This window comes from Sphaerodactylus townsendi, linkage group LG08 (assembly GCF_021028975.2).
Source record: "Sphaerodactylus townsendi isolate TG3544 linkage group LG08, MPM_Stown_v2.3, whole genome shotgun sequence".
Lineage (NCBI taxonomy): Eukaryota > Metazoa > Chordata > Lepidosauria > Squamata > Sphaerodactylidae > Sphaerodactylus > Sphaerodactylus townsendi.
In genome coordinates this window covers 32,784,821-32,928,999 of record NC_059432.1, presented here as the reverse complement: position 1 = coordinate 32,928,999, position 144,179 = coordinate 32,784,821, and the positions used below count along the sequence as shown (strand labels likewise).

Below are 144,179 nucleotides of genomic sequence, written 5' to 3'. Positions count from 1 at the left end.
ATACTACCTTTGTGTACTCTGCAAAAGCTGATGCTTCAGCAAAGCTAAGCTGACAGCTCTGGCATAAAGTTATGATCATCTGATTTGAGTTCATGTGGCTATGAGTCACGTTCCTTTCCCGTTCAGTCTGTGGCAGCAGTGATCTTTGTATTGATAAAATAATGAATAGATCTGAATATGAAAGGGAAGCATGGATTTGAGCACACATAGGGTTGAAACCATGTGAACTTCACTAGACCACAACTCCTAGGAGTCATTCAAGGTTATTTAGATTGGCAAGTTAAATTATTACATTTACAGTTATCATTATTGTTAAGAATATGTCAATGTTAAAAGAGTGTGCCAAAAGCAACAATCAAATATGCTACAAACGAGCAATGATTTATTCATGTTGCTACAACTACACCATCCAAAAGTGCGTTTGGTGAAACTGGATAGACCCAAACAGACTAATTGCTGGGCAGCCCCATCGAAGAGCCAGGTGCCAGGCCATGGTGCTGTGGTGGTGCCGGGCTGCTGCCCCCCAAAAGTCAAAAAGCCTCCCAGTCCCTGAGAAGCCTCTATGGGTCTCAATGGACTTCTGCTGTCCAAAAAGATGGCTTAAATCCAAAGAACAGGTCACCGGCATAATGCTGGCAAAGACTGGGAGGCAGCTGACTAATGTCCTGGCCATGAGCTCCTCCCCTCCAAAGAGCAGACCCCCCCCCCTTGGTTGGAGCTCTTTGGCAGCATACAAGGTTGCACACATTAGAGCCTTCAGCATGAAGAAACTTGGCTTAATCAATATTTTGCATCGTCACTACTAACAGAAATTATATTTATGTAATTGTTATCCTAATTATTCCATCCTCTAGAACTGCTGAGAGAAAAGTTAGGTTGGGAGGCAGTGATTGGCCTGTGATTATCCAAGTCTGCAACACTACCTGCTACAACACAGTGGCTCCCTTTAGATTACTGTTCTAAACTGGATGTTATCCGTTGTTGGCCCATGTCTGAACATAGTGAGATGGGGGTGTTTCATACAGTTCATTTCAATCTTTGAGCCATTTCTAAAGCACTTTGAAGTGTTCTGACCATTTCCAACAGGGCTGCTTTTCCCCCTGGGCTTTTCCCCACAATACATTATTTTTTAGCTTTTTTATTTTTGAACATTATGAGATTTGCACTATAGAACCATAGCAATCCAGTGCATCCCAATGTTGGTGATACAGCAGCTCCTTGAGAAAAAGTGTGGATAAAAATGCACTGAGCAAATACTGATGGCTAATGTTATTTTTATTATTGTTTATTTTTATGTAATCTGATTTTGGAGACTGCACTATGTTTTTATTATCCTTACCTAAGTGTTGGAATATTGTGACAATGAACCCCCAACAAATCGCTACACAGGACTCATTTGGATCCAAGCTCTCTGAATTCTGCGCAGTGATTGGCCAATTCTCCTGACCATTTTTCTCCTTTGCTGCCTTTTCCCCTTGCACCCCAATGCCACAACTTACCCATGCCACTGAACAACACCTTCCAACACCCCTGTGGCTCTCAGACCCCTTCCAATGGTCCACGTGCCTATCAAACACTTACCAATGATTTCCAACTCCTCCACAACCTACCCATCATCGCTGGATGCCTCCAAATGCTTCCTGTGGCCACCAGACACTTCCAGACACCTTCCAATTGCTGTCCAATTGCTGTTCTGTGGCCGCTGGACACTTCCAACACCTACCTGTCACCACCAGTTGCCTCCCAACACAATCTGCCTGTGTTCTTGGCCAAATTGTTAGACATGAGCTTTGGTTATTCTGATCCAGATTTTTAGACAAACTTGATGGCTGCTTTGAAGGGTGGACTGCATGACATTCTACCCTCTTTAGAAGTTTGAGAAAATGGCTGCTTAAACCCTGCTGTGTCCAAAGGCATGTTAGTCATGTGGTTTGGTTATTCTGGAGCAAATTGTTAGGCAAACCTGGAGTTGTTTCTTCATTTAGGAAAAAAAACCCTTACAGCAACAGCTTGCCAACCTCCAGGTGGGATCTGGAAATCTGATCTTACTACATATCTCTAAAACACAGTAGCCAGGTCCCCTGCAGAAAATGGCTACTTAAACTCTGCTATTACTTGGATTGTTTCATCATATACAAACACAAAAACCTTACATCACCAGCTTGCCAATCTCTTGGTGGGACTTGGAGATCTGATCTTATCACATATCTCCAGACCACACAAAACAGGGTACACCGTATGGCATTATATCCTCCTAAGAACTTTCCCATCCACAAACTTTATTGTGCCTTAGTTGTTCCTTGGCAAATTGTTGGGCAAATATTGTATTGTTTTTTCTTATATGAAAAACTCCCCAATACATCTCTCATAAAACAGCTTGCCTACCTCCAGGTTGGTACAAGGTCCCCTGAACACCCCCACCACGCAATGCCTCACAAACTGCAAACTCTTAGAGGCTAGCACATGACATGAATAAGTGCATGGGTGCACTGAAATTGACATGAAAATCAAGATACTTTGTTCCAGTTCTCAAATTTTACTGGAGGTCCCTGTTCTGAGCGCAATCTGATTGTTCCCAATCAGTTCCAGGATGTTGGCCCCTGTCTGGCGGAATTTATTCTGAAGAGACCAGGGCCCTGCAGGATCTGGCCCAGTTCTGCAGGACCTGTTTCACCAGACACATGGGGCCCCTTCGCATAGCAGAGGCAACTAGGGTTCGACTCGTGTCTTCAGAAATCGTTACCTGAGCTCGACTCCTCCACACAGCAGCTGGCTCATGTCTCCGGAGCCGAATTCAGAGGGCGGGATTACCTCCTCGCGTCTTCCGCTCCTCATTCCCGATTGGCTGCCGTTCTATGGCGGGAAAGTGTGCATCCCTTTTTTTTCGTTTACTAACGTAGGAGCTACGTAGGAGGATTTTTTTAAAGGCGCGCTTCTCGCTGCTGCCACAAGTCTCCCGTTCTGTGCATAGGCAAAATACTGCACTGTGATTGGCTGGCTGGCAGAGTCGAGGCGAGGGAGATTCCGCACTCCACCGGCTTCGGCTTGAGTGCAACCCGAGTTCACCAGGAAGTTGTACCTCCCAATTAAGCTCGAAAATTTGACAGTGAGAGGGGGTGGGGGGAGCAGAGACAGACACAAGTCAAACGCTACAGCTGTGCGGAGTACCTGGGTCGGACCTACATTGAACTAAGGTCAAATCCTACAGTGCGGAGGGGCCCATGGTTGTGGCCTTTTAGCTGTTTTGTTACATCCACCAGACACCAGGCAGGGTCCCACTCTTTGAAAAGCCCTCCCCTTGGTCCCCTCCCCCCTTGCTTTGCAGATAGTCTGTTAGTTTCAAGAGTCAATTTTTCTGGGAGCTTATGATGCCTTTGTTATTATTATTTACTAGCTGGGCCCGGCCATGTGTTGCTGTGGCAATTGTTCTTCTCATCATAGTCTGCAACCCACACAGATGTCCATGCAGGTCCAGTGATCCGCAGCATAGCCTTTTGGGGTGGTCAAATGGAACCCCTCTTTCCCTTTTCAATTCACATTGTTATATGGTGGTGTCTTGTTTTTTTAGTATAATGTAACCTTTTCCATTCCACAGCGGAACTGTCCGGAGTGTGAATCCTGCTGTCCGTGAGGCTGGTTGACACACACAGTCCTGGCTTGGGTAAGGCAGAACTGGGGTAAGGAGGCTATCCCAGTCAGGCAGCAGAGGCAGGGTGGTGAGGCGCTCAGATCGAGGCCAGCTCCCTGGGTTCTTAAAGGGCCATGTGCAAAAGCCGGAGCCAGTGGTGTTGGTTAAGCCCCCACCCCGCGGATTTTCTTAGCCCAGAGAAAGAGGCAGAACTCCAGTTAGAAACTTTTAGTAAAAGAGAGCTGTGGCCGAGATATGGGTGAGGAAGCCGGGTGGTTGGATGTGAAGGAGGGCAGAGTGAGGTGTGTGAAGTTGAGCTGGATGTGGATGAGAGTATGTGTGTTGTGTGGTAGTAGTGGGTGAGGCACAGAGAGTGAAAGTTACCTGCTTGTGTGTGTGTGTGTGGGGGGGGAACCTCACCTGAAGTCTCACACGGCAAAGTGTGTATGTGTTTCACTTCCACTCGTATTACCTACCAGTATTACCTATTTACTGTTTTCACTGCTCATCTCTGCCCATCTGCGCAAACATTCTAAGCCCTCATCCCAAGCCCTCAGGCCACAGACAGACAGGCTGCACGAATATTCTAAGGGTGACAGTTAAACACAGCCAGCTTTGTGGCCTGGTGTGCCAGAAAAAAGACGTTTTACCTGGCTCAGGTATGGACTTTTGGCGATTTGAAGGTCCGATTACCTGTCCGCAACAGGGAGGGACATCATGTGAAAATTTGGGGGTGATCCGTCCAGCCGTTTTGGCTTTAGGGAGTGACTAACAAAGTCACTGTTAGCTTTTTATATATATAGATTATTTTATGGAGTTCAATCTGTTTTCACTATTCTTGATTTTAAATGTATATTTGACTTGTTATCTGCCTCAAGCCTTCCTGTAGTGGACGGAACATAAATTTTAATAAAATGACACTAATAGGAATAAAAATATTTAACTTTGTATTTCTGTTTTTGTTTTGAAAGGCCAGAACTGAGTGATTCACCCACATTAGAAACACATAGATAAAATGTCAAATTAGAATGCTCCTTATTCAGAGACTAAAATACAATGTTTTGTGTTGGCAAGACGTAAGTATACAGTGAGGAACAGGATATGTGAGGAGGACTGACAACTGACTGGGGGAAAGGACAATCCGGCTGGGGCAGTTGGCATAGTTTTAAAAAATCCCAAAATGTATCCTGGTTGCCATAACTTTTGGGATGAGCAGCTCAATCCAGAGGGAGGGTGGATCCCCCTCTGGAGTTGGGGTAAGGGATGTGACTTACTTCACCTTAGAGGGGTGACTTACTCCAATCGGTGGGCGCCGCTCGGTTCCATGGTGCCTAACTCAGAAGCCACCCCTTGTTTCCAGGCCCACCAGTACAAAAAGCTGAGCTAGTGGGGGTGGGGGTGGGTCAAGTGGTTGAGCTGACCTTAGTTGACTTCCACTGTGTGTCTAGCTCCCAGGCACCAGTGGTGTTGGTCTCAGAGATACAGCATGTTTTTCATGGCACATCTCCACTTTCCCCTACTGGGAATTCTCGAAGGATTCATTCATTCATTCATTCATTCATTCATTCATTCATTCATTCATTCATTCATTCATTCATTCATTCAATCAATCAATCAATCAATCAATCAATCAATCAATCTTTGGGCTTCCTGTGCCATGGGAAAGCTATTTAGAGGGAGCAAGGCGGCATCAGAGAGACATTGTCTCTGCCCCCCAGCCCGCTGGTGTTGTAAGCTTTGCAGCCACATTTTTTTGAATGAAAAAAATTACTTTTAAATTGGATCTGCTAATTTTTCTTTCTTTCAACATTTTTTCTTTCCCAGAGTATGTGGGAGGTTCAGAGACTAAATAGTTACATCGGTTAAGATTAGCTGGTTTTACTTCTCTGGTAAAAAATAAATAAATCATGCTTTCCCTCACAGAGAACTGTTGAATCTTAGGTTTACTTACTTTTTTACATTACAAACAACACAAAGTAACTCTTTGGTACATATTTACAGGCTACAGGTTTCAAGTTCCATAGTTTCAAGGTTCAAGCAGAACAATAAACGTCTCTGAAATCACAGAAATATATGCACACACAGAGAACTTTTAGTCAACACGCACAGTGAGAGACAGTTAAAATGTTCATTCTTTGAACATTCTCCCAGCATGCAGTGCAGTGCTTGTATGCTAGAATGAAAACCACAGCAATTTCACTTTGTCTATGCACTGAGTAGCAAGCGTATCAAGCTACCAACTCACCCAGCCGTGCTAGCACACTGTTTCATGTGATGCTCCCACACAGCAGTATGTGTAGGTATATTCTCAGTTACTCCATATGGACTCAGGCCAGAAGCAAAAGGAGGAGGTGGTAGACGGGTAGCTGTAGAGATTGTTTTCACAACCATATTTCAACATTCATACCATATTAAAACCCAGTCCCAGGGATGGAATGCTTTTCCTGCTAGCACCTGCCACAGAGCAAGATTGTGTTGTTACCAGATAATGCTTTTTTGCTTATCTCCTCTATTAATTTATTTAGTTCATTTTAGGCTTCCTTTCTCATGGAGACTCAATTAAGAATAATGCAAACAAGGGCAATGTAAAACAACAAATAATATTATGCTATGAAAGTAGTACAGAATATAAAGTAAATAATGCCATTAACTGCTTAAAATTTCACAGTCGTAATATTTACATTTTTTCTGTATACCTGGACATATGTACTGGTATACACACAAACTTCATGAAGAAGACTCTAGTCCATGAAAGCCTATGCCATAATAAATCTCCTTTCAGGGCCCACACAAGTTATTCTTGCTTTAGGTGCAAGTAGTAAAAACATTGGGCTATTTTGCTGTTATTTCCACTCTGCTCCACCAGAGCACAAGCTCTGTTCCCATTCATTCAAGGCCTATTAGTTTTTGGAAACAAAAATAGGCAAGGGTGATTATGCCTTGCCAAGGGCCATCATAATAAGGCAATAGGGAATAGTCAAGGTACAAGGAAATCATATATTTTAATTTACGTTATTTCATCTATTAATGAATGTTAGGAATAGAACTTTAAATGTGCTTAACATTTAAAAAATAAGTTCCAAATATTCACTAAACTATTCTTAATCCAGCAAAAATAAATGCTATTTGGTTCACCGTGGCCCAATTTAAGTGTGATGGTGGGCAGGTGAGAAAATGTTACTGAGTAGGATTTCATGCAAGCTGGTTTTACTTTTAAGCAGAACCATCAGCTGCTACAAGCCAGCCAGGCAGTGTGAGAGCCACAAGGTTGCAGAGTAATTTGTGTCAAACTAAGACCAGAGAGGCCCTGGTTCAAATTCCTGTTCTGCACATCAAGTAACCTTAGACCAATCACACATGCTGGGATAGGCATGTGCTCAGGACATAAATAGGACAGGTATGTTTCTTTTGCCTGTATAGGTGATGGAATACCTCAAGTGCAGAACTACCAGTTTCACAGGCAGAACTGGCTCAACCAGTAGGTGTGTTGAGTAACCTCTTGAAACACTGATATGGGGAAGAGGATGATGTCAAAATAATCTCTTCCAAGTCTGCACAATTTCTTCCCAATCTCCAGCTTGGTCCCATTCTCTTTCATGTTGTGCACAGTGGCTTATAGAGCTTATGAGGTATAACAATTAGAGTGTCAGGCTAGGATTCAAGAGACCTGGATTCAAAATCTTTGTTCTATCGCAAAACTTTCTGGGTGACTTTGGGCCCTTCTCAGCCTAACCTACCTCTTGGGCTTGTCATGGAGAAGAAAAACCATGTGAATTGCTTGAGCTCTCTAGAAAAACAGCGGGATAAGCATGTACCTGGTAGAAAAATGCACTAGATTTATGAGTCCCACTCTGCGTAGAATGCTTTTAGATCATAAAAAGTAGTAAAAATTCCATCAGTCCAACTAAAGTATTGTTCTTCTGAAACAGGTAGGCAATATTTCAGTCTGCTTACTTTTGCTAGGGTGGGGTGCTCTTGTTTACAAGATCTCAGGAGTCAGGAATTCTGCTGTGACATTGTCATGATCTGTTGTAATAGTTTCAACACATCCTGCTGGAGGGATTCCACCATTTCTATAACTGATTCTGCAAATATATCTCCTTGCATGCATCATGTAAGTATAAATATATATCTGGCTGTTACTGGAAATCCTGCTTTGTCAGTCTGGGAAGGCAGATCCATATTTAGATTTTTACCCTAGCTGCCTCATCAGTTCCTACCTAGGCTGATTCTGATTTCAGTGGAAGTGTAGGTGCTATAGGCAGTAGAGAGAAGAAGCTGTTAACCCAGAGACTTATATTATAGTGGCATCTGGAGTAATGGTATGAGATCAATGATTGGTCAACATTAAGATCATCATAGTGCTATAATACTAGCATTTGATTATCTATCTATCTATCTATCTATCTATCTATCTATCTATCTATCTATCTATCTATCTATCTATCTATCTATCTATCTATCTATCTATCTATCTATCTATCTATCTATCTATCTATCTATCTATCTATCTATCTATCTATCTATCTATCTATCTATCTATCTATCTATCTATCTATCTATCTGAATTCTAGAATGTTGACTTTCATGAATCCCCTGGGATTGGATCCAGACTATATTTTTCAACCATGAAACAGAACTTTCCTCCCACTTATCCCCACAAAATGCTATTCCTGGCAGATAGGGGACCCTGAGGAATAATGTGGGTGGGGATATCCTGCAGCTGGAAAGAAAAATGAGCCGAAATTGTCTTTTGGGACAGACTGCAATGGAGTGTAAAGTGTAGGTCAGTCAGTGGAACAAGGTGCTATCACAAGAGAGTGGGGAAAAATCTTTCTAGGAATGGGGAAGTGCCCTGACTGGGTAAGCTGACCTGCACTTTGGTTGGTAGAACAACCAGCTGGGAGATGTCTCTCTGATAGGAAAACTTTTGTGAGCTTTTGGATATGGATTCCTGCAAGTTAACATCAGGTCCCTTAACTGCATGTGTTAAATAACTACTTTGAGAAAATTTCGATCAGGGAGTGGATCTGACTTGAAAAATACTGAGGTCAGTGTATGCTGACAGCAAACAATAAACAGACAGGAGAAAACTGGGAGTTTTATTTAGTGATCAAAGCTGAAGGTGGAATAGTAGTGAGATTTTGTACAGATGACCATAGATAAAAAGGTTAGTTTGGATGGATTCCGCTAAAGTTACCTTAGGAGGGAGATCTATGTGAACTGGGTGGTCAACAGCATCAAGGCTGTATGTGTACTGTATGAAAGGGTACCAGCCTGTTAGGACCCAAAGTCATCATGAATCCATTATTTTATTATTTATTTGATTTGATTTGATTTTTATACCGCCCCATTCCTGAAGGGCTCTGGGCGGTGTACAACAATTAAGACACAATATAAATAAATAAACATTTAAAAGCAGCGATAAAATTCCCAATGCATTTACCGAGTATAAAACTCAGGTTTAAATTTAGAGTTAAGATCAAGATATAGGTGGTGTCCAGCGTTCCAATAATATAAAATCCCTCCCTCCCCATGGTAGAGGGAGGCGTGGTGAGTCTCAGTAGATGTTTGGTGGCCCAGGTGTTAGGGCCAGGGGAGGGGCACTATTGGCGGCTGGTTCCTCCAAAGGCCCGGCGGAACAGCTCCGTCTTACAGGCCCTGCGGAACTCCCCAAGGTCCCGCAGGGCCCGGACAGCTGGAGGAAGAGCGTTCCACCAGGCCGGGGCCAAGGCCGTGAAGGTCCTGGCCTGTGTGGAGGCCAGCCGCATCGCCGAGGGGCCAGGAGACCACCAGTAAATTAGCCTCTGCCGATCCCGAGGAGGCGGCGTAGGGACGTGTCAGGGGTGATGCGGTCGAAGAAGATGCGATGGCCCCAGGCATGAGAATGGCCTTAAGGAGTCAACACCAGCACCTTGAAGATGATCAGAGGAACTCTACACTGGAAGCAAGTGCAGCTGCACTTGGCACAGGCTGGATGTGTTCCCGAAAGGCGCTGCCTGTAAAGCAGGCGATGCTGCTGCATGGTGGACCAGTTTTAATCGCCCGGATCAAACGCTGAAGGCCGGCGTAGAAGAGTTACAATAGTCTAGTCTGGAGATTGACCGTTGCATGGATCACAGAGGCTAGATCTGTTCTGGAGAGGAAGGGGGCCAGTCGCCGGGCCTGACGAAGGTTGAGAAAGACAGCCCGGGTTGTATGGGCCACCTGGGTCTCTATTGAAAGAGACAAATCCAGAGTGGACCCCCAGGCTGCAAGCGGAGGAGGTCGGTAATGTGACCCCCCCCTCCCACCGGCCCGGCTGGAAAGCCCCTCCCCCCCTCACGGCCAAGCCAGAGGATCTCTGTCTTCCATGGATTCAGTTTTAACCTGCTCTGCTTCGCCAACCAACCGGCCACCGCCTCCAAGCAGTGCTTTCAGCCGAGCCACAGAGTGGCTGCTCCTATCCATCAACAGAATGAGCTGTGTGTCATCAGCGTACTGATGGCAAATCAGCCCAAAACTCCATACCAGCTGAGCAAGGGGTCGCATGTAGATGTTAAATAACAGTGGGGACAATAATGCCCCCTGGGGTACACCGCATTGAAGCGGGCACTTCCGGGAGGCCTGGTCCCCGCACCTCACTTGCTGATTCCGGCCCCGGAGAAACGAGGTTATCCACTGAAGGACAGTACCCAGTACTCCGGAGGCGGCCAGGCGGTGGGCCAAAAGGTCGTGGTCGACCACATCAAATGCTGAGGTGAGATCTAACAACACCAGCAGTGTCGATCCGCCTTGGTCAAGCTGAATACGGAGTGTGTCTGTGACGGCGACAAGAACAGTCTCCGTCCCATGCCCAGCACGGAAACCGGACTGGAAGGGGTCAAAAGCCGATGCGTCATCCAGAAAGCCTTGAAGCTGCTCCAGCACCACTCTCTCAATTACCTTCCCCAGAAACGAAAGATTCGAAATGGGGCAGTAATTGGCCAGATCTCCTGGATCTAAAGATGGTCTTTTTAAGAGTGGGTGGACCACTGCCTCCTTCAACCCATCCGGGAAGGTTCCTTGCTCAAGGGAACCATTGATGATACTCAACAGATGGGCTCGTAGCTCCGCCCGGCAGGTTTTTACAAGCCAGGACGGGCACGGATCCAGAGGACAGGTAGTAGGTCTAACAGCAGCTAAGGCTCTGTCGACAGCGGCTTCAGAGAGCAGGGAAAACTGGGTCAAACAAGGACCCGAAGACGGCAAGGGAGTCTCCAGTTCGCTAATTGTAGCTAACGTGGATGGAAGGTCGTGGCGGAGCGACGCGATCTTATCCGTGAAAAAGCTCATAAATGCCTCACAGCTAATATCCAATTGAGGGTTTGAAGATCTCTCCGATAAGGAGGTCAATGACCGAATTATGCGAAATAATTGTGCTGGGCGAGAGCTAGCGGACGCGAGGGAGGAGGAGAAGAAAGTCCTCTTCGCCTCCTTCGTCGCCATCTCGTAGGCTTTCATAAGCGTCCTATAAGATGTTCGCGCAGCTTCGTCACGAGATTTCCTCCACACTCGCTCTAGGCGTCTAAGCCCCCGCTTCATACGGCGCAGCTCCTCTGTATACCATGGAGCGCGCCAAGAGCGGGGACGTAGAGGACGCCGGGGAGCAACAACATCGATGGCATCGGAGAGTCGGGAATTCCAATCCTCCACTTGCTCATCGAATGTGCCGGCGGGTTCAGGGTCCCGCAGAGCATTCAGGAAACCAAGTGGATCCATGAGTCTCCGCGGGCGGGCATAAATCAGCCCGTCGCCTAGACGGGGTTGGTGCGACAAGTCCACCCGGACCTTCAGGGCAAAATGGTTGGACCATGGCACTCTGTCAATAGAGGATACGACCAAACTTATCCCCGACCCGAAGACCAAATCCAGCGTGTGCCCAGCCTCATGGGTGGGGCCAGAATTTATCAAGGAGAGGCCTAGCGTCGCCATGGATGACACTAGGTCCGCGGCTGCCGTACATGAGGCAGCGTCGGCATGGACGTTGAAGTCCCCCAAGACAATAAGTCTGGGGAATCGCAACGCCCAGTCCGCCACCACCTCCAGCAGCCACGGCAGGCTGTCTCCCGGTGCGCTAGGCGACCGGTACACTAGGAGAACAGCCAACCTCTCCGAGGCTAACCACTCCAGGCCGACACACTCTATGCCGGTGACCTCCAGGACGGGGGCTGCCCTGAAGGGAATAGATTCGCGGGAGGGCGGTATAAAAATGAAATAATAAATAAATAAATAAATAAATGAACAATGCTACACCGCCCCCCCGGCCCTGGGTTCATGATCGGTGAAGGCACGTGAAACCCGGGGGCGCGACTTCGCCTAAGGCGACGGTCTCACCTTCGCGCACTCAGGTTTCGGTGATACATGCCAGGTCCACCTGCTGGGCTCCGAGAAAATCCCGGAGTACCGTGGTCTTATTATTAATGGACCTGGCATTAATTAACACCAAAGACGAAGCAGAGTGTCCCTGAACCCAACCACCATCGTTTCTCGGGATAGGTCGGAGGTCAGAAGGCAGACGAGCATAATTGCTTCTCGTGTGTCTTCTATCATATGGCCACCGCCTACCGCAGTATTAGCCAGTAACATCTAACTGAATTATCTTAAAGTACAGAATCTCTCATAACATGTAAGCAACTGTGAAACTTATAAAGCTTAAAGATCCTCTCATAATATCTAAGCAACCAAAAAAAGTATAAAGCCTGATTAAGAACTGTGCCTATGCCAAAAAATGATATTTGTGTATACTGTAGTTATATCTTGCCTGTTTTCTATTCTTTTGAAATATCTACTGATCTAGGGCGGTATATAAGTGGAACAAATAAATAAATAAATAAATAAATAAATAAAATTTTACTTTTTGTTTGGGGAATTTGCCTCAGTTCTCTGGTTCCTTGAAAAGGGAGGGGGGTTGTTGTAAGGGAAAAATATGTTCCCCTTCACCGTTCTGGAGTTCCTAAGGGTGAGCAGATAAGCTTTAAATACCTCCTAAGCTACCATCAAAACAGCTCAGTCATAGAAATGGTAAAAAAACCTGTCCAGCTTAGTTAGGAGGCTGCCTGAGCCTGCCATAAATAATTAGGAGGGTGAAGAGATATGCCGCACCCCTCCCCTTCTGGTAATGGAAAATTTAGTTGGGATCTATTCCTTCTTATCATTCAAGTAAGAGAGTGAAAAATCTACTGTACATATTTTAAAGAGGGGCTGCATTTAGTCATCAAGTGCTTTGATTCTATATTTAACATTCGTTATTTACATGAACTATAGAAAATAAGTGCTGTGGAAGAAAATATCCATCTGCTTGAATACTGTATTAAGTTGCTGTGTTTGAGTTTTCCACTTGGGGGCAACATATTTCTATGCTACTGAAAGTGTCAGAGAGTTACCAGTATTTATCAGAGTTCATCTTGTTCATATTTGTTCTACTGTCTTGCCTTGCAAAAAGGGGAAATTGCTGGTAGATGTTTCCAACTCGATAACTTGTCAGAAGGTATATGCATATAATTCCTTCATTTTATAATTTAGTGTTGACCCTCAACTACAAGACTCTGCACAGGTCTATAGATCTGAAAGTATACTTAAAATGCCACAGTATTTTTTTTAACCTGCATTAAATAAAAATGGTCTCTAGCCCACAAAAGCTTACACCTCAATAAATCTGCTTATCTTTAAATTGCTCTAAAATTCATGTCTGTGTCGGGTGTAAGAGTTTTAATTGGCTTTAATTGGCTTTTAATTGAAATCAGTTTTAATTTGCTTTTCAATAATTCTGGAAGATCATTGTTGTTGTTAAAATATTCCTCACCTTTCCTTGTGGTTCAATGTGGCTTACTATAATAGTTTAGAATTTTTGTATTAAAACCAGAGTAAAATAGCAAATCTCATAGGTGGAAGAGACTAAAGATTCGCCTCATCCAATCCCCTAGTGTAAATCAAGAGCATCTTTTCTCACAACTGGTATTAATCCACAGAAGTTAAATAACACATTTGTGATCAACTAGCAGTAAAGCCCATTGCGGGGGAGATGCAATGGGCCCTAGCCAAGGGTGGGGGAGGAGCAGTGGTGGGATCCAAGAATTTTAATAACAGGTTCCGATGGTGGTGGGATTCAAACATTGGTGCCGTCGCACACATGCACCTCCAGTCCCTATTGGGCAGGGAGGTTGCTTTAGTAACCCCTTCTCGGCACTCAGAAAAAATTAGTAACCACTTCTAGAGAAGTGGTGAGAACTGGTTGGATCCCACCTCTGGAGAGGAGGCATTCCAGGGTCTGTGGCTGGGAGAGATTGGAAAGGTCTGGCTTGGGGTAGGTGGGAAGGTGAGGATTGGTGAAGTGTGGAAAGGAGTGTGGTGGTGAGGTGTGTGTCATGGTGTGGGGGAGGGTGGGAAGGTGAGAATTGGGGTTGTGGAGGGTTGGAAAGTGTGACTTGGGGAGGGTGAGGGTGGAAAGGCGAAACATGGGTGATGGGAAGGTGCAAAGGTAAGCTTAGCATGGGGGGCAGGATGAAATGGGAGGGGGTAGGAGAGGGTGGGAAGGTGTAACATTGTCTGTCTCTAGTTTTGGTTTGTCAATGGGTGACATGTCAGAATTAATAATGGATTAATTGTAATGGACTTCCTGACCAAGTATAAGCAATAAAGCCCAAGGCCCCTTTCTGTCTCCTTAATAATCTCCATTTCCCAGTGTTAATAGTTCCATTAACCTTTATCTTTGTTCTGTCAACACTTCAGTAATTTATAATGTCTCTCCATTCTGCTACCATAACTCTTTAGATCTTCAAGCATGGTAGAAATGTCAGCCAGCTAACTCCTTCCTTTCCAAATACCTGGGTAATTTAGGAGTGATATGGAAAGAATGACCATAGAAGAAATATTTAACCTCTGCTATTATAATAATAAAAAGCCTCACAGACATCCACTGGACTCAGGTTACAGTACTGAAAGAAAGTTAAAACAATGCTACTTTCCCCAATGGATAAGCAACTCATGGAATTCACTGCTTATAGATGCTGAAAATCCTTCTAGTATATTTAGACTGGAATATACTCTGGGGTTCCTCCAGAGGAACCCCAGAGTGATAGGTAGGTAGAAAAGTTTTGCTAGTGCTTATTGTTGTGACTTTTTGGTGCATCCTTTTAAATTCCCATGAGCTGGACAGCAGGCTACCTGATCTAGTCAGATCTCAGAAGCTAAGCAGGGTTGATCCTGGCAAGTATTGGAATGGGAGACATCCAACGAACACAAGGGTCACCTGTGCAAGTCTGGCATATCCTTGCCACCAGGGAGCAGTGCATAGCCATAGGTCTCAAACTGACAGGATATTTCATTCACCCTTGTTTTAGAACTCTGTCTCCAGATACTTCTCCCTTGAACCTTAGGAGTAAGAGTCTTTGACTGATTTCCCATTGCTCTAGGGAAGGGCGGACCTCCCTAAGGCCATCCCTTTTGATGGCTTGGCTCCTCTTGAACTACCTTGAGACCTCAGCAGTTCCAGCAGAAAGCTTCCTTAATTCATTTGATTTACTAGAGAGGAGAAACAGATAAAAAGATGGAGTTAATAGATAAATAGACAAACGTGTTTGTTTTAAACTTGCATGTTTAAAATAATCAAATCCCTGCAGAAGTTTAGGAATAGGAAAAGGATAGAAGGGGATTTTCACCACATGCATATTAGTTGCTCTGCAAAGTAGGCTGCCAGCAAGTTCTTTTCCCACAAATTCTGCTCCTCCAGATTTACCTTCAGAATCACAACCCAAAGGGCCTGGTTTGAGGTCAGGTTACTTGAAGGACCACATCCTCCCATATTGCCAGCCTATCTGGTAAAATCTGTCTCACAAGTTGTCATGACCCCCTGCTGGGTGGTCCATGGACTCAGGATCTGTAGAAAAAGAGCCTGAGAAATTAGGAATGCCACCTGAGGAAGTGAAGGGTAGTCACAATAGCAGCCTCCTCAGGTCCTGACTGATCCCCTCCTGGGACTGATCTCAAGGAGCCTGCTGTTGAGGCTCCACCACCAGAACCTTCAGCTGCTCCCTCAGGTTCTGGGACAGCTACACTCCAGTCATAACGGGTCAGGGCCTGGACCATTAGCCCTCCAGGATTCTCCCCCATCCAGCAGAAGCAATGGAGCACAGATACAGCTGAGAGAAGAGGCTAAGCAGCCAGTTCTCCAGACCATTGCATTAGCTGACTTTTGGGAGCATTAGGACCATGTCAGGCCAGGCAAATTACAGAGGCTGCCTTCAGAACAGTTGGAACTGCTTTCCCTTCAGCCTATTTAAGCTGTGGTTCAGGAAGGGAGTTTTGCTTTATCAACTGTAAGGACACTAAACCTTGTGCTCCAGAAGAAGAAACCAGACGACTCAGAAGCTTGAGGTCAGTACATAAGTCCTGCTCTAACTGCCCCTCCCCCTGGTCTTCAGAGGTGTGAAGCAGGTGGCAATTGGAGATGGGGCTTTTTCGGTTGTGGCACCCTGCTTACAAAAGGCCCTTCCCCTTGAGGCTTTCCTGGTGCTTATGTTACCAATATATTTTTATTCACCCAGGTGTTTAATTTTACTCTCTACACAATCTTTTAAAGGTCTTTCTTTAAAAACTATTATCAAAAGTTATTGTTCTGTTCTTATGTTCTGCCTAATTTTAAAAAATAGCTTTTAATGCTTTGTGTTTTTATTACGGTCCCTGGAGAGGTAGAATAACATTTTTCTAAATAAGCAAAACTGGGGGTCATTTGTACATTCAATACATGCAGAATAATGCACTTTCAATCCATTTTCAACCTACTTTGCAGTTGGATTTTACCATGCGGAATAGCAAAATCCACTTTCAAACCATTGTGAAAGTGGATTGAAAGTGCATTATTCTGCATGTGCGGAATGGGCCTGAGTGTCCTTCAGGGGAGTCAATCAGTATTAGGGTCTCCAACGGTTGATCTCTAGCCAGTTACTTTAGCTGGCCTTGTGATAACAACCACAATACCAGCTCTTCCTTTCTGTTTCATTCGACAGCAGCTAGAACAATGGTGGTTTGTCCTGGAACCTTTCTATGAAAGCTCCAAGAAGAGCTGTCAGTGGAGATTTGAGCTGTCCCTTCTCTTTCTGATTTTAGGAGGTGGCACTAGATTGTCCTGTTTACGTTTTAATTAACAGGTGGACTTGTGTTGCTCATTTTTGGATATTGTCTTGCAATATGAAGTTGGTTGATTGAAGATAATTGTAAATAGTGAATTGCATTGTGTGTTTGGATTTAATGATTATATAAATCATTTATGCAGACTTTTTTTGAGTTAGCTGTGGGTAAAGAAAAGTGGATTTAAAGCAGCCTTAAAGAAAGAAAGAATTTCTCCAGACCCCTGCCCCTTTTCACTACTCAGCTTCAGCTCTCATGCAAGCCATTCATTTGCAGGCTGGGTGCTGCTCTCAAGTACAATGGAAAGCATGCCCATCACCAGAAGTCTCCATCTATTCCCATCACCCAAGGTGCTTGCATTTCAAAACTGCAAACATGATAAGGTGAAGTGAAGAGGCAGAAAGAGGTACGAATCAATTTCCCGTGCATTGATCTTAGTGTCATAACACCAATGTGGAAGATAAAGACAAGAGCCTTTGATCTCCTGCTTGTTACTCCAAACACATCAGAGAAAAGCTTTTTGAGAAAAGAGGAAAAAAATCTGTCCATGAAACTTGAACCATTATGAGCAATTTTAGGTGCCTCGTAACTCGTTATGACTCAAAGAAACATATTTCTATGAGAGGATCTTATGGATTTAATTTAAAAAATAATGTTGGGGAAATTGTTTAGACAGCTGAGAAAATGCTAAGAAAAATAAAATGTTTGAGATTTGGAATGCAGCTGCACATCCTAGATAATCTTTGACTCAAGTAAACAGTATAATGATTCTTTTTTGGTGAAGGTTTTACAGTATGGGAGGGAATAAAAGGAACAGTATGAGACTAATTCCAGTGCAGTAGCTCTTTAATGTTAAAACATTAGACAGCCACGGATTGCCAGACCATGAAATAGAGACCTCAGGAGCAATTTCCCCTGTTCTGTGCTTGAGTTAATGATAACAAAATAGCACGAAGGCTACAACAGTGACAAATGATCCATCTATATCTAAAATGATAGTAATTATTGTTATGAAATGTTCTTGGAAGACCCACAAAGAAATACATACCCTGACAAAGTGTAGGATGGGTCAGACTCTAATAACACATTTGTATTAATTATGAAAAATTATTAAGGCAAATACTGAAGTACCTCATAAAACCAAAGGCCAAAATGACTGAAAAAAAGATTACACCTTCTGTGAATAATTAAAATACTCTGCAGGTTGCTACAAAAGTTGTGTAACTGCCTTTGAGAAATCAGATAGAGCTATCTGTAAAACTAGGAGTGTCATGGAAGTTTAGTGCCAATTAATAACGTACTGGAAGTTTTAAAAAAATACATTGGGCATCTTTTCCCAAGAAAATATCTAAAGGATATTTAGCTAAGTGAGAGATAGCAAGAGCTGAACCTGCCACAGGAGCTCTGTGACTTCAGCCTTGCTCTGTTCCCTCAGCTACAACAGATGAAATGGCAAGACGCCCAGAAAATGATGAACCTCTACAACAGATGCTGCAGAAACTGTTCCCTGGAATGACTGCCCTGGCTTGCATAGATTTACTGTGCAGGAACTCAATAACAATTAGATCCTAAGCCAACCAGTTTGGAAAAGATCCAAAGAGACCAGGCTGCTGTAGTTATTACTTACTTAATGTCCATCTGCAGTGGACTGCCCATAGTTTCCGTATACAATATGGAGATCTGTCTGGGGCAGGCGGGAGAGAAGCAAATAAGAAATGCAAATGTTTCAACACATACATATTGAAACAATCAAGCATGTTACCAGTGGCTGGACTGTGTAATGGCCACTGATTAATACAATGAGCAATTGAAATCTAGAAAGACAGCCTGATTGTTTGAACAAACTCTCTGCGCGGCTGCAGTCCCAAAAACATCTTAGGAAAGATGCACATCAGTGGCATGGTTCTTTCTGTTCCCAACGTTTACCTTCTCCAAGTTGAAACACTTCTGTCCTATTGCCTGCAGCACCTACTATTCTCAATCTGGGATATTAACTAACCCCAAAATTAACTAATGCAAGAAACCCATTTGAAAACAATGTTTCAAGCCAAAGTGAAGACACTCACTTTTAATAAAATTGTACCTCTCTGTGGGAATCTTCCAAATGAGGGGTGGCATGAGTAAAATAGCCAAGTAAAATAGTAAAATAGCCAAGTAAAATAGTAAAATAGTAAAATGAGTAAAATAGCTCAGAGAAGCAGGAAGAAGTTTAGAACTGAACATCATGCAATGGTCAAACAGGAATTCAGACATGTGGCAGACATGAAAGGGAGAAATGAAGACTTTCTAATCAGTTCTTTACCCTCACACACAACAGGGGGAAGCTGTATGCTGCCACCACAGGAATTCTGTATGGATGTGAAATACATATATTTGAAACCACAGGGATGCTAGTTCAAGACCTGCCACAGCTCTGTTCCTGCTGCTCTGGAAGAAGCTAGGAAAACATTTTCATTGTTTATAGCTCATCCAGAATAATGTATTTATGGGTTCCTTTCAGGTTCACAAAGGGAAAGAGGAAATAAACCAGATGCACCCTTCTAGGAGAAATAAAGAACCTTATTGCAATGAACATTTGGCAGCAGCTTGAGCTTAAAAGCAGGCATGTGCCTGTCACAGCTCTCTGCTTCTCAAGCACAATAGTCTTTGAAACTGTCTTTGCAAACTTGACAAACTCCCAGATTAGGGGTGTGCGGACTGTGGCTCTAGACCAAATATGCCTCACTTACAAAAGAAAACCAGTCCTTTGAGGTATATTGGAGGCATAGGTGGGATGCTAGAATAACCAATATGTGATGCAATTGGCAGCCAAAGATTTTTATAGGATTAAAGGGTTTCTTAGAGCTGATTTCTAGAAAGACAAATGATAGAGTAAGCCAAATGCAAATCATTCATGAATTTATGCCAGGTGTTACAACAATTGTGCCAGATACTCCTGTGTCTGTTTAGTACTTATTAAAGATGTTGTGTTCTACTTCCTAATCAAGCAATAACTAGCATTTGGACTCTCAAAACTTTAAATCAACATGTCATTTTATCAATAAAAACCAGGAGACCCACAAGGACTTGTGGAGGGACCGTGTGGTATAGTGGTTAGGAGCAGGTGGATTCTAATCTGGAGAACCGGGTTTGATTCCCCACTCCTCCACCTGAGTGGCAGAGGCTTATCTGGTGAACCAGATGTGTTTCCGCACTCCTACATTCCTGCTGAGTGACCTTGGGCTAGTCACAATTCTTCGGAACTCTTTCAGCACTGCTTACCTCACAAAGTGTTTGTTGTGGGGAGAGGAAGGGAAAGGAATTTGAAAGCCACCTTGAGTCTCCTTACAGGAGAGAAAGGTGGGGTATAAATCCAAACTCCTCCTCCTCCTCCTCCTCCTCTTCCCCTCCCCCACTATTTCCTCTTCTCTTTTTCTCTTCTTATCCCTTTTTTCTTATCTCCCTATTAATTTACCTCTATCTGCCTATCTTCAGTTTTCTCTCCTTTCCTCCCTCAGCAGTGTCTTCGTGGAAGAACTCTGTGTGGTTTCAGCTGCAGGGTCAGGCTGGGCCCAGTTAAATGATAGGGAGTATGTGGTATGTGTGATAGGGTAGTCTTACTACCACTTAAATGTGAGTGTATTTTCTCCTTGCCCTTCTGTCTAGCAGTCCAGTCAGAAAGGGGGCATCATCAAAGGAGGTTCAGTCATCATACTGTTTTAGGAATTATTAGGAAAAGGACTGAAAATAGAAGGCTGATATTGTAACACCCCATATAGATGTACAGTTCTGGTCACTTTATCTCAAAAAGTATGTCACAGAATTGGAAAAAATACAGAAGAGGGCAGCCAAGGGGTTGGAACACCTTTCCTGTGAGGAAAGGCTGAAGAGTTTGAGGAGGAGGAATTTGGATTTGTACCCCTCTTTTCTCAATCATAAGGAGACTCAAAGTGGCTTGCAAACTCCTTCTCTTCCTATCCCCACAACAGATACCTTATGAGGTAGGTGGGGCTGAGAGTTCTCAGAGAACTGTGACTAGCTGTCTTTCTTGAGACTCTAGATCCACTGCCATTTAGAGTAGTGCATACGAAGGTAGGGGGATCAATGGTGGGGACTGTTTCACAGTTATATTTTCACTGTGTGATGGCAGTTAGCCCCCATGCTCAGCACCTTTCCAGCTTCAGTGTGAAGAAGAAGAGTTTGGATTTATATCCCCCCTTTCTCTCCTGCAGGAGACTCAAAGGGGCTTACAATCTCCTTGCCCTTCCCCCCTCACAACAAACACCCTGTGGTGTAGTGGTTAGTGTGGTGTAGTGGTTAAGAATGGTGGACTCTAATCTAGAGAACTGGGTTTGATTCCCTACTCCACGTGAGCGGCAGCCTCTTATCTGGTGAGCTGGATTTGTTTCCCTGCAACTACACATGAAGCCTTCTGGCTGACCTTGGGCTAGTCCTAGTTCATTCAGAACTCTCCCAGCTCCACCTACCTCACAAGGTGTCTGTCCTGGGGAGAAGAAGAAAAAGGAGTTTTAAGCTGCCTTAAGCGTCCTTGCAGGAGAAAAAGACAGAGTACAAATCCAAACTCTTCTTCTTCATCCCAGGATTGGTCTGGCTGCTCTTCAGATGTTCCTCAGGTTTCCCCATAGTGCTTATATGGCCATCTTAAAGCATTAGTGGATCAATTTGACTCTCCCTGCACAATTCTTTCCCCACATTTCTTCTCTCTGAAAACCTATGCCCCTTGTTATGCACCTTGAGAATCCATGCCCCTTACCATCGATCCTGTTCCTTCCTCCCCCGCATGTAAAGTGCTATCAAGTCACAGCCAAATTATGGTGACCCCAGCAAGGGGCTTTCAAGGCATTTGATTAAGAAAAGGTGGCTTGCCATGGCCTTCCTCTGCAGAGGCTTTTTTAGAGGCCTCCCTTCCAATTATTGACGCTGCTTAACTTCTGAGATCTCATGAGATTGGATTATGCCATGATGCCTTCCCTTCTCCTCCCTCTCCTTACCCCTATGTTTTCCCCTGATGTTTTGGAGGGGTGTGTGTGTGCTACACAAAGCACTATTGATACTTTGCAAAGGGTTTTTTTGGCACTGTTTTGAACCTGGTAGCCTCAGTCTTCTTTGTTCTCCACTCCTCTCCCCTCTGCTGGTTCTCCAGTCTCTTCTAGCCATATTACTATGTGGCTGCCAATAGACTTCCCTCTGGATAGGTTGATGGAGCATGCACTAAGTGTGGGAATTTATTATTATATAAGAATGTATTTTAATGATTTTGATGAAATCTATGGTTTTACAACTAATAGTATTTATATATTATGTATTATTGTACTATCTTGATGGAAACTGCCCTGAGCCCAGTTCCATGGTGGAAGGGCAGGGTGAAAATAAAATTTTCATTCATTTCATTAATTCATTCAGTTGGCAGGCTATGAAGCATTAATGATCAGACATTAATTTAAGCTCAAGGGTTTCTTTCCAAACGAAGCAACATTGCTAGCAGGCATTTCCCACCCCACAATAAATCATTAGTGTCTTGCCATTCCCTTTTTTATTTTCAAGGAAATAAACATACACTTTAATGCATCTACAGAAAAGCCACACACAAAATGCCAAATGCAGCATTTAAATTCCTCTTGCTAACATTGCTCTTAATTTAATGTTCGGGAGTAGTTTTGCTAGTGCACCTGCCCAAACTAAAAAGGGGATCGATTTTTTGATGCTATCATCAGTGATGTCTTCAGTGACATATGTGACAAATGAAAATCTTTGTCAGGGTTCATGCACATGTGCAGAACAGAAAAAACCTGTGTGTGATGTAGGGCAAATACAGAGAAACAGAAGGGGTGCATAGAGTTCACTACAGAACTGATCTTTAAGCTTGCTGATCAATTGCAGCATGTAAAACAGGCCTTAGGTTCAGTACAAATCAGCTTCCTGTGGGTTGTTATGCATTAACATTTCTTCAGCTAAAGAACTTTGTTAGAAGGTGTGCCAGATTTGGCTCAGGAAATTCAGGAAGTTCTGTTCTCAGTCCTGCTAAAGAGGGGAGTGCTAGCAGCGGCTATACTGAATACTTCTATGGTAGCAAGGTGGTGGTCTGCTCTTTCACTTAGGCATTGTGGGGGGCTCAATCCCCAGGTGCAACTTGAGAAGATCATGTGGGAGGCGCAGATTTGGCGGCCCCCTCCCCCCAGGAGCGAGTTAGGAGCTGGAGCTGGGGCCTCTGCCTCCCACCGCAGAGGTCCAGGAAAGCACGGCTGGCCAGACTGAGACTCCCCTGCTTCAGGGTGCCAGACCATGCACCACCTGTACCCGTGCCTTTCACGCTTTGGTCCTGAATGGAGTATAAAAATTGAACAAGCATACACAAGGCAAACAAATTTATAAAACCAAGAGCAAAGAGCAGAAACTTGAAACCACTGGTGTATATTAATTTTAGAAGGGCTGTGGATGCCGCGCTGGGGTAGTGGAGTCCAGGCAAGGAGGGTGGGTGCCATGATTCTCAAGCAATTGTAGTTGTTAACTGAAAGGAGTGACTCCAGTTGGCTGTGGAGACCAGGTGAGGCGGGTGAGTGCCATGGCTCACAGGGAACCCTAGTTGTTAACTAAAGGGAGTGACTCTAGTCGGCTTAGCTTCTGAGGAAGGGCTGTGAAGGCCTCTCAGGGGCAGCAAAGTCTGGGGAGGCGGGTGCAATTTCAGTGCTTGCCCTGGGACCAATTTTTGTAACTATGTTCCTGGTCTTTTAACAGTGTTATCTAGCCTACTGGTAAAAATACACCCAGTTTTGTGGTGTATTAAGGTAAATCGAAGCATCTCATCCACTATCACCTCAAGCCCATTACCAAACTGTATTTGAGAGACTGCATAACAGTTTGGTAACGTACCCATTAAAATTATCACATAGGAAACAATCCTTGCTCCATGATCTACGCGTCCTTGATTAGCAAGCACACCGTTCCCCATCTGTTGTGTCATCATGGAAGAACCCCTCAAGGAGGAGTAGGGAAACCTGGCAGTGAGGCTCTATCAAAGTAGCTGCAGGGGCGATTCCTTTTAAACTTCAGCCTTCTTAATAAGGGAGGGTTAGGTGCAAGCAATAGAATCCGACTCTGCATGATTGCCTGGTGATATTCATACTGGAAGGCTGCATCAAAGCAAGCTGTACATTATAAAATAGGCAGAGGAAACAGTAACAAGGAGGCAGTTGGAAACTGGAACTGCTAGGAACCCATGTTGCCATAAGAGACCTAAAGAGATGTGAGAAACCATCCTTATATAGATTATGGTTTGTTTTCTTTTCTGCAATTACCGGCAATGTATATTTGTGTTACCATAGTACTTTGCCTCTCTGAACTTCCTTTGTTCTCCCAAATCCATCAACAGAACCCTTGCCTTTGGTAAAAACAGCCTGTGGCAAAACACCATGCTATAATGTTTCCTAGGCTAAGATATCAAGATGTTGGTCCTCCCAGTCAGTGTCTTTCTCCTTCTTTACAGGAGTTTCCAGTTCACCAGACACTTTGCTCATGGTGTGGAAAGCATTTTCTTGACCAGGCACAATCCTTCCTCTATATATATCATGTGATCCTACACCCTGCTGACTTATTTGGACAACACTAAACACAGTCGCTTGTGAATAGACACTTTAGTATAATATAGTAAATTCTGTGTTCTGTCTCTGTTCCTTAAACATAATTATATGAGAGAGGGAGGAAAACCTAAGGGGATAAAAGTATCTCTGTAGGAAAGATGAAAAAACTAATGAGATAATGTGGAAGAAAACCTGGAAGATGTTGCAGACATATCCTAGGACAGGTAGAGCTGAGACACTCTGAGGCCAAGCTTCCCGCGACGGACGCAAATCATCATGGTTGCCTGGGAGACAGTAAAAACACCGCCTTCTTGTCGCCATTCGCATCGGGGGGCGAAGCTGCAACGCGAGTCACGCCGCCCTCGCTCCGCCCGGCCGGCCTGAAGCCGGCGTTTCCCCAGAGCGCTTCCCAGTGCTCTTTTTGGGGAAACGCCGGCATGAAGCAGCTGCCGAGCGAACGGCAGCGGCTTCATGCCACCTCCCCCACTGCACTTCAGCTGGCGCCGGACACGCCTCTGCCCTGCGCCGGAGGCCACAGGTTTCCGCAGGTTAGCGTGGTCCAGGCCTTTGGCGACGCCGAGGCCAGGACAAGCCAGGTCAGTGAAAGCACGCCGCTCGCCGCTGCCTCGACCACATCCGCGGCGATCGTCCTCAGCGCTGGTCGGGCGCGAAGTGCCTGTAATCTTCGTTATCGGGCCGTGGAAACGCTCTGCTACTTTCTTAAGGAAGCATAAGACATTACATGAACAGAAATGAACTCTTATCTGTTTCTGCTGAGGTATTTGGTTGCTCAAACATCAAAGAATGAGGGTTGTGGCTCAGTGGTAGATCTGAATGACATGCAGAAAGACCAGGTTCAATCCCCCACATCCCCAGTTAAAATGCAGGGAGCATAAGATATGAAAGATCTCCACTTGAAATCCTGGACAGCTATTGCCAGTATGAGTAGACAATCTGACTTTGATTGATCAATAGTCTTGCTCAGTATAAGACAGCTTCATGTGATTGTATGCCAGGGATCAGTTGAATTCATATAGGAGAGATGGACTGAAATTTAAGGTCGCTTCGCACGCCAGTAGCAATTCCTCCACGCCGCAAAGAATTCCGCCGCGGAGGCGGAGGTCGTCAAGATGTAAAGCGATGCGGGCGGCTCCAGAGGACGGTATGGCAGGCGTTCAAGACGGAAGTTTCGTCGCCATCAACAGTTGGTCGCGTTCATCGCCCTCTGGACCTCCAGGGGTCGGAGGACAGCGTATGCGGGGCTGCGACGTCCAGCAGGCCTACTTTGACGGGGACATGGTGAAAACGGGGAAGGGAAACAAGCGAGCCCTCGGCGAAAGCAAATTAATCGCGCCGCCGGGAACACGCTGTGGAAAGAAAAACAACCCTTTAAAGGGTTGTTTTTCAGGGCGGCTTGACGCCGCCCTGGGGGAGAGGGAGCGGAGTCAGGTCGACGCTGCTGCGTTGCAGCAGCGCCGCCTGTGCGAATGGCTCCCTGGGGATGGCGTTTATCTTGTCCCCAGGGCGCCATTAATGGGCCGTGCGGAAACGGCCTATGACAATCTGTGAATTTTGCTTCAGTAACCTGAAGTCGGGCTCTTTATTTTATCCTCTTATTATATCACAATAGCGCCATCCTAAGCAGAGTTACACCCTTCCAAGTTCATTGTTTATTGTCTTAGAAGTCTGTTAACCTGCTTAGCAATGTCTTCTAAATGTTTGCACATATTTATGTCCTATTTAAGTGGCTTTTACCACATCCTTGCATTTTTCCTTCCTTTGTATTTCTTCTTTAAACCCCTGAAAAGGATTCAGCTGGCTCTAAAAGTGCGTTTCCTTCTCAGTCGTTACATTTGTAACCTAAGAGTAATTATTTAAGAATCCTATTACCTTTTTCATATTACCAGTGTCTGTAATGTCTATTGGAGCCCTATTTCTCCTCTCCCCAATAACACTTGTCTGAATACGCCATCAGAGAGCTGCAGAAAAGCCTCTTTCTGAACTATATGTTCATGATATGAAGTGTGAGCATAATCCACGTCATCCATACTGTTGGGGGATACATGGCATCTTAAGAAAAGGGCATACATGGCAGGACCAGGCAAGTCAACCTACACATTTTCAATACAATATTTCTTACAGGGTGGAAAGTTATGGAATGTACTGTGAAAAATATAGAAGGTGCATCTTCCTGCCTAATTCGTCCAAAGGAAACTTTTAAATTATCTGGTATAACATAGCCACCTGATCTGGGTAGACCCAGTCTAGCTTGATCTCGTCAGATCTCAGAAGTTAAGCAGGGTCAACTGTAGTTGGTATTTGGATGAGAGGCCGTCAAGGAACACCATGATATGGAGGAAGGCAATGGCAAACCACCTCCAAATATCTCCTGCCTTGAAAGCCCTAAGGGGCTGTCATAAATCAGCTGTGACTTGATGACAAAAAATATAGAGGCGGGCAGCCCAATCTAGAGTGTCCAGCTCAAATTCCCAGTGCAGGTGTTCTGGCAGGGAAAGGTCAGGTGGAAGCTGACCAATGTTGGCTCCATCCCTGGCCATGCCTCCGGAGTTCCTCTGCTATGCCATCAGAGGCGGCAAGGGAGAAGTAGCGCTGATGTGATTTTCTGCACTGTGTCTGGCTGCCACGGAGGGCTGCAGCTGTTACTAGAAATGGTGGGAATCTGTCCTTTTTAGAGTGGAGAATTAGGGAGAGACCCTCGGCTTAGCAGAAGGTCAGACAAGCTCAAGATCTTTGTTGCCTATGTATATCAAGGTCAGCTTTTGGAAGAAACCCAAAGGAGAGCAAAATAAAGTTTAATTGATTGATTTTGGGAAACTGATTTTGGGAAAATAGGGATACACAAGCACATAATAATCAAAGCAGCAGCACACTGTTGTAGGATATAAACCAGTGATGGCGAACCTTTTCGAGACTGAGTGCCCAAACTGCAACTCAAAACTCAAGTATTTATCGCAAAGTGCCATCACGGCAATTTAACCTGAATACTGAAGTTTTAGTTTAGAAAAAACGGTTGGCTCCAAGGTGCATGTTACTTGGGAGTAAGCTTGGTGGTAGTCGGTGGCTTTGCTTTGAAGCAACTGTGCAACACTTTGAATGGGTGAATCATGACCTTAGGAGGGTTTACTCAGAAGCAAGCCCCATTGCCAGCAACTGAGCTTACTCCTACGTAAAGAATTGTGCTTTAGTTCTTCCCATGAAAATCAGTGGGGTTTAACAGTGCTTAACAGGGTTACCTACACTTCTTCCCCAAAACTAAGTCTTAGGTTTAATGCTAATAATCTCCCTGAAATAATTACACTATTATCACACTAGGGGCCTGGCGGGGGAAGGGTGTGGGGGGAGATGGAAGTAAAACTTTCACTTTCCGAAACCCAATAAACCCCTCACCACAAAATAGAAGTAAAAAGGCAGTCAAGGAAGGCAATCCTAAGCAAGAATGCTGTGCAAGGGGTGGGATGACTTCAGGAAAGCTAAATTGGTGGAGCAGCCATCTGGTCTGCGGTTTTTCCTTTACATGTCATCACAGCACTTGACTTCCCAGAAAAATGTAACAGGAACAGAAAAATAAAAGCATGGAGAATATTTTGAAATGGACCTCTCTGTCTCACATTTGCCTCTGTCAGAATGGCCCTAATTCTGACGGGGGTGGGGGGTGGGGAATGGTGGTAAGGGATGCTCCTCTCCCTTTCCTGCCAGTTGGTCAAGGCCTGGTTTAGCTCAATTCTTTATCGGTGTGAAATGCCTTTTGTCTTTTGTACTTTTGCTTTGATCCTGTGAGAACTGGATTGGCATTGCGAGCCTAGGGACCTTGCAAGATCTCTCCTCCCTGCCCTGGGCTCCCAGGTACTAAAAGCTCCATCACTCTCTCTCCCAGGGGAAGGGAACCCTTAACAAACAGTTCACTCCAATCAGGGCGAGCGCCTGAATCCCACCACTGCGCCTGTCCTGCTCTTGGCAGAGGCATTCCTCCCAATGGAAGTCCCTCACCTGGACTGCTGCTTTTTAATCCTACCCCCAAAGTTTTAGTTTGGTTCCAAAAGTTACACACCAGGAAAAGCATGCCAGCCTCCAGTCTCCCAAGCTTTGTAGGAGAGAGGGGTACTTGTGGGGCGGTTGATGGTACTTAACAGCAAATCAGGTCGACTCAAGAGGACCTTCCTGAAGCTCAGCCCCAGCCCCAACGTGTTTGCTGGCAGCCACCTCTGGCTGGGCGAGGGGGGAAGGGGGAGATTACGGCATATGTGCCAAAGAGAGAGCTCTGAGTGCTGCCTTGGGCACCCGTGCCATAGGTTCACCATCACGGATATAAACAGTGTTGAGAGGATATATTTTGAATAGATGAAGGGAATTTGAGGAGTAAGGTTTATAGTCATCTGGCCTTGAAGCGGAAAGGTCCAATGAACAAAGCTGAGTGACCTGCGTTACTGTGTTTTCCCAAAAATAAGACAGTGTCTTATATTAATTTTTGCTCCCAAAGATGCGCTATGTCTTATTTTCAGGGGATGTCTTATTTTTCCGCTCCACAGCTGCATGCTCTGGTTGACGGGCATGCTTCCAAACAAATTTTTTTCTATGTCTTACTTTTGGGAGATGCTTTATATTTAGCACTTCAGCAAAACCTCTTCTACGTCTTATTTTCAGGGGATGTCTTATTTTCGGGGAAACAGGGTAGCTCTGATAGAAGAAAGAACATTGCGTTGGGGACAATATCAACTGAGAGGTGTCCCAAGATACTGAACACTGGCTACTGGGAGAGATGGTTTCTTATAGGGAAAAAGGGACCCTCAGGGTTATGCAGAGTGCTAGGACAAAAGATAGTCTTGCTTTTCCGTGGAAAGACAAAAGGCACATATCAACTTTGAGAGTTGAGTCATTAATCTAATGGTTTATGTGCTTAGCCTCATGGGCTAAGCTGGGAGTGCCCGAAGGTGGGCAGTAGGATGAGTCAATCATAACTATAGAACAATGGCAATGTAAATAAGGTGGTTGTTAGAGAGAGATTAGTGATAGGAAGAAGTTTTGGTTTTACAATACTGGCAGAAACACATGGGGCAAACACATTACCAAGTCCTTTGCCTTCGCTGGGTGAATAGTCCAGGGCTGGAGATAAGAATGCTTTCCAATGCATAGGCATTGTTTTCTCTTAATCCCTTTAGGAAGGATGTGAGGCAGGTATTTGCAAGGCAGATATTGGGCGAGGGCAACTCCAGACAAGTTTTTACTGTGTCCTTTTGGGTACACCAGTCAATGCATAGAATAGGCTCCCCATTTTGGCAAGGCACTGCTAGGCACCACAAGGGTAAGCAGGATGGGTAGAGACATTGCTGTCTTAAAAATAGGGCTCCCCCAACCCACCATGGGTTGGTCTGGTAGCTGCCTTCCAGTGGATTGCCCCCTCCGCTGGGGTAACTGCCCTGGGGAGGGCAAATCCACTGGCACAGACTTATGCCATCTCCATGGGCAAATCCACCCCCCCGCCCCCTCCCCCGGACTGTCAGCTACCAAATTACATGTACAAATCTTGCCTTAACCATAAATTCATCATGTAGTCTCAATCCCCCATCCTTAGTACAGGTAATAATACTACGGGTCTACTTTACAGCAAGTGAGAAACAATTATTTGTGAAGTACTTTAAACACAAAGGAAGGAGAATACATACATACATGTGAGGAACTATTTATTTTTACTGTACATATCAATACAGCTACAGTAAAGACATAATTTCATTGTTCATCCTCAGGAAGCTGCAACACTTTTATTTATTTACAAACTTTATTTCCTGCCTTTCTGCTCTTTCATAAACTACAAAAATGGATAAAAATGTAAAGCATATGTTATAAAATAAATTATAAAACTATTAACCCCCCCCAACATACCTAATTAAAATGTTTTTTAAAAGTTAAAACACAGTTAAAATAAATGCAAAGCATAGAACTTCGGTTTAGAAGGAAGGATCATTGAGGTAATGCCAAATGAAAACAAAATCACAGAAGATGGCAACAGAAGACGGACGGATCTTCCTGGGAATAAAGTTCCAGAGTCCTTTTTTAGAAGTGGACATGCCACAGCCTGCTTCAAGGCTGGGACAACCAACCCCTCTCTTAAGGAAAAAATAACTACAAGCAGGTGGTAGGCCTTAAGCTTCCAAGGATCCTGTCCATATCCTCAGATTGAATAAATTTAAAAGTATCCCACACAATTGGCCGAGTCTGCAACTTAGCAGCATCCAGTCCTGCCATTTGCCATTTCTGCACTTGTGAATGCGTTTGTATTGAGTATACATTCCCTTTGTGTTTGATTCTCAGTCATGCACATGTTTCCCCTCTTCATTCGTCACCTTGTCTTCAGTTCAGAGAATCCCCATGGTTTCCAAAAGCTCTGAAAGTGTGACTTTCCCTCCCTTTTCACAAGGAAAGCGAAGGAGATCAGTATGCATTTAACTTTCTTTAGGTTTTCTCATTCCTCCCCACTTTCCCCTGCCCACACTACAACAGTTCCTCCCACTCTTTGACCAACCATTTCGGAAGGATCAGAAGGGCTTTTTAAAAAGGATATTTTCATGCTGAAATTGGCAAGAAATTGACATGGTCTATTGAATGCTAGACCAAAGACTGTCCCTCCCCCAAGGCACCAGGCAACCTCCCCAAATGGAGGTTACATGGAAACAAAATGGTGGACTGGCTCAGCTACAGATACGTTGAGGGGGAGAATCCTGTGGAAACAAAAAACCGCAGGAAAACTCCTATGCAAACAAACAGCTGTGGGGCAAGCAGCGCATGCATAAATGGCCACTGCTAACATACTCCAAGATGAAATAACTGCAAAAGATTGTATATGCAATGTGCTGAGCAAAATGGTCACACTACTAGGGCCACTGAACAGTCTACCTCTTTTTGCAAGCCAGATCCCAACAGGCCTCTGACAACTCAGAATAACTCTGCCCTACTCTGTGAGGACACAATGGAGGCAGAGAATTGTTGCTTCTCTGCCACCATCACCACCATAGAGTATGCTTTAAAATGAACTTTTCCCCGTGTCCTATCAGATTTGGCTAGAGCCTTCCACTATTGCTTCAGCAGTCTCCCTTATCTTTTCATCTGCAGAATATTGCCAGCTTTAAACCTCAAAACCAGGGTGCTCCTCAGTGTAATCAGAGAGCTGTGGGCTAATGCTGTAGGGCGGAGAATCGTAAGGGAGGTGTAAAGTTTCATGGAGGAAATGTTACTTATGACCCAAGATTTGTGTGGATTATATATCCCTGGCAGAAGGCCATTTCTTCATGTACATTTGTTGGAGTGACTATAAGTTCATTGCTTTATCACCTCACCACCTCAAACTGTTCTAAGGGTGTATGTGTGTGTGTGAATCTGCCTGAAGAACTGCTGCTTTCTTTTTCTGAAAGGGGTGAAAGAGATCCTGGCCTCTCCTATTTTAATGTCAGTGCTGGGTTTAAAATTTCAATCCACAGATCTTTGCCTGAAGCACAAGGCTATAAACACACAAACCAGCATCTCTGTATATTCTGTGAAATGTATGGTTGGTACTGGTTAGGGAATCGCAGAAAATAAAATAAATGTCAACAGTGGGGAAGGTGCAGTGCAAAAAGTTTGATCAACACTGATCAAATGTCACAAATTGCAACATAGACACCTGGGAACATTTCAAGGCCCCACTTCACATCTCACACCTTGCCCTCCGGTTTCTTGGCAGACAATATTCTCCTGCCAAGACAGAGAAGACGTCAGCTTGACATTCTGCATTAATCATAGTTTCTGTGTAAACACCAACACATTTACCTATAAGAACACATTGAAAAGCTGAGCCATTTCAGAATGACTGTATTCTCATATAGCTGTTGAAAACTGCCCAAGGAGAAAGCTAAAAGCTCATCAGCTCCTCTTGCATAAAAGCTCTGGGCTTCTCTTTCACACAGTTCCACTTGGCATCAGTGACTTGTTTGCTGAAGACCAACTCTATAGGTGGACTCATGTTTAGAATAGACAACTACTGACTTGCTGGATTTCAATATGGTCTGCTACTTGCCACTTAGGCATCTTATTTCATTTACCTGCATTATTTTTCAAAAATTAGCACCCCACCTGTGTCTTACAATGGTTACCTGATACACAGAAGTTGACACAGGTCTCTCTTGTGGTGTAGGGATTAACAGCAGGTGGACTCTAATTTGTAGAATAAGGTTAGATTCCTCAGTCCTCCATATTACCAGTGAACTATAATCTGGAGAATCAGATTACATTCCTGCTGGGTGAACTTTGACCTTCTGTTCAACTATTTCAGCCCCACCAATCTCACAAGGGCACCTTCCGGACATGCTGAATGATGCACTTTCAATCCACTCACAATGCACTTTGCAAAATCCAATTGCAAACAGTTGTGAAACTGGACTGAAAGTGATTATTCTGCATGTGCAGAAGGGGCCAAGGTTTGGGGGTGGGGGGGAGGGAGGAAGGGAAGGCGATTGAGTCTTTTGAGTTTCCATATAGGAGAGAAAAGCAGGGGATAAATCCAAACTCCCCTTCTTCTTCCATTGCACTTTATCTCTGTGCCAGCAAAAGCTTCACAATATAGTTTCTGAATGCTGAGCAGCAAATCTCAGGCACTCTTCATCTGAAAGTCCTGCCCTCACTCCGTCTCAACATGCTTAGGCTCAACTTTGTAAGCCCCCAAATACCATATACGCTCATTTCCACGCAATACTCCACTCCCCCGCCCCGCCCCGCCCCGCCCCGCCCCGCCCAAGTGGGACCCGCTTCTACGAACAGGTTCAAGGTGCAAGGCATACAAAAGCCAGCCCAGTAAGACTTCCATTCCAGAAGAGGCGTCGGCAAGCGAGGTAATGACCCCACGCCGACTCCGCAGGCACGACCTCCTCCACATTGCCAGCAGGCGGAGCCGCCGGGACAGAAAATGGCGGCGCGCGATGACAAGGCCCGTCACGTGGGACCGCCGTCGCCCGCTCGCCCGCCCCCAGCTTCATCACCGTCCCAGACCTCGCGGGCCGCCAGCTGCTGTCGCCGCCGCCGCTCTTGCCCTACTATGTCCCCCTGGCTGCGGGCAGGCAGCTCGCGCGAGGAAATCCGTCCGCCCACCCGGCGCCCCAGCCCAGCCTAAACCTCGTCCAACGCTCCGGCCGGGAGATTCCTCCTCTGCAGCCGCCTCGCACCAGCCGGGCTCCCTTCTCCCTGCTGGCTACCAGTCCCGGGAAGGGAAGGGAAGGGAAGGGAAGGAAAGGAGGGCGGCCCACGGAGAGAGTGCGAGCCAGCGAGCGAGGTGAGTTCAGGTTCCCAGATGCGTCACAGACTATGGCCCACCAATGGAACCCCCAAATAGAGCCCGAGCGCGGGCAAAGGGCCAGGTCCAGAGAGGCAGCTGCGGGCGTGGGGTAAAGCTGGGCTGCCGACTTGGGGCGGGGAGGAGGGAACTCTGAAGGCCTTTGCATGGGAAGCAAAGGGATTTTTTTTTGGGGGGGGGGAGATTTGGAGGTGGGGGACACCCTCGAGGCATTGGTAGCCTGAGGTTTTCCTTCCTCTAAGGTGTTGAGAGGTGGTTGGGTCTGAAGGAAGGTGGAGAGCACTGGGATGAAGTGAGGTGAGAGTAGGGTAGCCATGGTTGGGATTGAAGTGGGATGCGTTGCACATTAGGGGGCTGTGCTTGGCCCTGTGGGTTGCTAGGATATATTTGCCTTGGTGAGGATGGAGGCTGAGGGGGAACTGGGTGTCATGGTAAAGTAAAAAAAAAAAAACACTGAAGGAAGCATCTTTTTTGAGGAGGGGGACGGCAGCTGAAGCGGGCAGGGAGCGTGTTTGCTATACTTGGAGGAAGGGGCTTCTGTGCCTGGAGTATTGGGTAGAGGGTTAGTGATGATTCTGCAAACCTGGTGCTAAGAATTGTGTTGTAAGTCTCTGAATTCTGTGAGTTTCACTTTTGAGTAACAGTTCAAGGCGATTGATGTTGCAATCCTGAACCAAGTTACACCCCTGGGTTGAGAAGGGTGTGTAACTCTGTTTAAGAGTCCATGGTGCCTCTTGTATGTGCATAGCTTTGCAGCCCAAGAGAAGCATGCAACAGCAAGTAGCTTAAGAAAGGTTGGTGGGTGGGTGTGTGTGTGTGTGGTGGGGGGTTGTGACTGAGCAAAGGTGTCATGGCAGGAAGCTAAGTGGAGGGTGGTTGTGTGTGGCTCAGAGATTATGTGGTGTGTTTGGTTGAGAGTGCATTAATAATAATAATACTGCATTTTTTCCTTTGGTCAAAGTGCTTTGCATAGATTTTTTTAGTCGCAAAACAGCTGTATAAAGCAGGGAACCCAAATATTGTGGAAGACGCCTTAGTTTGAGAGTTAGTGGTTTGCCAAAAGCCATGACTAAGGTGGAATTTAAGAAAGGTAGCTGAAAGTAGTTTTTCAGCATGGAGTATATGGTGTCTTTTAGGGCAAAGAGAAAAGGCTGCATTCAGCTGTATTTGTGTGATTTGTATTAGGATTAGAAAAATAAGTGTTCTACAAACAGCTGTCATTTTGGGACTCTGGTGCTGAGAAATTTCATTATCCTCTTTGTGGAAGCTATGGAAAACATCCAGATACCTTCACATATTCTACTGTGGTGATGAAAGACCATATATCTTACAATGTTGTTCTGCCAAGACTATTACAGTATCATAGAATGTAATTAGTATCTTTTAAATGCATGATGAGTCTTTAGTATTCCTTCGTTTTAAAAACTAAGAAATGCTAACAGTGATACTTTTAGTGACATTAGTTTTCCTGAATAGTAGGCAGTGATAAGTTGAAGTGACTGGTGAGGTGATTTTTATGATATATACCAGTGATGGCGAACCTTTTTGAGACCGAGCGCCCAAACTGCAACCCAAAACCCACTTATTTATCGCAAAGTGCCAACACGGCAATTTAACCTGAATACTGAGGTTTTCGTTTACAAAAAGTGGTTGGCTCTGAGGTGTTCGTTACTCGGGAGTAAGCTTGGTGGTAGAAGGTGGCTTTGCTTTGAAGCAACCATGCAACTCTTCGAATGGGTAAATCACAACCCTAGGAGAGTTTACTCAGAAGCAAGCCACATTGCCAGCAACCGAGCTTACTCCCAGGTAAAGGATCGCGCTTCAGTTCTTTGCATGAAAACCAGTGGGGTTTAACAGCACTTAACAGGATTACCTATACTGCTTCCCCAAAACTAGGTCTTAGGTTTAATGCTAATAATCGCTTTCAGCTGCCTAGGCCAACTATGGCCGTAGGTAACCAGCCTAGATGTGGGGGGGGGGATTCCCCCCCACATGATGAACTCTGTTTGTGCGTGCCCACAGAGAGAGCTCTGAGTGCCACCTCTGGCACCCGTGCCATAGGTTCGCCATCACTGATATATACCAATGGAACTCAGTACTAGTGCTAAAATGTTGTTGGCACAACAAATGGGTTTTATTTTTTGGAGGAAGGGCCTGCAAAGAATAACTTTGGCATTCCTTCTAGTAGCCCCAGTAGGCATGTAAATCTGTAGATTGTATAGTTATAAAATCATTTTCAGTCATTACATTTCATTTTGTGTACTGGGAAAGCATGTTACATGTCATCCTCCTGATTCATATGATCACAATTACTAAAAGAGGCAGCACATATTTTTCAGTCTTGAAACACCTATGTTGGAAACCCAGGGGTTTTGATTCACATTTACCAAGGCTATAAATATGCCCCTTTCATATAAAATGGCAGTTGTGCAAATTGTGGGGATTTCATATGGTACATTCTCCTAGTACATGTGGTAAAATGTAGCGACTGGAAAGGGCTTTTAACCTTCACTAAAGTTCATGTGGTTTGAGTCAGGGACGTAGGTAAGGGGGGGGGGTCCTCTGGTTCAAACCCCTCCCATTACATGTCCAGCTTGCTTGAAACAATGCATGGAATGGAACCGCCAGAAAGCCCTCAGTCACCAAACCCAGCCCATAAAAAAATCTATACCTACGTCACTGGTTTGAGTTAATGTATAGTGCATCTAGGAAGGCTGCAGGTGTTGTTTTGAGGATGACATAGAAACTTTTATTGGTCTCTGCAACAGGATTGAGGATTTACTGTGATAGCGGGAGAAGAGTTTGTACTTTGTCATAGTTGCTGGCACAAATTAGTACTTAATGAGTTGTCTGCTTGTTCTGTCGTTAGTTCATTGGTTTTACAGACTGTTAGCACTGCTGGCAGTCGGGCTAATGTGTACTTTAAATGTGGACAAACAGACCTAAGATTTCTGATATCATGTAAAGTTCCTGTATTTCGTTGGTAGTAAGAGTAGTTTCCACACTATTTACGTACTTCAATTAGAAATTTTGCCCTTGCACATATGTATTTTCAACTGCATCCCAAATTTTATTTCAGATGTATATCTAAGATCTTTTAACTATGTTCCTGAAAGAATGTGTTTGAAATGTTTCCATTCTTCAGATAGTCGGTTTGTGATTCCATATGGATTATAGTTTTGTTGGGAAATCTTTTTTTTTTTGGTAGTATAGGGAAAGTCTTCATAGCACTGTCAAGTATTGTGAAGATCCATACAACTCAGTGATATAATCTTTTGACCTTTAAGAGAACCATCTGATCCAGCATGGAAAAAGTGGCACTATTGAAACATCATTCAGTTCTACCTGTTGTGGGCAATATTTAAAGTGAAATCAACATAGGAGAAGACATACTAAACTAGTCCCTCTTCAGCTGGAATTGTTAAAAACAGGATGCATGTCATTTACACTTTTACCACCACAGTTTTTGAATAATGTAAATCTGCCCTAAAACTCTGTTCTGGGGACCTGAATTATCGTGTTCCATTTTGATGTGCTATGCCATATGACATCTCATGAAAAGTAGTAGAATTTATTAATAGTTGCCTAATAAACCCTGTAAAAATATTGTTGCAGTTTTTACTAATGTTTCCTTGTTCCAAGACACTATAGTGACAATATTGTATTATGGTGTGTTTACTGAAGAATTTTGTGCTGTCTCACTTGACTTGAACTACATTGCATTCCTGGAGTGGGAAAACTTTATTATGTGTACTTATACCAGCAGTTCATTGCTAGCCTTAGACTCCCCCTTGCTTTCTGTCATCTTTTCCCAATTGAAGAACACTTCATTCTTTAAACAGTTTTACTATGTTGGGATTAAAATCAGTGGACTGGCTAATTAGGTTGGTAATGATTTCCCCCTATCTTCATCTCTAAATTGATGGTAGGAGTTATAGAAAAGCCAGAGCAGCAATAAAATAATAGAGCCCTAATCAGTACTCTGGTCATTGTCAAAAGCATCCTTCAAGAACTGCAGGCAGGAAGTTGCCTCACTGTAACTAAGATTTTGACATGAGGTACAGATGTTGTAGCATCTGTAGGAGGAGAAAGTCCTACTGGTGTCTGTATCTTGCTTTGTTTTCCCCAGTATTAAACATGCTGTCATTATTACCATTGTCATTAGTATTGATATGCTGTTTTTTTCCGCACTAGGGATCCCAAACCACTGGCAATATTGTTCTCTACTTCTTTGTTATGTTCTCACAACAACCTCGTGAAGTAAACTGCAGACTGAGAGAGAGAGACTGACCCAGTATCAACCAGCAAGTCTCCATGGCAGGGTGGAGATTTATACCTAGGCTTCTTAGCCCTCTATTCCCTGTACTATGCTGTGGTGGTTTACTATAACATGCATTGTTAGAGCACAACATTATAGAGTTGTGTTCTTTGTGCTTGAATATCCTGGTTTTGTTCACCTAAAATACCTTTTTTGGTACTTCTTTTCATAAGAGAGTTATCTATCAACCCAGTATCTTGTTTTAAGTGTACATATTTTCTAAAACAAAAGAAGAGTTTATCTGTAACGACTTCTTAAAGAAAGGTATAGAAATACATAGGTTCTTATCCTGCCAAAAACATTTACAGATAGGAAGATTTCCATCACTGAAGTGTGACTTCCCTGCCTCCTTTCTCTTACTGCAACCCAAAATGTCACCTGGGACAGATGGGGGTGGAACAGAGAACAGCTGTGGGAGAGAGGAACAGGCAAAAATTGGCACCCCACCCTCCATTATGCACAAGGAAATGATTATTAGGACACAACTTACAATAGTCACGCTTAATGCATTCAACTTTTAAACCATCTTTTTGCTTCCTGTTTTAGTGGGTTTTCCAGGCTGTGTGGTAGATCTGTAGTAGCAGGTTTGGTAGATCTTGTTCCTAATGTGTTGTCTGCATCTGTGGCTGACATCTTTAGAGGTGTATCACAGAGGGAAGTCTGTGATACACCTTTGGCCACACAGCCCGGAAAACCCACAACAACCAATTAAATCCGCCCGTGAAAGCCTTCGACAATACATTTTGCTTCCTGTTGATATTTTTCTTATTTTCCTTGTTAGTTCACCATTGTTCTGCTTTCCAGTTTTCACAAGAGGGGCTGTTACTGCCAGTGGCTTGTATTTCAAGTTTTTATTTTTTAAAAAAACTGAATTATGTGTTTAAACAGTTATGCAAAGAAAGATACCTTTCGTTATTTTGGGAGGAAAAATTACTTGTGTTAAAATGCCTCCCAGGAAAGTTTTTTCAATAGGTGCCAGGAATAGTTACAGCATGCTTTTGACAACAAGGGGTTTCCATAGCAAATGATTTTTGCACCTCTTTTTACATCACCCATTGTCATTACTGGATGCTTTTCTAGATCATTCTTTGGAACTAGGATGGTGAACGAGGTTAGAATGTTGGACTAGAATTTGGGAGACCCAGGTTTGAATTTCCACTCTTTCATTCAGACTTGCTGGTTGACTTTGGGCCAGCAATACACTCTGAGCTTATCTTACCTCACAAGATTGTTTAGAGAATAAAATGGAGGATAGAGGAGAATGATATAACCCTCTTTAGGTTCACTTTGGGCAGAAAGGTAAACAAATACCACTGTGTTTTCCACAGAGAGCTCCAAATATTAGATGATGATTGCAAACAAAGCTTTTGTCACTACTGCTGTTGCCATTTCTGCCTAGCATAAGAAGTTGTTTTTGGCTTTAATTCAAAAGCAGTAGTAACTTTTGTATTTGAATGACCCCACTTTTTTTAAGGGTGTAGTATTTGCTTTGAAAAAGCATTTCAGTGATTCAAAGGATGCTAGTGCCGTTTGGTTTTTGTTTTTAATAGAAAGAGGTTATTCCCAGGCTTTCTATGTTCCAAATGTGCGTTTGAGTAAAATAGGAATGTTAGATAAACAAGGAATATGGATGTTAGGTAAATGAGGATCTTTTTTGGTTGTGATTTGAAGCACTGGCATAACTGAGATGTTCTTTATTTTGTTTCTCTAAGGAACCTGCTTACAAAATGAAACATAATAAAAACATAAAGCACCATAAATTGTAAATTAATGTCAGCAGTAAAAACCTAACAAGATCATAAAAATATAAAATGTTGAGCAACTTAAAAGGAGATCCATACAGACTAAAAGCAATACGAAAGCGCTGCTAAAAACCAACACTTAATTTACAGACCATGTAAAAAGAACCTTGGCTGGATGACTAAAAAAGAGTGGCAGGTGCCAGATGAACTTCAAGGGGAAGGGCATGCCACAGGCTATTGTTGAAAAAGCCCTGTCTCTGGTTGCCACCCCCCTCACCCGGAAGACAGAGCATAGAGAATAAGGCTGGCAGGGAAGACATAAACTGGCAGATTGAATGTACAAAAGGAGGCAGTATAGTCATTTTGAAATATGCCTAGAAACAGATGGACAACTAGTGCTGAATTTTTAAAATAGGGGGAAGGTGATACATACATCCCTGTATCTTGCCCTGACAGTAGCTGCATTTTGGACCAGCTGAAGTTTCAAAAGAGTTTTGAAAGGCAGTTCTGTGTACAGTGCATTACATGGAACATGATCCAGGACAACTTTGTCATTGGTCTAGAGTCTTGTCTGCATTGACCTGCAGTTTACTGGCCCTCATCCATCTCATTACCTTCTCTAGGCACTGGTTCAGGATATCTACAGACCTACCTGAGTCAGCAGTTAAGGAGAAAGAGAAATGGGTGTCATCTACATAGTGGTGGCACCCTACTCAAATCCCCATGATGATCTCTTCCTGTGGTTTCATGTAGATCAAGGATCACCAACCTATGGCCCTCCAGATGTTCATGGACTATGAATTCCATCAGCTCTGCCAATTGGCCATGATGCATGGGCTGATGGGGATTGTAGTCTATGAACATCTGGAGAGCCATAAGTTGGAAGCCTCCTGATATAGATGTTAAAAAACATGGGGGACAATAGATCTCTGTGGGACCTCACAGCATAAATGCCACAAAGCTGAGCAACCATCCTCCAGTGCCACATTTAGCATAAGTCAATCAAGTAACTTTTGAAATAAGTCAATCAAGTAACACCACGTCTCCAGAAGAATGGTCAGTGATTTGGTCCTGATGTCATTTTTGCAGTGAAGATCATAGGTCAGAGCAACCAAGATCATTATTGTCCCAAACACAAGCCTGAATCCAGATTGAAATGGATCTAGATAATCAGTCTCCTCCTTTACTGCCTGAATCTGCATATCCACCATCTGCTCAAACACCTTGTCCAAAAACAAAATATGGATTTTCTTTGGTAGTCTTTTTGGATAATTGGGGTTCAGTGACACCTTATGCAGGAAGAGTCTCATGACTTTTTTTAAGGCTTTAATGGACAGAATCAACTGGCTGTTGTAGGTTTTTTTAAGGCTGTGGGGCCAAGGTCTGGTAGTTTTTGCTCCTAACATTTTGCCTGCATCTTCAAAGGTATGTCATTGAGATTTTTGCAATATAAGCAACCTTTTAAAATAATGTTCTCCTAATTTAGTGGATCTCATTTGCCAATATATGTGCTGAATATTCCAGCCTTGTGTTCTGATCCGGTTCTGTGCTGTGTATGGACTGTGGCTTTAGCTATTACAACATGATAGACCTTTGTCTGACTACTTCCCATCCCTTTGTAACTGTGTACTTGTGAGATATGGCCACTAGTTTCATTTATTAATAAACTTTGATGGAAGTGCTTGTAAGATTTGTGTTGTAGCTCTTGCATTCTTCATACCTTCCCCCCCCCCCATTTTATGGCTCATAGATTTATTCTTCTACTTAAAACAGAAAAAAGCCCCAAACAAGTATACTGCATATTTCTAACATCTGTATGAGACATGGACTGGACTACAGCATCTTTAATTTGGTTTCACCATTTCCTCCAAATGTTCAGGAAGGGAGAAACTTGGAAACTCCCTTCTCCCAAGATATTTCTTGAAAACAGATGAAAAGCTGATTGTGTTTTGATGTATATCAAGAAGTACAGTGTAGACTTCCATTCAGATTTCTTTTTAACTCATTTTTTACATCTTCTCAGAAAAGAAAATAATCCACAAGCTTCAATCCTCCAAGAATGAGAAAATGACTACCATATTGTAAATTTCGCTACACCTGGAGGCTGTCTGGAATCTTGAGTTCGTACTCTGTACTCGAAGGATATTGTCATAGCAGTTGGATGAGGAATAGGACTTCATTATCTAGAAAAGGTGACACTAACAGAAAATGGCAGGTTTTATTACTAAGGGTGCAATTGTGTGTTCTTTATTGTAAACTCCATTGAACGTACTCGAACTTGATTTTGAATGGATGTATACAGAGGTTCTACGTTATGAATTAGGCGTGGATGAGAAAATAGCACCCACAACAGTGTTCACTGCATATGTGGTCATATAAATAAGTTCTAAAACCTCCCTTTCTGTTTTCTTTGCTAGGATCTGTAGGTTCTTAACTCCTAGAATAATTTTAACTTACTGTAACAAAATCTGCAATCCACAATACACATACTTGGAGGCAACCTCCACTGAAATTAGTAGCCATTACTTTCAACCAAGCATACAATCTGGAGATGAAAAATATAAAATCAGTGGCTAATATTATAGCTCGTGGAGGTTATACTTAAAGTTGATTGAATACAGAATGTGTTTTTATGTATCAATTTGACACGTAGGCTGTGGAAACTGCTGGCATTAGAGCCCTTCTCGGGAAGAAGTAAACTTTCCAGTTTCCTTCAGATAAGCCTTTTGTTTTCTTCATTCCCATTTGTTACCTCCCTTGTCTCTTTCTGTATTCTGTGAGCTTATTTTCTGCAGATACTGTTGACTGAAGTGCCTTCTGTTGACAAAGAATCTTGTCAGCTGTAAATATTTTCTGTGTTAATGACATCTTATAGAAAGTTGTGGAAATGCTTTCGGTGATATCCATTCTTGTGCATTTGACTTTTTACAATGTAAATTTGCTTCTTAGTTATATTTTCTTATTCTCCATGTTATTTTACTGTCTAAAGTTATTTTTAGTTATATATAAGGAAAAGCATAAGGTTTGCAATATCTGATTCTTACGCATTTATTCACTTTATTTATACCCAACTTTTCTCTCCAATGGGACTTACAACTTGCATTATTCTGCTGTCTTCCATTTTATCCTCACAACAACTTGGTGAGGTAGGTTAGACTCAGATTGTGTGAAAGTGGACTGAAGTATTATAGCAGGACCCATATTTGTGATGCCTGTATGAAGTGATATAAGCTGTTCTGAAATGAGTGGGAGGAGTGAGATTCCCTTGTTTGTAAACTGTGAGATTCCCTTGTTTGTAAACTGTGACTGATCAGTGGCAGCTTTCTCTGTAATCGTCACATTGATGCGTGATACAGTCACATAATACAAAATGGAGCAGAATTTGCTGTTTCAAGCATGCATGGTTGTACTGACTGCTGAAGCTTAGCTAAGATGTACTGCATATTTCTTCCAAACCAGCGGCATTGCATGATGTACCTATGGTCCTTATAAAAATAGGTGAGGTAGGGCTATCTAGTGTAATTCTTCTTACTATGCAGATTGTTCAGGAGCTGCATTTTCCATTTGTATCTTTTGTCTGATTCTACTTACTACTTTCTAAGCATACATTTGCCCTAGTGAGGAGGGAGGAGAACAGATGATGATGATGAAGTAGTTTTTTAATTAAATAGTCATCACCAGGTCGAATTAAAATCACCTGCTAATCTGAATGTGTTACTTGGAAAATTACTTCTAATTTTATCAAATGTTTCACCCAACTAGAACCAATTTTTCTTTGATTCACGTGAGGCTGTGGTTGGAATATGAAGTGTAAATAACATTACAAAGTTGATCCTCAATGTTAGCTTGATTACTAAAACAAAATCCTGCGCCATAATCATTGTAGAATCATTGATGGGCAATTCTGCGGAAATTAGATACACTCTTAGTTGATTAATTGAAAACCTACAGAGGTCAGAGGGATGAACTTGTCCGATGTATAAGACAAACAATCCTGGATAGCCAAGACTAGCCTGATCTTGTCAAATCTCAAAAGCTAAGCAGGGTCAATCCTACCAAGTATTTGGATGAGATCTTCAAGAAATATTAGGGTCATGATGCAGAGGCATGCAATGGCAAACAACCTCTGAATGTCTCTGAAGGTCATCATAGGTCAGATATAACTTGATGCCAAAAAAAGGGACATTAGTAGCCGATTAAGCTCAATCTATTCAAGATTTAAGTTTTTAAAACTCTGAAAGCTTGATAATGATTTGTAGTTCCGTTAATTTATTAATTATGTAAGGGAAAGGTAAATTAATAAAGATAAATTAATCTTTCTGTGTGCTTATTTTTTTAACTGAGGGGTCAGAGAGAGCTGATAAAACATAAAAAGCCTAAACTGCACAAAGAAAGCTAGATAAAATAAAACAGAGAGTTGCATAAGATAATATCCTATCATAAAATAATTTGACAAAAAGTGGAAGCAAGCATTAAGGGGTGTTTCCTGTTCCTATCTTTGCACCTACATGGTACTTTTTTCTTCTTTTTATTTTGTGACGAAAGTGTGTTTGAAAGAATATCTCTATAGGAACTGTTTAAACCAGATATAAGAGAACTGTACTTCTTATTTAGTCTAAGCTGCAAGAACTGGTTGCTATGAATATTATGGGAATGTGAACAGACTAAGTTACAGCTTTGTGTAGATTTTAATACAGCTTCTGGAGACATGTGTGCTATCAGATTGAGGATACTGTTTTTCATTTTTTTCTGGAGCCTATTCAGTATGGCAACTATTAGAAGCATCCTTGGATATAATTCCTAAAAAACCAGTAATATCTGATACGATGAACATTTTTTGAGCAATTAACAAGTAAATGGGAGTAATTTGAAAAGAAATTGGACGTGGCTTCCGGCACCATGAATGGCTGCTGTTCTTCCGTGGGAAAGACGACTCTGTTGGGTCTTTTTTGCTTGGGTGGTGATTCCGAGTGGATTAAATGAAGCTACAAAAAAGAGAAAGGCACGGTATTCTGCAGAGATGGAAATGGAGGGGTACGGGTCACTGGTTGAAGACCAGCATCTCCGTCTTCTTCACCCTTCAGAGCCTGCCTACCATTATCTTGGGAATGGGAAAAAAAGCAGTTTAAACTGCTTTAAGCTGAAAGTGATGTTTATTTCCTGAAGAAGATAAGAATTGAAAAAGGGAGTCTCCCCTGAAATCGTATACTTCAGCCAGCAAGAATTTACTTCTTACAAACAGATAAGCTCAACTGTGCCTGATTGGTGAACTGTGTCATAAATTTCGCCATGTTGGAATGGGAGACTTTATCTAGAGAACTGTTAGTGTAGCAATGTTGCAATGCTCTTCCATAATCTAAGCAATTAAAAGCTTAAAGAGCCTGCTGAGAAAAAGGATTTTAAACCACCCAGAATAAAAAGACTTGATCTTTAATTTTGATTTTGCTGAAAACCGGGAGAAAGAGAGTAGGAGGAACAGTGGCAATTTCAAAATGCAAAACAAGAGTTATTTTGAACCCAGCTATACCAGTATTACCAGGGCAAATGCAGAGCATATAATCAATGCTCATATCTAAACAGAAAGATGGTCTTTGGTCTTTCTAAAGCTGTATGTCCTCAGGATGTAAGCTTTTAATGTCCTGTGTCTGAACATCCAGTGTGTGCCATCTTACTTCCTTTGGATGCTTAGGGTTAGGAGCAAAAGTTGGAAGATATCTTCTGCTCATGATGGAACTAGGGGTTTACCTGTGGAATGAAAGATGGCTCCATTGACAGAGCCACTTCCTCCTTGTAAAAGATACATACCATAGGTCTGAATCAACAGATAAAGCCCCAAGCTCCAATACCCCTACTTGCTGAAGTTACCGTCACAAAGAAAACAGTCTTCATGAGCAGAAATGTTAAAGGTATTTCCATGACTGGCTTAAAGGGAAGAGCCATCCCTTTGAGGAAAAACTTTTAAAAATCCAACAGACAAGAATATTTCACAACAAATAAAATTTGCAAACAAACTGGTAAAATGTTTAGCATACAGATTGAGAAAAGAGAGAGAAAACATTGATATTGAAATTGCAAGAAAGGACGGTATCATAATGGACCATGTGTCTTGAAAAAAGGATTTTGGAGATACTTTTATAAAAATGGGTGAAATCAATGTATATGTCACAGTCAGCTCAAATCATTAATGGAGATTTGACAAAACTATGTGAGTTATAAAAAGGAACAATACAAGGTTCCTCGCTATCTCTTTTTTTGCTAATACTAGTTTTTGAAATACTGAATAGAGATATAGAGTTAATGAGAAAGGGAGTATGAAAATTAAGGAAGACATACATTAACAGCTTGCTGCCAGTCATTGTTGATGTTAATTGCCCCCCCCCCCCCTTAGAGTTGGGAACATAGAGTTTCTATGTTTCCTGGCCCAGCCACAGGATTTGTCTTTGATGGGTTTAATTTCATCCAAATCTGTTCCAGACATTTCACAATGGCCAATATATCTGGGACAGCATCCAGTTGGGGGCCCATCAAAAGATATAGCTAGTTGTCATCCATATACTGATGATAGCCCAGCCCCAAGTGCGAGACCATTTGGGGAGACGTTTGCTTCCTGTGGCACCCCACACACCAATGGGTAATGTGGTGATATCTTCTCCCCTTATGCTTCCTTCTGTCCCCAACCCTGGAGAAATGAGACCAGTCATTGCAGTTCTGGCAAGATGATGAGTGAAAAGGTCATAATGGATAAAATGATGTACCGTTGGTATTTGTCACTGAAGAAGTTGACAAAAATGTATTAAAATTTCCTGAGTGTATGTTGGAAATGTGAGCATCATGAATGGTCTTTTATAATTCTTGTGGCACTTTGAGCCATAAAACTAAAAACATCTGGGTACAAATATATTCAACAATTAGAAGATTTTTTAAAGACTACTATACTAATAAACTGAGGCTTTTTCTAGAGGCAGCTGTACATACAATTTATCTTTCTTATTTTGAGGAATTGTTCCATTGAGTGAAAAGGTCATAATGGATAAAATGATGTACCGTTGGTATTTGTCACTGAAGAAGTTGACAAAAATGTATTAAAATTTCCTGAGTGTATGTTGGAAATGTGAGCATCATGAATGGTCTTTTTATAATTTGTGGTGGACTTGTTACAAAACCAAAAACATCTGGGTACAAATATATTCAACAATTCAGAAGATTTTAAAGACTAATATACGAATAAAACTGGAGGCTTTTCTAGAGGCAGCTGTGTACATACTTATCTTTCTCTTTATTTTGGAGGAATTTGTACCCATTTGAGAGTGTTTCCCTAGTACGCTAAAGAAAAAATCCCTCTTTCTTGTACTTGGCCTTATTGTGTTGTTTTAACTATCTGTGTGAGGGCCAGTCATTTTATTATGAGATATAGTGATGGGTTGGGCTCTTACAAAGAAACACTAGGTAGGGAGTTAAGTGAGAGAGAAACAATTTCTTTACTATAGGATTCCTTAAGCTCTGAGGAAATTGAGCAGGCTGGTTTCTGCTCCTCAATTGATGCTCAGCTGCTGTCAACAATGTGTGCTTCTGAAGTATTAATATTCATCAGAAACTCTTTTTTGCTGCATTACTGGGGAGTCCCCCAAGAAAGTGGAGACCCTAGTTTTGTCAGTGTGTAGCCCCATATTTTGAATTTCCCCATTTACACAGCGATCAATCAGGATATTAACAAAGTGATTCTATTGTATGTGCTAGCTAGGTAATCTTTTGGAATGTCCGGATATGGAATACTGACTATTTATTTACAAGACTATTTATTTACAAGAATATCGTTTACGTGAATATTTCTTAACAGGCTTAATTCTTTTGAAATACTGTACATTATCCCCCCTCCTCCCGCCCCAGCAATCACTGGCATGAATTTGTCCACAAAATCTTTCTGTAATGCAATTTTACCTCTTACCGCTGATTACCACACTGCACATTTCTGGCACCAATTCCCTCTTTGCTTTCAAGTAAGAATTTGCCATGCAATTCAAGTTTCTTCCTTTGCCAAGCTAGAAGAGGCCTATTCATATGCAGAATAGAATGTAATAGCAGGGAAATGTCCTGCAGTACTGCCACCTGTGTACCGAAAAGTTTTTGTAAAGGCTGTTGAAAGTAAATAGAATCATAAATCAGACAGTTTCAAAAGTGTCGAGACACTTTTAAGTGTTTGATTGCATTGTGCATTGGAGGAGGGGGAGAGAGGGAAAGATTTTTTCTCCCTTCCTAGCTGGTGTAATACTCTGAAAGCCTTAGATAGCAGAGACTATTTTTCTAACTTTTTAAACTGTGATAAATCAGAGTTCTGGCAATATTTGTAATTATAAGTGGCAAAATATAACATGAAATACGTCCCTACAATGTAATTGGAAGGAAAATGGTACCGGGAAAGGGAGGGATGCCACCCTATGCCCATGTTTTATAATCCAACAGTATGCCTCCGTATTTTTAGAGTTTCTTGCAATAAACGTAACAAGAGGAGAGAAACTGCAAGGAAACAGATAAGATTTCACAAAGGGAGCTCAGTAAACATAATTGTGCATCAAGGCTTCTCTGCCTTGCCCACTATGTTTCATCACAGGTTGTATTTAAAACTCTCCCAGAATCCTCGTGGTCTCCTGGAGTATATCCACTGTCTTTCCTTAGTCAGCAAGAAAGGAGGGGAGGAGAAATTATAGTGATGTAGATATGCTGGTTATTGGTAAGAGTTGTATACCACATATTTGTAGGGAATCAGCCCCAGAAATGTGGAATGCCTTTCCTGTTCTGATTTGCTAAAGTGAAGGTTGCGCATCTTTCGCAAATGTATTAAAAATATTTATTTGGACTAGCTTTCTGAGTACTTGGGATTGTTAATATTGATTCGTAAGGCATAATGCATTTTTTTATTTACTGTAAAGGAATTTCTGTTCTCCAGTACTCTAGTTCTCTAGTATTGAAGTTATTTCTGTATTGTTCCTTTAAAAAACTTTATTTTTTGAATCAAAGGACTGCAGTAAAAAGTACAGCACTACAATAAGTACTGCAATTAAATTAAATTAAATGAGAGGTAACTCAGAGAGGATATCGTTAAATTCACAAAACAAACACTTTAAAAAAGAGAAGCAGAAATCCCCTAAAGCCCTCCCTTTCAAATCAAATTATGAGGATTCAGTTAATAAAAGACAGAACAGGGTCAAAGTGATTATAACTGCTTGGTCAAAGTAAAATGGAGAACAGTGAATGGTTCTGGAATGTTGGCAACATGAGTGCATTGCTGGAAAGGTGGCCAAATCAGATGGATTTGCTCGGCCTCTGTTCAGTCCACTTTTAGATTCAGTAGGGATGGCCTATTTTGTTAAGAAGTATAAAGGCCAAACAGGCTATCAAGTTGCTGCGTAAAGCCTATTAGGCAAGAATTATTCACCTGGAAAACAACTGCTGATTTGTTCATCAGCCACCCTAATAACATAAGGGATTTGAGGATAAAGTCTTAATATTTAAGTACTGAATCCACCCAAATCAATGGCACTTAATGTTGAACTACCATGCAGAGAACCCGGTTTTGTTTAAATCATTGTGACATACTTCCATGTAAATGTGATTCAGTCTGAAATGTAAACAACTATGTGAAGATGTTAGTTTTGTCTTTTAAGCACTTAGCAAAATTTCACAAGTGACTTCCAGTCAGTAGCTGGCATCAGTCTTCCCAGGATGTAAGTAGGACTTGCTCTAATAGACGGACAGGAAGGGAATATTTCTTTCCACCATCTGCCTCTTGTGCCTCCATGAGACCCCCAACCTTAGAGAGGCCTTTAAGGAGTTTAACTTTATTGGCATTCTTCCAGCACATTAGGCATTGCCAAGGACATTTGTTCAAGACATCAAGGGGCAGCAGAACTGGTTGTCTTGGTTAATCGTAGGGAGTCTACCTTTGCTGTCATTTAGACTTGTGCAGTAATGAGTAGGATAGGATGGAAATGTCTGGAATGGCAGCAAGTCTTCAGGGAATAATAATATTGTGAAGAGAAATTGTTATAGAGTGTGCTATAAGGTGGGGAGCTCAAGAAATCATCTAAAAATAAGTGCCTATTTCAGGGTTTGTTCAAAAGTTTCTTATTTGAGTAAGTTGATGACTCTACCCAAGTCCTTACCCTTTAAAAGGGTCTATTGGCCAAACAAATTTAGAACCGCTGTCATACTGGCTGGTAGTGGATGGTGCCAAGTTAGTTTGGTATGTGTTCCACATGATTAATTGATGCCGCTATATGTGGATCGACCTGTATAAGTCTTAAGCCAAGGATGGTGGCATTTTCTTTCACCTCTGGGGAATTGGTGAGAGTGGGTGCCACTTCCTAACAAGACATATCTTTCTCTGGTGCAGAATAGCTTTTCTGAGGGGTGTGTGTGTCTGCTGTAATAAGAGTTGCTTATTCAGCCCTTTCACTTTCATCCTTTAAGAAGAATCGAAGTCTAGTAAGTGGAGGTCAGTGTTGAAGATTTTCCAGTCTCATCTCCAATCTTTGAAATTTCTGACAGCTGTCTTTTTTGCTGAACTTTTGCTGCTTTTTGATGGGGAGTGTCATATGAGTTTCTTCAATAAGCTTTCCTTTTATGTTGATAGGCTTCTGTCCCGTGTATTGCCCTGCTCTTCTCACTTCCCAAATTCCTCTCTCTCCTCATTTCAGGGGGCCAGGGTCTTTAAGCTGAGGAATAAATAATAATCTTACTGAAGTATATGTACATGAAGTGCAGTACAGGATTCTTAAATTGGCTAAGGTACGACCTGTAAACTTACAATGTAAATAGTACAATTTTGGCAGTTGGAAGTATCTGCAGTCTCTTGATGACACCTGAGCTAGGGTTTCCTAGATCTACAGGAGTCTCTGAGAAATAAGTGAAATAAGTGAAATTTACAGTGGTGGCAGTAATTCAGAAATCAGAATGAGATTCCAGTAACATATATATTTATCTTGTTCAATTATGAAGCTGAACTATGGGATGTATTATGAGGGAGGAGGAGTTTCAGTACCTGTGCCACTTATTAATTTAAAGGTCTAAACGAAAGATCAGAGATTTGTGATGTTGTGCTTAAAATGGGCCATATTGTAGGTCAAGGATATCATGGAATTTGTTTTGAGTTTAATGTATTGTCGAAGGCTTTCACGGCCGGAATCACTTGGGTGCTGTGTGGTTTCCGGGCTGTATGGCCGTGTTCTAGCAGCATTCTCTCCTGACGTTTCGCCTGCATCTGTGGCTGGCATCCACAGATCCTCTGAAGATGCCAGCCACAGACGCAGGCGAAACGTCAGGAGAGAATGCTGCTAGAACACGGCCATACAGCCCGGAAACCACACAGCACCCAAATTTGTTTTGAGTTCTTTGTTGCTCCTTGTGGAAGTTCTGAAATATGGTTGTGGTTTAAAGGTCTGACTTAAAAATGACGTTGCTAGCCTGAAAGTTATAATAATAGTTACGTTTTGGGGAAAGTGTTCATTGTTTCTGGTTTTCTTATTCAGTTTCATAGTTAAGAAGCTATTGCTTTGTGCAGCTATTTTGGCCAAAAGAAAAGTGTATTGAACTGCCAATTTTGTACAATTCTCCCTCTGTACTACTGAGAACTAGACGATCATTCACTAGGTGAAGATGATTTCAGTGTTACTTCAGAGTGAACTTGTTTTGCATGGTTTACAACCTTGGAACTTTTGGTTGTTGTAAAGGTTTTATTAGATACAAGCTTAATTCCCTCCCCTAAATTGGTTGCTCTAATTAATAGTTTAAAGTTTCCTTTACTTGTGTTTTGTGTTCACTCCTGTAGCTCCCTTGGATGTGTAATACAAAACACCCTTTTTAAGATCTCTTTTCCCCGAACAGTTTATTGTAAGTATTTTCCTCTGTTTTCACATCTGTCATTGTGAGAACAACCTAGGCAGGAAGGGATTGTTTTTAAAGCCAAAGCTGAGCTACAGAAATCTTCTATTGTTCCCTTAGTTATGAAAGATCCAGCTCACAACAACCCTGTGAGATCACAACTCAGAACAACCCTGTAAAGTATTTTTGGCTGAAACTGTGTGATTGGCCCAAGATCATTCAACTTTCATGGCATGAGTGGTGATTGAAATCTAGGTCTCCCAGATCCTAGCCAGGTACTCTTATTACTTGCTATGTCACACTAATAGCGGCATGGTTAACTCTTTTACTGGAAATGCTATACCAGTTTGGTAGGTAAAACTGCTGTCTTAAGGAAGCTCAGGTTAAGATAAGATTTTAATTATTAATGTGAGTCCCCCAAAAATATGACAAAGAATTTGAATTTACACCCCACCTTTCTCTCCTGTGAGGAGTCTCAAATCGACTTAGAAACTCCTTCCTTTCCTCTACCCACAACAGATGCCTTTTGAAGTAGTGAGAGAGTTCTGAAAGAATTGTGACTAGCCCAAGGTCACCCAGCAGGCTTTATGTGTAGGAGCAGGGAAACAAATCCAGTTCACCAGATAAGAGTTTGCTGCTCACGTGGAGGATGAGGAATCAAACCCAGTTCTCCAGATTAGAGTCCATCATTCTTAATCACTACACTACGCTGGGATGAGTTATAAGCTTTGCAGATGGCCAGCTAAAAAGAAAAAAATGGCAATAATGTTAGGAAACAGTATTGCTGGATGTGAAAGAGTGTGCCATTCCTCAAAACTACTTAGCAATTTGTGCTTTGAGTAATAACTCAATACCATCCAGTGTCTGGGGAGGAGGAAAGGCTCTGTCGTATTCGCTTGGATGAAGCATGTACATCTTCAGTCTCTTCATGAGTCACAGATCTTCATCTCTGTTTCTTAGATGACCTTTTATTTGGACACACTGTGAAACATGACAGTTCTGTCTTGTGGATGACATTTCCAACTAGCTGGGTTGACCAGGACACTTGCAGCTGTTAATTTGAAATGTTAAATTGACACTGAAAGCATGACATACTTGGTGCTCCTTTCTGACTTGGACACAGTTTTGTGCTCTAGCCTTTTCCTCAGCTGTGGCCATTGTGGCTAGAAATTGGCTATGGGTGAAGACAATAATTTCAGATCAAGTACTAAGCGGAATAGACATCAATTATTTTTTTGGTACTGTTCTATAATGGTTTGTGCCTTATTAGAAGTGAACATCTGGAAATTGATGACAGGTGAAGAACTCATATGAGGATTGTTCTATGTGGGTTCATTCATGTATACTTAGGCATGCTTTCTGCTTGATAGTTTTGTTGATATTTTTGGTTGGAGTCCATTGAACAGATCTCCAGATTCTGGAGGGCATGATTGCTAGCAGTTTCCCTCCTCATGTGACAGCTTCTCATGAAAACTTACCCCTTGGAAAATTTTGTTGGTTTGTGAACCAGTGTGGCACAGTGGTTAAGAGCAGCAGACTCTGATCTGGAGAATCAGTCTTGATTCCCAGTCCCCATCTCTCCACGTGAAGCCTGCTGGGTTACCTTGGTCCAATCACAGTTCTCTCAGAACTCTCTCAGCCCACATGAAGGAAAACCACCTCTGAATGAGTTTTGCCTTGAAAACTCCATAGGGTTGCCATATGTTAACTGTGACTTGACGGGACATACAGGTACACAGAGGGTGCTATTGGAGTTGAGTGTTGTTCTTCCACTGCAGAATAACACAACTACCTTCCTGAAATGCTGCTCAACTTGGTTTGCAAGTTTTAGCTTTTTCCCATATCTTCTCTGTGTTAGTTTAATTTTTTTAACACACCTAAGAAATGCCAGGGTTGTGATGTGGAGGCATGCAATGGCAAACTAACTCCCAACATCTCTTGCCTTGAAAACCCTAAGGGGTTGCCATAAGCCAACTCTGATTTGATGGCAACCCCCCCTGAAAAAACAAAACCCACCAATCTCCCCCAAGGATTTTTAAGGCAGTTGTACTAAATAGGCAATAAATCAGGTTATTGCTATTTGGCATTATGCCGTACTCTCTGGTATTATTGGTTTCATGGAATTAACTATGGTCAAATCATGGATAGGTGTGTCATCTTTTGTGGAAATGATCTCATGCATGAAAACCACAGTGTTACTTAACTAGCATTGTTTTAAAGATTGCTAGTAGAATGTGTGAAATCTTTGGACTGATTAGAGACGTTTATCTTTGTTCAGATGGTACACAAGGGATTTCTTGAATCTCCAGTTTGCGGTTCAGTGAATCAGGAAAATAGAACAACTCAACCTGTCATAAAGCCTGTTTCCCATGTTATCTTGCATGACAGTTATTAAGTTGACTTATTGTTAGACCACATAGTTTTATGTGAGCCTGTTTAAAAATATGTGTGCAGATAAAGTTGACAAGTATCAAAACATGCAGTTAAGAAAAAGGTTTAAAGGAGGATGATAAATTTCTTTGGGTTCTTCTGAGCCTTCCCCCCTTCCCAGAAAAATCATAGAGGTACAGCGGGAGGGGACATTTGCAGAAACTGCTGCTCGCTCTTAAGAAAACTGTTGCCTTTCAGCTTCCTTAACTGTATTGTTTGCTGACCACAAGCCTTGAGTTATCACCTAGATAGCATACTTTTGCACTCAGTCATGATTGGGAATAGTTCAGAGAATACCCAGTGCCCCTTAGCTAGATTGATTGGACTCAAGGAAAAGCCAGTTTTTTAAAACATATTTCTGGAAGTTTATGTAGAGAATTAGAATGTAGGGGCTATATATTCACTAGTGGGCCCGGCCACGCATTGCTGTGGCTGAATCTGGTGAAGTGGAAAAGAAAGAAAAGGGGAAGCGAACAGTTCGAACATGTGTCATTGCACAATGCTTGCAAGGGAGGGGAGGGGCAAGGGGCCCCTCGCTCCCCTCCCTCTCTCCCATTCCCTTGCATGGCAACCTGGCCTGTCCCTCCCTAATGTTCCCCTTCCTCTGCTAGGGTGGGTGGGCCATGTGCAGGTGGTGGGCCCTGTCTCTTTCACTCCCTTCCCGGCGAATTATCTAGCGTAAAACACGCTGGGAGGCATGAGCTACGTTGTGTTCAAATTTCAGAGCTTTTGGTCCAGCAAAACACCGGACCCTCCCTCACCTTCCCCTTCATTCACTAGGGTGGGTGGGTCATGTCCAGATGGCAGGCCCCATTCCTTTCACTCCACAAGGCAGTGGTTTTCAAGGAAGGCATGGTTGGTTCCCTTGTATCAGAGGGTGTTGCTTTGATGGCCAGCAGATGGTGCTGTTGCGGAACAGAACTATGGTTCCAACTGTCACAGGTGTGGCATGTACACAATAACTGGCACAGTTGTCACGTGTACACAACAGGAGGTGTGGAAACAGTATGGAAACCTGGCCGCACGCGAATGCGACGTTGTGTGAAAATTTCAAAGCAATCAGTCCAGTAGTTTGGGAGATTACCTGTCAGCAGAAAAATGCACTGATAGATTTTTATATATATAGATTTATTGTATAAATTAGATACAGGGATGTCTCTCGTGAGATAGATCATAAGCTATTTATCTTTATGGTTTTGCATACCATTCTTCCTTCAAGGAATACACAGAGTTTTAGCCTCCTAATAATCCTGCAAGGTAGGTTTGTCTGAGAGACTGTCACATTGCGAAGGCCATCTTTATGGTTCGGAATTTGAAAGTCTGATCCCCTAAGCTTGGCCACTGCATTGGACTAACTTTTTCTTTCCTATGTTGTTGCCAGATTGGTGCAACTGGTGATCAGATTACCCAGGGTTGGTTAAACCTAGAAGAAATAAGACTTCTAAAAACTAACTTTCAAGTATGTTATTGCTATTTCAAGTATTGTTATTGCTGTGATTGCTTTCCTTCTCAGATTAATTTGTTCAATCATTACTAAACTGTTGCAAACCAACAAGAAAAACTGATGTGGTAAATAGCCTCATCAAAAATGATTGTTTATTGGGGACCAGAAAAGTATAAACGAGAGTATCTCACAGGAAAAAAACACTTCAGTAAAATTAAATATCCCATGCCAAGCAAAAGTAATCATTAAGACTTTACAAGGTGAAATAATTAAACCTGTTTGTCAAATTCTGGTGTTCAGATGGCCAGCAATTAGTGGTTGTTCCCCTCACTCCACCCCAGTTTGGAAGATCTAATTGATTGTGGAGAATACTACTAAATAATAGTGGATGTGTACCTGTGTGGGTTGCTTCTAAGAATGTTTGAATGTTTACGTTTAGGGTAATTATGGGTTTCTTTTCCATTCTCCAGTCTAGAATTGTTTGAACTCCTATGCAGTTGGGATTCCCTGTTAAACTTCTTTGACTCTGAGATAGCTTATGATTTTCAGAGGTATTCAGTAGCTAGTTTATCTCATGGATCAGGGCTAAGCTAGCTCTTAAATTGATTACATAAATGGATACATAGCAGTATACTAGTTCTGCTTTTGTTACTTCTAAATGTATGCATCAACATTAATTTATTTAGCTATAATGCCAGCCCAAAAGGTCAGGTTGGATAACATCCTGTTGTTTACATTGCACCTGTTGTCCCATCCAGTGAAACTGTGGCTGAACTAGGCTTGAGTCCATCATGTGGAAGGGCCTTGGTTCAGTGGTAGAATATTTGCTTGGAATCCAGAAGGTCCCAGATTAAATCCCCAGCATCTCCAATTAAAAGGAATCAGGTGGTGTAATGGACTTCTTAAGACCCTGGAGAGCTGATGCTAGTTTGAGTAGATAATACTGTCCTTGGGGGACCACTGGTCTGAATCTGTATAAGGCAGTTTCTGTGTTCAACATACTGTTGTCTCAACTGCACTCTAGGCTTATTGTTTAATCTGGGTCTTAACACATAATTGTGCAGTTTGACATCTAACTCGCTACTGTGCAGTATAGTGTCTGTTCCACTGCTTTAAACAAGAACATGCAAACTGCAGATCCATGTTTTTATGCAAGACTGCACCATTAACTCCTGAGAATTGCATAGGCTTTTTCCACACGAACCAAATAAAACATTTTGAGGCAGGAAATGAAACGTTTCCTCCATGGAGTTCTGCATCGTTTTTAGCCCTAAACAACAGTGAATTTCCTGCCTCAAAACATTTTATTTTTGCATGCTGTTCTCAAGTGATTCTTTTTTGAAAACGGTTTCTGGAAATGTTTCTTTTGTGGAACTGTTTTCAATGGCTGTGCAGATCTCTTTAAAACATTTCCCACGCTTCTCTGCAGTTCCTGGGTTTCCTTGTTGGCACCATTTTGAGTTTGCGTTAGCAGTCTCACACTGTAGTTGCATCATTTAAAATTTTTTTTGGAGAGGCCCCTAGAGAATCACATCATGACACGACCCCTAGCGAATCACAGCATGAGACTTTGAAGCCTTGTAGCATCAAATCTACAGATCTGTAAAAAAAAGAGAGAGAGAGAGATAAACACAAAATTGTGGCCAAGAAACATTTTCAAGGGCTAGTGCTGATAAATGGGGATGAGTGTGTAAAAACGTTTGCAAAATGTTTTCAAGGGCTTGTGTAGAAAAGACCATCGTCTGAGTCTTGTAGTAGTACCTTTCTTCCATCTTCCTGGTTAACATGCTCATGAATGGCGGGGAGTGAGTCTTGGTGCATGCCTCACGCTTCTCCACCCACCCACCCCCCGCACAGAGAGGCCCAGTTACTTAGGATGTACTTAATTCAGACGTGTGAGTTAACTAGTTAATCCCTTCCACGCAAACTGGAATTGCAAACTCAAGGTTAGTTCAGACTTATAATTAGGAGTGTGGAAAGAATATCTCCAGCTAACCTGTGTGTCTGCATTCCTGTGTCATGGGTAATTTTAATTAGTTTCTATCCAGCATTTTTCATGTGAAAAGGGATGGATGGGAATAGTGAGGTGCACACATGTATGAGGCAGCGCAGCAAGATGAGTCTGGGCACATCTTGACTTAATGCTGGTTAAAATGACATCTGAACAAAGACCTGGTTCCTTTTCTTTGGTGGGTGGTGAAGACTGGCAACTTCTTAATTGTGACTTTTGGGAAGTTGGGTTATAGCAAATGGCTAGGCTGTATGATTTCCCTTCAGATATGCATGTAGTGGTGCCCTTTCCAAGAGATTTTCATAGCTGAGTCAGACATCTGTGGAATTTTGGCATTCGAGGCAGTTGACCAGCTGAATTGTATAATTTGTCAAACTGTCTAAAAGGGTGGGTATCCATAGACAGTGCTGAGCATTGTTAGTAATTTGGTGCTGAGGACCCTCACTCAGTCCTTGAGACATTTTCCTTGCCCCACAATTGTTAGCTCCCTTTTGCAGTGTTGTCATGAAGAAACACAATATTTGTTGTGGAATAGTGTCAGTAAGTACTATTAGCATAGAAAATAGTTCTGTATACACAAGGCCTCAGTTATTTATGATCATTGTTTTGCGAATGAGCTCATCCTCAAAATTTGTCAAAGCAGCTTTTCAGCAAATGGGCTAGTTGGCAAACAACTTTTTAAAGTTTGTTTTTCAAAACACCATTAAAGCATCTAAATAATGCAGTGTATTATGGGATTCATAGAGGGAAGGATAATATCCTTTTTATTGTTTTAGAAGTAATTCTGAGCAGGAAAAGATATTGCCCCTGTGAGAAGCTTGAGGTTTTCATAGTTTCCATTGCCCCTGTGAGGAAAAGGTAACATGGGAATTGAAGGTGGTTTAAACCATTTAATTCCTTAATGCCTACTTTATAATGGAAGATTATCATGCTCTGCTTCTCTGTGCATATGTCATATTTTGTCTGAACTGTCCATATTTTGTCTGAACTGATTTCCTTGAGTGGATGCGGGAGGTAACATTGGAAAGTTGAGTTGGCAGAGTAATAGTATGCCATGGCTCCATTCTGAAGAGCCCTTTGCATGAGCAGAGGGCACGTAACAAGGTCGTGGAATTTTGTGAATCAAGAAACCCTTTATTCATCAGACCTTTTTTCCTATACACACTCCTAGACTGAAGTCTCAAAGGATGTATACAACCTGATATTTAAGGGGATCCCTGCATGGATTATCACCTCTAGAAAGGCTCAAACATTTATATTTTGGCCAATAGAAGACTGAACACATCCTTGTCGTTATTCATTTTGCAGATTGCTACTGAAATATTCGATTTATTTATTAAAAAACCTTGCTGCACTGCTTTTCTGGTCAAATACTGCCCCTTCTTTTACCACGGTCCATGCTGTTCTGGAGTCTGAACCACTCACCAACATATCAGTGCTGAGCATATGAGATTGTAGCGGGATGGAGGAGGAAAGCTCTGTTGTGTGAACAGTCTCTTCCTCCTGCTGAGTCTTGGGAGTTCTGGCTAGGAATGTTATCACTCCTATGGCTGTTGACGGTAAAGTTTCTGCCCTTTACTTTAGGAGCTGTGAAGGGAAGTAAGCACCGTCCCTTGAGCTGTATTCATTTCTTCTGGTAGATAGTACATCCTTGTTAGATAGTACATCATTTAGAATAGTACTCTGTCGTGTTCTTTAATAGGTTGATAGAAGATTTTGTTCTGGGCCAATTTGGAAGTCTTTTTTTTTTCTTTTCCCATTTTGTTTTTTTTTGCCATATTGTGGAATGTTGATGTTAATAGCTTGCTGTGGTAGACTGAAGCCCATCGTTAATCTTTTGGGGTATGTCGATTCTGTCAAAGAAAGATATCCTTTTAAAACATTTTTTATAACCTTTGGGAATGTACAAATGTGCACTTAAAGGCTTGTGAGATTTGCAGAAAGCTGGAGGCACACTTGCAGATCTTGGCAGGCAGACCATGACTGAAATTGGCTAGTAATAATGTGTTCTCCTCTATTCTTTTCTGGCAGTTCTCCACACAAATTGGTGCCACAGAGAAGAGGTCAGAGACAGAAAAGAACCTGGCTTTTCTTTGCCTGTGATTAATTTTAGATGGCTAACTGAATATTGATAACTGTACAAGTGTTTTGAAATGTTCAGTTGGCTTAAATCAGACCCACTGTGTGTTTCCAGCTCCCACTGTATCCCACTTCTGTTTCCAATCTGTTCCTTCAGTCTTGACTTGACCATTTTATATTAAAGTACCGGTATAAGCGTTCTGGTCAGAGCACTCCTATCTACTATCCAGTGTTTATATTGGTGATAACAAAGATTTCTGTATTAATAATTCATGCTTTGGGATACAAGAAAAAACAAGTTTCATAATAAACAGCTGCTTGTCTCCATATCCCCGTATTTTCATTAATGAGCATAAAAGGATCTGTAAAATAGAGGAAGGTAATCTTTTGTGATGTCAAAAAGTCAGATTCATATTTGGGGTGATTGGACTCTGCAGTTTTTATAGAGTTGAAACACTTGAATTTAATAATAATCCATTGAGATTTTTGTTCCTGTTGGCATTAGTTATTGTTTTCAATTAATCTGCATCTCTACATGGATGAGCATGTTGAAAACCAGCATGGCGTGATGGTTAAAGTGTCAAACTTGGGTTTGGGAGACCCAGGTTCAAATTCCCACTTGGGCATGGAAGCTCACTAACTTTGAACACTAACTTTTAGCCTAACCCAGGGGTCTGCAACCTGCGGCTCTACAGATGTTCATGGACTACAATTCCCATCAACCTGTGCCAGCAGGGCCAATTGTAGTCCATGAACATCTGGAGAGCCGTAGGTTGCAGACCCCTGGCCTAACCTATCTCACAGGGATAGTTGTCAGGATAAATGAGTTGCTTTAGGAAAAGAGGGAGAGTTCAAATATCTACATTCTGTTTCACATAAAGATGTTATTAGATTGTATATTCCTCCGCCACAGAACAAAGCATGCTGGACCTTCGTTGTTATAGAATGCTCTGGCTGGGTCTTAGTGTCTACCTACCCTTTCTCCGCCATCTATTTGAAAGGTTGAAAGTAAAAATACCTCTTAGCATAAATGATCTTGTATCAGAGTATCATTATTGTATCAAAGTTCAATAATGCACAAAATAATGGTTGACAGTGTAAACATGAATATGATTCTCCAAGTCATTCGGGACTATATTCTAATGAGGAAGCATATAATTTTCTCAACCGCTGCACCTCAACTGACTGAACTAACACCTTTACGTGAAACAGAATGTAACTAGATATAAATAGATAAATATTTGGAAATGAATAATGACGAATTGCAGTTCTCCATTTAAAACTTAATTTCATCTATGAAAACACATGCATCTCATATTACATATGTTCAGACTTCATGAGGGTAAAAGTTTGCTTAGGTTTTTTCCCAGGCGTAGGCCCCACAGGTAATGCTGGATGCTGGATGGACTGAAGCACCTACTCCTTTTGGAATTCTGCGTCCGTATTCGTTGGCATGTTCTGGTCACGTCCTTCACTGAGTGGAATAGGGATGTTCTTTTACCTTTAAATGGGGATAACTGTTTGCTGACATGGTAAGGGAATATTGCAGAATGTAAGCTTCTAAAAGGGAAGTTCGTTAAAGCTCTTTGGTGTGTATTATTACACTGGTCCCAGAAAGAGATGTGAAACCAGAAAGGTTATATTTTATTTCAGAAGGTCACCTCAGGGTGCAAGTGTGCCTACGCCGTTTGTTTATCTTCAGAGCAGCCTATATAATTTGTTGCTAATGAGTGATGCATGTCCTACCTTGGAGTTCCTGGGCTTGGCAAGGAGGTTAGACTAATCAGTACTGTTGTTCTAAAGCATTGAGACTATAAAATTTTGAGTGCAATAGTGTTTTCCCTTCAAGGAAAGTGTCTGTTTATATCTGTCTTAACAATTTAGTGCCAGGACACATCATCACCCTTGTTGAAATGGGTTTATTTTCCACTGTAAAATAGAATGTGGTATTGAATTTCACAGTCCAAGTTTGTTTGCATAATTCCCCAAAAGCGCTTTAAAATTAGTGCTTTTGAAATCTCTGCTCAGTGAAGCAAGAACTTCTGTAGATTTGTGAAAATGGTAAACAGTAGATCATGTTCAAAAACTTTGTTGAGAAAACTGTTGTATTTAATTGTGTAATGTCTCTTAGTGTGATTGACCATGTCTGAGCCTGGATTTGCCTGTATTTGGAGTTCTGAAACCAAAGTGAGGAGTTTGCAAACATATACAGAGCATCTTGATTCCATGTGATGCTTCTCTCCCCCCCCCCCCCCCACACACACACATTGATAATGTATTTGAAGAGTGGCTGTCTTCTGCAGTTGTTAAAGTAATGGATGAGTGGAATGGTACACTGATTCTTGATCCATCCAGCATAGAAAATGTGGGCTTCTGCTTTATCTATGAAACATCCTCAGTGTTCCACATAGGTTGAGACTGATGCTTGCCAAACTTCTATTTCAGTGGTTCTCAACCTTCCTAATGCCGCGACCCTTTAATACAGTTCCTCATGTTATGGCAGTGGTGGCGAACCTATGGCACAGGTGGGCACGTGAAAACAGTGTCGCCCCCTACCCCGCACATCTAGGCTGGCCTGGGCCGCTGGGCTTGATTATTAGCATTAAACCTAAGACCTAGTTTTGGGGAGGCAGTGTAGGTAACTCTGTTAAACGCTGTTAAACCCCACTAAAAATTTCTCATCGTATGAAGAACTAAAAGCCGCTAACTCCTTTACCCTTGGGGAGTAAGCTTCGGTTAAGCTGGGTAAAATGGGGCTTGCTTCTGAGTAAACCGTCCTAGGGTTCTGATTCACCTGTTGGAAGAGTTGGATGGTTGCTTTAAAGCAAAGTCAACCGTTTGGAGCCAACCGTTTTTTCTAAACTGAAACCTCAGTATTCAGGTTAAATTGCTGTGTTGGCACTTTGAGATAAATAAGTGGGTTTTGGGTTGCAATTTGGGCACTCAGTCTCGAAAAGGTTCGCCATCACTGTGTTATGGTGACCCCCAACTCTAACATTTATCCATTTTACAGATGGAGAACACTGGTGCAGTTAGGCGACCCCTGTGAAAGGGTCGTTCGACCCCCAAAGGGGTCCTGACCCACAGGTTGAGAACCACTGTTTGTATATGCACTGTGTGGATTTGATGCACTAAATCAGTGTATCTAATCCCTCAAGAAAGAACTATGAAGACCTTCTATTAGGACAGTGATGGTGAACCTTTTCGAGACCGAGTGCCCAAACTGCAACCCAAAACCCACTTATTTATCGCAAAGTGCCAACATGGCAATTTAACCTGAATACCGAGGTTTTAGTTTAGAAAAATGGTTGGCTCCAAGGCGCGCATTACTTGGGAGTAAGCTTGGTGGTAGTCGGTGGCTTTGCTTTGAAGCTTCGAATGGGTGAATCACAACCCTAGGAGGGTTTAGAAGCAAGCCCTATTGCCAGCAACCGAGCTCACTCCCAGGTAAAGGATTGCACTTTAGTTCTTTCCATGAAAATCAGTGGGGTTTAACAGCACTTAACAGGGTTACCTACACGTTGTGCCCAGCGGCCTAGGCCAGCCTAGATGTGTGTGTGGGGGGGCAATTTTCTGCCCGCCACATGATGAACTCTGCACGTGTGCCCACAGAGAGGGCTCTGAGTGCCACCTCTGGCACCCGTGCCATAGGTTCGCCACCACTGTATTAGGAGGACCATATAGCACCAGCTTAGTTGTGGGCTGGTGAGCTCTATGTTGTATATTTGCTTTTGAATATTGGGTGGTTGCACAGGAAGAAATTATGCTATCTAGTGTGATGTCAGTTCCTCGTGGGAGTTCCTACTTCCTACTTGCCTGTCAGAGGGGTGAAAATGCTGTCCCTGCTCCTGGCTGGCTGAATTTGAAAATCTGAGGCTAAAGGCTGTGGCTTAGTGGAAGAGACATTACAAAGCTCTTAATACAATATTACGCTTGGAAAATAATATTATGTGCCTGTCATTTTTTGGTAAATTATAAAATTATTAGTGACATTGTAAGAAATAGGCATTTTTCCAGTTGTTGGGAAATAGTGTCTAAAATATTTGTCTTGAATTCTAATTTAAGCTTCTACTTTTTTAAAAAAAAAGCACTCCAGAAATCTAGTACGTGACATCGTCTTTTAAAATAATATTTTCTGTCTGCCCCCAAGTTGCCTTTTCTTCACTGATAAGTTCATGCCAACCTGAAAGTGTACAATTAATTTAAAATTCCTTTTTGAGCTACATCCAGTTTCTAATCAGTCTTCCATTTTTTGTAAAGTAAAATGTTTTAAGTAGGGAAATGTGATTGAGTTTAAGCCAGAGCAAGCTTATACTAATGTGGAAGTGCCACACCTGCATACATTCCCTTACTGCTGATACTGCAAATGAGATGCATGAGACACCAATTGACTTTCCAAGTTAGCTGTCAGCTCACATAACTATCTCCATGACTTGGAATTTTACATTAATTTTGTCTAAATCTTAGTTCTGATGGTTGCTGTGAAATTGGGCCCAAATTCTGTATGAGAATGTCAGACTATAATTTTCAATTTTCAGTTTTTATGCCTTGTTTTTTTGTGGTTTCTGTAATTTTGATGCAGCTGTCAGTAGGTCTGACAGCTGATACATTCCATTATTGATGCAGAATGTTTGAATCCCTCACATAGTTCTTTATGCAACATAATGAAATGACTTGATGTTTGCCTTGTGTTACTATATACACAGTCCATGCTTCTTAGGCTTGGCTGGCCTCAGATTTTCTAGTATGAGTTCTCATCTGTACAGAACCCAAATCTTCTAAGACCACTTTCAGTAACACAACACATTGTGCATGATTTTTGACCTCTTTACAACTCTTGATCAGGCTGGATAGTTAAAATGCAAAAAAAAAAAAGGATCAGGGAAGCAAAGCACATCTTCAGCCATGGTGTAAAAGGTATATTGGGTGTGGAGTGGTTAGCTTTTAATGGATACAGGATCGTATCACAGAAAAGTGGGGGTGAATCTTACCCTCCCCTCCCACTCCACTAAGTAAAGTTGGGAAGGCTCCCTCCACCATAAAGAGCATTTCTCCAGATTAAATTGCTCTTCTGTTGTAGGGAAAAATATTAGAGTTGGTGAGAGGTTTTTTAGGTTGGTTAAGACTCTTTGAAGGATCATTGGATCCTCCCCAGTGATCTGCATTTTTAGTGCCATAGTGATCTCCTCGCAGATTAGTGGGATTTCCAGGGTGAGGGTGGCTTCCTCTTCTAAGATCAAACCAGGTGTGAGGTATTGACTGCAAGCTGTCAAGCATTGTAAAGGTCAAAACCTGCACCTTTAATTGAAGTAGGAAGCATATTGGCAGCTTATGTAGTCGATGCAGAACAAGCTATATATGAGCAGATTGTCAATAATAGACCACAGCCTGCATCATTTGAAGTGTCAAAGCTGTTTTCAAAGGTATCCTCATGCAGTAATGCATTGCAGTAGTCAAGCCTGGAAGTTACAGTTCAGAAAGGTCAAATCTAGATGGGATGAAAATCTGTATACCAAATCTACATAGTATTCCCCAAAACAGCTCCTACTTGCTTTTTGAATAGTAGGTTAGCACCCAGGAGAACCCCTATGTTATTTGCATGATGAGATAGGCACCCTTTACCTGATCAGTTGCAGATAAATCAGTCTCTACCAAATAAGGACCATAGCACAATGGTTGAGCATATGCTTTGCATACAAAACGTTCAAGGTTAAATCCCCTTACAGCTCCAGTGAGAAGGTCAGGTGGTGCGTTATGGGCAAGACGTCTGCCTCAAGCCTGGCAATAGATACTCTCAGTCATAAAAGACAGTACTGATCTAGATGGGTAAGGGGCCTGATCTGGGTAGGGCAGCTTTATGTGTTCAAAATGGCATTTCTCAACTAGTATCACCTCTATCTTGTCCCAATTTAGTTTTACTTTGTTCACCCTCATTTGTTTGACCACAGCTTCCAGATGCTGATTCAGTACAAAAACAGCTGCTCTCAGGTGTGAAGTTCACAAAAAAGAATGTATGGGGATTAGTAACTCTAAACTAGTTTGGCAAACAATATGACTGTTCAGATCTCTAGCAAAAAACAAAAGATTTGCTGTGTACAATTCCTAAGCTGTGAAGGAATAGTGGAAAACCCAGGTATTATCACTGACCTTGAAATAGTAGTGTGTTGACCCAACTTTGAGCTAATTAGAGATACATTTGTAGTGTGGAGAGGAGTCGCTGTTGAGGTCTCTTAACAGGAAAGGGGCAGAATGCTGCTTAATTTAGACTCTCATTTTTTGTGGTTTTAGCTCTTGCAGATGACAGCGTGCTTCATTATTTAGGCAGTTGGTGGCTATATGAATTCAAGCTGCAGTGGAGAATTCAAGAATCTAAGATATGGTGGAAAACACTCCAGGCTATCAAAATTAATATGAAGATCAAATAAGAGAACCTCCGGCCTGTCTAACAAAATGCTTAGGATTGGATAGGTTGAACAATTTTAGTCATTTATATTTGAAGAGTTATGATATGACTTTTCTTGCCTGGGAAGAGTTAGAACTGGGATGTCAAACTCATTTGTTACAAAGGCTGATCATGACATAAATGTGACTTGACCACAGCAAGAAACAATTGGGGTCAGTGTAACATGAAGACAAACACTAACACAATTACACTGTTTGGCTCACAGCCAAATTGCTGAATTACTTGAAGAAACTGCTTTAGGATCAAAGACTGTCCCTTGAAAAAATTCAAAACACAGAGCAAGTGAGACTCTAAGGTCTTGTATTGGGTGATGCTCTCAACTATACACATCAATCTTAAATGTGAAGAAATGCATAAACTCTATATACAAAGTGAATGTGGCTCTTAGACCCCTTCTGCACGTGCAGAATAATGCACGTTCAGTCCACTTTCACAATTGTTTGCAAGTGGATTTTGCTATTCTTCACAGTAAAATCCAGTTGCAAAGTGCTTTGAAAGTGGATTGAAAGTGCATTATTCTGCATGTGCCAAAAGGGTCTAAGAGCTTCAACAAAGTACAAAAAGATACAAGACCACTGAGCCTAGTTGGCATCCAGGTAGAAGTCTGACCTTGTTGATGCTTCCAGGGCTTATGGCTTACACACAAATTAGAACTGATACAAGGTTTCACTCTGTCCTTTAGCCATCTCATCGTTCAAAGGGAACAAAGCCGTACAATCTCATTCCAGTCTGTGGTCTGGATGCTCATCAATTGGCTGTCATATATGGCTAGTGTCTCTTGCTGCTTTTGATGGCAGGAATTTGGTTTATCACTTGATTTTCCAAACAGTTATCCAAAGTGAGAAATAATAAGGCCGTAACTGTAAAGAGAGTGGTGTGAATTCTTTGGGCAATGATATTTCCACATTTGCATGGAGTCCAAGCCCTGTAATCCTTGTTATGTGCGTCATAACTGAAAAAATATGTTGTATGTTTCTTGTTTGGAAACATAGTAAAAGTATTTACTTTGAAATAAAAACATTGTGATTAGCTGAATAAGTTGAAAGAGAGCAGAAGGTTGATTTCCCATTTATGTGTTACATGAAAAGAAGGAAAGCTGTCTTGTAATAGTAAATGCATCTCTACTACCTCATTTTTCTGCTTACCGATAATAGAAAAGAGAAGGCACATAATGTTAAACTATTATTTGGAATAATGTTTTTAGACATTTGGGGCAATGCATGATTTGAGGCAAGTATTCTCTAGGGTGGTTTCGGCCATCTTGTCGGGTTGTTCTTCTTTACCACTCGCTAGTGAGGCAGGAAGAGCTTTTTGGTCATATCCTGCTGGCGCCAAAATTGCCCCAGTATCTTCCTATACCCACCTCGCTAAGTGAGTGCAAATTTCGAACTTCGACAGAGTGCTCCTGAATTCGTTTTCTATCAGAGCAGAGCCTTTTTTCCCTCAAGAGCTTTCTTCTATCCTTGACGGTCTAGTCCTTCGTGGTTTGCTGTTTCTGTGAGTCTCTCCCGATGGTCCGTTGGCATCTTCGTTTCCCCCCCCTCGCACTTCCGGCTGTTTCTGGCCTCTCAGAGCATGGCTGCCCCCTCCTCAGAGGGAGGGATTCTGCCATCCGCCCAGCGGAAAAAACACCTCCAGGCGGCGGGCGTGCTGTAAGGGCATCCTGCTACCGCCTCCCAATCGAGAGCCGGGGAGCCAAACGGACGGAGCGGACCATCACCCCCTTGGCCGGCCATCGGGCCCGCGAGAGGGATGCCTCCCGATCGCCAGGCAACAAAAGAGGGAGGCGTGCGAGTTCAGCCGGCCTGTATACGGGCCGCCGAGAACTCCCTGCCGACGGCCACGGCAGAGAGAAAAGCGCGGGAAGGAGGGGACCCGCCGAAGCGGCGACGCGGTGCCATGGATTGTTTGCAGCACTTACCCAGCAGGACACCACGGCCTCCGCAGCCCTTCATCCTGCACGCTCTGCAGAGCGAGGCCTGTCCCTGCCGAGCAGGCAGGAGGTTGCAGTTCCCGGTCCCTCCAGATTGCAGGAGGACATTCCCAACGACTGGAGTCGTTTCTCTCCCCACCAGCTAGTGACCTTGATGCGGTCCTCCATTAGGGAGGAAGTTTCCCAGCAAATTCCCCCCTCCAGCTCTAGCGGGGATAAATCCCACCATAGGGCCCAGGTCTCCGGATCCAGAGTCCCTCAGCTTCCCAATAGAGCAGACAGGGACTGGTTGGCACTGACTTATGGCTCTGATATTAGCGACGTCAGTGAGGGGGAACTAGGTTCCGATTCGGATCACTTTTCAGACAATGACACCCCCATCCCCGAACTCGGTGACCAGACGCACCGCCTCTTTAAGATAGAGCAGCTGCCAGTCTTACTAGCCAAAACCATCTTGGCTTTAGCCCTGCATGATTCAGCAGAAGCAGAGGACCCGAATTCCACCCAACCTTCCAAGCCCATTAAGGGCTGTCCCGAGGGCCTCACAGCCATTTTCCCCGTTGAGGATGAGGTTTCCCATTTGTTTCCTCTCCCACAATATTTTGAACGAAAATTTAGAAAGGAGTGGATTAATCCAGCCAGTAACAAGGGCTTCCCTCTACTATTCAAAAAGCTGTATTTGGCCCCCGACCACCTCCACAGCCTCGTCAAGACCCCACTGGTGGACGGTCCCATCTCTGCCCTCCACTCCGGAGGCCTAGTCCACAGGGACGGTGAGGGAAACATTAAGGACCCCATAGATAGGAAGAAGGCAGAATCCAACTCCCACAGGAGTACATGAGGGTTCGACTATGGCCGCTAGAATCCCTAGCACCTACAGCAACATTAGCCAGAGCCGCTCTGGTCTGGTCTTCCAGCGCACTCCTCACTCATCATTACCCCCAGGACCAGGTGGTCAGGGTTAGAGAGGGTGTGGAAAGAGTCATCATGGCAAGTTTCCTTTCTGGCCGATCTCCACCTTCTCGACAAGCTTCACTCCTCACCTTCGTCTGCAGCGATCATGGTCACAGCTGCGGTGATTCTCAAGGCTGTCTCATCTGGCTCAAGCCGCGGGCAGGCTGGACATACCCTGTCTAAGACGGTGGTTGCCAGTTCACGATTACACTAAGCCGGGTATCCTGTTCCGGTTCCAGGGAGCTGGGACAAGGTCTTAATCGAGACCAAGGATCACAAAGAAAGCTATGCTGCGTTCCGTGAGGGGCTGCCAGACATAGCCCCGTTTTTCGCACAAAGTCCTTCCTTCGGTCCTTTCGGACCTCCTTTGTAGCCTCCAGCGTAAGCGACAATCTGGCGCCCACCTGGCAGGGCCAGAGCTCTTCGCTTCCGGAAGAGACAGGACTTCCGCAGTCCACCGAGGGGAGGAAAGTCCTTTCGGCCTGATCCCTCCCAGGGAAACAAAGCCTGACTACTCCAAGGAACACATCGGAGGCCGTCTCCTACGCTTTCAGCACCTGTGGCTACCCCCCTTCGCAGATCAATGGATCCAAGAGATCGTTTCTTCCGGATACTCCTTAGAGTTCCACTGCTGGCCACGGGACCATTTCCTACCATCTCATCTAACGTCCATCCGGGCCATAGAGCCAGTGCCCGCGGAGGAAGTCTCAACGGGAGTCTACTCCCACTTTTTTACTGTCCCCAAAAAGAACGGGGACACCAGAGCCATCTTGAACCTCCGGCATGTGAATCGCTTCCTCCATGAAATTTCTGCTTTCGTGGAGACTCTCAGACGCCCGACAGTTTACCAGCAACCATATCCAACGGGGGGATTTCCTCACATCTGTCAACCTGAGGGACGCCTATCTGCACATTCCCATCAACCCTGCGCACTACCGGTTCCTACGTTTTGCCCTGGGGGAACTACACTTCCAGTACGTCGCCCTTCCATTCGGGCTTGCAACAGCCCCCCGGGTCTTCACGAAAGTGCTGGTAGCTCCGATTGCCCTCCTTCGCAGCCAGGGGATCCACGTCCACCCCTACTTGGACGACCTCCTGATAAGGTCCAGGTCCAGGGAGCTTGCACAGTTCAACGGACCCTGTCGGAACACGGGTTTGTCATCAACCTGGACAAGAGTTCCCTGAGGCCCTCCCAGAGGATGGAACATCTGGGTACAATGATAGATACTACTACCTGCACCCTCTTCGTGCCTCCAGCAAAGAGAGAGAAAATTCAAACAGTATGCCACTACAGGTTGCCTACGTGGGTCGCCACTTCACCACCCTGCTTCCAACTTGGCTACAGCCTGCTGGGTTTCTTCATATCCACCACTCGGACCTCATCCAATGGGGCAGGCTTCCTGCGCGCCCCACTCCAGTCCTCCTTCATGCGGCCCCACGCGACCTCTCCATCATCCACCGGAGAGACCGGGTAGAGGCTTCCCATCCCACTCCCCTTCAGTACGTTGCTAGGCCTCCGCTGGGTGGACGTCCCCCAGCTACTCTCCACAGGAGGGAAGACCTTATGGCGCTTCTTCTCAAAGAGCCAGGATGCATCTCTCTCTCGGACGCAAGCCTCACAGGGTGGGGGGGCAAAGCTAGGAAGGCACTTCGGGCTCCAGGGGTCTATGGTGCGCCTCTTCTGGCGTCTCTGCCCATCAATGTCCTCGAGGTAAGGGACGGCCATACTGCTGGGTTCTCCTCCGATCCTTCCAGGGAGTGCCGGCTCCTGAGGAGGCATGTAGTAGTTCACACGGACAACATCTCCTCGCACTAAGTGCTGGGCATAAACCACCACAGGGTGTGGACTCGGGTCCCCTGAACTGGCACAGAGAGGCCTTTCAGGTTCTTACCTGGGCGGGAGGGCCAACCCAGCATCCCTGAGAGCTGAACACATCCAGGGCTGCCTGGAACATCGAGGCAGATTGGCTCAGGGCCAGCATCCAGCATTTCCAATGCAGAGTGGAAGCTAAACCCCACGGTGTTCCGTTTGATTGCGGAAAAATTCGGGGAGCCGGTGATTGATCTATTCGCCAACCATCTCAACACTCAGACCCCCAGATTCATGGCACGGTTCTTCCATCCACAGGCGTCTGCAGTCGATGCCCTATCAGCTCGGTGGCCCCAGGGCCTGCTCTATGCCTTCCCTCCCCTTCCTCTCCTCCACAGGTTGCTCAGAAGGATCCAGGAGCAGAAGAGGCAGATCATCCTCGTGGCTCCCAACTGGCCACGGCGGTCGTGGTAATCCGTCCTCCAGCAACTTTCCATGGTCCCACCGTTTCTTCTCCCGGTCACACCGGATCTCCTGTCACAGGGACCGTTATTTCATCCGGATCCAGGGTGGCTCAGGCTGACCGCGTGGCTCTTGAGCGGAGAGGCCTGAGGGGCAAGGGCTACTCAGAGGCAGTCGTGGACACCATGGTTGCAGCCAGGCAGAGATCAACAATTGGTATTTACAACTCGTCTTGGAAGGCCTTCACCAGATGGTGCAGGAGAAAGCAGGTTGATCCAGAGAGTCCGAACATCGCTTCCATTCTCGCGTTCCTGCAGGACGGCTTCGTGGCAGGTCTCCGATGTTCCACCCTTCGACGTCAGCTGGCGGCGCTTGCCACCGTTCTTTCTCCTATAGGGTCACTTTCCATCACCAGACATCCAGATGTCCTTCAGTTCCTCAAGGGAGTGCAGCAGTCCCAGGCTCCGGTGGTTCATCGCTTTCCCTCCTGGCGCTTACACGCAGTCTTGGACGCGCTCACCAAGTCACCTTTTGAGCCGGTCCAATCGATCCACCTTCGATGGCTGCGTATGAAGCTCCTCTTTTTGGTGGCCATTACCTCTGCCAGGCGGGTGTCCGAGCTCAGGGCGCTGTCTGCTAACCCTAACCTTTGCCAATTTTTTCCAGACAGAGTAGTACTCAGGCCAGACCCGTCCTTCAGGCCTAAGGTGGCTTCCGGCTTCCACTTAGGACAGGAGTTAATACTCCCCAACTTTTGTCCCAAACCGTCTCACCCAGAGAGAGGCTTTGGCATTGCCTAGATGTACGTAGGGCTCTTAAAGCCTTCTGTAGTAATGCACCGCTGACCCAGCAGCAACGTGGTCGAGCGCTGGAACACCTACGCTCCTACGGCCTTCTGGTCGCACCGCACCCCCACTCCTCATCCCCCTATGAGTCACGGGTTGTGAACTGTCTGGCTCAGTCACCGGGCGCAGGGACAATGGTCTTGCCCCCAGGTGAGGATTAGGCTCAGACGCTTACGCTCCTCTCCGCACGTAGCCAGGTGAGATCATGCATCACATGATGATCTCCCGACCTCCCGCTCTCCCGGAACTCCCTCCGTTCCTCCCTTCTACACTGCCCCGATAGAATCACAATAAAAGGTGCCAGAAACTTTCAGTGCACGCCGGAGAGACTTCGCTAGGAACCACGGACCTCAGCGCTCCAGCTGCTGGCGCGATTCTTTAATAGAATGATAAAGCTATCTCCGCGTCTACCGTCTCGTTCTTGCGCTTGACTACGTGGAGTGCGACTACATGCTGGTGCCGAAACCCTGGAATCTCTCGGTAACCTCCACCCCTAGCTTCACCGCATTAAGCCTGGGGAAAAGGGTCAGCGGTACCGAAGTCCGCTGGATCGGCGCATCCAGGGACCACCGTTTCGGTATCGCCTGTCCTTCTGGATCGAGCATCCAGAGACTCGCGTCCTAGGACACTCTCTCGTCCGGCCGGAACACACGGTGAGTATGGGGACTTGCAAAGCGAGGACTTATGACAAACGCACGTTAACGAACTGAAAGCGTTAGCTTAAATGCGACAGGGTCTCTGTAAAGAGAGGGGAGCCAGCGCCAAAATTGGTTGAGGAGATTGAAGCTCAATGTCCATGGTGTACTCCAGAGGGGGGGACATGTTGAATCTTTATGACTGGGAAAACATCGGGCTTACTCTTCGCATTGCAGAGCCTCGTGACGCCTTAAGGCAAGTCACCGCTACTGACGCGGGAGACAATATACGCTGTGAATCAGCCTGCAGACCTATGGCTCCCTTGCTGTAGGTCATTCCTTTCGGGATCTTTTCTACCTTCACCCCCAACTCTGGAATTTTCTCTATCCACTAAATTGGACGCTTCGTCCTCCTTCTGCCCTCCTCGCTCCTCCGCCCCTTTCAATTTCTCCCGCTGCTCAGCCGCCCCCTCCCCTTGCTCCGCTTTCATTTTCCGGGCCACCGCAAGATCTGGCCAGCCACGCACGGCGCTGGATGAAAACTCTCGCAGAGCGTATTATCAATGCATCCGCAAAAGAAAGAAACCCCTGACGGAAGACGATGCCGATGCATTCCCGCATTGTGCCCCCCGGCCCATTCTTCACTAGATACCGTAGGGAAAGGACATTTGGCATTGTTCGGCGGGTTGTCGAAAGTACCGCTCTGCTTAAGCTATAACATCCCTTTCACTGAGCTCCAGCAAAGCGACGCGTGGACGAGGGGAATCACTAGCTCCTACATGGAGAGGCATGCTAGAGGCAATCGCGATAGGGAATCACTTAATGGTTCCGGACGACTGGAAGCATCCTCACCTTCCGCATGCTCCTGGAGCCCTGCACAATTTGTGATCTGGGAGATGAAGTTCCGCCCAGCAATGCTTATATAAGGTGTCGCCCGCCTCCGGCGTTTCAATACACCGCCAAGACAGCTTTCACGGGCTTCGATGCCTTCAGTAACCCTGGCAACAATCAGATAGTCCTTGCCCTTCGAGGCCACCTTTACGGTCGCCTCTGAGTGCGCTTTACAAGGCGCTTGGTCAAGGTCCCCAATTCTGGCCAGCCCACACAGAGCTTCTCCTGCCATAACGGCAAAAGCCCCAAGAGTTTCCCTATGCCGAAGCTTGTAGAACAGGCTCCAGGAAGCCAAGAGGTAGGTAGATAGCTTAAGAGGCCCAAACGTATTCCTCATGCGCCGCTAAGGAGAACGCTTTCCAATGAGTGCCGCAGAGCAATCACGGGCCTGGGCAAAGACCCCCTAGAACTGGCTGAGCATGCTTAAAGCTTGCCAGTGTGACATCGGATCTTCCGCCACCACCAAGCTAGCCTCGCCGCAGCACTTCTCCACCACCAGGGGACAGCCTTCAGGATGCATTGCTTTAACCGCGCGTAGACCCGACACTTCCGGCTGGAATGTACGGTAGCCCCGTGGGGGGCTCTATAACCCTGGAGTGGAGGAGGGTCCTCCAGGGAGGGAGAAGGCCTCAAGACCCGGTGCCCACGATGCCAGAGAGGCTTCCATTGGAGAAGCGACTGCCCGTCGGGAAATTCAAGGCTCGGCGCCTCCCCAGCTTCCAGACCAAGCGAGGAGAATATTAGAACAGCACTCCAGACACCAAGCGCCTACGCCTCAAATCCGCCTCCACCATGGCATCTCGCTCACGTGCACCCAGCCCATTCTCCTTCAAGTTCCTTCCACGAAGTGTCCTTGTCGCCCCAACCCAGTATGAGCGCACCCTATCTCTACCGGGACTATTGGACTGGTGCTGCCTGCTGGTTGCCTCCGTCGCTGAGCAGGGGAGTGTTCATCATCTCCCGGAGTAACCGACTTCCACGCGACTAGGGACTCCATCCATCTCCAGATCTGGATCGCAACATCCCGCAGGGAGGTTGCCTCCATCGAACCAAAGGCGCGACAGTGCTGACTCCTTCCTGCCCCCATGCGCCGCCCGCCAGCTGCTTCGACTCCCAATAAAGCGCGACATAAAGCCCCGGCAGCCAACATGACGCAGCCAGCACCACCATCGCGGCGTGGAAACACCCATCGGAAGCTCCCGCCCCATAGCCTCCGGGAGCTTGCTATAGAGGGATGTATTGTTTAAGGGCCTGGTAGACACCGGCGCTGATGATGATTCGTCATCAGGACAGCTCGAAAGTGGCCTGACTCAGTGGCCTAATCGGTACTTTGCCCTTCCGCACATTACCTGGGTGGAAACAAACCGCCACGCAGATCGGAGCATCCACCGGCTCACACGTCCACAGCTCCAGGACTGGAGCTACAGCTCACGGTATCGCCCCATCATCCTTTGGACATCCATAGTTAATCTCTGGGAAGAGACCATGAGCCAGGTACAAAACGACCTTAGTCTGGGATTTCTGATAAATCCATCACGCAGATCAATTAATCTCCCGATTGTATCCTCAATTGCCTTCACAACTTCCGTGAGAGGAAACCACCCTTCCGGTCCTCGTAGTGCTTTTCCCTCTATCCTTCAATAACCAGTGCAGAGGCGGGAGGCTGGCTGACTGGCCCTCTCCTGATTAAAATCTGGCCCCGCCCTGATTACCGCTAGGCACCGCTGGTGGACAGGTACCCCGTAGTTTAAAAGCAAGAGGCTTGCCGCGACCACCAATTCACCTTAATAACCAGTTTGGGCGCTTCCAGTGGTGATGGTATTATAGCACCATCATCACTTCTAAGATCGCGCTTATGGCCGAAACCGCCTCTCTTAAGGAGTGGTTTCGAAGCGGGCTGCATTTCCTCAAGATAATTCGATCACAAAATTTTAGCACCATCCAGCCTCCTGCGCTGGCCACCAATTGGCCGTCACGTAAGTACATCTCCCTTTACAAGGAAAACCCCTCTGCATGTGGAGTCCTCTGCCTTCACAACCGCTTTGAATGCCTTTGTTCCCCTCTGGAAGCACTCCTATCCCCCAAAAGAGCTCTAAAAGCTCTCCTTTCGCACTATTGATTAAGCTATAGCATATTCACTTGGCCCCCAGGGTCCCACTTCCCCACCCCCTGCCCTCTCTGTCAGCTACTTAATTTTGAAGAAAGAGGGGATAGGCGCCCTAGCAGAATTGCAGATTTCAAAGCAACCTTCTGAATCTACCAACGCGAAGCTCTGCAAAATAGCTCACACATTAAACTCTAACTCTGGAATAAAAAACTCGATCTTTGATCTCCGGCCACCCTTCTAGAACTGAAAGGCCTGAAGGGACCCTGGCCCTCCTCCTATAACCTGGGAAGGGGGTGTGTTTCAGTCCTTATTCCTACAGGCTCCTGTGGGATTCCGACCGCCATGATCGCAAGCCAGCCTATGCTGAATGGTGCTTGCAGGAGGAAAACTTCAACCCCCATCCCAGAGATGGAACACATCTTCTGGAGCGATCCCGCCTTCAGCGGCTTCTGTTAACGGAACGCCGACGCCGACTGCCTAGACGGTCCATTCAAAGCACCTGGATGACCTGGGGAAACGGCTAAAGCAACTCAGCCAGCCAAGCTTCAAAGAGCTGCTAAGCGTTTCAGCAAGGCCAAATTCCCTCGAGACACTCCTGAGAACCTCTTCGTGCCGCCTCTCTTTGCTTATCATCACCGCCAACTCGGCGGCCACCAATCCTTTGCCTGCTCTGCTGCTCTTCCTGCCGCATGGCAATCGGCCACCCCCTGATCTAGCTTTCACCAGACCAACATCTGGGAGCAGTTTGCTGCCGCTGCCAACGCCTGGTCATCTTTCGTTGCCTGGGCCAGTACCTGGGAGCCTGAGCTCAAGCCCTGCCTGCTCCCCGCTTTCAGAAGCCCCTGGAGACTTCCTAGCGAGTCTGGCTTAAGCCCCTTTATGAATAAAGCTTCATCCATCAAGTACTCTGTGAGCGCTGACTGGGGACCCCGCTCGTCCAAAACTCCTCCCGGGCCGGCGCGCTCTTCCTTATCACCAAGACTGTCGCTAATCACTACGAAGTTCAACACCTATACCCGCATCTCCGGCGCGACGATGACGAGGAACCGAATTCCTCGGGCCCATTTTCAATCCGGTTCGCCGATAACTGGAACTGCATCGCGCATTGAGAGGACATTCTCTGCGTAAGTACTGGGAACATCTTGCTCCCTCGGTTAGGTTGGTTCTGACTCCGCGGAGAGAACTTTTCAGCTACATCCCTTGTTCGGCTCTTCTGCCGGACTCTGCTGTTGCCTTAGTCAGCCTTCACCATCGCCCTGCCTCTAGGTTCCACCCCAAGAGTTCGGGTGCCAGCCGCCGCCAGCTTCCACTCTGCCTCGACTTCCTCTTAATGGAGTCGATGCGCGTTAAGCTCCTTCTCCGAAGCGGAGTTCGCCTCCCTCGCAACTTCTAGTGGGAGTCCCCGACTTCGCTTCTTACAATGCTAAGACTATTGGTCACGGCTGGCCTGTGTTCCCTTGCGAAGTCCAGAACAACTTCTACCTCCATTGTTTCTGGATGCTCTGGCCTCCGACCAGCAGCGTAGAACTCTCGCCAAGCTTACCCCTAGACATAATCGTGCCGCTATTGATTACTTCTATTGTTATTACATCACCAAGTTTGTGAGAATGTATTGCAATATGTGTTGTTTTTAATCTCTCTGATAACTCCCAATTGTGGATTCACTGCCATGAAAGTGCGTGAATTGCAAAAGGTTGTATCCAGTCTAAAGTATGATGTTATATTGTACCCAATTGGTGGTCAGCCCTCTGGAGCGGCTGGCTGCCGTGAGTGATGGTCAGTTAGGTGCTATCATACAGCTCTGCATTGGGTTTGATTCGGTATGCCTCCATCGCCGGTCTTGTTTCTCATCGCTCAATGTGTATGCTTAATATTGCCTGTAACGCGGTGTAAGAAGCCCTTCGACTTTCCCCTGCCCCGCTAAATCCGTTCTCTAATGTTGCACAATGGCTTAAGCTCGGTCAACTCGACCAAACAGCGGCGGAGACAAGCGTCCCCCTAAACGCTTCTTTAGCATTTCGCCTCCGACCTTCTACAAATGTAAAAAAGGAGGAGATGTAGGTAATGCACCGCTGACCCAGCAGCACCGCTGGTCGAGCGCTGGAACACCTTACAGCTCCCTCACGGCCTTCTGGTGCGTACCGCACTCCCCACTCCTCATCCCTCTCTATGAGTCACGGGTCGCGGAACTGGTCTGGCTTCCAGTCACCGCCAGGGACAATATGGTCTTGCCCCAGGTGAGGGGATTAGGCTCAGACGCTTCACGCTTCCTCTCCTCGCGACGTGAAGCCAGGTGAGAATCATGCATCACATGTGATGATCTCCTCCGACCTCCGCATCTCCCGGAACTCCCTCCGTTCCTCCCTTTGGGGCTACACCGATAGGAAATCCCACAATAAAAGGTGCCAGTGAACCAGCACGCGGAGGTTTCTCGGGCTAGTGAACCACGGACCTCCCTCGCTACCCCGCCAAGCTGGCGATCTCCACCAGAATGTTATCGTCTCCGCCGCCCTCGTCCTTACGTTCTTGCGCATTGGACCACTTGGGTCGACTACACCTTACCTTCTCTATACGCATTGAGGAAATCAGAAGGGTCCGAGACCCTGCTTTATCAACATAATAGTTCCCCACGGCTGGGGAGAGACCATGTCTTCTGCTGCCACCATTAGCTCGAACATCAGAGCTTGCATCATAGAGGCTTATCAAGGCAACCTAATCTACCTGTGCCAAAGGTGGGGATCACGGCCCATTCCACTGGACGGCAGCAGCAAATGCCTGCACTCTACAAGCACATCCCGCTAGAACAGATCTTGTAGCAGGCGGCATACATGGGCCTCTCCCTCCTCTTTCGTCAGACACTCACAGGCTGACCTCCCTGGATGCAGTCCAGGCATCGCTTCAACAGAAGGGGGGTCCTGGGAGCATATTATTGGAGATTAACGGAACCCACCCTCTTGGGGTACTGCTTGAGTCCCGACATGGCATATCGAAACCCACCCTAGAGAATCCACTCCAGAATTGCGGATACCACCTCACCTTGAAGGGGTCTTCTCTTGGGTGGTGAAGGCCATCTTGGCCCTCCCTGTTCTCGTTCTCCTCTGATAATATGCTCCTGGTACTTCTACCTTTCTAGTTTCCAACTCCGGCGATTATATAGCCCCGTGGAGTGTGTTTACTATAGTCAGTTTTTTGGTCCTCCCTGTTGGGGTTTTTTAGATTTTTTTCTGTGTTTTGGCCATTGTTCCAGTTGACTTTTAGCAGCGCGTTACGCTGCCCCTGTTCCTTTCTGGATTGTTTCTACCTACAGCAGCTCGGCTCGTCAGATACTGGGGCAATTTTGGCGCCAACAGGATATGACCCTCCCAAAAAAAGCTCTTCCTGCCTCACTAGTGAGTGGTAAAGAAGAACAACCCGACAAGATGGCCTTTACCACCCAAGAGAAGACCCCTTCACGGTGAGTATCCAATGGGTCGTTCTGTCGCTGCATAGTTTTACTACTGTGTCTGTGGAATTGCATAAAAGAAATAACTCTTTAAAAAGAATACATGGGAACGTAATGAGTGGTTGTTAGAGGTACACATAATTGTTTTAAATTACTTTTGGCAAGTAGACAAAGATAGCCATGTCAACCTGTTATTAAAAAATCAAACAGCAATGTAATATCTTTTCATTAGGACAAAATGAATTGGCACAAAGTAGTGAGCAACCTTTCCAGCTCCCAGACCACTTCATGAGGGTGGATGTTCCAGAGAAGAAAAACAAGGAGAAGGGAAAGGGTAAACGAAATTTCTGGCCACAGTGGAAAAGATCAGAGTCTGCGATATCAAGCCTTCTAGAAATGGATGCAAGGAAGTATTTGTGCCATTTTAACAAACGGTATTACACTGCCATTTGCTGGCAAAGATTCTCTCTTTTTTTTTGTTATGCCACCCTGGGAGCCAGCAAACAAGAGATTCTTCAATAGACATCTAAAAATAAATAAGGACATAACCTGGCAAGTCTCCCTCATAAGCACAGTGTTTTGTAAAGCCTATTCTTAACTTGTCATAGGCAACCAGCCAAGCGGCTGTTCAGAAGCCTGCTTGCATTTATATCATTGGGAGTGGAGTATCTTAAAAATTGACAAAGGAAGGAGTATATGACAACCCTGAACAGAGTGAAAAACCAGATGCACTAACCCCTTACTTGAGGCAGAACTTTGTATGTTTCTGTTCATGTTACTTACTTGTAACTTGTGGTTTCGTTAATGATTTCTATAGCAACTGACTTGCGTTTGGCCCATAGTTTTATTTATTTGATTTGTACCCTGTCTTTCTCACCAGTGGGGACCAAAGTAACTTATATTGTTCTCCTGTCCTCCATTTTGTTCTCAAATCAAATCACCCAGTGAGCTTCCATGGCATGAGTGGGGATTCGAACCTGGATCTTCAGATACTTTCTTGATACTCTTAGCCATCACGCCACGCTGACCGTCATACAATCCCCCCCCCCATGTTTATCATACTTAAGGACAATTTTCATATAGAAATATTTTTTCTTTTTTCATACAGAAATTTTCATACTGAAAGAACTGTATGGAATTTTCATACCTAAAGAGGTATTCAGTCATGTTCTTGATGGAGCCGAAACAAAACAATAATCTTTGTTTATACAGACCAGAGCTTGCTGTTGCAGAGCTCTGTCTTCCACAGTCCCTGTACTTCGATCTGGCTTCAGAGCACCATACAAAACATGTTCTTCTCTTATTGAATCTTCCCAAGGAAGAACATGAAGATAAATATTGAATTAGTAGGAAGCTCAAGAGAGTTAGAACGATTACATATTAGAGATTTGTTTCAGTCTCTTCCGCTGACAAAATTTAGATTAATTTGTCCTGGTTTACCTTCTGGATCTGTAGAAAAAGAATAATGTGTCTTAATGTGTACAACAGAAAGATAGTGAAGATAATGCATTCTAGTATTACAAGAGAATAATTGTTTTTTACCCCGCTTTCTCCCCACTGTTAAGTTGCTTCCCCTTCCCCTCCCCATGGCAGACACCTTGAGAGATAGGTGGGGCTGGGAGAACAGTCCATTGGTAGACTTACCCTGAAGGGGCCTTCTCCTGGATGGTGACGAGGGCATCATGATGGGTGATTTCCCAATTCATACTCAGGGAGGCAGGAACTAATTTGTTGCCACTTCCTGTGGGGGATTGGGCATCCGTTTTGCCCCAGTGCTTGATTCACACAGCAGTATAGAAGAAAAACAAAAGAAACTACAAACACGAGATAAACCAACAGGAAGTAGCAACCATCACATAATATCAAATTGCAACTTGACACAAGCCTGAATGATTGAGGGAATTTGTCCCCCACTCTCTACGGCACAAGTTAAGCTAACCTGGACTGTATTCCAGCACTTACTGACTATAATGTCAAATTTTTATGGTAACTGATATATGCAATGAAGCTCAAGGGGAGGCCAGGATGCCCTCTTTGCCGTCCAGGAGAAGGCCCCTTCAGGGTAAGTCTACCAATGGGCCATTCTCCTGGAGGTGACCTTGGGCATCCTGATGGGACCTCCCCAAGCAGTGTCCCGTGTTGGGTGGGTATATCATTCCCCAAAAATGTGTTCTAGCACTTGGTGCCCAGGGACAGCCTCGTTTGTTGCTATGGTATGTAGCCTGTAGTGTTTAATGAAGGAGGTTGGTGAGGACCACATGGCTGCTTTGCATATGTCCTCCACTGGTATTTGACAACGAAATGTCGCGTTAGTGGCAGCTCTTCTATTCGAGTGAGCCATAATTCCAGATGGTATAGGCAATTTGCTGCTCTATATGTCTCTGTGATGCATGATCTGATGGTGCTACTGATAGCAGAGCGGGACATCGTAGTTCCTAAGTAGGCATGGACACATTGATGAACAGGTTCTCTGTTCATCTGATGGACTCAGTTCTGACGATAAAGGCCTTAAGGGCCCTGCGTACATCCAATGTGTGCCAGAATACAAACAGTTCTTCAAATACATCAAAAGCAGGAAGCCAGCTAGGGAAGCGGTAGGCCCGTTAGGTGATGAAGGAACAAAAGGTGTGCTAAAAGATGACAGGGAGATTGCAGAGAAGCTGAATGAATTCTTTGCATCTGTCTTCACCCAAGAGGAGGTGAGGAAAATTCCTGCACCTGAACCAAGCTTCTTAGGAGGTGAATCTGAGGAACTAGCAAAGATAGTGGTAGACAAGGAAGAAGTTCTGGCAGCCATTGATAAACTAAATGCTACCAAATCCCCTGGCCCAGATTGCATTCATCCAAGAGTTCTTAAAGAGCTCAAGCATGAAATTGCTGATGTTCTCACATTAATATGCAACTTATCCCTGAAATCTGCCTCCATCCCTGAAGACTGGAAGATGGCCAATGTCACACCAATCTTTAAGAAAGGGTCTAGGGGGGACCCAGGAAATGACAGGCCAGTCAGTTCTGACATCTGTTCCTGGTAAATTAGCAGAATCTACTCATTGAATGATACAATTATAAGGCAAGCGATGTAGAAAAGCAAGACCTGCTTCGAGGAAGAAGTCAGCATTAAGCAAGCTTCTTTTGCAGAGGCAAGTCCTGTCTTCGCACAAACTTACTTTCAGAGTTCCTTTGAGTGGTGTAAAACAGACATTACGTGGATAAGGGGAGCTCAGTGGACATTGTCTACTTGATTTCAGGAAAAGGCTTTCTGGACAAAGTTCCACACCAGAGACTATTGAGAAAAGCTCAGGCAATCATGCAGGAATAAGAGGGAAGTCCTCTTATGGGATTAAAAAAACTGGTTGGAGAAACAGGAGGCAAAGAGCGGTGCAAATGGGAAATTCTCTACAATGATAGAGAGATGGTCTTAGGGAGTGGTGTCCCCCAAGGATCCGCTTTCAGGGACCCAGTGCTCTTTCAACTTATTCATGAAAATGACCTGGAAGTAGAGGGTGGGTAGCGTGGTGTGCCAAGCTGTGTTTTGCAGATGATACCAAATTGTGGCTAGGGTGGGTAAGAGACCCACCTAAAGCGATCAAGCTAAGTTAGCTCCAAGCCGGACCTTGATAAATTAGGTGAGTGGGCTAAGAAAATTCGGCAAATGCAGTTCAATGTAGCAAAATGCAGTGATGCAATACATGAGGCCGAGTAAAATCCAAACTTCACATACAAGCTACCCTAGCGGAGTCAAAGTGCTATCAGTGCAGCATACCAGGAAAGGGATTTTGGGCGTCTTAGTTTAATAGTTCCATAGGAAATGTCAACTCAATGCATGGCAGCTGTGAAAAAGGCAAAGCTCTATGCTGGGGATAATTAGGAAAGGAGCTTCGATAATAAAACTTCAAGTGATTGTCATGCCCTTATATAAAAGCAGTGGTGTGACTGCACTTGGAGTGCACTGTGTTCAGTTCCTGGTCGCCACACATTCCTCAAAAAAAGGATACTCTAAGAGATAGAAAAAAGTTTGCAGAGAAGGGCAATGAGGATGATTGAAGGATTAGGAGCACCTTCCTTATGAGGAGGAGGCTGCAGCCGCTTGTGGGGACTCCCCTTAGTTTGGAGAGGAGAAGCGATCTCGAGTGGGGATATATGGGATTAAAGTCTATAAAATTCATGCATGGGGTAGAAAATGTTGACAGAGTGAGAAAATTACTGTCTCTTTCTCACAATACTAGAACCAGGGGCATTCATTGAAAATGTTGGGGAAGAATTAGGACTAATAAAAGTGCTTAAAACACTTCCTTCATGCAACGTGTGATTGAATTGTTTGGGAATATGCTGCCACAGGAGGTGGTGATGGCCACTTTCAACCCGGATAGCTTAAAAAAGGGCTTTGGACAGATTTATGGACGGAGAAGTCGAGTTGCATGGCTACCAATCTTGGACGATCCTCCTTGAATCTGGAGAATTTGCAAAATGCCCTTTAGCTAAGACCAGGTGCTCAGGAGCAGCAGCAGCAAACAGCCGCAGAAGGCCATTGCTTTCACATCCTGCACGTGAGCTCCCAATGGCACCTGGTGGGCCACTGCGAGTAGCAGAGTGCTGGACTAGATGGACTCTGGTCTGATCCAGCAGGCTAGTTCTTATGTTCTTATGTTCTTAAAATGAGATCAGTTTGTTATATAGGTTCAGTAATCAAAAGATGAAAGATTCCATTTCATAACTTGAACAGCCTGAATAACAACTGGACCAACTTAATAAAACATAATTTCATCTGGTGAAATCTTGAAAGAAGGAGAAATTTATTTCATTCGACGAAAGAAGAACTGAATAATTGAACGGGGTGTGGTGTTATAATACAGGCTAATTTTATAATAGGATTTTGCTGGATTGCTTAACAGTAATACAACCTCGTTACTGATTACTTTGAAAATTAATTAGGCCCGCCCTCTTGTGAAACCCCAATATGCAAATTCTAGTAGGCTTGGAATTTCTAGATTATTGAGCTGTTTAGACCAACAAGCCATTCTAACAAACAACAAGAATGCATACAGTTCCTAGGAAACAAAGATGCCCACGCCTGCCATGGCATGCCAGTAAGTAAATCTTGTTCCGCAAACTATGCAAAACTGAACTTGTTGAAGAGGGCTTTTCTGCACAGGTAATACAGCTGCATGGTACAAAATGGTTTCACAAATGTTCTTGGATAAATGATTGGGACTTGTGGTCCTTCTTACTGTACTTAGCCAGTGGCGTATCTGGGGGAATGGGGGGGAGGGGGTCATTTGACCCAGGCACCACCTGCCTGGGTCACGTGGGGGGTGCACTTTGGATCCCCTCCCTCCACAAATTGTAAGTAGGATCATATTATGTAAATTATGTATTGCATAAAATGTCATGTTAATACAGTGTATCCTTCTGTTTCTTTCTGGTGCTTCCAGATATCTGATATCCTAATGCATTAGTTATTGAATGTTCCATTATACAATTCTACTGAATCACTATGTATAATCTGCCATGAGTCTCAGTGGGAAAGGTAGACTATAAATAATGTAAATTAAAAAAAACATTATTAGTGGAAGTAATACATATGGGAGTAATACATATGGCTCCCCAGCAGCAGCTATTGGCAGGCAACTGTTAGTAAACAAAATCATTTTGCCCTTTACAATGGATAAATCCTTTTTATTCTCTGGATTGTAACTGAAGTGCTTTAGCTAAAATCTTGGATCGACTTTCTGATAGCCAAGATAACGTCCATGATTTGTCAGAGAATATATATATTTTTCCATTATACAAGTCTTGGTGATTTACAAAAGACTGCAAGGAAATCTTCTAATCAAGTACAGGCCAGATTCAGTAAAGTTGCTGTATGATGCACCACCCGGTCATTTCCTGGGCCTAAGTCATCTTGACTTAGATGGTTTGGTGCTAGAGACAAAACATCAATAAAATTTCTGGTAGCAAACTCTGACCAGAATCCAGCAGAATTCTGTCGTGACTAATTTTTCTGCCTATACCCGTGGTGGCGAACCTATGGCACTCCAGATGTTCATGAACTACAATTGGCCATGCTGGCAGGGGCTGATGGGAATTGTAGTCCATGAACATCTGGAGTGCCATAGGGTCACCACCACTGGCCTACATAGTTGCGTTAAAAATGTATTTTAAAAATCACAAACCGTTTTTAGCACTGTTGTGCCATTTCATATTTTATCGTTTTCTCAGGAAATAATGTTTCAGCTTCTTTCATTTTTGAAGAATACCAGAAAACTGTTATATATCTTATTGTGACTCTATACACGTTCTAGATATGTGTATACCGGAACATTCCATTATACTATGTTGTGGACAGAACATTTCCACTCAAAGCATATTGGGTCAGTTACACTCCAGGTAGAAAATGTTGGTTACCAACTTACTTTATTCTTTGCACTCCAGTTAGTGTGGAATTTAAAAATTACATGTATTCATTATATATAAAAAACTATTAGACTAAACAGATCATTTTGGCCCCTTCTGTATTCATGGCATGTAGCTGTAGGTGAGAAGCCAGCATGGTATACCGATTAAGTGTGGTATAGCAGTCTCTAACTGGGTTTGCTTCCATCCCGCCCTCCGGAAGCCTGCTGGGTGATCTTGAGCCAGTCACAGTTCTCTTAGAACTCTTTCAGCCCACACCGAGGCAGGCAGTGGGAAACCACCTCTGAATGTCTCTTGCCTTACAAACCTACGAGGTTGTCATAAGTCAGCTGTGACTTGATGGCCTACGCTTGCACAGCTGCTTCTTGTAGACATAAAAGGTCTCGTCTTTGGATCATACTGAAAACTGCTGCAATTAAACCAAGTTCTGGATGTTATGTGAATGTTATGACAGCATGTAGAGATGTCAAAAACAATCTGAACCCCTTCCTCCTTACATGATGGGGTACTGTTGACTTGACTAGGTTTCTTACTGAAACTATCTCTTTTTGTGAAAAACAAAGCTTAATGTAGCTTTATTACTGCAGTGTACTTTTTGGAAGACTGAAATTTCAACAGATTTAGAATACAGTAGCCAGACTCTTAACTGAGGCTTTCTAGACAGAACATACTTTGCTGGTATTGAAAGAACTTGCACTTTATGTCCTGGTTCAAAGTTCTGGTTTGCCCTGTGAAGCTCTGTAAACAGCTTGGAACTAGAGTCTGGCCAGAGCTGCCTTGAGCAGGTTTTCAGAGGCAGTACACACATTTTCTAAATTAATATCTGAAAGACCAATATGTGCAAGTCCATTCGTTAATATCAGGTTTAGGAGGCCTTGCTGCTGTACGCCTAATATTACAGGTTTGGGGGTGGGAATAAGGCACAAAAAAGGGACCTTTTTCCATGATTGAATGCACTCCCAGAAATATTCATGTTTCACTGCTTTTATTGTCTTTTAAGCACCCAGTCATACCTACTTTATTTTCCTGAGCATTTGATGAGCGGTGATATTACTTTCCATTGCTATTTTCAATAATTTGTTTGAATTTCGGAACTTCTTGATGTTGTACAGGGTATTATTATTGGTTTTGAATTACTAAGCTACCGTGGGGCATGACAGAAGAAAAACTGGATGTGGATGTTTTAGATAAATAGTTCCTTTTCTATCCAGGCAATGCTGAACTTGAATTCAGTTCTTAGTTTTGTTGCCGACATAACCCACACAAACCATTTTGATCACACATACTGTGAATAATATTTACTTTTGATTCCTGTAGGCCCTTCAGCTGTAAATGTGACAGTCTACCAAGAGGCAGCAAGCTAGCAAAGTAGTTAGTAGTTAGTAGTTGAACTTCTTGGCAGGGACGTAGGTAAGGGGGGTGAGGTTCTTGGGTTCAAACCCCTCCCGTTACATGTCTGGCTTGCTTGAAACAATGCATGGAATGGAACAGCCGGAAAGCCCTCAGTCACCGAACCCACCCCATAAAAAATATTTACCTACGTCACTGCCTCTTGGTAGCTTTTGATACAATCGACTATGGTAAACCTCTAGGGTGTGTGGACTAAGAAGAATTTCTGTGCTATTATGGCTCTGATATTTCCTGGAAAGCAGAGTTCATAAAGCGGTGATAAGAGGTTACTGCTCTTCATGGTCTTTGGACTGTGGGGTTCTACAAGGTTCCATAAAACTGTGTAGGTGCATCGTGGAGGATTGGGTATCTTCAGCATGTGGACACCAGCCCAGCACTGAGCAAGTAAATTGTTTAAAGCCAAAAGCCATTACAATATAACTTATAAAACAATAACAAGGAATAAAAGCAAATGTACAATAGGTCATTATACAGCCATTAATAGATCAGAAATTTACTCTCCAAAAGTAAATTTGCCTGGATTTTCTTGTCAGCCAAAGCAACAAGCGACCTATTTTATGTAATCAAGGGATTGGTATCAGATAACAGAAAAATCAGTTTATCTAAAACAGATAACAAATTTTGGCCTGTTACCGGCCCAGCAGTAATACTGTTTTAACTGTGGATTTGCTTATCTAGTGCCTAAAATTAGTAATGAACTGGAATGAGTTTAATCTTGCCAAAGGAAAGTTGGTATTGGTTGCAGATTCATCTTACCTGGACAATGGAGCTGGTTCATTCTGTTCTGGATGTGATTGTAGTCCTGACAGTCCACATTCACATTTTTGATCCAACGCCACTCTAGGATTTTTAGGTAGCCACTGTGGCCAGGAATTGCTTCTTGGGCAATTTGTCTTATGCAAATTGTAGTGACTTCCACACTGGTCTGTTGTAGCGTGCATTACACTGTGTTACATTTGAATGGTCTCTTATAAGCGCAACATATCACAGAACTTGTCTGTCTGATAGTTAGATTTACATCATATTACTCCAAAGGTACAACTACATAAACTTCCCATTTGTTCTGGGCCCAGATCAAAGTTTGTCCTTTAAACCCCTACATGGTTTTGAAGCCCTCAGTCGTACCAGTCGTACCACTGCCTTCTCCAACGCAACCCTACCTGTCATCTTAGTTCAGCTATGGAGGCTTCACTCTGTGTTCTAGGTCATAATAGGGCCTTCTGACTGTCAGCGACAAAGTTTTGGAACTCCCTTCTCCAGGACAATGTTTGGACCCACCCTGTTATGAGTCAGGTTGTGTCTATCCTTTTGAGATGCTAATAATGATAGTAAGACACGATGTTTTATTTTAGTTTGTTAATGTTGGATTTTGGTTGTAAGTTTTCTTTGGCTTGTGCTCAATTTTATTTTTTAATTGTTTTGATCTATTTTGCATTTAGTTGCATAATTTTTAATCTTTCGTTAGTGGATTAAGGGAAGGGATTGTTGAAAAGAAGGATATAAGCATTTAAAAGTCACATCAAATAGGGCAGTGGTGGCGAACCTATGGCACTCCAGATGTTCATGAACTACAATACCCATGAGCCCCTGCCAGCATGGGGGGAATGATTGCTCTTATTTGAAAGTGTTTGAAAAACTGTCACTTAGGGGAAGGCAGGCAGCTGTTTCGATTGGCTGGAGAAGATAGAACTCTGAATAAAGTATGGAAAGAAAGATACTGGCTGGACAGTATGATTTTTTTTCCACAGTAAGAGCTGTTCAGCAATGGAACTGCGTAAGGAGGTGTTGAGCTCCCACTCACTGGCAGTCTTTGAGCAGTGGGGCTTTGAGCTGATCGTGAGTTTGTTTGTTTGTTGGTCTTGTATGCCGCCCTTCCCCCCCAGTGGGTTGGACTTGATGACCTTTTATGGCCACTTCCAACTCTGATTCTACGGAACAGAACAACAAACCTGCTATTTTATGGGCATGTGATGTTGATAATTAGCTTATATTATTAGGATCAATCCTATTCCTGGTATTGGGTTGTAATGTATACTGTAACACTCCTTATTTTCCATACCTGCTGCTGGTTCAGGGTCTTCGGTGGCCTGAAGCAGAGGACAATACCAAACACAACTGACTGTTTGTTATACCATTTGCAGCATTTCAGGGCCATCAGTTGCAAGCAGCAGATATTCTAATTTTGTATTGATTTTCAGTAGCTGCTTTACAGACTGTTGATCTTATTAGCTGCTGCAAGCATGTTAATGCAGAGGTAGATGTCAGTTTGACTTCTAAGGAGGCTAGAAGACCATAGAAATGGTTGTGTTTGTTGCAAGGGATGAGATTTGATGGCTGTTTAAGCACAAAGTTCAAAGTATATATGTGACAAGCAGCTACAATAAAGTGTCAAACAACCCTTACTCAAAACACCAACATTTTGTAACTTTTAGTATGTTAAGCTGCCCTGTATTGCTTAATGTCTCTCTACAACATTAATTTGAAAGTATACACTGATTCAAGGTGAAATTCTGTGCAAAATTATAAATTCACCCTTTGCTACTGCAGTTAACTGACAGGTAAATCATGTGTTTGAAATAGCTTTGTAGAAATTGGCTTCCACAGTTAGAGAGCTGCTCATATTCTAAGGAGAACTGAAACCATCTGTTGGATGTTACGAATGACTCATCCATTCCATATGATGCATCACTTCTGTTTGGTACGGTTACCACAGCAGAGCTGAACGTGCTGGAAATGCCCCTCTTGCTTGGCTTCAGTCAAGCCTTCTCCTAGGACAGAGACTGCTACTTATCACTGAGGCACTTCAGTTAGCATATTTTGTTGTTGGATGTATCTAAACCTCACTGTTACAAATGGCAGAAAATGCTAAATAATCCAACCAGTAAGATTATAAAAGGAGATCCTACTATTTATGTGGCCATAGACAAATATTTTTCCCCCAGAGATTCCTGTAAATAGCACCTCCACCCCTACCAATAAGATTTAGGATTTGCCAAGTTTATTTGTTTTTCTAAAACATATTTGTACCTAGTCTTTCCTTTATGGCTGAAGTCACTTTATAATTTCAAGATTGAAAACATGCAAAATACAATAGAACCCCAACAATCTCCTTCTCCCAAGAAAATGCCAACCCCATTAAAAGACCTTGCAAATATTCAACCTCACAATGTTCCTAAAAACCTTTGAAGGTGGTGTCCTCCTTGTTGTCTTTGGTGAGAACTTTCCACTAGATCAGGGGTAGGGAACCTGCGGCTCTCCAGATGTTCAGGAACTACAATTCCCATCAGCCTCTGTCAGCATGGCCAATTGGCCATGCTGGTAGGGGCTGATGGGAATTGTAGTTCCTGAACATCTGGAGAGCCGCAGGTTCCCTACCCCTGCACTAGATGGAAGTCACTATCAAGAGAGGCAGGCTCCAGTTGATCAAGTAGAGTAATCTTATTTGGGAAATAGCTGAGGATCAAGCCCAGGACTGCAGTTAGCACACAGGGATAGTTCAACAACAAATACAAGTAATAATGCCAGTTGGCTGCAGACTGGCAATTTATGATAATTGGTTGATGTGTCTTTGTTCAAAATATTTCTAGAATGTTATGTAAATGCCATCATTTCAGGTGACTGAGAAATGGCTCAGCCATAACACCGAACCATGGTTTGAAATTATTTGAGTGAGTCTTGAGATCATGAATTTTCATGGTTTCCAGTCATGGGTTGGAGGGCAAGTAGTTTTCTGATTGGATGTCACAATGTAATCATTTGGCTCAAAGCAGGGAGGTTCAAGTTTTACTTGTAAAATTCATTGGGTTTGGGCGAGTCTTGGACCATAGGTTAAGCTAAAATAGAACCAATCTCATAGCGGGATAAAATGATGTAATGGGGAAATGACCGTATCCACCCTCCTGAACACACTGGAGAAAGAATGGGGCAGCAGTGTGAGAAACACAGAGATGGATCTACCATTTCAAGAACTGCAGTTTTTCAGTAGTTGTAACTTGAAAATTCTAATAAGCTATTCAGTTACCCTTAAAGCTACATCATGTGATTAACCATAGTATAATATTATAGATTGCACTTGTTTGTAAATTTCAGTAGCACATTGTGGTGTTTTTTCAGAACACAAATTGGTGGAGTTCTTTGTCTTGTCTGTATGCTGTCATTGCTGAACCATGTGCATTAGTGACAGTTTGCAACTGAGAACTTGAGATTGGATGAGCAATCAAGTTGGATGAACTTGAGCAATCCTGTGACGTAGGTTAGACTAAGGCTCATTCCACACATGCAGAATAATGCACTTTCAAACTGCTTTCAGTGCTCTTTGAAGCTGTGCAGAATACCAAAATCCACTTGCAAACAGTTGTGAAAGTGGTTTAAAAACGCATTATTTTGCGTGTGCGGAAGGGGCCTAAGAGTGACCTGAGGCCACATAAACCTTATTGGGTAGTTTTGGACCAGTGGCCACACAGAAAAGTTCTGTGGAGGACCTGGACTTGGACCTTGGTCATCCAGATCGTAATCAGAAACTAATATGCAACAAAAGGACTTGTCCTAGAGTACTCTGTGAGTTTCAAAGTTATGCAGAGGCATGAATCTGATAGTGGAATCGGAAGCAGAGTTAATCCTCTTCTAAGTTTGTTGATGTTAGTAAGCTTAGAAGTGTGTAACTGCTTTGGGTTGTACTGTGCATTTTCCCCATCCAAATCCAGATGTTGTGTTCTAGTGATACAGTAGCCATGAACTAGTTAGCTTTGCCAGCTTCAGGTTAGGAAATTTGTGAAGATTTGTTGGTGGAGCTAGAGGGGGAGGATTTAGGTGAAGATAATACTTCAGCAAGATATAATGCCATAACCACCCCTATCCCCAGCATCCATTTTATCCACAAGAACGAATCCCTATAGTCTAGAGATCCATTGTAATCCCAGGAATATCCCCAGGCCCCACCTGGAGGTTAGCAACCCCAGCGTTAGCTGCTGCTGTTTCTTTGAAAGAGCATCTGTTCCAGTTCTTGGAAGTGAGTCAAATTCTTCCAGCATAAGTACATTCTTCTCAAAATTTATAAGGTTGGCCTTACATTTGGGGCTCTGTATCTCACTAGATCAAAGAGAGTTCTTGTTTGGTTTTCAGGCAGGCACAGTGCAATCAAGCAAGGAATTTTAGCATAAACACCAGATTTTGTCATTTGCTTGGGTTTTTATCCATGTGATGCTCTGCTATGTGCAACATATATCAGTAAGGCGTTTTCTGAGTCTAATTTTAAAGTGAAATTTTCATAGTTCCTTTGCAGTTTACCATTGTATTGTTATTTTGTGCAGAAGCAACCTTTATTATTAAATGGTACATTTGAAGTTTGCTTCTCTCTCTTCCTCTTTCTAGAGAAAGAAACATTTGCAGCCCAGTCTGGGAACAGGGAGGGATGTGTGTGTAAGAAATGGCTTTAGGAACTAGCAGGATAGCCGTATCAGAGCATTTGTCCGCCTCGCCAGTATAAGTGGAACTTAAGCCAGTGGGGAGGGGAAACAGGCATCGTGGAGCTCCACAGCACACAACCCTGAATGGCATGCTGCCTGAAGATCTGTGCCAGCCCAAACCTAGCCACCAGTGCAGCTGGGGGCAGCTAAGGGCATTCCTGGGGTGGAGCTGACTTTAGATGACTACCACTAGGCTCCTGAGCCAGGAACACCCCTGGTGCAGGCCTCCAACTTGCGCCACCATAAGGGTGGTGTAAGTTTGTTTTGCCCTATGGAGGGTTTTCAGGCTGCCAGGCCCACCCACCCCTTCCCTTACATGCCACCCCTCCCCTTCCTCTGCTAGGGTGGGTGTGCCATATCCAGATGCCGGGCTCCCTTCCCCTCCCTCCCTTGCATGCCTCCCCTCTCTCTCCCTCCGCTAGGGTGGGTGGGCCATGTCCAGATTCCGGCCCCCTCCCTTCCCTCCCTTGCATGCCACCCTCCCCCTCCCTTCCCTCTCCCTCTGCTAGGATGGGTGGGCCATGTCCAGATGCCGGGGCCCCTCCCTCCCCTCCCTTGCATGCTACCCCTCCCCCCCTGTCCCCTTGCATGCCACCCCTCCCTCCCCCTCCCTTCCCTCTCCCTCTGCTAGGGTGGGTAGGCCATGTCCAGATGCCGGCCCCCTCCCTCCCTTCCCTTGCATGGGTTTTCAGGCTGCCAGGGGTTTCCTGATTTTTGTTGCCTCCCCACATTGCCTGGAAGCCTTTTGGTGGCAACATGGCTGCACAGGAATAACACCATCCCCGGCTGCTGCAAACCTCCGGATTGGGCTGTTTGATTCATTCACTTACAGGTGAATGTTCTTCTCCAATAAGTAGCTGAAGGCTGTACCAAGGAGTTTCTGTATGGAGACCTCCATTGTAGCAACCAGGCCAGTCATGCACTTCCTCAGTTCCCGCACAAGAGAAAGCGATGTGTGTGGTGGTATGTGTGCGCTCACACATGTGTGTGCGGATTTCAGCAGCAGAGGCCATTGACATAATCTATGTTTTTGTACAACAAACTTGTGAATACTGTTGTAATGTGTGTAACAGAGGGAGGAGAGTATGATTGTACAGTAGCATATCAGTAAATAACAAATTTATGAAATGGATATCTTTGTTTTGTCTTCTCCAGATTGAGAGGATGGAAGTCGGTGCTGTGGCTCCAAGAAACAAAACAGGTAAGCATGGGCCACCGTAGGTCTTCAATAGATATATTTGTAAAGCTTGAAATAAGCAAAATATCAGGGTGCCTTGATAGAAATATAAAATCTGTTGGAGGTCTTTCACTTATCTATGCTTATTATTATTTATCTATGCTTATTATTCAATCTTGTTGGTACTCTGCTTAAATAGATCATTTCAAAGGTCATATTTTGCTAAGATAGACTAGATTGTGCCACCTTCCTGTTGATGTTGTCTTCCTTTCATTATTAACCCCCCCTTTTAGAGTGCAGAAACTTTTTTTTTAACCCTTACATTTGAATGGGCACAATCAGTTGATCGTGATGACTGTTCTGTCATTATTTTACTTTCCATGTCATATTATTAAATGTTAAAAACACAATTGTAATAGAAATACAGTTTCAATGTTTGTAAGTACTCTTTCTGTTCTGAAGTTACAGCAGTTCTGTTTGTGTTTCGATTGTTGTCTGCAAGTTCAGAGTTGCTTATCTTATGTTGTAATGTAGAATCTGAAAATTACACTTACTGTGTCTTATGTTGCAGATATTCTTGTCATATTTGTGTGCCTTGATGGTGGCTAGTTCATATAATCTCTTAGCCCTTATATCTCTTATCTCTCTCTTTTATCATTCTGCAGACTTTGAAACGCATATGGTTATCTACATTCCTTGCTTCACTGTACTGTGAACTCTTTTATAAATACTATGGATTTTATTCAGGTGAATCTCAATACTTCTCATTCTGGAACCCCATAAGCAATATTCAATTGAATGTTTGGTGGATTAATTCTAGTTAATATGCAAAATCCAGATTCATGCATTTCTCTACACCAGCCCCTTTTCCTTCAACCCTCACAACAAACACCTTGTGAGGTAGGTGGGACTGAGAGAGCTCTGAAGAACTGTGACTAACCCAAGATCACCCAGCTGGCATGTGTTGGAGTGCACAAGCTAATCTAGTTCACCAGATAAGCTTCCACCACTCAAGTGGCAGAGCGGGGAATTAAACCCTGTTCTCCAGATTAGAGTACATCTGCTCTTAACCACCGTACCATGCTGGAGAGAAAGGGGGATATAAATCCAAACTCTTCCTTCTTCTTTGCATCTTTTTCTCCGCAGTCTCCAGAATTTCTTAGCCAAACGTGGCATGAGTGAGCTTGCAAGAGTTGTTTGTCGCACATTTAGAATATTTCTTTCCAAATGGATTTTCCTTTATCCTATGTAAATTAGATTGTAGTGTGGTTTGGTTCAGACATGAACAACAATTTCATTTGCAATCTCTGAGACGGTTGGAATGAAAATTGTTTTTGTTAAAAGCATCTGAAAGGCATATTTCTATGAAGATTGGAGGGAGTGGTCGTTGAAACTGTCCAGAACCAGAATGTTTGCATTCCTGAAAATTCTTTTGAAATATTTCTTCTTTTTTTCACCAAGGCGCAGTTATTACAGTACAGTATCCGTCTTTCCCTGGATATAACATCTTTTTCTTCAACTGTCTTTGTTGTGAGTGTGTACTTTTCCACAGAGGCTTCTATGCCTGAAAATACTCTTCCCCCCTCCTTACAGTACCAGTGCTATTTCAGTTAGCACAAAGTGGCATTATAAATTGGATTAAAATATAGTGAGTAGCTCTTGTGCAGTAATTTGTGTGGGGGATAATCATTTCTTACAAATTAGGTTTGAGTTTTGAGTTACCCAGATATATAATGTACTGTTTAATCATGAATCTTGTTGATTTTATTGGACATGTTGACAGCTTTTGATACTGTTGATGAGTATCTTAACAGATCTTAATAGTGTGTCTGGAAGCCCTGGGAATAAAGGGAAATTATATCAGTGGAACATGACCTTCAGTGTCCCTGGAAGATTGGTTCTTTCACCATTGTTATCTAATATCTAAGTATGTCCTTGGCACATGGTCTGGAACCTAGGGGATAGCTGTCACCAGTGTGCAGATGACACCTAACTATACATTTCTTTAACTGAACCACCAGCAGTTGTAATCTCAGGGCTAAACCAATGCCAGGAAAGACTGAGGAGGTACTGATAGAGAATGCTGATTTTGCTGGGGTTCCACCAGTACAAATGGATTGCGTGACAGGCTGCTGTTCTTACTTGGTGAAAAGCCTTGAAGTCACAATGGATCCAGTGCTGCTGTTAGAAAAGCAAGTTGGGCTATGGTTTGAGTTCACCACCTGGCTCCTTATCTTGACTGTGTCAGCCTTGCTATGCTTATCGATGTCGCTGTAACCTTGAGCCTAGAGTATTGCAATGTATTACATGTGAAGTTGCCCTTGCAAACTGTTTCGAAACTTCCGATTAATGCAGAATGCTACCACTGGATTATTGACTGGTTTAAGCCAGTTCGATCATATCATTCCTGTACATCGGCAGCTTCACTGGTTTACTTATTTGTTTCTGGGAACAATTCAAAGAGCTGGTTACCTTTAAAGCCCATCATGGGGGGGACAGGACACATATCTAGTGCCTTTCCTCATATGGTTCTCTGAGTTCAGCTAAGGTAATCAAGCAGCTTGGATCGAGCTTAAAACTATAGGCTTCCTCTGGTTGTGGTGGGTTTTCCAGGCTGTGTGGCCGTGGTCTGGTGGATCTTGTTCCCAATGCTTCGCCTGTATCTGTGGCTGGCATCTTCAGAGATGTATCACAGAGGGAAGTCTACACAGAGTCCCAAAGTCCATGTGGAGCTCAGGGGCAGGGCAAGCCCAGCTGGCTCCACTCCCAAAGTCCACATAGAGATAATTGATTATTGACTGGTTAATGTCTTTGGTATCTGGTGGTGATATATGAGGCAGGAGTTGCCCTTAACTTGATGTACCTTGCTTTGTGTGTTTTAACTATGTTTTTAATTGCATATGTTTACATTTTGCAAGTTACCTTGAGCACTGGAAGGACAGGATACAAACATTTTAAATAAAATAGTAAAATTAGTAAATGTTTTTTTTTCTTACCGAAGGTTATATATTTGTGAATGTCTATAGTCAGCTCCAATAAATCTTTTGAACCATTTCAAGAAATTACTACTTAACATGCAGATATGAAATTTTTGGTAGTTTTTGAATTTTCCTGATTTGTGAGGTTAGTTAAAACTAGATTGAGATTCAGTCACGACTCCAAAGATATCTTACCGTTATGCTTAGTGAACGAGACGGAAGACTCTGTGTATTTGGTTTGCCTGTGATCAGTATGTGACTAGGTCTGAGATCAGTATCTGATATGAAACGCAGTGTGCAGTCTGAGGTTTAAGGTTCAGAGAGTGCATAGGAGTTTATGCTTTGACACATTAGCTAATCCTTCAGCCTCCTTGAGATGTAATCCTTGGAGAGAACATAACTTCTTAGCATGACTAATCTTTTAACCTTTGTCCTGTCCTCAGTACATTTGCACATGCCCCACTGGTCATGTAGTGGCTTAACCTTTTTATATATATAAAAAAACCCTAGTAGCACACAATCCTGAAAAAGAGCGTTGAAGCAAAATGCATGCCCTAATGTGATTAAAACTGAGCAAGAAAATTCATTCTGACAGGTTTCTTCTTTGCTTCTTAATTAAGGTTTTGGTAATGCTCGGCATGAGGGGCTTCCCTTGAAGGGTGTTCAGCAGCTTCAGTTAGACCAGGGGTCTGCAACCTGGGGTCTGCAACCTGTGCCCAATTGACCATGCTGGCAGGAATTGTAGTTCATGAACATCTGGAGAGCCGCAGGTTGCAGGCCCCTGAGTTAGACTAAAATGTGGCTGGTAGTTTGTTTACTCTTGGAGGATAGGACTCATCAGAATTGTGGGTAGAGTGTCGTATCTTTAGAACAGTCACGTACTCTCTGCCTAACCTACCTCACAGGATTTGTTGTAAAGATAAAATGGAGATGAGGAGAACAACTTAAGTAGGTTTGGGTCCCTGTTGAGGGGGAAGAAAGGTATAAATGAAGGGTGTAATAATGAATGTAACAGAGGATGAGGGCAGATTAAAGGTTGATTGGCTGGTGGGTGGGAGAAAGCAGGGAAAGGGGAGACAGGACTGCCAGAAGGAAGGAATGAGGAAGTAATGGAGAATGGAATACAGAAGAAAAAGGGTTATCCCCCGTAAGACCTTGAGTGTCCCCCCTGTATGATTTTTAAATTATACATTATCTTATACAGTTTGGGGTATATAAATACTTTGAATAAATGAACAGAATTTATTTTGCACAGCTGTTTTGTATTGAATTCCTTTCCTTAATCTTCTTGTGCTTTATAAAAATATATAGACGCTTCTCAGTACGTCTTCAATAATGCCTCATAGAACATATCCACATTTTAGCATTTAACAGTGCAATCATAAGTCAAGGTATAACCTTCCAAGTCTATTTTACTGTAAGTCTGGCAGTTCTGGTTTGTTCCCTTCTACTACTATACAGAGCTCTTAGCTACTCATTTCCAGTTTCTAGCTGGCAGTACAGTGAGTCTGCCATGCTCATTTACACTATATATGATATGTTTTAATTGTCTTTATGTATGTCCTTTTTGATTTTGAACTCTGGCTTCAGAGTGCTTATATTACTTATAGCACATGTTGTCATGCCTCGCCTGCAATTTTTACTCTTTTACACTTCTTAATTAATCTGATAGACCTCATAAACAACAATATTTTAACAATAGCTACTATGCTGTTTGAATACTACCAATGGTAGTTGCTCCAAATGGGAGTTTTCACCTGTCCAGGGACCATAATAGTATTAATTGTCATACTTGCAGCATTGCTTTGGAGAACATTTCTAAGATCCCCGTAGCCATATAGGTTGCCTTTAAAGTCTCTCTCTCTCTTTTAATTAATCTTTAGATTTTTTTTGGCATCAGATAGTGGTAGCACAGTTGTTCAAAAAGAGCATTCTCCTTCCATGGACTTGGTTTTAAATGTATTTGTGATGGACTGCTGGTTAAGGGTTAATTTTAAAGTGCTGTTCTGTCAGAGCAAAAGGAATTTAAGGAGTAAACTCAGAGCTCCACCTGACTGGCTGGTACTGCAGCTGTTTAAAAGGCCAGAGTGGGGTTGGAGTGGGATAGAGGAAAAAAAGGGGGGAGAAGGATAGAAGGAGGGAGCTTTGGTTCTCAAGAGGCTGGATGGCAGGGTGGTGGTAAAGGACCAGGAAGGCCAGGCTGAATGGGAAACCTGTGCCAAGGTCCTAAGGAAACATCATCACAAGGGCAATACTGAACTCACACGGAGGGTTACTATGTCTGTCTCTGAGGAGAAAGCACCAAGATATGGGACAGTGAAGTTATGTGGATTATTTAGTTAACAGAGGGTGTTTCCGCACTACAAAAGGGAGTGAAGGTCGACTCGGTTCCCTTCAATGGGGGGCGATTCCTGGCTGTCCGCACAGCAACTTCCTTGGCCCCCTGGAACCGAGCTAAGTGGGCGGGTACCTGTTTCGCTCCTCGATCGTGATTGACGCTTGTGTTACGGAGGGAAACGGGAACGTTCTTTGTTTTTTTTACAGTTTCCGTACGTCACAGCTACGTAGCATTGACACGCTGAACTACTTCCGGCGCAGTCGGAGCTACGAAGCTTTGGCGCCAAAATTTTTCCAGTCAGTGATTTCTCCTCGTCACTTTGAAACGATCTCGATATCGTAGCTTCGAAACGTGAGGGAAACTGTATAAAAAAAGCCGCGCTCTCTGCCCATCACGACTCTCCCATTCTGCGCATGCGAACGAAGCGGCTCCTGATTGGTTGAATGGATGCGGTGTCGTTTTGATGCGTCAGCATTTCGAAGCTTCGAAGCGATATCGGCCTTGTTCCACCAGCGAGTCGCAGTTCATAACTGCGACAGGGATGTCGCGGTTCCGAGCGGGGGGAACAGAGACAAGACAACGTCGAGCTCGGTTGTAGTGCGGATACACTGAGTTGAACCTGAGTAGAAACCGGTACAACACCGTAAGTGCGGAAGGTCCCAGAGTCAGGAGTGGGTTTCCAGGTGGAATACCCCAGAGCCTGCTCTGGGAAGCCCAGTGTGCCTCTCTCTTGGGGAAAGGAATTGGATTTTTAAATATCAGTCAAGTTCTGTGTGTGACCGGGAAAGGTTTTCCCTGGGTAAGAAGTTTAGTAGGATCGTTAAAACTGAACCAGAGAACTGGTTGGAAACTATAATAGAATACCTGAAACAACTAAAGTGTGTAGTAAAAAACTAAAGTGTTTAGTAAAATATTCCTTCCAGAGAAAAATAAAAGTTTAATTATCTCTGTAACTTAATTCTATAAATAAACATTTCATCTTTATTTGCCTGTTAATTAGTCATTTAAGAAGTAAAGAGTCAGTTTTGAATGGAAAAGTAAAAATCCCCTCACCGAGTTACCAGTATGTGTATACCCAAGTGGTGGCAGTTAAGAGTAAGGCCGATAGGAACTCCTGAGGAACCTTACGTGTGTGCCCACTCAGTCTGTGCTAGCCGCCGTTACAGTATTCTTTCTCTGTGATTCAGTCATATGGTTTTATTTTTGTATACATTGGTCTTGCTTTCAAAACAAAAAAAATATTCTGTTAACAGTCAGTTAATATTGTATTATGATATGACAGTTTGTAACGAGCATGTGCAAACATTTTTGCGGTCAGGAGTTGGAATGAATTTTAGACTGTCACATAAGGTCAAGAAATCTAACTCATGAATCCCTAAATGTGATAAGCTGCTCCATACTGAGGTGGGGGAGAGTGTACTTTCTGGAAACAATAAGTTTGTTTTCATCCTAAAACTGCCTCTTTTATTTTTAAGCTCTGGAAAACAGAGTGAGCTGATTGCCGCACCCAAAATACCATGAAATCTATGTTCTTCTGGCACTCCCGTCCCATTCTCTAGTCTCTGCACACTTCAGTGAAATAGATCTAGCCATGTCGAACTGTGATAGGCCCGGCGTTTTTGTAACGGGGGAAATTGTTCCTCCTACATAAGTCACAGACTTTCTGCAGATGAACTGGATTTCCCAGCATGGTCTTGCTCCTCCTCTTTGCTTAAAAGCTGCTGACATTGCTTTGTACACGGAAAAATGCAGATGGAGAAGAAGCAGTGACTTTGGTAAGAATTATTTATTAAAGAGCTTTATCTAGGCAATATATAATTCACAGCTTGTTCTGTTGTTTTGCTGCTTGCTGTATTGCTTTTGATGGATTCCCTGTTTTTTTTTACAAAATCAAAAAGAAAGAGATTGTAGATTTGTCTGTGAACACAGCAGGGAAGTTTTCCCTAAAGCTGTGAACGGCACATAGAGAGACTTCAAAAAGTTAGTCTGCTGTAGGGTCCTTTGCTTGCCTGTCGTAAAGGCAGTAATCAGAAGAGGAGGAGAAGATCAGCGTTTCCTGAGTTAACATTGGAATAGTTGGTTGCATTTCAGTATACAGTAGATCTCTTTGAATGCTTAGGAATAACCACAGAAGGGTTGAGAAATTAAAATGAAAACGCTGGTTTGGAGCACATTTAACTACGGTAAAATGCAAAAACTAATATAGTTATAATTGTTAATGTAGCTTGATTGTAACTAATCGAAGTTACAATCACTGTTTCACTTTATGTAGCTCTTGAGGGGGAGGGTTTAATATCTCTGGAAGAAGGTATCATTTCAGAATAAATTTGAGCTTCATGGTTGAATGAGGGATCCTGCAGCAATTGCTTGTTTTCTTTTACTCTAGTTTCCCTTTTGAAATGATCTTTATGTCTCATCAATAGTAATCTCCACATAAAGCATCCCAGTCTTGGGTTCTCTTATGTTGCTATAGTTAACTTCCCCTGGTTGACAGCGTCTCTTTGATAGTCACTTGGTGACTCAAAGCGTAATAGGATTATGTCTGCTGTCACAATTGTTTATGCAGAGGTGAAATAGGAACAGCACTGCATATGTTAGTATCTTTAAATGCAGTGTAGGTGTTTGAAACAGGTTGGGCCAGCACCTTGCCGTGTGTGTGTGTGTTCTCTGTGGACCGTAAACTAGTGTGTGGTCTACAATCTAAAGTCCATTGTATTAGTGATTCATGAACAGTACAGTCCTAAGCAGAGAATACATTTCTACCGTAAGTCTATTGATGTCAAAGGCCTTAGGAAGGTGTGGCTCTGCTTAAGGCTGGACTGTAAGAAGGTGGTATTTGCCATTGTTGGGAACATATGCAGCCTTTGGATAAATACCACTTTTAAGCAGAAAATATAACCTTAAGTTCTTTATCATATTGTCATCTGCATGACATTTTTATCCCATTTAACAAATTCAGTTTTCTTTCTCTTACTTTGATGTAAACTGTGGCTGGTGAGTGGTGGTAGTCTTCAGGATTCTTTATAGATTCTTGTGAAAGCTGAACATATTTTAAACCTATCTGCTGAAAGCTGAACATATTTTAAATCTATCTATAAAAGTAGCATTATAATGTGAAAACTAATGGCATTTTAAAAATTCACTATAGGGGAAAAACTGTACCTAAAAACGCAGTAAACTAGCTATCTTTAGAAATCAAATTAAAACTTCAGTTCCTAAATGGCAAGGACCTTTGCTTTGTGTTGAAAACGGGAACTTTTCTTCAGTGGATAAACAGATTGATTTTAAAAATAGCATTTCAGTTGGTTTTGAAAAAGTAACGAAAATCTTGCATGTAGTTTCAGGCTGCACTGAAGAGATTTGTAATATAAGGAGACATCTCAACATGAGGTAGGTCTTATGACTTTTCAATATGATGGATTTAAAAAGCAAACACTTCTCTGCCATGGAGACACATACTCTCCTTGGTGATGAGTTCAGAGAGTTGGTGGTTGAGCTTCCTGAGGCCCACAATTCGGAGGGCAAAGACCACCTTTTTGGGTCCATGTGAGATGCATGCTGGATATGAAAGGGCAGAGCAATTCAAAGGCTCAAAGGAAAGAAAAAAAACAGGACAAGATGAGGTGGCAAAAGGCTGTTTATTAGCATTCAAGTGTTACACCCAGATACCTGCAGGAACTTGGTTGCAGGGGGATTAGTTACTGGCCCCTTCCGCACATGCAGAATAATGCATTTTCAATCCACTTTCAATGCACTTTGCAGCTGTTCAGAACAGTGAAATCCACTTGCAAACAATTGTGAAAGTGGATTGAAAGTGCATTATTCTGCATGTGCGGAAGGGGGCTCAGTGAGGCTCCCATTACTCTGCACTTTCTGCACTACAGTTATCTAGATATAACCACATGATTATACTAGAGCAGGATTAATATTTTTCTATAAATATGCACTCCTGTAAAAAGCAAATCAGATTTCTCTGGCTGGGAGTCCCAGAAGACTAGGTGAGATTCCTTGAGTAACTTGGGCTTTTTGATAATCCCTAAAAAACATTGAGACAAAAACCAAAACCTGGTTTGCTTTCTAAATTGATTCCTTTCTATAATACTATTAAGCAATGCTAATAATATTACTAAGAACTGGTTATTTTAGCATTTATTTTCACAGCAGTTGTAGTGTTGACTTTTTCATGCCTGTATTTATTTCCATCTTGCTAAATAAAAAGAATACATTTTATCTCAGTAAAAGCGAACGTTTCTGCAGGTATTCTGTCTGGTTTGCTGTTACTAATTTGTAGAACTGAATCCTTCCCCTTACTCTTTGCAACTGAAAAGTTGTAAATTACCATTAATAATATAAATCCTGGATAACTCTGTTGTTAATCAATTTTTTACAGGCAAAGCCTTAAACATTGTTAATCACATATCTTCTAATAGAATGTGGGAGGAAATCTCTCATTAATACTCGTTCTGAGTATTCAAAAATAGTGCTGTCAGTTTCACTATAACACCACATGTAGTAGAATAATGATGGTTTGGTTGACCTGAACTATAACAATTATTCACAGTCAAAAAGGAATTCATGGTAGTGTAAGTACCTGTGGAAAGGTTCAGTTACAAACTACAAAGTCCTAGCCAAGTCCAGAACAGCCATGTGGTTATCTGGAGCAGAGATTCCTCCCCTCCCCCACAAATACTAGCCTCTATCCTATCTCTGTGGCCCATGAAAAGCTACTTTGGGATGTTAAATTGCATCTGTGGCTGTGGGATGCTCTTCAGAATGCTGTATTTTAGGCCAAAGCTGTGAGTGCTTTCTAAACTGTTGGTCTTTATATTCATGTTAAATTATTACAGTTTGCTAGTGCTAGTGAATGCAATAGACGGCCTCTACAAATTAGGGTTGGAGTGGTTATTAATCCAACTTGTGTTTGTAGAATTGTTCGCTTCTTGTGCCACATGGCAGAGTTGCTAGCTTGAAATTAGTGTTTATCTCTGCAACAAGACTTTTTGGCAAAGAGAAATTTTCTTAGCAGTACTCTCTCTCTCTCTCTCTCTCTCTCTCTCTCTCTCTGTCCTCCCCATTCTTCCATTAGAAAGGAAGCAATAAGATTCTCCAATCTTTGAAAAGTGAATAGTTGTCACCAGTGGCGTACCGCCAGTGGATGCACACTTTTCAGTCACGGGGGGGGGGGGGGGGGGTGCCAGGCACTGGCCGCGCCCCCAAGCTCGGCCTCTCCTGCAGCACGGTGACCCAGCTGGCACCTGGCGGCTCCCCCTGTACTGGGGTGCCACTTGCTGGCGCCCAAGGATGGGCCCAGCCGTGCTACTGGGGGGCCTCTCCCCTGCTGGGGGATCACACTGGCACCTGAGGCCAGGCCTAGTCGCACAGTGGAGAGGCATCTCCCATGGGGGGGGGGATCATGCTGGCATTGTCTGGTTGCGTCAGTGGCAACTGGCGCCGAGGCCGGACCCTGCTGCGCAGGTGGGAGCCTCCCTGCAAAGGGGGTGATCTGGATTCCTGGCCTCCCTGCTGACGGGGAGGGCAGGAGCCAGCCTGAGCCTCCTGCCAGAGCTACTGCTGTAAGTGGAGCAGGCGGTGGGGGGCGCTTGACCAGGTGTTGCCCCCAGACGCCATTTTCCCTGATGCACCTCTGGTTGTCACTTTTTATCTGTAAGTAAAACAGCAGCCAAATGGGATGGAACTTGGCAACTTGTTTTGCTTGGAAAATTCTGTTTCTGTGGCTGATTTAGCCTTGACTTTAAAGGGGTAGGGTTTTTTTTTTAGTAAATCACTAACTAGTAACTTCAGTTGTGCCTTTCTTCCTCCATGGTGGATACAATCACATTTTAGGTAAATATTTCAAACCATTCGTTCACTTTGAGAAGTGTATGTAAAATTATGAGTGATAATATGAGTAGTTGTGACAAAGAAAGGAGGGTTTTTTTGTTTCAGCGTTTTAAGATTTCTTTAATTGACATTTCCCAACTTAAAAGCAATTCCTTTGCAACCCACTGAAAATAAAGGATAAATGCTAAGTAACTTTTGTTGGCCACTTTCCTCCTCCCCCCACGATCTGCTTTGCTCATGGCTATCATAGACAGAGTGAGTCATTGTTTGTATTGTTACAAGCTTGCAGAAACGCTTCAAAGTCCTCACATTCTAACATTGTGGTAAACTGTCCAGGAAGTTGGAAATCCTATGTTGAAAACAGTGGTCAATTTTTTTTTGCTGAAATGCATCTGCGAGACTATGGGAAAGGGAGAAAAAGGCACATTTCAGACCCCCCCCCCGCCCCCCGCTGTGTCCAGAAGTCTCTGTGATACACCTCTGAAGATGCCAGCCACAGATGCAGGTGATATGTTAGGAACAGGATCCATCAGACTATGACCACACAGCCCGGGAAAACCCACCAACAACCAGTTGAATCAGGAGAGAAAGTTTTTTGAGCTATTTTGTGCGTTCATAGTTGAGGTGGGTGTTGATTTTTGCAACCTTCCATGGGTTGTGGCTTGTTAAATTTCCCTCACAGTGAAACCATTTGTTAATACTATGCAGTTTTGCCTCTATTGACTTTACTGACCGAGAGCATTACATAAAATTAATATAACTTTTAATATAAAGACTTCCACTTTTTTCCTTCTCTGCCTTCCTACGGACTTGTGTATTCTAACTGGCAGCAGGGAGACATCTAAATTGTTGGATTTTATATTTCAAGTAATGAATGACTATTTTTTGCATCCCTACATAATAGTTTTGTTGCACCTGTTAACTTACCTATCTGCTATTCTAGCACCACCTATTTCTGTTACATCTGTAACATATCTTTTTTTTTTCAACATCCCAGGGAAAGGGCTTTTCTCTGCCTGACACATCTTTTTCCTGTTTCCACTGAATAACTTGTGTCTGTACATGGTGTTTTCCTTTTCTGTCCCTCTTTTAATGAGCATCTAGATGAAGTCATCCAGGAAATGTGAAAGCTTGCTTACTATTTTGTAATATTTTGCCTGGACCCCAATGGGAAAAAAATACTTCAAAATTGTTCAGTAGCCCTTTCTTTAAGACCTAGAATACTAATGGCATCTGGTTCCTGGCAGAACATTTTTTTTAATGTATAGAGGTGGATGCTTTCAACATAGTCTAGTTCCTGATGTAATGAGCCAAGATGTCACAGCACCATAAAATGAAATCTGGCTAACCTACCTTTAATTAGAGATATTTGGATCTCATCATGTGCAGTTTGTTCTCTGATGCTTTGTGGCAGACTTCGGCCCTGAGGGATGTACTCTTTTTTTTTCTCCTTGTCAAAGCTATGAGATCCACTTACTGTCAAATGGACTCACAGCAGAGAATATTGCCAGTTAACAATCACCACCAGCACCACATAAGCAGAGTACCCTGAAATATCCGACTGTAGATGTACACATCCACGTCTGGCATCAGGGATTTTAATATCACACTCTTAAGAAATGTTCCACAAAGGCCTGATCACAGACTGCCAGTTCTACTACCACTTTTTAATGGATAAAAGACAATAAGGGTAAGGGGTGTTTTTGTCCTTTTTACATTTTTTAAAGCAGCAATTTGTATTGGCATTCTTGCGCTATTTTACTAGAGAAGTATGGTTGAAGTGCAGCCCATTGGACTGGTTGTCTTAGCAGTGAGGACCAGGAGTGAGAAATTCTTGTCAGGAGTCAAAATTACCTTTAAAGCAAGATAGGAGAGGAAAATAACTAGCCTTACTGTGTTCAATCTACTTTTAAGCCATGGAGCAGTGCAATGTGGTTTATGTATTTACTTGCTTCATTCATCTTACGCCTCTTGTTGAGATTCAAGGCAGACAACAGAAATAAAATGAAGCTGTAGAGTCCAATATAAATAAAAACAAGAACTGCCTGCAATTTTTCATAGAAACTACACCCCATTCCCCTAATAAAAAGTATCCTTCTGAACAATTATGTGGTATTAAATCTCTGTCTCTTTTATTGAGAGCCAGTGTGGTGTAGCGGTTAAGAGCATCAGACGCTAATCTGGAGAACCAGGTCCACTTCCCTACTCCTCCACATGAAGCCTGCTGGTTTCTCCCTCTCCCTCTCCCTTTCCCTCTCCCTCTCCCTCCTTCCCACCCACCCCCCACCCCTTACACATTTCTTCCTTCAAATATATGCAGGGACTCTTTCAGGATGCACTGAATCTTAGATTGCTCATCACCATGAAATTTAGGGATCTATAAACAGAGTATAATTTGATTTCTGCATTTCTTTCAACACAAAGTGTGGCTCTCTGATTTACGGCACAATTAAAAAATAATATTCCAGGAGAAGATTAAAGAAGAACAACAGTGTTCCAGTAAAGGAAGTTTGATTCCCTTCTGGCCACTGTCTGTTCTTCCTGTCCTCATGCATTGAAAACCATTGACCCTAGACAAACTACCAGAGGACAAAAAAGATTCCTCAAAGTGATCATGTGCTGGTTGTTGTTCCCAAAGTAGGCCACATTGTTTAAAATTCTGCAAGAAAATGAAGCTGCAGCATAGTTTTTGAATGAATCAAGTTTCCACTGATTGTGCTCATGGTAAGCTTGTGCTTCCGACCCTTTTATCTGTTGAATGCTCTGTTGCGTTCCTCACTGAAATAACAGTGTGTCAGCACATTGGTGGCTCAATCCACGGAAGTCTGAGTGATCATAAAGGTCTATGGCTTAATTTGTATGAATTGATAGATAGATGACAACATAGTTCAGACCCATCAGTTATTTTTCCCCACACTGTCTTGTCACAGACTGATCATTCTTAAACATGCCAAATTGAAGGGGGTGGGGTGGGGGTGGAATAAAGTTCAACCAACCAACCATTATTTTATAAATTATGTTGTTCTGTGTAGCTTTGCCAAATCTTAGGAGAATCAATATGATGTAATGTAATGGCAAGAATCTTGGAAACTTAGACCTGAGTTCAGATGCCCACTAAGCCATGAGTCTTAGTGGTGGCTAAGGTCACTTTTAGTTAGCCTAATTTCACTCATAGGATGAGTGGGAGAGTGACACGAGAAACTGACAGTGCTGCCTGCCCCAGGATGGCAGCTACCTCGACTCCCAAGACAGGAGCTGCTGCCCAGGATCACGCTGCCCAGCCCCAGGCCCTTGTTCAATGTTTGGGATGGTGGATGAGGAGACAGCTGCCACCTGACACTACTTGAAGATGGCAGGAGTGTACCCAGGCCTGAACCCCGAGCTTGCTGTCAAGCCTTACCTCTGGTTGCTGCCCAAGCCATGGCAAGCTGGAAGTAGGGGCAGCTAGGGAAGAGAAGAGGGTGTAAACAAAAGCGGGGATTCAATGCACAGTGCAGGAAGGGGCTGCGAATGGTGGGGTGGCTGCCCGACAGTAGGGCAGAAAGTTCTCTGGAGGCAGAGAAAGCTGAGCTAGAGACAATCCAGCTCACCCTCGTTGACCAGGCCTTGGCGTCCTTTCAAGGGGTGGTGGGGCCAAGGGTCGATATGGGAGGGGGAAAAGAATGGTAGGGAGAGGCAAGAGGGGCGGGCTTGGACCAGACCCTGAAATCATGACTGGTGGAGGGAGTTGCCTATATAACAGAGGGGGAGGCTCCAGCCAGGGAGGCAGCCTGATCTCTGGTTCCCAAAGCTGGGGAGCTGTGTTGATCGTGAGGGAGAGGCAGCAAGTGAGCCCTCCTCCCTCACTTCTGAGCTGAGCCAAGGCCCGTGACATTGGTGAGGACCCCTGAGGGGCCTACGCAGGGAAGCACCCAGCCACTGGGAGTGCCACACTGCCCCTAAACCCTCTAGAAAATGTATGGGATGCTTATATGACAAATGTAAATTTCATGTTACAAATCTGAAATTGTACTGATTGATCTTCATTTTAGATAGTCAATGAGAATAAACAAATGGGAATAATAATGATCAAGGTGGCCTGACCAGGATAGCCCAGGGTAACCTGATCTCATGAGATCTCAGAAGCTAAGCAGGGTTGGCCCTGGTTGGTACTTGAATGGGGGACCACCAAGGAAATAAGATAACAGTACATCAGTGTGCTTTTTTATGAAAGATGTTTTATGCTTAGAATGTTTCTGGGTCATTCGTGAATTGCCGTTCCTTATCCCTCTGTAAAATGCCACACACATTGCTGTTGCTTATAGACTTATTTGTTTATATCTCCCCCAACTCCGTGAGGAGGGAAGGCTGGGAAGTGTCAATCAACGGAGTATGAATTGATGCAGCCTTTTATGTTTATCAGACTGGCAGTTTTGAAATCACAAAGTCAGAGTCATCTGTAGCAGCTTTGCCGGACACAAATTGAATTTGACGTTAAATAGGTCAGTCACCAGTCTGGGAAAGTTTATCCAGTATTAAAGAGCTTTAAATATGCCATATGTTTTGCCTACTGCCTTGTTTCCCCCCGCCCCTCTGGAAGAGGATAGTATCACTGTACACTGATTATTTTTCTTGTTCAGGCAAATGTCCTAGCTCAAATGCTTTTGCCTAGAAAACCCTCCTACTGGCCTGCTTTTGGCTCTGCTAAGCGAAAAAAAATTCAGTTGTATTTGCCCCCAAAGGCTTAATCGTTCTTTTACCCGCTGCTGGGATCCTTTCCCTGTGCCCTCAGCTTATCTGGGCAAAGAGAAAGTTCCATTCTTCTTGATCAGTTTGTCATATTTTCCCCCAATAGATAAAGAGAGTACTGGACTGATAATTCCACTGTCTACAGACAAGCTTAACTGGGTTATTTTAAAGTCTTGCCTGTATTTTGTGGCGTGATAACAACAATAGATACTTAAAAAAGAGAAGGCAAAAATGTTTTATCTCTGAAGTGATTTTTCAGCCCAGCCTAAAACCAGAAGCCAAGAAAGTAGTTAATGTACTTTCAAATTCAAGTCTTACCCTCCTTGTATAGGGAAGAATGTAAAGTACTTTTAAATTGCCCTACAAACCTTCGCTGTCCTAGAAATATAAGAGAAAAACTGTCTGCTGGTATTAGATCCGTATTACAGATGGGAAGGGGAGTAAGCAAAGAGAGATTATGACCAGTTTGTTAGGTGGTAGTTAAGTTAGCCCTGACCCAAATGGCCCAGGCAAGCCTGATGTCGTCAGATCTCAGAAGCTTAAGCAGGCTTAGTCCTGGTCTTAGTACTTGGGTAGGAGACCACCAAGGTTGAATAGGCAAATCATCTCTGAATATTTCTTGCCTTGCGAACCCTATGGAGTCACCATTAGTCTACTGGGACTTAATATTTTTTTGCTGTCATGTCAGAGAGAGTGAAGGAATTTGTTTGCCTCTGTTACCACTATATTGCAGACTTGTTTTGCAGTGGCAATCATTCTGAATTATGAGTTCAGTATTTCAGATGGAGGCTCAGGTAGATTATACAAAATATGTAGATATTTTAGGTAACTTTATTTAGCAGTGGTTATGTATCTAACAGTCTCATCCTAAGACCCCAATGCTACAAATATGCAGGTGCCACTAGTCATACATACGTAAGCCTTTATTGGCATAGTCAGAAAAAGTTACATAAATCAGGAACAATTGCATGGATACACGATAGATAAAAGGCCCCATGGGGAGCACAACAAATACGTTCTACTGGGAACTCTCAACTAGCTCCGCAATGAAATTGGCGATCTCTTCACAAAGACCGGGGTCCGAGTTGTTTAACAATAGAGATAACCTAATCAGATCAGGCAGCCCAGATTGGAAGAAAAAGTGTAGGTTGGTATATTTAGATCTGATGTTATCAAATCTGGTGCAGTGCAAGAGTTGGTGAATCAGGTGCCACTAGTCAATATCTTAAGGATGTTCTGCAGAGAAATACAACCTGCGGCAAAACTCTGACTGCTTAAAGTTTACACCGGAGCACATCCCAACCCTGTAATTATCTACCAATCTTGGAGCAGTGTGCATCCCTATAAGTGGCACACATGTGGTCCCCAGATGTCATATCACTGCTGCTTACATTCAGAATGTCAGGCAGTGGTGGGAGGGAGGGTGGCTGGTTGACTTCTTTTGTCTCAAGTAGCTGGTGGTACTTTGTGTATTTGGTCTGATTCCCTGGAACAGGGATACTTGCTAGAAGACAGAATTTGCTTTTTGCTTAGCAACAGACTGTGCAATACAAAAGAAAAGAAGAAAAGGTATAGGTCAGACTAAAACCCTCACTTGCTGCACTCAGGAGTAGTTCTCTAACCACTCACCCAACTGGGCATACTGGAATGAGGAACACTAAAGGCATCTTCTAGCAGCCTTGCTGTTTACACCAACCATACAAAACAGAGAAGAGTGCCAATTTCTGGATACTGTGGTCTGCGTTGGAGATATGCCAATACAGAGGCTCATTCCGCACATGCAGAATAATGCACTTTCAAACTGCTTTCAGTGCTCTTTGAAGCTGTGTGGAATGGCAAAATCCACTTGCAAACAGTTGTGAAAGTGGTTTGAAAATGCATTATTTTGCATGTGCGGAAAGGGCCAGAATTGGAGATATGCCAACACACAGCCTGCTTATGTCTTTGGCTGTGGGATTTAGGATGAGGTTTTAACAGGTGTCAAGAGAGTATTCATACTGGAGGAATTTTCCAGCCTTAGCTAGGTCTTTGCTTTTGCAGGAGTGAAGCGCATTCCTCCCCAACACTGTTAACTCAAAGACAAGTTCCCAGCTAAATTTCATTAGATCATGCATTTCAGTTGAGAGTTTCCATTGGAAGTGGTTCCTGCCTCATCTTTCTGGAAGATTACATGATTTTTTAAATGAAGGGTCATTAGGTTATGGCCAGTGTTTTCCATAAGAACGCTATTGCAAGATCAATCAAACTCCCTTTTCTTCCCCTCTCCCCACTGGCTTCCAGAAAAACAACAACCTTTTACTAAGCTCTGCAAACTTCAGGCCTCAAGATCAACTATGCTACTGTAGAACTTCACTAAGGAGTTAACAAGTTAGCTTTGTTATTTTATTTGTATCTTATGTTACTTTGTTTTTAAACTTTTTACATTTTCTTTAATAAAGTTCTGTTTTGCTTTTAACTTGGTGCGAATTTACTAACAAATACCAGATGTGCTCGGTTGCATTATTGTAAGGTCACTGGCATGCCGCTACAACATGGCAGTCATAAGCACAGTTGTATCCTTCCTAGTCCATTGACTTCAGTGGACTCTGCTTAAGACTGCACTGTAAATCACCCCAAATCATTGCACCACTGTGTTGAAAACACACTAAAGCAGTGGTTCTCAACCTGTGGGTCGCAACCTCTTTGGGGGTCGAATGACCCTTTCACAGGGGTCACCTTAGAGCAGTGATGGCGAACCTATGGCACTGGTGCCAGAGTTGGCACTCGGAGCCCTCTCTGTGGGCACGTGCACACAGAGTTTGTCATGTGGGGGTGGATAATCACACACACACACCCCACACACACATCTAGGCTGGCCTGGGCCACTGAGCACGACGTGTGCGCAGCGCGGTGAGCAGGGAGGACTCATCTGGCGGGCCTGGTGCCTATGCTCTGGGTGCCTGCTGCCCGAGGTGGGGGGGGGGGCGCAGAGGTGTCTGAGATGCTAGAGAGGCACAGAGCGGTGCGCATGGGACTTGCTGGAGGCTTGAGAAGACTGGCCCCTGCTTGAGCGGGTGGGGCAGAGGAAGAGGGAGCCAACCATTTTTTTCTAAGCTAAAACCTCAGCATTCAGGTTAAATTGCTGGGTTGGCACTTTGTGATAAATAAGTGAGGTTTGGGTTGCAATTTAGGCACTCGGTCTCAAAAAGGTTCGCCATCACTGCCTTATTTATTTTATTTATTTATTTATTAGATTTTTATACCGCCCTATCCCCGAGGGGCTCCGGGCGGTGTACAACAATAAACATAATAAAATGGCAAAATCTTTAAAAGCTGCGATAAAACAGTAAAAGCTAAATCTTATAAATACAATACAATAAAATACAATAAAAATACAATAATAAATATAATACAATAAAAATACCTTAGAGTCTCTTCATCAGTGTTCTCCATCTGTAAAATGGATAAATGTTAGGGTTGGGGGTCACCACAACATGAAGAACTGTATTAAAGGATCGTGGCATTAGGAAGGTTGAGAACCACTGCACTAAAGCAAGAACTACCCACATGAAATATTCTGGGTTGCAGCAAAGGTAAATGTGGTTAAATTGCATTTACTGCCACCTCCTCAAAAGCCACCCAGCCCTAAAGCCCACACTCAGTTGAGTGTGCTATTATTCATTCCCGTGCATGCAACCACATTATGCTTTTATCCTTTACGAAAGCGTGAAATTTTAAAAAGGCTTGTAGCATGTTGAAGATTAGTAAGATGTATTGCAAAATAAGCTTTCGTAGACTTCAGTGGCATTATTTATGTGCTTCAGTTGCAACCCACTTTTTTTTTCAATGTGAACGCAAAGTAGCACATACAAATCTCTCCTTTTCATTTTATCCTTATGGTAATCCTGTGATGGGGTTAGGATAAATGTGTGTGGTTAGGCCAAGGTCATCCCGTAGACTTCAGTCGCATAATGGGCATTTAACTGGGATCTCCCAGATCATAGTCATACGTTTTAACTATTTATTTATTTTGGGAATTTCAGCGCTGCCCAACCTAGGAAACTTGCCGGACATGGCTTACAAAATGACACAATAAAGTACAACATTAAAAGTTAAGAATTAAAACCCAGCATTAAACGCTTCCCGCCATTGAGGGGATATTAGTGAAAAAATCATGATCAGTGGAGTGAAAAGGTAATTAAATGCACCAGGTCCAGAATCTGATGTCTGTAGTCAACGGTGAATTCCACACAGCATAAATAACATCTTTAGGATGTTATAAAAAGATTTGTTTTGGGATTTTGTGTTCCCATGGCATGGGAGAACACAAGCATTGTCAACCAAAACGGATCTTTTTCCCACCTGCTGCACTAATCTCTGTTTCACAGTTTGGCTACCATTTTGTGTGCTGCAGCAGATTCTCCATGGAGATTCCCAGCAGAGGTTTCCTCTGCTTGCAGCTTATCTGTTTGCTATTACATTGTAAAAAATCAATGAATAAAGTTTGTTTAGCCTAGCGATCATGTGCATGTGCTGTTTTTCCTTTTTCTGCTGTTTTGAGGGGGATGTCTCCAAAGCTACGGCAACACAAATATACACATGTTGCAGTTCCTCTAATTGTGTTGCCGTAGCTTTGCAGACATTTTCCTCAAAACAACAGAAAAAGGAAAAATAGCACATGCATGTGATCACTAGGCTAAACAAACTTTATTCATTGATTTTTACAATGCAATAACAGACAAGCTGCAAGCAGAGGAAACCTCTGTTGGGAATCTCCACGGAGACAGGCATGAGCGGCGGAAATTAAAATAAGAGGTTTGAGCAGGAGAAATAAAGTGTTTCAAGAGTCATCCTCAACCAGGAGGGAAGATAGCTAATTTAGCAATTTTTGAAAAACTCAGGTTGAGAGAAACATAACTTGGTTTGGGGAAGTGAGTTGGGCAAAGTTCTTTCCCAAAACACTATTTATAACATCCTAAAGACATTATATTGTGCTGTGCGAAATCCACTAAAGTGCCATTGTATACAAAGTAAACACAATGACATTCAGAGCAGCAATAATGACAGTCCCAAATCCAACTGCCAATTGGGTGGAAGGGATGTTTATCTCTGGTCTTTCAACCTATATTTAGCCAACTTTTAAAATGGGGAAGTTCTGGCTAAGATCGAAGTGCTGATTTGCAAGCATGTCCGTCATTAAATCCAGTTACTTGGTGACTCATTAATAAGTTGTTGGCTGCAGCTGGTGAGGAAAGATTGAAATATCACAATATACATCTTTTGAAAGTTTACTGTGCTAATTAATGGAACTAGCTAGTCCACAACCAGTTCAACGGAGCCCCGTTTGCCAATGCAAAATGGCAACAAATTGCAGGCTTTGAAATGACAGAATTACCAAATCAATGCGCCCAACGGAAAACGCAGGATTTTCAGGAGTGTGGTAAATGAAAGGGCTTTATTAACAGGGCCATCAGCCATTTCTGCAAAACTGTGTGAATCGCCTTTCAATACTGCTGTCCCACTACAGATCCAAGAGAGACCAGGTTTCCTCAACCTCCTGCCCTATAGCTAGAACAGGGATGACCCTTATGAAATTGACTGAGGGTAGCAACTTAAAAAAAGCATACTTTGTGCATTGTACACAATCTATATTAGACTCATGATGTTCCCCTGGTGTGCTGAAATATCACAGAATTGAATTCCAAGGAAATCACAGAATAGTGGCTTGTATCCAATTGCCCTTAAGAGTTTGGAATATGGTTGGATTCTGGCCATTGCTTCCTACAGTTACAGCCTAATGTGAAAAGCCAGGTTTTCAAAGCAACTAAAAGAGTAAAATTGTACAATATAAGACAGTCAGCTTGGAACTATACGCTGTGAAAAACTAGCTGATTTTCTCTAAAAGATATAACAATGGACTTAGACAACTGGGATTGAAAATCTGTATAACCTGCAGGGTAAAAGTGACTCTCAGTGCATCAGAACTGGCTAAAATTGGATAACTCTATGTGAATCAACCTCAGTTCTCCCAAGGAAGGGCCGATCAAATTCTTACAAAATGGAAGGTTTGATTCAAGTGATTGTCTTAATGAATGCAAATGTTTTTTGGTGAAGAAGCTGCTGAATTCTTTTTTTGTATTCTTCTTCAGAAATATGTTATTGTTTTAAAACAAAACAGTCAGCATAAAGCAATTTAATACTGAAAAGGAGGCAGCATTTTTAATTCAGTGTGTATCTGAATAACAGTCTGTTAGCATTTTTCTTACTATTCTAGTCCTGCTTTAGTCAGAAATAGGACTGCTCCATATATTTTCACTCTCAGGTTCCTGAAGGAAGCATTTCTGTTTTTTTCTGAACTGGTTTCGGAAATCTGCTGAAAAATCACTGTTTCTTCTGAAGCATTAGTTTAATAGTTAACCTTAATGTCCATTCTTGCTTTATTGCATGTTTTAAAAATTAGAATGATTTGTTTTCAACCCTGTCTTTTACCTACTTGGATTGCAGAAATAATTAATAGAACAGAGATTTATGTCAATTAAAAGTGTCTGAAAAATATGTTTAAGTAATCATGATCTTGCTTCAGCTAGCAAATCCACCTTGTGTATTCCCTTGCTTTGTCACATACATCTCCTCTGTGCTAAGTATCCAGATTAAATTTCAGCAATATTTTTATTTACTTCATTAACACCTTGCTTTGTCTCCCAGTGGGGATCTAAAATGGCTTACAACATTCTCCCCTGTTCTGTGAGGTAGCTGAGACTGTGTGACTGGCCTGAGGTTACAGTGAGCCTACATGGCAGAGTGGGGATTTGAACCTGAATTTAGCTGATACTAGTCCAGTGATGGTGAACCTTTTCGAGACAGAGTGCCCAAACTGCAACCCAAAACCCACTTATTTATCACAAAGTGCCAACACGGCAATTTAGCCTGAATACTGAGTTTTTAGTTTAGAAAAAATGGTTGGCTCCAAGGTGTGCATTACTTGGGAGTAAGCTTGGTGGTAGTTGGTGGCTTTGCTTTGAAGCAACCGTGCAACGCTTCGAATGGGTGAATCATGACCCTAGGAGGGCTTAGAAGCAAGCCCCATTGCCAGCAACCAATCTTACTCCCAGGTAAAGGATTGTGCTTTAGTTCTTCCCATGAAAATCAGTGGGGTTTAACAGCACTTAACAGGGTTACCTACATGTCGTGCCCAGCAGCCCAGGTCAGCCTAGATGTGCCTGTGTGTGTGTGTGGGGGGGGGGCAATTTTCCACCTCTTCACATGATGAACTCTGTTCACACGTGCCCACAGAGAGGGCTCTGAGTGCCACCTCTGGCACCCGTTGAATAGGTTCTCCACCACTGTACTAGTCTAACACTGTACCACTCCGCCTTTCAGTTTGTTCGTTTTTCTAAAAATCTGGCATACCATCTTGACATTATAGCTAAATACATCCCCAAAACTTGTTTTTTTTACCCACCACCATTCAGAGAGCTTCTCACAAAAAAAGCTTGAATCTACATAGCGTGGAGAGTATTCTGTTTCTGAAATACATTCTGTGCTTCAGAAATTTCTTAAATTTTGGGAGTTGCATGTCTGACGGTTTAGAGAACTACTAATGGAAATGGGGTACTTAGAAACCTTGTGGAGCTCTTTGGATGTGGACCAAGGAGGGGATAATGCTAGACAATTGAGTTTCTTGAGGCAGAAATTAGAAAGCAGTCTTCAAAATAACATAGAAAAATAATATTGACGCCCCATCTTGTGACTACCAGAGGACCCTGGTCAACAACTCTCTGGTGCCCGAGATTTCAACCCCCCCCTCCCCTCACACACATATTTTCAAGCTCTTCTCTCCTCCAGTCAGGACTGTAAACTTTTACCACTTTTCTTCACTGACTTTTAAATATAAGTATGTCTTGTTTATTTCAGTGTAACTTGTTTCCGTGAAGATTGCAATCCATGGTAGTGTTCTGTTTGTGCATACGTGTATGAATGTGAGTTCCATGTTGCTTCTGTGATCAGTATAAAATTTTAACTGAAGTAAATTTCGCAACAGACCTGATGTTTTTCTGACTTTGGAACTCTCTGTAATGTTTGATAACTTCAGTTGTTCAAACATGCCTATCCTGCTTTCCTACACTTCAGTGTTTTTTATAATCAGTTAAAAACGATATGCAGTGTAACAAGTTAGACCAAACTGAGAATTAGATTCAGGTGGCAATCCTGCCTCATGGTGTTTCTGACATATCTCAAATGGGCCTTCATTGAAATTGTCAGTCTCAGTAGATTGTAATTAGTAGTACATTACATAAACGGATCTCATTTAGTGCAAATTGATTGGTGCACAATATTGATCGTCGATATATGGGTGACTCGTACATGATGCTACTTTAGCAAAGCACTTACTTTTATATTAATTGAAATTGAATCTTGATTACTATATTTGGTTGCTATAGGCATCTGTAAATAGAGATACATTTGGGGTTTTTCATCAGGTTCTAATGAAGCCATTCTGTGAGTCACATAAGACAGCACTAGTTGTCCTTCTGCCATGGGGATGCAGTGTCATTTTAGATTTTAGAGCCCTACCTGCCCCTAAAAAAATCTTGTAAGTGCTTTACTATTGATTGCCACTATTTGTGTTTAAGGATTAGGCTAAGGACTATTCAAAATAACTCAGAGATTTGAATTTTGGATTGAATTCTGGTTTTCTGGAAAAAAAAACAACCCCAACCCTCTGCACTGTTTTGTTTTTAATCCTAGTTTGATTCAACTTCCCAATTTTTGTGGCTATAGAGTGGCACTGAGCCCTTTGACACTATGTGGATTGCCCTTGTTAACACATGGCCCTGAGCACTTTGACACTGTGCGGGGTTGCCCTTGTTCTTTATAGAAGAACAATTAAATGATAGGCATTAAGCATAAGCTCTGGGCATATGCTTTCTCACATAGGAATCTGAGAAAGCTGTAGTTTCAGGGATCTGGGAAAACAGCAGGTGTCAGTTTCTGTGTGTTCTTTTGAGCCTAATCTGACTGGGCACATGATGTCCTAGGTTTTGCCTTGATCAAAAATATGATGATGTCATGACAGGTGTTAATTATAGCTGCTTATGGATTTGGTGGTGTTCCTAACATGTGGAGTTTAGCAATAATGTGTTCTGTTTTGGGAAAGCTCTGTGATCCTGCTCGTCAGTTACTTCAGGGAAGAGATGGCAAAAGTTCTGTGGGAGCAGTGGCGTACTGGGCCTAAATGGCACTCGGGGGCCTGTGCCCCCCTGCTGGCTCCCTGTGCCCCTCTTATGGGAGCCAACAGGGGAGGGCGGGGATCAGGGGCGGCTCGGATGGGTATTGTCAAGCCCCACCCCCGTGGCCTCCCTGCAGGAAGTCGGGAGGGGGGCAGGGCTTGGCAACATGTGGCCGTGGTGCACGCCATTTTGTCATGGGGGGCACCCGCTGCTCCCCCACGTGACGAAATGGTGTGTGCCTGGGGACATGGGATACCCCATGTCTGCATTAGTGGTATGCCACTGTGTGAAAGTAAATACAGTGAACTTTGACTCCCTCTTCCATAATTGTAGAGCTTGTAGGCATGCAATGAGGTTGAGGGGCAGCAGGTTTGGAACAGACAAAATAAAGTACTTCATTACTCAGAATTAACAAATTTATGGAATTGAGTGCCACAGGCTACTAGTTTAGTTGGGTTTACAAGGGAATTAGACATTTGGTCAGGAACAGATCTGTCAGTGTGCTGTTCACTGCAATGACTAAATTTGTCTCAAAATTACGTGCCTTATACAGTTCTGCAATATTATTAAGTATTATTAAGAAACTTTTATTAAGAAACTGCAGTATTATTAAGAAACTTTTGTGTTTCTTGCTTATATAAAAAACATACCCAAAGCAATTCAGTATGATATCCAAAGTGCTTTTAGTAGATCAAGAAACCATTAGCATCTGTATGTTGTTGGCACAATTAAAAAATGAAAGCTAAGTCCATCTTACTGCATTGAAGCAAAAATTATCTGATTAGAGGTCCTTTCTGGTAAAAATTGATTTCTGTGCATTAGTAATTATGGCAAAATAAATAATATTCTAACCATATTTTTTTTCTCTGTCTTTTTCACCCCTAATTTTTTAGAAAGGCAGCTGCAAACCCAAAATGAAGTGAACGTTTCATTTACATGCCAGATGTGAATAAATGCACAAGGTGATTTGAAACAGTTCTGTGTGAGTTTGCAGTTCTGGTTTCCGCTAAGCTTCAGACAGGATGAGCTAGCAAAGGAGGTATTTCCTGTTCATCAACCCTAGTGACGGCTGTCCTTTTCAAATTGATTTAAGACTCAATGCATGTTTTCTGACAAAATGAAAGAAGTCGTGTTCTGGTCACCCAAGGAGGTGGCAGATTGGCTGTTGGAGAATGCAGTGCCAGAATACTGTGAGCCTTTGGAACATTACTCTGGGCAGGACCTGATCAGCCTAACAAAGGAGGATTTTGAGAAGCCTCCTTTGTCGCGTGTATCTTCGGACAATGGCCAACGCTTGCTGTATATGATAGAAACTTTAAAAATGGAGCACCACATCGAGGCACACAAAAACGGACATGCCAACGGGCACTTGATTATCAGCACGGAGACTTCCACGGGTGAAAATGGCCTTAGTGACAAAACTAAACTGAATGGGATGCCAAATGGTTATAGAAAGGAAATGATACAAATCCCCATGCCAGACCCAGAGCGTTCCCAGTATCCCATGGAGTGGACGAAGACTCTTCTGGCTTTTCTTTATGCACTTTGCTGCTTCACTTTTACCACAGTGACAATCTCAGTGGTCCACGAACGAGTGCCTTCCAAGGAGGTGCAGCCGCCCCTACCGGATGCTTTTTTTGATCACTTTGACCGGGTGCAATGGGCCTTTTCTATCTGTGAAATCAATGGGTTGATCCTCGTAGGGCTCTGGTTTCTTCAGTGGATGTTCTTAAAGTACAAGTAAGTAAAACGTTTGGGAGTGTATCTTTTGATCATCTTTGTTTGGTCTTTGTCTATTATGGAAGAATTTCATTTTAGTGGGTTGAAAAAACAGCATGCATGATCTTTTGAAAACATCTTTACTTTTTTTTATTTTAAGAAAAAGGCTTTCAAAATGTTTAAAGACAGGGGAAGTGTGTTTAAATATTTTATAGGGTTCTTACAAGTCCTTATTTAGGAGCAAGTTGCCTGCTAGCTGCTGTTCTATAGTTCTTACCTGTGTTAGTACCGTAGTATCCTTTCACCTTCTGATGGTCTTCCTCTCTGGTCATGACTCTAAAGGGCTGGTGACTTCAGTTTGAAGATCTCAGTGGTTTGATTGAATGTTGATCTCAGAGCCCAAGAGCAAGTATATCAAGATCCAGGGTTTAACCGTTAAATATACGGAAAATAGTTACAATGATATCACTGAATTAAAAAAAAACAACCAACAGAACCAGCTTCAAAATAATGTTAATCTTCAGGAAAGGGCTTTGGGTCAGTGGGGGAGCTTCCACTTGGCATGCAGAAAAGTGCCAGATTCAATCATTGGTATCTCCAGTTAAAGGGGCTGATAATAAGTAATGGGAAAGACTATTACCTGAGACCCCAGCTTCTGCCAGTCTGAGTCAAATACTGACTGGTGGACCTGGTGTCTGATTCTGTATAAGGCAGCTTCATATATTCAGCTCCTTGTTTCCCCACCCCTGGCTCAAGACTATGTTCCACCTAATCATCAGATGGGCTGCTAATGGGCCAGTCTCTGTCAAGCAGTGGAGCAGTAGGCTTTGCCTTAAAAAGGCCACATGTGCTCCTGCCTTGGTGCATGGACACTGAGGGTGGGTCCCATCAGAGCGTCTAGGAGTTGCTTGAGTCAACAACCCTGTTTGCCAGCTGTAAAATGCATTACACAACAATTTCCACATTTGAAAAATGCTCCGTTGGCATAACCCTGAATAATAACTTCCCTCTTACAAGAGTTCCCGAGGTGGATGTAGCATCACGCTACTACAAACTTTGCTGAAGCATGGAGAAAATCCCCTAATGTAAAAGGGCGGGCTGCAGTGCAGAGCACAGCATAGGAAGCAAATTTAAATCATGCTTCTGTATGGTGACCACAACATGTTCATCTTTCTAAAATCAGTTTCAGAGTGCCTTGTTAGACTCCAGAAAGCTGCCTTGTTAGTGTCCAGTAGTACCTTAGAGACCAACAATATTTCTGAACACAAACTTTCAAGAGTCAAATTTTCAAGAGCCTTTGTCAGATTATCATTAAGAGTTGGAAAATCGCTTCTAGTAGTGGGTTCTGTGCTTTATAACACTACCGTAATGTCTGCAGTTTCCCAGCTTCGACCTCTTTCACTTCTCACTGTATCAGAAAGTGTAACTCTTAATAATTATTATGATTGCTGTTTTTAAAATCTGAATATCATGGAACTGTTGGTACATTTCAGTACAAAGAGGTTGGATTCATTGCTGTCATCCTTGCATTTGTAAAATTTAATTAATTTACAAAATTTGTATCCTGCCTTTCTGTTCTTACAAGGGCCACCAACGTGGCTAACAGTTTAAAACATACAGGGTACAATCACATTTCAAAACAATTAAAATCAACTGTCTTCCTAAATTCACATTACTAAAAACAATTAAAATAGTTAAAATACATATAAAAATAAAAGCATAGATTAGGAAGGAGATGCCCCCTTCGGGTCTACTAAATCAAATAAATGAATGAATCTACTAAATCAAATAAATGAATAAATAAATGAATTAATGAATGAATAAATAAATAAATAAATAAATAAACAATAACAATAACCATTGAGATAATGTCAACTGAAGCAAATCATTATATTACTACAAGGCATATTGTGTGAGGTTATGTAATCATTGAGGCAATGTCAGATAAAACAAAGAAGTCTTACTGCCAGAAGACTGCAACAAAGGGGAACAGACAAGTATCCCTAGGGATAGAGTTCCAGAGCTTTGGTGCCATGACTGAGAAGATCATCTCACGGAATGCCACTCACCTGATTTCAGAGGTGGGGCCTCCAAAAGGAGGGCCTTCAATGATAATTACAGTAGCAGAGCAGGTTTATAAGGGATTAGGTGGGCCTTCATGTATGTTGGTCATATATATGATATAGGGGTTTGAAGGTTAAGATTAGCACCTTAAATGGTGCTGGAAACAAATTAGAAGCCAGTGTAGATGGACCAATATTAATTATGTGGTCCCTGTGCCCCATTCTAGTCAACATCCTGGCTGCAGCAGTCTGTACCATTGAACTTTCTGAACATTTCTCAGTGGCAGCCCCGTGTATTGTGCACTGTAGTAATCTAATCTGCATGCTGAGGTTGTATCAAACCTCAGCAAGACATATTCTTAAAGACACTTTTGTTTTTAGCTCAACTGCATCATTCTTAAAGAACAATGCTTAAACTTTAACTTTGACAACATGGCAATGCTTTATAAAAGAAATGTTCTGCTGCTGCCTGGATACAAACAAATGTAACATTTTTCCCACAACCCACAGGAACTTTGAAGTTTACTCCAACAGCAATCCCAAGTGATTTCAAACATAATTTGAAATATGGTGTGGGTATGTGTCAGGATGGGGGCCTATGAAATATAATAGGAAAAAATCCCACTGGACCTGAACAAGCTAGACCCCACTTATGACATTATCAGATCTTGCCCTATACCAGGGGTCGGCAACCTTTACCACCCAAAGAGCCATTTGGACCTGTTTTCCATGGCCCCGAAGGTTTAATGAGCCGGAAAGGCGGCTCCACACAGAGCTGCCTCCAGTTCAGCCCCTCCACTTACCTTTCCTTCCATAGCTGGGAGGCGCCAGCACCGGGCAGAGACCTGCTCCTTGGGGCAGAGGGGGGATGGCGTCTGTGGCCTGCCTAGTGCTGCTGCCTGTCACTCTGCAGGAGGCAGCGGCGCTGGGCAGGGAAACCCCCTCTGCCCAATGGAGCAGACAGCCACCTGTTCCATGGGGCAGAAGGGGGATGGCGGCTGCAGGGATGGCAGAGGGGGTTGGCAGCTGCTCTGGAGGGACACGCCCATGCTACCCTCCAGCCTCCAGGGGTCAGAGGGCAGCATGGGCATGTCCATCCAGCCCTCCAGAGCAGCGCTGGAAGGAGAGGTGAGTGGAGGGGATGCGAAAAGTGGCACCCTCATGCACGGAGCCGCCTTCGGTTCAGCCCCTCCGCTCACCTTTCCTTCCAGCGCTGCTCTGGAGGGCTGGATGGACACCCCCCACTACCCTCTGACCTCCAGGCCATGTGGAGCCGCAGTATAAGGCTGAAAGAGCCGCATGTGGCTCTGGAGCAGCGGGTTGCAGACCCCCGCCCTATACATTTCTGTACTGGGGGTGATGGGGACGTTGTATCACTTAGGACTTGGGCAGAATTAATATCTGCCCCGTTCTGTAGATCAGTTGCAGATTGTAGGTTCAAGAATCCTCAGTTTGCCTTGGAAGGAAGAGGCAGCTTAATCCTTCAGTCTCTGCTAGGTTTTGCTTTTGAATCTGGCTGCCCTAGAGAAGTAGTTTGTGAGCCAGTTTGAAAAACAAACAAACATGAGGAGATTGAAGGATTGAAACTTTTCTGCATGTGACTCTGAGGCAAACTGAGACCAAACAGCCTGCATTTACATTTTTGGATGGAATAAGACATGCAATCTTTATCTTGTCCCACTTGGTGAGAGCCAGGTGCACGAACATCAGTAGTGGTGAGGCAGAATTTGCTATCCATAACATAAACTATGGCATAGCATTTCCTTTGCCTGTAGGAATTAAGGCAGTTGTTCACTTAATAAAATGATGTTCATAGCAAGGTATTAAATTTGCATTCTGCGTTAATGGCCCTGGTTTGTGGGGCAAGAATCAGGGGTTTGAACACATCCTGCAATTTATCCATTAGAATTCAAAGGACCTGTTAATTAAGCCTGCTCTTACCTGCATATGGATTCTGTTCTGCATCATGCAGTGTTGAGAGGGTTTCTTTGCTTCTATTTTTTTTAAAAGCTGTCATCTTATTTTTCATCTTATTTTTCAGCAGGCATAAATTATCATTCATATTTAATGTTTTTATTATTTAAATTAACATTGGATAATGTATTATGCCATAGTATACAGATGACAAGTTAACTAACATGTTTATTTCGTATCAAAGTGCCAAGCATTGCAAATGATGCACTGTTTTTCTCCTTAGGTCTATTATTGGCAGAAGATTTTTTTGTATAGTTGGCACGTTATACCTGTACCGGTGTATTACAATGTATGTAACTACACTTCCAGTACCTGGCATGCATTTCAACTGTTCTCCTAAGGTAATTTGTCTCCCTATCATTACCTAGCCTTCCCGTCTTTGATTTCTCAATTGGTCTGAAGCATTTGGAACTGTTTAGCCGGTGTGACATGAACTGCTTGCCAAAGAAAATTGGCAGCATTTATTGCAAAGCTATTCCATATTGCTTGGTGCTCAGTCTTAGACATAGATAATGATCAAGTTCTATAGCAATCTGTTTTCTCTTGCTGACATGGGGGAGATTAACCTTTTGATTTTCATTTGGAGATTCATTGTTTAATTATGATCATGGATTCTCACGTCCACATCAGCCGATGCTCAATTTATGAGAAAAAAGATATAGGGACTACTTAATTAAATCTGTATGCTTACCCTAATTACCTTCCATTTTAGCCACACTTCAAGCTCTGACCCTGCAATATCTATACAAATCAGTCCTTCAGTTTGATGTAAGCCATAAGGGGTACATGCACAAGAATCAGGAGTTTCATTGGGAATCCTGCTCTGTTCAGTTCAGACTATAAATTGTATCAAGATTCTAGCCCCATGCCATGTCAGATCCCAAGATGGAAACATAGCCTTCCTTTTTGGTGCAGTCTTCTAGAAGAGACTGGAACCAACCTAGGGTGTGAACATCAATGCCTCCCACACACTTGAGATATTTTGGAAGAGTGATGTGGTGTATCATATGGCAAGTTCCTTAAAGTTCTAATAATATCAACAGGGTTCAGTTCCCTCTGTTGGCATACAAGTGCAGTTTGCTGTCCAAGATTACTATAGTCATGTTTGTCCCATGTTGTCCATCAGCCCATTCTCTTAGCATTGTTAAGCCTGTGGTCCAAAGGATGGACTGGAAAGTGTTGAAACAGCTGGTATCATTCAGGAAGTTCTGGGGTAAGGAGCTATCACTGTCTAATGTCTTTTTCTGGAAAAGAAAGACGAAAGATTGAATGCTGATTGTCTGGATTCTTTGTTAGAGACGTGTGTTTGTTTTTTCATGAGATGCTTTGATAGGTATCATCTTCAGTGGGGATTGGTACGTTTCTCTTTTGTAGCACAACACCAACATTCCTTAGCAAAAACAAAACGAGACGTTGCCTTTACCTTTTGACTCTATCAAACCTTGTTAGGCAAGGATGTAAGCTTAATATTGTATCAAGCAAGGGCAAAATAGCTGGTGATTGGCATCTGAGACTGGGATTCTGTTGTAAGATGTTACAGACACAAGCAATTTTTGCCTTTGAAGTATCTGTCAAAGATGAAACAGTGGGTTGTCACTCAGAGAAGAATAGCTTAGGTCACAACATTCTTCTTATCACAAAACATCTGTTAAATTACTGTGGTGGAGGAAAGGAAAAAACTTTCACCACTGGGATCACTGCAGTGTATTTTCACAGAAAATCTCTATGCCAGATGTTATGTTATGTTAAATTAAATTTACATACTCCCCTCCCCTGAAGGTCTCAGATTCAGTCAGATTGTCTTTTTCCAGCTGCCCGCTTACTGTCTGTCCTGCTAGTGTCATAGTAAACCAAAACAAAGTCCCACCCTGGATACAGAGAGAATTTTTAAGAATTCTTAGGAACTACTATGTCCACTTACTATTCATCATAGGATCAGTGGAGGAATTCTGTGTAGTTCTGGTGATCAGCATGATCTACAGATATTCAAGGGTAATTTGTCCTTGCAAAGTAAGAGTCTGTAGATTCAGGATACTCTGTTAAAACTCTCCTGTCTGGAGCTGTTGCTTGTAAGAGATAATGGGTGGGTAGTGAAAGACAGAAGTTTTATCAGCCTGGCCTGACTGTTTGTGCAGTAACAGTACTTTTAGGTTACTTACATTGATGCTCTTGGTTCATGTCAGCATGGTAGAGTGGTTAAGAGCAGGTGGACCAGGTTTGATTCCCCACTCCTACACCTGAGTGGCAGACTCTAATCTGGTGAACCAGGTTTGTTTTCCCACTCTTACACATAAAGCCTTTTGAGTGACCTTGTGTTAGTCACAGCTCTCTTCAAACTCTTTCAGCTCATCCTACCTCACAAGGTGTTTGTTTTGGGGAGAGGAAGGGAAGCACTTTGTAAGTTGCTTTGAGACTCCTTATGGTTGAGAAAAGCAGGGTATAAATCCAAATTCTTGTTTTCATCTAATGCTTGTATTTTGTCAAAAACGAGTGATTAGCTCTAGATTTGCTGTGTACTTATCACTGGCAGTATTCAAAACCATACAAAATTCTGTATCATTGTGATCATAACTTAGACTTTCAGTGTTGTTCTAGAAGTTGTTCTGCATCGTATCCCGTCATCCTTGAGAATACCAACAGTGCCAGCATTACATCTCAATAACCTCTGTGAGCATACAAACAATGACCCCATTTTAATGGCTGCTGTTTTTTCCCCCACCTTAGTAAGTTAATTATTGAAAATAAGCAGCAATAATCCCTGCTGTTTCCTGACAAACCAGGTTTTAAATGGGAAGCAATTGTGAAAGTTTTATTTACCTTATATTGGCTGCTAGACAACTTCACCAAGTTGGCCATGGTAACACCAAGTTGGCCAGGCTGTTTACAGGCTCCAGTTCATTATCTAGCTTTGCAGGGGTAATGAAATTTGTTTTCTAATGTGACAGCAAATACAGTGTAGCCTTGGAAACCAAAATGCATTCAAATATATTACAAAGTGTGCTTGTGATTTAAAATACTGGGTTGAGTCCTCATAATTAAATGTTTGGAGTCTGTGGTGCCAAACCTGGACATGATAACTCACTGATGAATTAATTAACTATAAGTAGTGTCTCTCCTCCCAAGTGCTTTCTACCACTAAAGAAGATTCCCTCCCCCTTTGTTGAGTAGAAACTGAAGTGCCTGAGTGATGGGAACCTCCCAGCAGAATAATTGAGAACTTCCTGCCCTTTCCTCACTTATTTTAGACTTGCAGTAGCAGGGAACTTTATGGAGGTATAGGGGTCTGATACACCTGGCATACTAGCTACAGACATTACTATTTGTAATTACTGATCAGCTTGCTTGGGTGTTGTTGATGTTGCTACTATATGAATTGAAGGTAGAAGAGAGGGCAGGACTGTAATGAAGTGATGTCTGTATGGTATATAAAATATGTAAGTAGAGTAAATACTTGGTTCAATTAATATGAGACAAGCAAAGAAAAACAATATCTTGTGATGTAAGGGATTTATACAGCATTAACCAGTTTTACAGCACCAGTTTATTACTTTTGAGCATCGTATCAGCACTACATTAGATAACAAAAACTGAATTGGTAAAAAGATTATCACAATTGGAAAAGAAAATTAGAGTCAACTGCAAATACCAAATAAGATTTTTAGATATTAAACGCAAGCAACATAATTTGAAAATTCTTCCAATGCAGTCCTAAACAGAGTTACTTCAGTTTAAGCCTACTGATTTCAATGGGCTTGATTTCAGTGAGTTTAGACTGCAGTAACTTTGTTAGGATTGCATGGCTGAAGAAGTTTTTTTCTTCCTTATTGGGATCAGACTTCCAGGAAAATATTTTTTAATTGAACACGTTTATCAGATTAAAGCCAAAAAAAAATGCCTCTAGGAATCTCATAATTGTTACTCTTCTGAACTCTTATGTAAAAGATCAATTAGTGAAGGCTATGAGAGGTCAGCCCAAGTTCTTCTTGTTGAAGAACAAGAAATTCAATTATTGGCAGATCTCCCAAACACAAATTCTGCAAAAGAGACAAGAGTTAAACACTTTCATTTCCTAATTACAAACAGAAAATATTCAAGTGTAATAAGCAAGAAACATCACTTAGGCTTTTGAAAGAAAAAACATAGAATAATATTTTGCCACTAAACTTATTGGAGATGTAAGCCACGAAACAATATGGGATGCTTTTAAAGCTTTTATTCAAGGTGTCTTAATCCATGACAAAAACAACATATTACGACTTAATTTGAGTGAATGGGTAAGAGAGAGCAATTTGAAGACAGGCATAACATTTCATTGGATAATGAAATAAATCAGCAGTTAAGAATATATAAAAATCAGTTTGATGTATTAAAAACACAAGAGGCCAGTAAGGCTGTTTGTTTCACAAAAGAATTGTACTTTGAGAAAGAAAATAGAGCAGATAAATTATTAGCATATCTGTTGAACCAGAAAAGCAAACAAGTTAATTTCTCCAAATTTATTATGATAAAGATCAGAAATTAACATACGATAAGGAAACTTTGAGAGTATTTATGGATTATTACCAACAATAAATCAGATAATCTTAGCTTAATTTAAATATGAGACTATCTATAGAAATTTGGTTTTCAAAAAGACACCTAAGGAAAATAAAGCAAAATGGGTGCACTTATTAATGGCTTGAAGAATAATATTTCTCCTGAACTAGATGGCTTGACTAGTGGATTTTATAAATCTATGGTGGATATAATCTATGGTAGATATACTAGTTAATACTATTATAAAATTATTCAAAGACCACAAACATGATGTGATACAAAAATTATTCTTATTCATAAGGTAAATAAAGATCCAAGCTCATATAGCCTGATTTTATTCTTCAATGTTGATTATAATTCTTTAATTCTGTTTTGGCTAAAAGAATCAATTCTGTCAGCTCCATCCAAACTCGGAGGCAACAAGACACGGCACTGATGCAACTTCATCCCACCACCTCCAAAAGGGCTTTTCCGTGGCACAGAGAGCAGGGGAAAGCCCTGACACCTTCTTGCTGCCGAAAAGCTTCATAGAGCTGATGGGACATATGCTGCCGAAAGGCAAGCATAAGTTTGAAAGCTGGTGTGCTGTGCTACCGGCCCTCAATCTCGGGAAACCATCCCTGGGAAAGCCCTGGCTTGTTCCGTCCCACGCTGGTGTCCGAGCGGGATGCTAATACAGCCCCACTGCAGCCTGGACTTCTGGGTTCTGTGGTGGGTGAAACTGTGTAGTTGGTGGGACTCCCAGCGGGACTCCCCTTTCACTGGGGTAAGTGCCCTAGGGAGGGCAAACATGCTGGTGCAAGGATGTACTTCTCCATCAAGCCTCCCCCCCTTTGAATGGAGCTCTCTGTATGCGTCCATCCAAATCAGCTGAGTTTGATCAAAGGGATATCTGGCAGATAATACTAGAAGAGCAATTTCTATCATTAATAAAACTGAAGTAAAAGATGAACAATTAGTATTAATGTAATGTCGAAGACTTTCACGGTAACAGACTTCTCTCTGTGTTACACCTCTGAAGATGCCAGCCACACATGCAGGCAAAAAGCTAGGAACAAGATCTACCGGACCACGGTCACACAGCCCGGAAAACCCACCACAACCAATTAGTATTAATGCTTGTCAATGCAGAAAAGGCGCTTGACCAAGTAGAACGGGATTAAAAAAAATAAGTACATTGCAGATCATGAATTTTGGAAAGATTTGGAAATCTGCTTTGGATTAATAGCTGTATCTTTGACCTTATATTATTACAATGAGATACTTGGCAGATATGCTATCTCTCTGCACTATTATTTGCAATAGATATAAAACCATTAGCTGAAATGATAAGGAACAAATTAAAAATAACTGGAAGATTACAAATAGAAAGTATAAAATTAGTCTGTATGCAGATGATATCTTGTTGATCGTTAGAGACTCTATGATTTCTGTTCCAGATATTTTAAAAAGTGTTGATGAATATGGTAAATTATTTGGATATTGATTAAATAAAACCAAAACAGTGATAAGTGGAATTGATACAGTCTCAAATAAAACTAGAGCTTTATGTGGACTGAAATGGGTTCAATATTTAGGTATCCTGTTCAGTTTTAATATCCAGTTTGATATTTAGGCATCTGGATTCCATTGACTTCATCAAAGTTAGTGGAGAGTACAAGCAAATTCACAAAGAAAATGCACAAGTTATAAAATTAAAGATGATGCAAACAAATGCACAATTATCAATAGGCTTGGACAGGTAGAATCAATGCTTTAAAAATGATGGTGTTGTCTAAGATTGTATTGAGAACATTGTTTGAGAACATTTCCTTTTGTATTTAGCTGAATAGCAGAGGGAATTTTTAAGATTCATTTGGTTATGTGAAGGCTAGGATGTCATCTGAAATACTCTGAAGACTTAAGTATGCCAGTGGTTTACTATTTCCAAATTTAGCACTCTGTGGTGAATAAAACTATGTATAAGTGACTATGTGCTCAAGCAGAAAGATTTTGGGATGTTATAAAGTAGGATTCTTGTTAGGTATTGTTCCTTTATTTATCATGTTATTCGTGTCTCTGTGTGTATTTTCGTCACGTATATTACTGAAGAATTTTTATGAATATGGTTTAGATTAAGATCTAAGTTTGATCCCTTTTCAAATTCCAATTATTTCCAATTCTTCATATATAATAATTTAAAATTATACAACTGTGGAGATAGTGAATAAATAGGAGTTGAATTAGACTTACATATATAGCACAGGAAGGAGGCTATCTTTCATTTGCTGAATTGTTTGATAAACTGGTATCAATGAAATAATTTCAATATTTTCAGTTAAGAGAGTATGTGAATTCCAGTAAAACTTCAAATCAGTTAGGTGTTGAGCTTTCCCCTTTTGAGAGTCTCATTTCTAAAAGGTCAAACATGAAGAGGCTTGTTTAAGCAATTAATGCAGTTTGGATGAACAGCTCTTTTCAAGTAAATTATGATCCTTTTAATATAAGTGGCAACTCATAATAGGAGCAGTGACAGATGACTAGTTGCAACAAGGTTTTACATCAGAATCAGCAAATGCCAATTGTGTTAGCTTTAGAGGTAATTATCATAAAGTAATTTATCATTGGTATCTTACCCTTTGTGAAATAAGATTTATAAGTCTAATTATCACTGTAGCAAATATGGTACTGAATTAGCTAACTATGGCCCCTTCCGCACACACAAAATAATGCGTTTTCAAACCACTTTCACAACTGTTTGCAAGTGGATTTTGCCATTCCGCACAGCTTCAAAGAGCATTGAAAGCAGTTTGAAAGTGCATTATTCTGCATGTGCGGAATGAGCCTATGAGAACATGTAGTGGAACTGTGACGTAATTAAAAACTTTTGAATTAAAGTGCTTGATGAAATTTATAGAATGACAAGGTTTTTAATTGTCTAGGGGGCCTAAAGTTTGCTTATTGGGTTTGATAAGAAAACATGTCTCAACGAAAGATTAATGATGCATGATATGATTACACTTGCAGGAATGATTATAGCTAGTAATTGGAAAATTTCAAACTCAATAAAGGATAATGGAACTATGGCAAATCATGAATTTTTGCTAAGTTGACTAGTACAGTTGTATGATAGGTACAGAACTAGTACAGTTGTATGATAGGTGACTAACAAAACCTTACTTTGCTCAAAGCTGGCGACCTTTCTATAACTTTTGGAATAGGAAGTACCATTTAATAGTCAATATATATAGCTGTTCAGTTTTATTAAATAAATGTTTAATCAGGGAGTTTGGGTGCAAGGAAATGGAAAAAGGAGTTTAAATGACTATTATATTTATCAAATACACACACAAAAACGAAACCCACTACACACTGAACTTGGTTAAATAAATTGATTAGGTCTCTGAAATTTATGAAATGAAATTCAGCAGACACAAATGCAAAGTCCTGCATTTAGGCAAAAAGAAGCGTTAAATGTGCAAGTATGACTGACTTGGTGGTGGTATTATTATTATTATTATTATTATTATTATTATTATCTCCTGACATTTCGCCTGCATCATGTGGCTGGCATCTTCAGAGAATCCTCTGAAGATGCCAGCCACAGATGCAGGCAAAATGTCAGGAGAAAATGCTACTAGAACACGGCCATACAGCCCGCTAACCACACAACACCACGATGATAGTATACTTCAGGTGCCTGAAGAGCTGTCACATAGACTGTCTGCCGTTCCAGAAAACAAGACTAGATTTAATGGGTTTAAGTTACAGAAGTTGTAAGAGCAATTTGACAGTAGAATCAGCTACGTGGGAGGTGACTTTCCCTCACTGAAGATTTTCAAGCAAAACTGGCACAGCCATCTGTCAGTAATACTCCAGCTTTGGATTTTCCCCACTGAGCATGGTGAGGTTAGACTTCCCAGTCGATTCCTACATCTCATTGATTTCACTGGAAGAGAATTAAACATGGAATTCAAATGCAAAGGAATTGGCAATTAAAAGGGATTAATACTGGTTGGATCATATCCCAAGTAAACAGTATTCAGGAAGAAGAAACATTTCCTAATATCCTGTATAGAGGATTTTGGTTGCTGGAGGTTCTGCAACCATTCCAACTAGCTGGTCATCTGGCTGATGATTTCAAAAAAATGTTGGGAGAACCAAGTGATTTGTTTAGCAACATAATTTTCTGTTATTCCAGTTAGTTTTTACAGTACTGTTTCTGTAGTAATGCACTGCTGACCCAGCAGCACCGTGGTAGAACGTTGGAACGCCAACGGACCTACGGCCTTCTGGTCGCACCGCACCCCCACTCCTCATCCCCCTATGAGTCACGGGTCATGAACTGTCTGGCTCAGTCACCGGGCGCACGGACAATGGTCTTGCCCCCAGGTGAGGATTAGGCTCAGACGCTTACGCTCCTCTCCGCACGTAGCCAGGTGAGATCATGCATCACATGATGATCTCCAGGTCTCCCGGTCTCCCGCTCATCTCCCTACCCACCTCCTTTACACGCCCACAATGAAACCCTAATAAAAGGTGCCAGAGACCAGCACAGGGCAGAGTTGTCAGGATCACGAAATCGGCTTCCTGTTGCTGACGCTCTCCACCAGATGAAACCTCCTCCGCCTATTCCTTAGCGGCGACCCTGCGGGGATGACTACAAGCTGGTGCCGAAACCCGGGAATCCTCGAACCTCCACCCTGCTCACCGTCGCCTGGGAAAGGGCCGCGATACCGAAGTCCGCTGGATCGGCGCATCCAGGGACCACCGTTTCGGTATCGCCTGTCCTCTGGATCGGCGCATCCAGAGACACGCGTCCTAGGACACTCTCTCGTCCGACGGAACACCAGTGAGTATGGGAGCTTGCAAAAGCAGGGCTTATGACAAGCACGTTGACGAACTGAAAGCGTTAGCGAAATCGGCAGGAGTCCCCGTAAAGAGAAGGGCAAATTGGTTGAGGAGATTGAAGCTCAGTGTCCATGGTACCCAGAGGGGACATTGAATCTTAAGGACTGGGAGAAACATCGGGCGCACTCTTCGATTACAGAGCCTCGCGCGCCGATGTCACTGCTACTGACGTGGAGACAATGTTATGTCGCCATCAGCCTACAGACCTATGGCTCCCTTGCTGTAGGCAGCCCTCCTTTCGATCTTTCACCTTCAATTTCACGGAATTTTCTCTATCCACTAATTTGGACGCCTGTCCTCCTTCTGCCTCACTTGCTTCCTCGCCTCCCTCAAACTCTCCCGCTCGCACTCCAGCGGCCCGGCCGCCTCCTCCTCTCGCTCCGCCTTCCGCCCCGCTTCCTCCCTCATTTTCTGGAGCCACCGCACCCCCGTCAGCGCCACGTAATGGCGGGTTTCAAAAGCGCATTAACCACGATCTGCGGAGGAAGGAAACCCTGACGGAAGATGATGCCTACCTCCTCGCGGTGTCCAATGCCTGCCTTTCCCCCGGTCCTCCTGCCTCTATGCCTTTACTTGAATCTAATCTAAGCTCAGCTGATCTAAATCGTTGCCTGCCCCTCCTCTGCGTTTCCACTTCCAGCTCTGCTCGTTCCTGCTATTTCTGAAGTCACCATGCCTCCGTCAGTGCCACAGAATGGCGCGCATTTCAAAATCCCTGCAAAGTGCGTAACCACTGATTTGCAGCCGGAAGGAATGCTGACGGAAGAAAACACCAACATCTTGGCACTATGCCCAGTCCGTCTCACTAACCAAGAGGACTGCCGTTTTGAACCCTCCTCAGAATGTCACATACAGGACAATGAGGCATGGAGAGGGAAAGACGTTCGCACGATGGCCTTAAGCCTAGAGTCCTTCATAAAGAGGAAGCCCCCTTGGCCCCTCCAGCCGTAAGGTTCAAGCCAGATTTCATAGCCTCTGAGCACGTGCAGAGACCCATAAGCTCAAAGCACCCAGTAACAGCAAAATCGTCAGTACCTCCAGAAGGAGCAGGATCCCAGCCTGGGAGGAGCAGACCCAGATGGTGGGCTTCGAGTTTGGGTGCAGCCATTCTCATAGAGATTCAACACGTGCCTGCCTCTAGGACCCTGTTTGAGCCAGTTTGGAACCACGCCATGGAGGACAAAGGCTTGCGCCGAATTCCCCATCGACCCCCACCTAATCTTTTCTTCCACAGCAACACGAGGAACTGCCGACCTCCTCTAAAGTCTGGATGCTTAAACTCATGTTATTTCCTCTTAGGTTTGTCTTCAATTGTCTGTTCAATGAAAATGATCCAGTTTGGAAACACTTCCTATGGAATTAAGACAAGGACTAACCCCACTTCCTTTTCACCCCCGCTTATATTGATAAAATGCTCTCACAGAAATCCCAACTATGATTGAGTCGCCTTGTTTAAAATGCTCTCACAAGAAAACCATCTTCAGCAAGAGAGAGAGAGCAAGATCTTGAGTCAAAGTTGCAATCCTCCTCATTACATTATATATGCTCATGTGTGCTTATGTATGTTCTGTGTGTCTTGCCCTTTTAAAAGGGACCCCTAAGGTTCTTCCCTCATGAGAGGAATTTTCCCCATTGCCTCTAAGCTATGCTCTTATGCTTCAATTTAAAGTTTCTCTTCTTTTGATTATATGTGCCAATGCCTTGAAAGGTGTCACCCATTCTGCCTCAAGCCACCTCCATTTTAGCTTTAACCCTCAAAATTCTTCTTCTAGCCTTTTCTTGAGAACCTTTTCCTTTGTCTACCTGAGCCTACACTGCCACATTGGCGTAGCACAGGTTTGTAGGAGCCAGAATTATTTCCGTGCTCCCACATTTTCTGCTGAGTGCCCTCCCTGGCTAGTCACAGTGCCTGGGGGCTCTCTCAGCCACACCTACCTTACACAGCCTCCGCTGTGAAGGTAGGAAGGGAGTTTAAACCGGCGAGAGCCCCCTTACAGGGGGGGAAGGGAAAGTTAACTTCCCACCCCCCCCCCCCCTCCTTTTCTTCTACATACCCCTTGCATTCTCTCAAATGGGCTGACTCACCACCTCAACACCTAGGATTTGAAAAGGGTTTCAAGTTGCTCGTGTGATCAAACTCAAGCCCAGGAACTTTTTTCTTTGCATCTTCCCTACATCTTTCCTATAGATGCTATATTACGATATGACTATAATTGTGAATTGTTTAAGTTGCTTTGCAAAAACCCACACCTTAGACGGTGATTGGGATTGTTTTACAAACAAACATCCGACCTGGATATGACCTCTCCCTTCTCCTAAGCCTTCGGGCAATTCCTGCCTTGTATCTCTTAACGCCTAGAATGTTGCAAGTGATCAGAATGGGCCAACTAGCTAACGAAAGCTTGGCCAAAACAAACGAAAGAAAGGGGAGTAGTCCCCCCCCATCGACCCAATCAAGGTCTCATCCAGCAGACCATATCCAAAGTATCGTTCTCTCTCAATCATTCAAAAAATTGCCCCACTCAGGGCTCCAGGTCCTCTATTGTCATCTACTAACCCAGCCAGCGCGCCAAACCTGGGGCGTTGCTTGTTTTCTCTTCCATACAGGAGTCCAGCTTCGCCATGCCAGACCAGCCCCATCCCGGAAATGGCGGGCCTCCCTGGAGGATCCAACCCAGCAGCCTCTGTCGAGAGGACCCGATTGCCCCCCAGCCGGGGCCAAGATGGGAGGGATCCCTCGCGAGGCAGCAAACCCATTCTTCCACAAGGATCACAGCCCAGCTGGGGCCACACCCTGAACGGCAGCCTGGGCCAGCTGTGGCTCAGAGGTTGATGCCGCGTGTTGCTGCTCCTCATCTACAATCGCTATTCTCTCTCCCTCTCTGCCGCCCCCTGGCTGAAGCTTGGAGTTGCAGCCAGGGACATTCCTGATAGATTAGCCCTTGGAACTCTCCGCTGTTCTCAGCCGCTTGAATATTGTTGGAACACGCCTTCTCTCACAACCTTGCTCGTGAGAATCACTGAACCTGCAATGCTAAAGACTATCAGTAGCTCTCCCTACGCTCTTGAGGAATCCATGGACTCTAACGCCATCGCTCTGTAGCTTTGGTAGTCAAACAGCAAGAGCCATGCATTGGACAATTATGCAACCACGGGTTGCCTTCCTTCCGTACATCATCCAGCCTATGTATCGTTTAGCCATGTTTTATTGCTTACTGTGAACCAACTATTGCTGAAGTTATTGCATGCCTTAATTTTAGAAGTTATGTTATTTGTTGTTGCTGCATTTCCGCCTGTGTCTGCCGGAACTCTCTGCTACCGCCTCACCATCGTTCTGCCTCAGGCTTCACCCCGGAAGCCCAAGCACAGCCACCGCTCCGCCCTTCCCCTCGACCCAGCCCGGGCGGCTCTAGCCAAAGGCGGAGTGTGTTTCCCTCGCAACTTCCCTTGTGGGAGTCCCCGGACTTGTTTCCTGTAACACCAAGACTATTGGCCGGCTGGCCTGTGCCCTTGCGAAGTCCATCAACTCCACCTCCATTGCTCTGGATGCCCTGGCCTCCGACCAGCAGGAACTTCGTCAAGCGACTTTAGATAATCGTGCCGCCATTGATTATTTGTTGTTATTGCATCACCAGGGTTGTGAGAATGTGCATAAGTGTTGCTTTAATCTCTCTGATAATTCCCAGTTGATTCATATGAAAGTGCGTGAGTTGCAAGAAGTTGTATCCAATCTGAAATACGATGTATTGCCCCATTGGTGGTCAGCCCTCTGGAGCTGGCTGCCGGGAAGATGGTTGAGTGCTATTGTGCAGCTCTGCATTGGTTTAATTGTGTGCCTCGTTATCGGATCTTGTTTCGTTCAATGTGTGTCTAATATTGCCTGTAACGTGTGTAAGAAGCCCCTCGAATTTCCCTTACCCGCAGCAAGTTCTAATGTTACACAAGCAGCTCGGTCAGCTTGACCAGACGGCGGAGGAGACAAGCGTCCTTTAAATCACCCCTTAGCATTTCGGTCCCCCTTTTTCTAAAATGTAAAAAAGGAGGAGATGTAGTGAGGCACTGCTGACCCAGCAGCACCGTGGTAGAACGTTGGGACGCCAAGGGACCTACGGCCTTCTGGTACTCCTCATCCCCTATGAGTCACGGGTCATGAACTGTCTGGCTCAGTCACGAGCGCGGGACAATGGTCTTGCCCCCAGGTGAGGATTAGGCTCAGACGCTTACGCTCCTCTCCGCACGTAGCCAGGTGAGATCATGCATCACATGATGATCTCCAGGTCTCCCGGTCTCCCGCTCATCTCCCTACCCACCTCCTTTACACGCCCACAATGAAACCCTAATAAAAGGTGCCAGAGACCAGCACAGGGCAGAGTTGTCAGGATCACGAAATCCCGCGCTTCCTGTTGCTGACGCTCTCCACCAGATGAAACCTCCTCCGCGTCTCGCCTATTCCTTAGCGACGACCCTGCGGGGATGACTACAGTTTCTCTTAGAGATGGAAACCTGATTGATGTTTATTCTAAGCTAATTTCTGTGAGTTTTCCAGTTCGTAACAAATGTAAAGAAATAATAGTTTCTATTGTAGAGAGATACTTGAGAGCTAGTGTTTTGAAACAAAAGATCTCATTTATTTAATTACTGACCATTGTGATGCACTCAGTTGTATGGAGTTTTTAATATAAATATGTACAGGAGAGCCAGCAAGTGATAACTAATGTATGACGATCCCAGCAAGAGGTTTTCAAGGCAGTTGAGAAGCAGATATTATTTCCATTGCCTTCCTTTGGATAGTCTTCCTTACTAATCTCCCATCCAAGTACCAACCCTGCTTAGAAATATTATGATATCAAATTACATTGCACCGACTGCCCTCCCTTATTATTAATAAGCTGTTCATTTATAACAGCGGTTCTCAACCTGTGGGTCGCGACCCGTTTGGGGGTCGAACAACCCTTTCACAGGGGTTGCCTAAGACTCTCTGCATCAGTGTTTCCCGTCTGTAAAATGGATAAATGTTAGGGTTGGGGGTCACCACAACATGAGGAACTGTATTAAAGGGTCGCGGCATTAGGAAGGTTGAGAACCACTGGGCTACAAGTTTGACACCTGATTTATAATGTAATGTATTAAACATAAACTCATTTGTCTGTTACTATTGTAACCCAAGTTCATTTGACTACAAAATAATTCTTTTTTTATGTTCTGTTAGCTCCTTGGAGACTGGGAGTCGCACATGAGGAGGGTAATGAAGTTGCTTGCTGGAGGAGGGCTTTCTATCACAGGGGCCCATGACATGTGTGGCGACTACCTATACAGCGGTCACACGGTTATGTTAACCTTGACGTATTTATTTATCAAAGAGTGTAAGTTTACCATCTTTTCTCCATAGAAATGTGTAAGTCAATTCAATCTGAAATCACTTTCTCCCCACTTGTGTTCCTTAGGATATACATATCCCAACAACGAAAGTTATCACAGAACCTCTTGCTAACAGTATTTATGTTTGTACTTTATCAGAAAAAAAATAAATAAAATGAATCCAGATCAACTTTCTCTGTATTCTGCGCAGGCACCGTATTGGTGTTAAGAACATAAGAACATAAGAACTAACCTGCTGGATCAGACCAGAGTCCATCTAGTCCACCACTCTGCTACTCGCAGTGGCCCACCAGGTGCCTTTGGGAGCTCACATGCAGGATGTGAAAGCAATGGCCTTCAGCTGCTGCTGCTGCTTCTGAGCACCTGGTCTGCTAAGGCATTTGCAATCTCAGAAGATCAGGATTGGTAGCTATAGATCGACTTCTCCTCCATGAATCTGTCCAAGCCATTTTTAAAGCTATCCAGGTGCTGATTTTTAAAGCTATCCAGGTTATCCAGGTGTTGTATAGGTTAGGCGGCTGCCAGGTTGGGAGAGTTCTTGCTGGTGGCTGAGTTCAGCCCAGCAAGAGCGAACTTCAGCATAGCCTTAGAGGGACTAGTGGTCCAGATCCTAACTAAGTGTTCAGTGGCTCTTCTGCCAGTGAAAGACGATCAGAAATGTTACTTTGATGCAGTACAACTTGCAGAAAACAGGATCCGAGCTGGTATATATGAATCATCCTCTCCAGTCCCCATATGTTATATTCTCCTTCCTATCAATTTCATTAGGAAAAAGTTGTGGCTTATTTGGTGGGATTGAGTGTTACTATTTTAACATTCAACTGTTGAGTGAAACAGTTCCTGGGAATGTGTTTGACCACCCATCAAGTCAAAGAATGAGTTAATATAATTCAAGTGACTTGGTTGATCACTTCTGCTTCCAAAATTTGCAGAAAAACCTGATATAATGAGAAAGAAACTGAAATCAGAAGAATGTTAGATGAACCAAAGTGACATGGAGCCTTGGTCTTTGGTTCCATTTATCATGATGGTCTCTTAATGATCCAGATGTTAGCTGGGTAACCGTGCTGATCTGAAACAGCGGAGAAAAGTTGGAGTCCAGTAGCACCTTTAAGGCCAGCATAGTTTTATACTTGGTGTTAGCATTCATGTGCATGCACACCTTCAGATATATGTGTGTATCTGAAGAAGTTTGCATGTACATGGAAGCTTATACCAAGAATTAAACTTTGTGATCTTAAAAGTGCCACTCTAACTTTTTTCATAATGAGCTACTTCCACACTGGCAGGCTGTGAACTCTACTGTGTTGACTGATAATGTTGACAGATCAGTTTTTGCATTACAAGTAAATATTAGTAAATCATGGGGAAGTGTGTTTTCAGAGAGGTGGAAGCAGCTTTTTAAATATCACTGTATATGACAAGCCATTTGAAGAATGGCCTAGCTTCCAATTCAGAAGTTCATGTTGCGCTTTGATCTGAAAAGCTGGTTTTAATAGTTTTCTTTAACAATATAATTGTCACTGTGCTGAATTTGCCAGATCAAATGCCAATCGTGAGTTAGCTTCAAGTTAGTTTGGTTACTGTTATATTCAAAAATGAGCTGTTTCAGATTAAATGTTGTAATAGCAGTAGCAAATATATTATTCTTCAATAACATGATACAAAATTCTTGTGGGTGTCCCATTTGCAGATTTTTCAGACTGTGATACTTGGACAGCCTTCTTGTGGTGGAGGATGAACCAGACTTAACAGAATTTTTCCTTTGATTTCAGATTCACCTCGGCGACTCTGGTGGTATCACTGGGTTTGCTGGATTCTCAGTATAGTTGGGATGTTCTGTATTCTCTTGGCTCATGACCACTACACTGTGGATGTGGTGGTAGCTTACTACATCACTACAAGACTTTTCTGGTGGTATCATACAATGGCCAATCAACAAGTGAGTTCTTTCTATTTTCCCTTCCCTCCTATCTCAACACTGGGTGAACAAGTACTGGCTTGGGCTGCTCAGTTCCTCTATGTTGTGATCAGTAACATGGGGTGAAAAAAATTAATGCTGTATTTTTCCATGGGAATTTTTTTGCCTCACATAGTGTAAATGTAATTATTTATTTGTGGCTGTCTGGGCTGTTGTGGTGCCAATAAATCATGTTAGATGGGCTCGAAGCGGGATGAATTGAAAGAATGAAATATTTGCATCTTGTGGCACCTTTTTCAATATATACTTAATATGATTGTTTTTAAAATCTTTAAAATCTGAATGATGTTTGGAAAGAGATAACTGGTTCTCATTAGTTCTGTGTGACTACAGAAGTAATCAAATGTTCTTAACACAAAGTTAGAACTTCTTTCTATGGGATACAAAAGCTGAAAAAGAGGATGAGAGTGTTAACTGTTCAATCTTTCCCAGCGATTCTGGTGTATCATTGGAACAAGCAGGATCTTTGTGAAAAATGCATGAATAGTATTCACCTTAGGATCACATTCATTTTCTGCATGCCAGTTCCCTCCGTTTTTAAGATGCTGGTAGTATGCAGACGGGACACCTGACTGTACATTTCTTCTCATTGGCTAGAAGTAGTGGCACATGGTAAATGTTCACAGAGATGACTGATTGGGATCATTCCTATAAATTACAGTTCTTTAGTGATTGCCCTACTGAAACGCAAGCCATCTGCCTCAAACAAAAAGTTATTATAGGACAGTTAAATGTAAGCAATTTGTCGATCGTATATTGAAGAATAAATTACTATGTGTGGACTTTTTAAATTGACTCTTAAAAAATGCTTCTTTGCAGGTGCTAAAAGAAGCTTCCCAGACAAACCTTCTTGCACATGTGTGGTGGTACAAGCCCTTCCAGTACTTTGAAAAGAATGTTCGAGGCATTGTACCCCGGTCTTATCAATGGCCATTTCCTTGGCCGGCACTACATCTGGGTTGGCAACCGAAGTACAGCAGATTGGTGAATGGCACATAACAGCTACACCATGGGAAATGGCAAGAGAACTATCCCAAAGTGCTAAGAATTCCCGATAGAAGATGCCATACAAATTGAACTGTTCCTTCTCCTTTAATCTTTTAACAATTACCTTGACTTTAATGATTCTCTTACCTGGCAAGCACTGTGATCTTTTTTTTTTTCTCTCCAAAGGATCTGCTATGGACAACAATAAAAGAAATGGTAACTTCTCATGCACTGTATACATTTATTGTTGATAGATTTTGGATTTGCATTGCTCATCCCCATGTTTCTTTGTATATGATGCAGCATAAACAAAAGAAAAAAGGCTTTTATATCATAAGTTCTGGTCTTTCCAGTCTTGTCTGGGAATAAAGCGTATTATTTTCTTGGGAAAACATAATTTTCATATCTCTTGCCCCAAAGATTGGGCTGTAAGCCATTTTCTAGCTAATGTCTATATGAAGGTTTCTAAGTACCTGACTGGGATAATAACACAGGAATCTTTCTATCTGTTTCGCTGAAGTTACAAATGATAGACACAGAAAGGTTTGGTAAATTTTGATTTTGTAAATCTGCAGTGACAGTGTCAAAAAAGTGCAAAAAAATTATTCTGTTGTAAAGTGATTTTCTAAGTATTTCCTAACTTTATTTTTCAAAATGATATGCGTAAAAATAAAATCTAAAAAGATTTTTACATGTCAGAGAAAAGAGTTAAAATAAAAAAATGCTTCTTGGGAGAGAGATTTGTCTGTTTCTAGTGCCTTTCTTGTCTTGATTGTATGGTCAGTAGGCAGTCTTCAGAAGTTTTATTTAAAATACAATATTCCATGAATCCAAGGTTATATGTATTGTACACATTATTACATTCTGCTTTTATATCTAAATTGATCTGGAAATCTGCTTGTAATGCTTAAGTGACTGAGTCTGAAGGGAAAACCAAATGTGATCAAGTCTTCACACATTTTTGGCAGGTTGGAGTAAAGTGCGCTTCTTCAGTTATTTTGTTGTCTACTCCATTCATGAATTTTAACTATAGCAAGAAAACAGCCATCGATTTCTTCTTACAAGGTTTCTGTTTTTTCCTCCAGATGATCAGAAAGTCAGAAATCAGAAATTACAATCTATGTCTCATCCCTGAATGAAAATATTGTTGAAAAACAATTGATTTATTGAAAACAAAATTGTGCAGAAACTGCATGTAACTCTAAAATTTTCAATCCTGCCATACATATGGGGGAAGGGGGGGAGTATTCTATCCTATAATTGCCAATGTGCAGAACAAAATAGTTTTCTAAGAATGAAGAAGCATATATATATCTATATATATAAATATATATATCCATTCTGTATTTTACGTGAAGCAGAGTTATCTTCTGTAGGGTTTTTTGTGTGTTCCAAACAAGGTGAAATTTGTATTGTAAAACAATAACGGTGAAGGAAAATAAAAACAGCTTTTAAACAATTCTCTTTGTAAGCATTATTTGTGTGGGATGTTTTTTCTTTTGTTTTGCAGTTGGTTATATCTCTTTTTGCACTGATACATGTGGTTAAATATAAACCATGTTAAAATTATTCTACCATCTGTCAATTCAGTGAAATTTAACCAGGGAAATTTGAACGTCTGGTAATTTCTAGGGTTCAACAATTCTATTTCTTGAAGCTCTATAGTGTTCAGCTTATTTTTTAAATAGTATTTTCAAATGTTTGTTGATGCTTTGTTTGGAGTTCCAAGATGGAATTATTCCTCTAAATACATACACTGTTAAACAAATCTTATTTGGAATTAAGATTAGTTTATAATCTTATCCTATGTCGTTGAATTGGTGAGAGGGTTTATTATTTAATTAAATTCAATTGTTTTGCTGTTCGGGTTCCAAATTCCTTTGCTTTATTATTAACTCCACTCCAAAACTAAGCTTTTTCAGTGCTTTACAAATATGTTCAACTGTTATGGCAACAAGTAGT

At 43.0% G+C, this 144,179-nt stretch overlaps 1 protein-coding gene across 7 annotated transcripts; it reads left to right on the top strand.

Moving 5' to 3' along the window:
• Positions 1 to 33,340: 33,340 nt before the first annotated feature.
• Positions 33,341 to 143,676, top strand: SGMS1 (sphingomyelin synthase 1). Of its 7 annotated transcripts, none has more exons than XM_048505469.1 (8): positions 33,341 to 33,664; positions 93,573 to 93,618; positions 94,260 to 94,341; positions 119,582 to 120,428; positions 124,668 to 124,785; positions 139,080 to 139,233; positions 141,025 to 141,191; positions 142,050 to 143,676. In XM_048505469.1, the coding sequence occupies exons 4-8, from the start codon at positions 119,791 to 119,793 to the stop codon at positions 142,227 to 142,229; spliced, it is 1,257 nt and encodes a 418-aa protein (XP_048361426.1). In that variant the 5' UTR covers positions 33,341 to 33,664; positions 93,573 to 93,618; positions 94,260 to 94,341; positions 119,582 to 119,790; the 3' UTR covers positions 142,230 to 143,676. The 7 variants fall into 7 exon arrangements, with proteins under 7 accessions (XP_048361426.1, XP_048361425.1, XP_048361427.1 ...); XM_048505468.1 differs by lacking the exon at positions 94,260 to 94,341 and adding an exon at positions 41,769 to 41,937; XM_048505470.1 differs by lacking the exon at positions 94,260 to 94,341 and having other exon boundaries at positions 119,586 to 120,428.
• Positions 143,677 to 144,179: the final 503 nt, after the last annotated feature.

Coding starts and splice junctions, on each gene's coding strand:
- SGMS1 (XM_048505473.1), top strand. CDS start 119,791: ATGTTTTCTGACAAAATGAAAGAAGTCGTGTTCTGGTCACCCAAGGAG. Junction 120,429..124,667: donor TGGATGTTCTTAAAGTACAA/GTAAGTAAAACG, acceptor TTTTCTCCTTAG/GTCTATTATTGGCAGAAGAT. Junction 124,786..139,079: donor ATTTCAACTGTTCTCCTAAG/GTAATTTGTCTC, acceptor ATGTTCTGTTAG/CTCCTTGGAGACTGGGAGTC.